The sequence below is a fragment of the Furipterus horrens genome, unplaced genomic scaffold (genome assembly GCF_987537825.1).
Source record: "Furipterus horrens unplaced genomic scaffold, mFurHor1.1.pri manual_scaffold_4, whole genome shotgun sequence".
Classification (NCBI taxonomy): Eukaryota; Metazoa; Chordata; class Mammalia; order Chiroptera; family Furipteridae; genus Furipterus; species Furipterus horrens.
This window is the reverse complement of record NW_028327174.1, coordinates 39,197,257-39,341,435: the sequence shown is the minus strand read 5'-3', so window position 1 is coordinate 39,341,435 and position 144,179 is coordinate 39,197,257. Positions and strand designations below refer to the sequence as shown.

General features: G+C 37.3%; 2 protein-coding genes across 11 annotated transcripts in view; both read left to right on the top strand.

Moving 5' to 3' along the window:
* CAPRIN2 (caprin family member 2) overlaps positions 1-20,392 on the top strand; it is a 36,637-nt gene extending 16,245 nt beyond the window's left edge. The window contains exons 9-19 of one of the 10 annotated variants that reach the window (XM_090272975.1): positions 341-1,018; positions 3,251-3,373; positions 4,549-4,630; positions 5,679-5,734; positions 7,877-7,978; positions 9,707-9,850; positions 13,703-13,871; positions 15,390-15,569; positions 16,309-16,409; positions 18,205-18,268; positions 19,478-20,392. In XM_090272975.1, the coding sequence (XP_090129101.1) occupies positions 341-1,018; positions 3,251-3,373; positions 4,549-4,630; positions 5,679-5,734; positions 7,877-7,978; positions 9,707-9,850; positions 13,703-13,871; positions 15,390-15,569; positions 16,309-16,409; positions 18,205-18,268; positions 19,478-20,046 (2,268 nt within the window). In that variant the 3' untranslated portion in view covers positions 20,047-20,392. Of the gene's footprint in view, positions 1-340; positions 1,019-3,250; positions 3,374-4,548; positions 4,631-5,678; positions 5,735-7,876; positions 7,979-9,706; positions 9,851-13,702; positions 13,872-15,386; positions 15,570-16,308; positions 16,410-18,204; positions 18,269-19,433 lie in introns of all 10 variants that reach the window. The other 9 variants (XM_090272974.1, XM_090272973.1, XM_090272980.1 and 6 more) reach the window with 9 other exon arrangements.
* A 10,221-nt stretch (positions 20,393-30,613) lies between these two features.
* Positions 30,614-82,076, top strand: IPO8 (importin 8). The gene is made up of 25 exons (XM_090272971.1): positions 30,614-30,901; positions 35,184-35,265; positions 37,679-37,835; positions 40,401-40,559; positions 41,582-41,738; positions 44,462-44,551; positions 45,688-45,782; positions 46,404-46,488; positions 48,758-48,892; positions 50,225-50,324; positions 53,943-54,019; positions 54,293-54,409; positions 54,850-54,939; positions 56,320-56,485; positions 57,475-57,635; positions 58,407-58,532; positions 61,924-61,990; positions 66,315-66,440; positions 67,072-67,169; positions 70,215-70,310; positions 74,510-74,730; positions 76,674-76,879; positions 78,794-78,997; positions 80,471-80,587; positions 81,512-82,076. Exons 1-25 carry the CDS (start codon positions 30,818-30,820, stop codon positions 81,607-81,609), a joined length of 3,114 nt encoding a protein of 1,037 aa, XP_090129097.1. The 5' UTR covers positions 30,614-30,817; the 3' UTR covers positions 81,610-82,076.
* The last annotated feature ends 62,103 nt before the right edge of the window (positions 82,077-144,179 follow it).

Here is a 144,179-nt window from a genome sequence, read left to right as displayed (position 1 = left end):
GGTGGGTAGTCGGAAATACAAACTTGAAAATAGCAGTCTGTAATTGACTCACATAAGACCGCTAAAAACTGCACATCGTGGTGCCACATACTTGATTCAGATGCTTTTATCAAGGTAATTGCAACTCTGCCAGTCAAATACAGATGCTATTTTTTAAATATCAAAGTTTGTATTTCTGTGAATTGAGGGAAAAGGAATGGACAAGAAAGTAGGACAGTCTTTTCATGTATAATAAGGACAGAAGTTTCCTATTAGCACAATGGTTTGGACCAGTGGTTCACTGTTCCCCTCAAGGTCTTCCATAAAGTCTGTGACTCAGCACATTTTTCCTCTGGTCTAGTTTCTTAACAGACGCTACATAACAGAAGTAGATTATTCAAGCAAACAGGATGAAAAGCAGTCTTGGGAAGCAGGTTATGCTAGAAAACCAAATCTCCCCAAATGCTGGGATATGCTTACAGAACCAGATGGCAAGGAGAGGAAACAGGAATCCTTTAAGTCTTGGGAGTCTTCTATTAAGCACCAGGAGCTAGCAAAGCCTGCAGTTTTCTTAGAGCAGAGGAAACAGGAGATTGTGAAACTCAGGTCCACTTCGCAGGAAGAACAGAAGAAGCAGGATGTCTCCAAACCCAAGATAACTCCTAGCCAGTGGAAGCAAGAAGCTCCTAAATCCAAAGCAGGAAGTACTCAAGAGGAACAGAAGAAGCCGGAGACAACAAAGCGTTGGCCAGGTCAGCTGCAGAAAGAACAAGATCCAAAGAAACAAACTGCCAAGTCTTGGACACCTTCTCTGCAGAGTGAACAGGACACCAGCAAGTCATGGGTCACCCCCATGTGTGCAGAACAGGATTCAAGACAGCCAGAGACTCCTAAATCCTGGGAAAACAAAGTTGAGAATCAGAAACACCCTTTAACACCACCATCCCAGGTTTCTCCAGCGTCCTGGGGTGGAGCTGCAGGAAGCCTCATACCAAATGACCAGCTCCTGCCCAGGAGGTTTAACCTAGAACCCAAAGATGTGAGTTGATCTGTATCAGTTTGTTTCTGGCAATGTAGACGTAAATGAGTTGTGGTAATAATAACTTTTAACGTTCTCTTAAAAAAAAAAAAATCAACAAAACCCATGTTAAATTAACGTATACAGTATTTCACTTAGTTCTTTAATGTGTAAATTATTTTTTCCCTTGAAAATTGTAAGTAGACCTAATCCATCTGTGGAGCCTTGCCTAAGATGAAAATTACACAACGAGGAGATACTATTTCAATGCCAAAAATTTAACGACATGGTATGACATCAAAATAGTGGATAGCTGAGACAAGCCCATAATGTAACAAGTGAGAAATGTAAATGCATGTCCCAGGGTGGGGGACTTGTTATACTCTATTTCATTTGTTATCTTCCACTGGCACATAAGTGACTCTTTCTGACACAAGTCACACCTTTCTGTATTCTCTTGCTTCTCTTTCACGCATTTGTAGTCACTCAGATTAGCCTGTGCTCTGTGAAGAAGGTACATGGTGGTTGCAGATATTCCAGAAATTGGGGAACAATCTGAATTTGTTTTCCATTTCTGTTTCAAAATAAGCGTTTTCAGGAGATGGAAATTATAGGCATTAAATATTCTGGAATTAAGTTTTGAGATTTAGTTTAAATATAAGGCCTCATTCTATAAATGATAACCTATTACAGGAAGCTAAGAAGGCTTATAATGAATAATCCTTGAATACAATGCTAGTTAGTGTGACCTTTTTATTAAATTGTAATTTATGTACCACTATTTAAATGCAAACATGGTACCACCTTGTTTGCTAAGAAATGGGAACTTTTAATTCTCCCAGTGTTCTTCATCTCTGCACTTTCATGCCATTTTATCCGAGAGTTTTCTGATAAATCTTTGGTCCTCTAATGGTGTGAAGAACATTTTGCTTAGGGATATTGAAGCAATGATTTTATAAATAAATTACCCCCACCTCTGTTCTACCTGGGAAGACAATTTTAGAGTTACTTGTCTCCTTTTGCTTTCCTCTTTTCCTCTTTTCTTCAAGTGCTGATATTAATTTTAGCTTCTTCCAGACCCTGCAGAAGATTGATAGCTTTATTTCATTAACCACATATCACATACAGTAATTGTAATATGTCAGCCATTTTGAGAAACTTGTATTTAAAAACCCAGTTTTATACCTCAATAAAGCTGTTTAAAAATACCCAACTTAAAATTCCACTGAGCATAGCAGTGTTGAGCATTTACTGTATCAGAATATTATACCATACTATTTGCTGAATAATTTAAAATTGGGGTATTGAGTTAGAAAGGTCAGAATTCATTTAATTTGCTTTTATGACACAGACAGTATTATACTGAAGTTGCAAGGTCTTTCAGTGACTGAGAGGACACTTCTGTATATAATACAGTATTTGTCTCTGTATCTGTCTGGCAATCTCAGCTGTCTAGAACGTGAGTAAGTACAGTCAAGGGCAAAATAGAGTTCAAAGACAAAAGACTAGATAACATGAAGTTAAGCACTAACGCTCATACTTTTATCTTAAGAGAGCTTTTCATTGATTCACTTAGGGTCTATTAACTCTTATTTTATACGACACTTTGACAAAGTAACTGTGTGACTTCTGAATATATTAAAAGTTGGAGAAGAGGTGCTGATAGGGAGAGGCACGCTGACAGCTGTAAAAAGTAGCTGTAAACATTTGGTCTAATTCAGGGTATGCAGCAAGTTGAAGCCATTTAGCATGAGGGCTAACCACCTTATAAACACCATTAGCCCTCAAAGTATACTTCCTTTCTTACAAAATAGAACAGTCTGTTTCCTCAAATCCAGGATGTATATGTATATATCTTTACATCCTAATTTTTTTCCCTTGAAATAAAATAAATCATTGGTGTGTCTTATAGTCAGTTTCATCTTATCCTAGAAGACTTAAGGTAACTAATGTTCATAATGAAAGAATTTCCTATCAGGGAAGGCCTGTTATTTTGGGTCTTTCCTTAAAAAAGAGGATGTTTTAGAAAGATTTTCATTAAAGTTGTTCTGAAGGGGAAAAACATGTTTTAGAGTTTGATTAGATTATTTAGAAAATGCATTTATGTGGAAATTTTTTACGTGTGATAAATCTGATACATGAGCATTGTTCTAGGTTTTGATTTCATTTAGATGTAAGGCTAGGCTTAAGTCTCCTGAATTAGGTTATTGAATTTGAATTTTACTTTTAATACATTATTGCTTTGTCTTGTAGGTGCCTAAGCCTATGCATCAGCCTGTAGGTTCTTCCTCTACTCTTCCGAAGGATCCAGGATTGAGGAAAGAAAAACTGCAGGATCTGATGATCCAGATTCAAGGAACCTGTAACTTTATGCAAGTATGAGTCATTATTAAGTGAATCTGAAATGCTATTCATGGGACTACTTGTTCCTGATCTGAAGCATTATAATGAAGTTGTGCAGAGTGTAGATCCTGGTGTTCTGAAAGAACGAATCTGCCACTTCCTAGCTCTGAGAATTTAGGAAAGTTACTTAACTCCGTCTCAGTTTCTTTTAAAAATAAGAATAATAGTTTCTATTCATGTTTGTTGTAATAAAATTAATTAAACACGTAAAAAGCTTAAAGTGCTCATATACTAGTACTGCTATAGATCATCAGTAGTTTCCACTGAGATGGTGAGAGCCTACTCTATGCTTGGTATTCTGGTAGGTGCCATTGTGCTTGCAAAATCACAACACATTCATTGCCTGTAAGGAGTTTATATTCCACTTGTACAAGATTGTGAACTTGTATTAAGCCAGTAGTTAAATGTTAAATTGTGTTATACAGACATACAGAATTTCAGAATAGTGTGATATTACTGAGGGATAAAATAGACAAATAGGATACTTTTGTGCAGCAAAAAGATCTTGAGCTTTGGAATTAGACCCATGGTTAAATCCCTCTTCTGCCTATTTACCAGCTATAGAATCTATGGCAAGTTATTTAGCTTCCATCCCTCTACTTAATTTGTAAATTGAGAGAATTGCTCATCCCTTCAGATTATCTGAAGATAAATAAATGATCACTACAAGTGTATAACTTAAGAACTCAAAAGGTTGGAAACATTTCTGGGAGAACCAAGATAGGCAAGTGATGGAAAAGAATGGCTGCTCATCATGAAAGTATTTAATAGCCTGAGATAGTTTGAGGTTGAGATAAAAATAATTAGGCCCTGTCATTGTTTGTGGTATAATAAAAGTGAGGGTTCAATCTATACTAGGATTAATGTCTTTAAGACCTCAAGTCAGGAGGTTTCCAAGGAAGGTGTTAGAATTACTATTATAGTTTTAAAACTTGACACCATCTTAAAGTTTGACAGTTACTTTAGTTTTAAATTTTGACTCTTAATTTCTGCTTTTGTAAAGATTTAAGTTATTAACCTTTTAAGATAGTAATTAGCGAGATTCCTATAGCTAATAAGCTATGGACAACATCATGAATAAATCTATAGTAATAGCTTTTAAATGAATAAATTTTGCTTCTATTCATTATTTAAAAACTTGACTTTAGGAATCTATTCTGGATTTTGACAAACCTTCAAGTGCAATTCCATCGTCACAGCCGCCTTCAGCTACTCCAGATAGCCCAGTAGGTATGTAACCATTTTTCAGGCTTGGAACAAACAGCTACAGATCTAGCAATTATTTTTTCTACAAATAATTTTACTGTAGATATTATAAGGGTTAAACTGTGTCTATGTGTTAACTTATTCTAAGTGTATCCATCTGTTATCAGTTACATATGCGTAAGTTCCCATTAGGATATTAGTGTACTTGACTGACCTGTTTGCATTTTAGAGGAAGTTTCCAGATGGGTGAATGGAAGTGCACAATATCTGTTTTAGCAATTTTTTATGTTCTTGGAGTGAATTCTGACTAGAAGTTGCTTGCTTCCTTTTAACTTTATAAATCTAGTGTTGAAGCTTTTAGATCCTGATTATGAGTGAAATTACCTCGGTGATATTTCGTATACTGCTTACCATACTAATTAATGACGGAGCCTAGATTTGAATATGGTCTGATGCTTCAAACTTTAGGTCTTTTTCTCTACACTAGTTGAACTCAGGGGAGGGGTGATTAATCAAAGTCATGGTCCAGCTGTAATAAGAAGTGTACACCAACTCAATTATACAGTAATTCCTGGGTGTAGTAAGGAATAGAGTAATTAACAAAATGATGAATATTAACAAGAAGAAGCCAAACTGAAACTATTAATCTAAAGTAGATTAATATAACAAAAAGGAAAAACAGATGATCCAGCTAAGATTTACTTTGAAACTTGAAACTTATGTGTATCAGTTAATAATGTCATAATAGCTCAGATTTTACCTTTCAGATTACTATTACCTGTTGTTTTTAAAAGTCATATTTCTGTTCTTTTGGAAGCCTTGAAATGCTGCTTTTGCCCATTTAACCTTAAAATATGTATTACGGATGGAATTAGTGTCCTATTCTTCTACAGTCCTCACAGATTCTTTGAAGAGGTCTAACAGAAAATTCATGATGGACTTGAGACTTAGTTGTTTTTCAGCTACTGCTTTTTTTAGCCCCTGTAAAGTATAAGCATTAGTTTCCATCCAGTTGATAAACATAAACCTTTCTCCTCTCTCAGTAGTTTACTATTGATTTCGCTCTCTGCAGCATCTACAGAACAAAACCTTTCCAGTCCAAGTGATTTTCTTCAAGAGCCATTACAGGTAACTTCTCCAAATTAATCGTTCATTTACTCTTCGTAGCTATTCAGGGAGAAACTCTTGCTTTGGCAAGAATGATTAGACTTAGTGATTCTAATATATATGTCTAGTTTTTAGATTAAGTACAACCAGTCCTCAAAGGATTCTCTAATGACCATGGGAGAGACATTAATTATAATAGAAAAAGCTAGTTGATTTAGTAAGGAAAGAGCAAACCTGAAGAATTCAGAGGTACCTCATCTGGGAATCTTAGCTTGGTACTGAGCTACCTGAGTAACCGAATAGTAAAGGGTGTAAAGAAAGAAACTTATTTTTTAAACTCATGGTTAGCCGGTCGTCTCCCCCCGCCCCCAACACATGATGGTTAACATTCTGAGAAACTAATTTTCACAGAACACACTTAGAGATATAAAGGGACCAGATCGTTGAGATCTGCATATGCTGCATTGCACTTGCGTCAGTGATAAGTTCAAGGTCCACTGTTTTCTGGTCCTTATCTTTTCAAAAAATTTCTCTGGATTCCTCTGAAAGCATTATTGACATTTTCTTCACAGTAGCTGCTTTGATAGTAGGTTAAATATTTTGGCCAGGGGGTCAATAGTTGTCTTCCCTTCTAAAAACTACTGAGTAAATACCATTTGTTTACAGTGGTTTCTGTTTAGTTTGATAAGGTGTGGCTGTTTGCAAAATGTATTTGTTGAGCCAGGTCTCTCAGCCCAGTCTTTGCTGGAACTAAAGAGCTCCATTTTATCAGTTCTAGCTGTTAGGGTTCTACACGAGGCTTTCAGTTGAAAAATTAATTTTTTTTTTGTCAAGCCACTAGTCTAGTTTAGTAGTTCTGGTCGGTAACATTATGTTTATTCATCAGTACTTAAAATGACCTTCAGCTGGCACACAGAGCAATAACTTGGAATCAAGAACTGCCATAATTTCTAAATATTTAATAAATGTAAAGAATGTAAAGAGAACAGCTCTTTTTTTTGTTGTTGTTAAGTGAACCTTTTAACTGAAATTCAAGTATTTAAAAGTTTAACTATCAAGTGGCCTGAGTTGCCTTAACTTAGCATCTGTGAATCTTACAGCGGTTAGAGATTCCCAATGTCTCCTCAATAGCCAGTCCCACTTATTTAGGGCAGTTATCTGAGAGGGCCAGTTGAAAGGCCCGGTTTTAGAAATACTCAGTCTCATGATAGTTCTCATGTTTTGGTTGATCTAAATTGTATCTATTTATTTAGTTATATACAGTGTTCTGAAGGATGTAAAGATTTTTCCCCCATAAGGCCTTTTTACAATTTGGCCCCCATCTCCTTCCCACTGAAACATAACTGGTTTGATATTGGTTACCAGTAATTAGTTTCCAGTTCACCCATTTTATTACTTGGGCTTCTGAGAACTATGTTAAAGCATTTAGATAAAAGGAGTGGATTCACTGATACTTTAGACTTTGTGATTGCTAGATTTTTATGGGCCTCTCCTTTATATCTAATACCGGTTGTACATAGAATTCCTAGCCATTCTCTTAGATTTTTATTGGTTACAGTTGTCATAGCCTTAGTTCCTATTCTGCTTTTTCCCAATTCTTATTTTATCAATATTATTAGCTTTAGCTTTAATTTTTTCTACCTAGCTCTTTAAGACACTGAGACCACTCTCAGAGTAAAAGCATACTTACTATGATCCCTGGCAGAGCTGTGCCTAGAATGTAGTTAAATGTGTCCTGAGCTCATCTTCCAGTGAACTGCTGTTGACTGCCAGAAGGAAATCTAGCCCCAGGTTTCCAGGGCCAAGAATCTTGATAAGTGAAGATGGGATTAGATGTGTAGCTTTGTTGTCCTGGCCTGGAAAAGCAATGTAGCTGACTGCTTGGGTTTGAATCTCGGCTCTGCCACTTAATTTAGTGTGATCTTGGGTAAATTACTTAATCTTTCTCTTTGCCATTGCCTGATGGTCAATGAAATGGGGATGGTAGTACGTACCTCACAGACCTATTGTTGGATTAGATGTGTCGGTATGTGTAAAGTATTTAGTATAGTGTTTGGCACTAGTGAGTGCTCCATAAGAGTAACATTAGGAAGCTCAGGGCCCAAGAAATAGAAAGTGAACAAAATGTACTTTTTATAATGTTTTATATCTTCCTGTGTCCAGGCTACGTCTTCTCCAGTTACTTGTAGCTCAAATGCTTGCTTGGCTACCGATCAGGCTTCTTCGGGATCTGAAACAGAGTTTTTGACCTCAGAGACCCCTGAGGTAATGAGGCCAATTGTCTTAATTTCTTTTTTGTCTAAAAGAATGACAGAGCCAGCTTATTTTATGATTTGCAGGCAAGATCAGTTGAATGATTGAACAATTATACTTTACTAATGTATTACTTTCTGTAGATGTGGTGGTCCTGGAACTTACATAGGTAACTTTATTGTGACTATACTGTCTAAGTAGACTTAACAGAGTATTGCTTTATCAGGTAAAATAAATACGTCCAAATGGTTAATGTCAAATTCTAGGTAGCATTGGGTCAAGTTTCTTGCTATATTTATGTTGAAGGAATCCTTAGAAGAAAACTCTTTTTATTCATATAACTGTGAAGAGGCAATAACTTGATAGTGTTACTATTAGCACTTATTCAATTGAAATGATTTTACACTCTTTTTGGCTAATTTTGTCAAAAGTATTTTACAGTATTATATTTGTGCTTTCAATTCTAAAGTGATAGTTTTTCCTAATAGGTTTGAGCAAATCCTTGAGATAGGAATAAGAAGATAGGATGATATTTTTTAGAGGGGCGAGTAATTAATAAAGCACCTCAGGTTTTATTTGTGTGTGTGTGTGTGTGTATGTGTGTGTGTGTGTGTGTGTTTCACTGTTACACAGTATTCCCTCACTTATCATGGGTATTACGTTCTAGACCCCCCGCGATAGGTGAAAATCTGCGAAGTAGGAACCTTACATGTATTTTAGTATTTATATATATTTTAAGGCTTTATAAACCCTTCCCACACACTTATAAATCATCCCTAGTCCCTTATTAACCTTTCCCATTCCCTTATTAACCTTTTCCACACTTTTATAAACACTACTTATGTTCTTAAACATTTTCTACACTCTTAAACCTACGTAACTTTGACAACACATGTATACAGTACTGCAAAATCCCACAATACAGCGAAAAATCCGTGATAAATAATTAAATATAATATTTTTAAAAATCCCGCAATACAGTGAGGCTGCAATAAGTGAACCGCGATATAGAGAGGGACTACTGTACAAGAATATATATTTATTATAGGATATGAAAATATAGACGAACATTAGTTTTAATGGTACTGACTTAGTCTAAATTGAAATTACTTGGTTCTTCATTTTAAGAAGAGGAAGTATTTGTTTCCAAGTGAATCACAGTTGTCTGCTTCATAATCTATTGGGATTGAATTTTGGTGTCTTTTTAAGCCTTTGGATTTATAATCTTTAAATCAAGGATGTGTTTATTCTTTTAGATAAGGATTAATTAAATTAGATAAAGGTTGGTTCTCTTAGGCAGTTGACTTATAAATCCACTAATAAGATTTTAAAATAGAGAAAAATTAACAACAATGAAAGAACTAACTAAAGGTTTTTCCTAAAGCCTAATTCTACTGTATACATTTGGAATACTCTTAGATTCTTAACATAATGGAGAATACCATTTCAGGGTTTGAAAAGGACTAGACACTCATAAAAGGTTCACTGCCTCATCTGTTAGACTGGTCGTTCGTTAGTGAGACTCACTCACTTAGTCAGCAAACTGTCTGTGTAAAGCAGTCCTAGTATGCATCCTCAGCAGATGGGATTTGAAGTAGTAAGCAAAAGCTGTTCTTTTGCATTCCTGTGTCCAATTGTCATCCTATAGAACTTGCTGATTTACGCGAGTCTGGGGTTTAGTGTATGTTAACGGCTTGTTATACAGTAGGTGATTGGCTGATGCTGCATTTTCCTCCCTAGGCAGCAGTTCCCCCAAGCAAGCTACCATCTTCACTGGCTGCTCCAAATCCTCCCATGTCAAAGGGACCTGAACAAGGCTTCCAGTCACCTCCAGCAAGCAGTTCAGTAACTGTTAGCACAGCCCCCTTTCAAGCCATGCAGACAGTGAGTATGAAATGTGAATGATGATTTCACGTCATTATTCCTATTAAGAAGACATTGTTGTTGTTTTTTTAAGTGGATTTTATTGATTATGCTATTACAGTTGTCCCCCAATTTTTTCCGCTTTGCCTCCTTCTGCCTGGTGGTGCCTCCTTTCCTTCCAGCAGTCCTGTCCCCCAGCACCCAGCTCATGTCCATGGGTCATGCATATAAATTCTTCAGCTTTCCCTCCCCCCTCCCCACTGATAGCCCTCCATATGCTCTCCATATCTATGGCTCTGTTCCTGTTCTAGTTGTTCGCTTAATTTGTTTTTGTTTTTTAGATTAGATGTTGATAGTTGTGTTTGTTGTCATTTTACTGTTCGTATTTTTAATCTTTTTCTTAAATGTGTCCCTTTAACATTTCATATAGTAATGGCTTGGTGATGAACTCCTTTAGCTTCACCTCGTCTGGGAAGCACTTTATCTGCCCTTCCATTCTAATGATAGCTTTACTGAATAGAGTAATATAGGCTGTAGATCCTTGCTTTTCATCACATTGAATACTTCTTGTCAGTCCCTTCTTGCCTGCAAAGTTTCTTTTGAGAAATCAGTTGATAGTCTTATAGGTACCCCTTTGTAGGTAACTTTCTGCTTTTCCCTTGCTGCTTTTAAGATTCTCTCTTTATCTTGAACCGTTGGCATTTTAATTATGATGTGTCTTGGTGTGGTCCTCTTTGTGTCTAGCTTTTTTTGAACTCTCTGTGCTTCCTGGATTTGTATGTCTATTTCCTTCACCAAATTAGGGAAGTTTCTCCTTCATTATTTTTTCAAATTAGTTTTCAATTTCTTGCTCTTCATCTCCTCCCTCTGGCACCCTCATGATTCGGATGTTGGGAGGTTTAAAGTTGTCCCAGAGGTTCCAAGGCCTCTCCTCATTTTATTTTTTTAATTCTTGTTTCTTCATTCTATACTGGTTTACTTTATTTCTTCCTTATGTTCCAAATCATTGATTTGAACCCTGGCTTCCTTCCCTTCACCATTGGTTTTGTGTGTATTTTCTTTATTTCATTAGTATAGCCTTCACTTTTTCCCTGTGTATTTGCTGTACTCAAGCATGCCTGTCAAATCTATGAGCATTGTCATCACCAGTGTTTTGAACTCTTCATCTGTTAGGTTGGCCATCTCCTTGTTGCTTAGTTCTCCCACTGGAGCCTTGATCTGCTCCATCTTTTGGTCCATACTCTGTCTACTCAACTTGACAGCCTCCTGTGTTTGTCTCTGTGTCTTAGGTAGAGCTGTTGCACCTGTCTGGATGAGTATTGCTTCTTTATATCTTTGTTTGTTGGACTTCCATGCAGTTTGATTTTCTGGTAGTTCTGGTTGTTTTTTGTTTTGTGGTAGATGTAATCCTTCTTATGGTTGTGCAAGGAGGCCTCCATCTTGTCTGGAAGTCCCATTATTTTTCTTACATCTGTTATTGGGTACTATGTGAATGAATTTGCCATTTTATTTCCCTCATTTGGGCTGGTAGAATTTACATTTGTCCAATGGAAATGTTTATGGTATTAAAGCCAATCGTCAAGAATTTTGAATGGGTATTTTATAGGAGAGTTTTCCCCTCTGCAATTTTCCCCTTTGCCTTATCCAGCAAAGCTGAGGACCCTTATTAAACAAATGAACTGTGGGGTGAGAAACATAATTTTGTATGAACATCTTAATAATACTATTTCTAGTACCACACTAGTGAAGTTTCATAGCATCAATATCTGGATATAGAGAACACATACCTTGGTGTTCTGTCATTGTTGAACCTCTCATTTGATTTCATTTTGCTCTTATGCAAATTTTTAGAGAAGTGTTCAGATTTGTGTGGTATGTATTTTGGATTACATAAATTACAAATTGTAGTTTAAAGTTTTTTATGGTAATATTACAACTAGGTTTGTATATTTATTCTCTAAACACAGAATTGTATATAATAGTTCTTTAGAAAAAAACCCCCAAAAGTCTGAGCCAATAAGTACCTCTCCTGATGGTGCTTAAATGTCCCATTCCAGGTACTTTTGAGTGACTGTGGAGGGGCAATGAAAAGCAGGCACAGTGCAGGGGGATAAGCTAGTGTCTGAATTCACTAACTTACTACTTCCTGCTCAGCCACTTAGAACCACTTAGCTTCTTCGTTTTCCCTCATTCCCTGCCAGTCCATCATGCACAGAATTGCCACATTGGTTTTACTAACTTTTTCCTATTCCTAATTAAAAGCAAATAGTGGTCCATTACAGAATGAAATTGAAAGTCTTTTGCCTGATACTCAATAACTTCTGAAGTCTGGTATAACCTGTCAGACTAGTCTCCTGTGCTTGCCTTGTACATTCTTGTCGTAATACTTTTTTTTGCTCATGCCTGTCTGTCCTCTCCATGTGTTTGAAGTCTGTCCAGTACAGATTGGTGTTTGTTCTTTCTTTCATTCATTCATTCATTCATTTTTTTAAAAAAAACAGGTAGTTATGGAGCCAGGCACTGTTCTTAAGTTACTGGGGTTATAACAGTAAAAAAGACAAGTCCCTGTGCTCAAGAGTTTACATTTGTTATGGAGGTAGAGGCAAGAGAGAAAAGTACATTCATAACAATGAAGTGTTGTGTGTTGTGAGGAAAAATGGAGTAGGATAAAGAGGCTAGAAGGTAACAGAAGTGCTATTTTATAGACTATGGCCAGAGTCTGGACAGATCATTGCCTGCCAAATGATAGATATTCAGTAAATTGCAGATATTTTAAATTTAGTTTTGAAAGAGTATTCTTTCCTCCTATATAGCTTTCATTCTCAGTGAACATTATGATGTTAGCATAGTAACGGGAAGATTAACTTTTGTACTTGGATTTTATTCTATCAGAAATCAAATAGTTTATTTTTTTACTGTGGTAAAATATGCATAACATAAAATTTACTTACTGTTTTAATCATTTTTAAGTATATAATTCAGTGGCATTAAGTACATCCACAGTGTTGTGCAGCCATCACCACTATCTATTTCCAGAATATTTTCATCATCCTAACAGAAACTCTGTACCCTTTAAACAATAACTTCATATTCATCCCTCTTCCAAGCCCCTGGTAACCTCTATTCTGCTGTCTGTCTCTATGAATTTGCCTGTTCCAGGCACCTCATGTAAGTGGATTCATAGTATTTGTCCTTTTGTATCTGGCTTATTTCACTTAGTATAATATTTTCAAGGTTCATCCATGGTGTCACATAGATCAGAATTTCATTTTTTTTTTTTTATGGCTAAATAATATTTCATTGTATGTATACATCACATTTTGTTTATCCATTCATCTGTTGATGGACACTTTGGTTGTTCCCATCTTTTGGCTATTATGAATAGCGCTGCTCTGAACTCTGGTGTCCAAATATCTACTTGAATTTCACCTTTCCATTCTTTTGGGTATATGCCTAGAAGTGGAATTTCTGGATCATATGATAGATAATTCTGTTTAGCTTTTTGAGGAACCAGCATACTGTTTTCTACAGTGGCTGCACCATTTTACATTCCTATCAGCAACATACGAGGGTTCCAATTTGACTACAACCCTGCTAACACTGGTATTTTCTGTTTTGTTTTTTTTTAAACCATCCTAATGGGTATGATGAAGTGGTATCTCAGTGTAGTTTTGATTCTATTTCTCTAATAATAATATATTGAGCATCTTTTTATATGCTTGTTGGCCATCTGTCTTCTTTGGAGAAACGTTTATTCAAGTCCTTTGCCCATCAAATTCAAATTATTGAATATTGCAGAGTTTTGCTGGATGTCACCCTTAATCATTTTCTATGAAACTTCACAAATGACTCAGCATACGCTTGTCTTTTAAGGTATTTAATGTTAATGCACCTCTGCCTCCAAGGAAAGAACAGGAAATAAAAGAATCCCCCTATTCATCTGGCTACAATCAAAGTTTTACTACAGCAAGTACACAAACACCACTCCAGTGCCAACTGCCAGCGATACATGTAGAACAAACTGTTCTTTCTCAAGAGACTGGTAAGATCTTTGTAAATGGCATTTTGAAGATTTAGATGACAGTTAATCGAATGGAAAGCAACTCTGTAGTGACGCTTCAGTGGTTCTTTCCTGAGTAGTAAGCATACTCTCTTTACATGTTCAGGTGTTGACAAATACTTAATGCCTTTTCCTCTATTTAGTTAAGTTCACCACTTTAACTTTTGTATAGGTGGAACCTAGATGGTTGACTTATATGAATATATGGGCTCATATTTTTAAATCTGATTGCTTTGATTGCCATAGACAGCGGTAAAGGTAGATAAAGCATTGTTCAGCTGCCTTTATGAAGTTTTTGAAACCATCCTGTTAACACTTTTCGCATAGACAGTTGGCTGTTTGGCCTTTTTTTTCTTATAAAAGCATTGATTAATGTGACAATATAACTTAGTATCCTTGTTCCACTGTTAGCTTAGAGATGAGAGATTATTTTTATCTTTCATGCTGTTCTAAATCATGAAAGAATATGCAACTTTGTATCTGGCTGGTGTGGCTCAGTGGATTGAGCAGCAACCTGTGAACCAAACGGTCGCCAGTTTGATTCCCAGTCAGGGCACATGCCTGGTTTGTGGGCCAGATCCCTAGTTGGGGGTGTGCGAAAGGCAAGTGATTGATGTTTCTCTCACTCTTTGATATTTCTCTCACTTATTGATGTTTCTGTCCCTCTCTTCTTCCCTTCCCCTCTGAAAATAAATAAATAAAAAATTTAAAATACAAGAAATTAATATCTAAAAAACAAAGAATAAGCAACTTTGTAGTTATTTCCTAATTTAAAAAGCACTTGTAGATTTTTAGTGCTGGTATTTCAGATGCTTATTGAGTCTTCTAAAACTTAAACTTCAGCAAATGAATTATGCATTCTGGGTACTTGATTAATCACAAGAGGTAGTAAATGTAAACCCCTGGACTTAGCTACAAACAACCTCATTCTGTTCTCACCTGTACTGTGAAACCGCAGGGAAGGTAATTTACTTACAGAGTATTTTTGTCGTATGCCTTCTCAATTACAGTAGTAATGAAAACTCATTTTCTTTTACTCTTTGATCTGGAATATTTAACCTTTTTTTCTTTAATTGTGGTAAAATATATATAATGTAAAATTTATCATTTTAACTATTTTTTAACTGTACAGTAGTTCTGTGGCATCCAGATTGTTGTGCAGCCACTGCCGTCATTCGTCTCTCGGACTTCTTTTGTTGTATCTTCTCCCGCTGAGACCCTACCTATTGAGCACGCGCTCCCCTTTCCCTCCAAGCCCTGCGACCACCGTTCTACTTTGTCTATGAATTCGATTACTCCGGGTGCTTAAGTTATATAAGTGCTATCACTATGCTTGTCTTCTCTATATATACATATTCATACATATATAGCACCTGTTTGCTTTTTTTTAAAGGGGGAAATTTATTAAAGTTTTTGATATGCAGTGACTTTTAAGTATAAAAAATATTGAATCTTTATTGCAATTTAACTCTTGGACTTTAAAACTGTTTCCTTAAGCAGCAAATTATCCTGATGGAACTATTCAAGTAAGCAATGGTAGCCTTGCCTTTTACCCAGCACAGACGAATCTATTTCCCAGACCCTCTCCACCATTTGGCAATACCCGGGGATCTGTTAGAGGTTGTACTCGTGGTGGGAGATTACTAACCAATACGTATCGGTCCCCTGGTGGTTATAAAGGTATGATCTGAATAAAATTTAATTATACTGAATTGTTTTGTGTACTTAATTGACTCAAACTCTTTTTCCTTTACCTGTTTCTTTTTGTAGTTGTCATTTATAATGTAGTAAAGAAGTCCCATTTCTGCAAAATACTGTAGTATTTCTAATGTACCTATTCTCTAATTTTTGTATGAAAAGTAGATTCATCCTGTTATTAACTGAAGTGAAAGGTTGAGCTTTTTTTTTTCCAGGAATGAATTTTGGCTTACATATTTGAATAATTTGATCTTTTGTTAATTGACTTGATTGCTCAAAATGTGTCATAATTAGACAATGCATATTTTCTAGTTATTTGTCAGTCAGAGTATGCCACAGATAAAAACATGAACTTTGAGACTATAATAGTGATATTCTTTTCAGTTTTAGATGTGGTTCCAAGTATTCCAGTCATGCACTGGTGTTAGCAAAGTACTCTACACAAAAGCCTTACCCTCCCCCACTTACCCTACCACCATTTCCCATCCTACCTGCATTCTAGAACAGCAAATTTCTATAGTTGGCTTATTTGAAGTCAGTAATATTTTATAAATGGGTGTCTTATTGTGGGAGCAATATTAATAGAGTTTGCTTAAAGAAGGCATAAATCTAATGTTGGCATTATAGGATCAATTTAACTTTTAAAATGGTATACAATTAGACTATTTAAAAGTTTAGCATAATTTTGTTCATAATTTTATGTAAGTTGTTTGTTTATTAGGTTTTGATGCTTATAGAGGACCTCCTTCAGTTTCCAGTGGAAATTATAGCCAGCTACAATTCCAAGCTAGAGAGTATCCTGGAACACCTTATTCCCAAAGGGTAAGAATAGTTGCTATAGCTGAGTAATAGTACAGTTGATGTTAAGCTGGTGTTTTGTATAAGACACTCTTAGCTTTACTTCTAAGTACTGTGAAGAGTTGAACTGGAAGCTTTTCTAGTAACCCATGGAGGATAAATGACAACTTAGAAGGTCTTAAGGACTTTATTAATCATGTTGTTTGTATTTAACTTATTTACTCTTCCACCCTGTAAGAGAAACTGGGGTTCAGAAGCAAATAACTTGTATAAGGTCACTCAGCAAGTAAACAGTAGAACTGAGATTAGAATTCAAGTTTCTTAACTCCAAAGCCCATGATTTTAATTTTACTTTATTGCCTTAAAGTTACGTTTTCTAGATATCAAGTATAGCAAAATCCTTTTTAGTATAAGTTTAATTGTTTATCCTGATTTGAATAGCTCAACAGATTTTCTTTACTATAAATGATAAAACTTGGTTAGGATGATGTTAGCCATTCCACTTTAACAAGCCTTGGGAACTCCCTGCCATTGGTTATATATGAAAATATATACTACATTAATATTTTCAGTTTTATAAACCTTTAAGTATGGTATCATACTGAGTTCTGTTGAAAATATATGAAGTACCTATACTTGAAGAGCTTACAGTTAATCTGAGGAAAGATGGATGTCTCTACAAAAGCAGCATTGAAAGGAAGTGAAGAATGTACTTTGGAGAACATATCAAGTCATCTAATGACTTGAGTTTGACTGGATTTCATCACTTCTCTTGTTCTGTGACCACAGGCATGTTACTTAAACTTTCTGAGCTCTAGTTCATCTAGTTTGTCTGTTTCAATTACTCCTCCTACTCTGTTGTGAGAATTACTCTATGAGATATTCTGAAGATTAAATAAACTAATACATACCACAATGCTGGATGTGTACCAAGCTGTTATATTAGCTGTTATTACATGATTCTCAGGTACTGTGTGTGAAGGGAGTGCATTGATTAATGTAGACTTCAGTAAAGAACCTATCTGTTCTTAATACCAATAGTCTAATATTTTTGCCTGCTGCTTTAAATTTTTTCCCAAGGAAACCAAAGATACTAGTAATAGTAGTTGATATTGGAAAAGGGACTAGGAGACTTAATTGTTATATTCATTGTATACCTTCTTGTATTGTTTAAATTTTTCATTACATGAATTAATCTACACCACTAAGTATTCTTTTCATGGTTTGTATGGAGGCAGACTTTTAACATACTTCAGAGGCAGTTTGAAATGCTGCCTCTTTAGCACGTTTTCTTGAAGCTAATAGATTACATTTCCAGGGACTAATACATTTATGCAATGTAATTCTTATAAAGTCTCCTGTTAAGATAAAACAAAGCCCTAACATACTTTGTAATTGTCTTTACAGTTTGGTTTATAAATAGAGCAAGATTAAAATTGTCTGTGTTCTTCCTTTATTATCTCCTTTTGTATTGAAATGAGGAACAGAAGACTATGCCATATTTTTTCATTTCTCCCATTACCTACCATTGTATCTTTTAAATAGTGTTCTCTAGATGCTTTATAGTGTTTGCAATTATCAGCCTATCTAACTGGTCAGGTTCATTAACAGGTGAAGCACGATTGCTGCTGTTACCTCATTGTTATTTGTTTTTCTTGGTATTTGGCCACATCTGAGCCTCTTTGGTTGCTGGACAAGGCCAGATAAAGGGCTGAGAGGACTTATAATCTTATAGAATTACCAGCCAATAATCCTGTATAATAACTAATTATTGTTCTGCATTTTTGGTGCCAAAGTAAATATTATGTGTTCATTTTAGGATAATTTCCAGCAATGTTACAAGAGAGGGGGGATATCTGGTGGTCCTCGGGCAAATTCAAGAGGTAAGGATAATTAACTGAGTAGTTTACTTTTTACCCCAAACTACCATCCTCTGTCAAGTTCTCCCTAAATGCATTGTTTTCAGCATTTATCTTGTTGAGCTTTTGTTTGCTTAATTTATAGCACTGAAGACCTCAGGGAGATATTAGACTACTTAGAAAGGGAATGGAAATCAGTTTTCAGTTAATTATAAGTGTGTGTGTGTGTTTCAATTTTCTTGACACGAGAACATAATTTAACCTTAGATACACAGGGTGGTGCTAAAAGTAGGTTTACTGTTGTGAGTATATGAAATATAGAATTCATTCTTGTATTACTTGCCCCACCCTGTATATTCACAATGTCAATTTCAAATCTTTTTGTGGGATGTTTCAGAGTGATGGTTTTTGTAATAATGGGCACATGTAAATGCTCTAGTGTAGCTATATTCATAGAAAGAAATAAGCAACAATTAAGACACAATTAAGACTTGAAACAAAAGCAGGAAACTTGTAATACTTTTTAATATACAAAGGTACTATTTAAAGATTCAGTGTAACTGAGAAAATCAAGAATTACTGCAGATTAACTTTGTCACAGGAAAACAGTCTTTCTTTTTAAGAAAGTAGTCAATATTTGTGTTGCCTTTGCCTTCTAAGCAGTGTTTTTGTACAGTGCTTAAAATATTTCATGATATCACATTAACTTGGAAATAAAGAATAAGCATTCATCATGGGGTTTAGTACCATACCAAAATATTCTTGAATAGCTAGTAGTTCTAAAAGTTGGGTTTTTTTATGTAATCTCAGTTTTCTTGAGTTTTTCAACATCAGAAACTTTGAGTAGGTTTATCGGTGAGTAATTAGAACAGTGAGAATTATGAGAGAAAGATAAAGAAGTAAAAAGAATGTTCAAACCTGGGTTTTAGATTTTGTTAACCTTAACTAGTGGTAAGTTATCCAACCATTTGGGGGCCTTATTTTTTTAATCTTAAAAAAAATGAGGCTACTAGACAAGATCATCTAGATCCCTTCTGGCTTTAGAATGGTGGTATAAAAGCTTATTGCCAGAAAAATCTTGAAAAGCATACCGTAGCTTTAATTTAGTGCTTTTGTTTTGGAATGTACTATAAAATGTATTTTTATCTGTGTTTCAGTAGCCGACTAATGTTAAATATTGTGTTCAAAGCTAACTGCTTCATTATGAGAAACTCACTGTTGCTAATAAAACAGCAGGGTGGAGTGATTCTTCTCAGGTGAGCAGCCCAGAAAGAGACAACGAAACCTTTAACAGTGGTGACTCTGGACAAGGTGACTCCCGTAGCATGACCCCTGTGGATGTGCCAGTGACCAATCCAGCAGCCACCATACTGCCAGTACATGTCTATCCCCTGCCTCAGCAGATGCGAGTTGCCTTCTCAGCAGCCAGAACCTCTAATCTTGCCCCTGGAACTTTAGACCAACCTATTGTGTTTGATCTTCTTCTCAACAACTTGGGAGAGACTTTTGACCTTCAGCTTGGTAGATTTAATTGCCCAGTGAATGGCACTTATGTTTTCATTTTTCACATGCTAAAGCTGGCAGTGAATGTGCCACTGTATGTCAACCTCATGAAGAATGAAGAGGTCTTGGTATCTGCCTATGCCAATGATGGTGCTCCAGACCATGAAACTGCTAGCAATCATGCAATCCTTCAGCTCTTCCAGGGAGACCAGATATGGTTACGTTTGCACAGGGGAGCTATTTATGGGAGTAGTTGGAAATATTCTACATTTTCAGGCTACCTTCTTTACCAAGATTGAAAGTTAATACAGAATTGACAACAAAAGGATGGTGTTCTAATTAATGGGATTAAAGGAAAAGTAGTCCTTGACATTGTTACTAATTGGTTTAGGGAAATGTTTTCATTCCTAGAGAAAGGAGGAGGTCCTTATTTTTGCTTTCCTCCCCAAGGTGAAAAATTTCAAGCCAAATGACAATTAGCACTAATCTGGCACTTTATAAATTGTGATGTAGCCTTGCTAGTCAAGCTGTGAATGTATATTGTTTGCACTTAATCCTTAACTGTATTAATCTTCAGCTTACTAAACTGACTGCCTCAAGTCCAGGCAAGTTATAATGCCTTGTTGTGCCTCAATAAAAAAGTTACATGCACTTTCAGTGTTCTTATTTGATTAAACATTTAGTTGAGAGATAAAATATTTAATTTTCAGTATTCGTCACTAATAACTCTTGAATATGGGTATTTATGGGTTCATACTATTATATGAAAATAAGCCTTTTATATATAATGGTTCCTTTCAAAGTTACTTTCCTCTGATATTACACATGTCACTCATCAAAAGATTCATCTGTTTTCCGTCAGCTGAATCACACATTTTCCTTGAAGCTATCTTGCAGTAGGACATGTGCTGTCCTTTAGTTGGCTGTCTTCAAGTACCTAAAACATGTATAATACTACAAGATGCAATAGGAGTTACACAGATAATACTACTGGTTCACCATCAGTAAGGCTTATGCTTTGTGGATTTTCAGTCTGAGTAGCAAAATGTTTAGTCATCAGAAAGCATGGGTCAGGCAGTGCTATGTTTGAGTCCGATTTTGCCACTTAGTAACTGGTCTTGGCAAGTTATTTTACCTCTTAAGATCTCTTGTCTTTCTCTTTTTTTAAGTTCATTTCCCCAAGTGTAAAATGGGATGATGATGGGTCAACCTCATAGGGCAGCAGTGAAGTTCAACTAAGACTATATCCAAAGACTTAACACAGTGCCTGGCATGTAGGGGTTTAATAAATGTTAGGTGCTGGGATTTTTTTTTTCTCATTCTGAAAACTTTAGTGTTTTTTCTGTGTGTATACTGTCTTATGCGGTATAAGAGGCATGGACAGAATTTTGTAAACGTTCTAGATGTATATTCTCACATTTCATAATTCAAGCTTTTTATGTTTCTCATTAATAAAAAATTAATATTTTATTTCTCAATTAGTTTAAAGAATAGTGTTTTTAAAGTAAGCATTTTGATTGCAATAATATGGAATATTTTAGGCATTGAAGAAGTCCGTTCTTACTGTGCAGCCAAGACAAGTCATTTGCTGAGGCAGAACGTTCTTTTTAGATCCTTCTCTCATTCTAAGGTGTTAAATAATTTCAGGAAGATGGTATAAGAGCATTATGTTATTATAGTTAATATTTTTGAGTTGGATATGGGTTCAGCAATTAAACCCTGAAGACATTTAACTTTTCATGGTGTTAAATGTTAGTATTAGTGTTCTCAAGATAGAGGATGTAATGTGATTCACTATTGAACAGGCCTTTTTCAGTTCATGGGAGGTACTTTGTGGGCTAGAGATATTAATATTCCAGTTAAATAAATTAGTTCATGGCTTTTATGTCCAGAACATAAACTAAAACGTATACAGAAAAGCAGAAATATTATCAGATGACTGAGGGGAAAACTTGATGTTTAAAAACTGTTGTTGATCAAGTTCAATGATGCTTTCAGCCATTTTTACCCATTATTTAGCTTAGTCTTTTTTTTTCCTTCACACAATGTTTATTTAAAATTTTGAGTACCTACATATTTTTAAAGGAAGTGGTACAACCAAGAGATTCATTAACTGGGGTATCCCCTAATAATAATAGTCTTGTTTTAGGAGAGTATTTTAAATGAAACATTTCCATGTAAAGACAATGAAATGGAAGTGAACTATTCTTAGGGTTATGAAATAAAAGGACAGATCTTTGATTCTGAAGCAATATAGTAACTTTTTGAAGACAGTTCTGGAAACCTTTAGTAAAAAAAAATAAATCCAGATATCTTTTAAAGAAAAGTGTACACAAGCACAGATTTTAATATATATTTATAAGTGACGAAGTGGGGATCCACAGATATGTACAGCACATTTATGGACCTTGTGTAAAGAACTTACATTTTAATGAGAAGATCTTGAAGATATGACTGAGTAGAAAGGTATTCCATGTAATTACTACTTAGTCACTTATCTTACCCGAGGTGGAGATGAGAACGTAAGGTAAGTTTTTCTATTTACTGGATTCTCCCTTGAGTTTTTTTTTTCACTTTAAATTGTTTAGTCTGTTGTTAAATGAATTCTCCCCGAAGAGTTGTAAGCTACTGGCTTGTATGTCCTCTAAAATGATTTAGTGCATCAATGAGGTATTTAAAGCAGGAAATGTGTTTTGAGAGGTTTGCTCACTTGCCTCTTGTACTGATCATCTGTCAGCCATCCCATCTTTTTTTTTTTAACTTTCTCAATTCCATAATAGATATATGTTTACAGTGCTTTGATATCACACATTATGTTTTTAATGCTTTAATCCTTTTTGCAAAGTTTTAATTCCTTAGCTTTAATGACTGATGTCCTATAGTGATCCTTGTGATAATTAAGATATTTTATGTATTTTATCAGGTGAAATAATTGTCGGCATATAGATGCGAAGGTTTTCCATACAAATTCCACTCTGCTACCCTGCCAAACACTTTATTTTGATGAAAAAATTTAGTTTTGTTTCTCTAGGTCCTCTACTTGCTAATCTGTCTCAAGGTATTCCTAATCACCACTTTAAGATTAGGTCAGTCGTTTCATACTTATTTTTCAGCTTTTGGGCAAGTGTTAACAACTGGTAAGTACAGCTCACTTGCTACCAGTACAAGATGTTGAATGCCAGGTTTTAAAGTATTGTTACCCATTATCAATACTAAGAGGCCTGAGGCTCAATAATTCTGTTTCTCAAGCATTATTCCTCAGTTCATTTATTTCAAGAGTTGTATACCTTGAAGTAAATTAAATGACTAATTTAGTCTTCCCAAAATATGGGTTAATTGATTTGTACTTGGCTTTGGGGCTACAAAGATAAATGACATTTAGATATGCAGACACATCAAGCATCAGATATATCAGTTTTACCTCCTGAGAGCAAATCTATTCTTGAGTTTGTTTTTGTTTTTTTTTTTCCACTGTGTGGTTGCCTCTCACTCGCGCCCCCAACTGGGGACCTGATGTGCAACCTAGTAATGTGCCCTGACTGGGAATCGAACCGGCGACACTTGGCTCGCAGGCCGATGCTCAATCCACTGAGCCACGGCATCCAGGGCTTCTTGAGTTATTTCTTTGTTTTCTATCACATCCCTGTCTTTTTCTGTTTCTGTATCTGGATTGTTTACTATTCAGTAGCTGGACCTCCTTGGACCAGTTCATTAATTTTCTCACCTTTTTCCTTGTCTCTAATTTTCACTTTATGGGAGATTTCCTGGATTTTTATCTTCGTACCTTTTTACAGGATTTTAAATATTTGCTACGTTTAGAATTTATAGGTACACTTCTATTATCTGAACGTTCCTTACATATATGCTCTGTTCTTGTTTTATGATTGCATTTTCTAACTTTAAGGATAAAGTTTTTAAAAAATTTCTTCCTCCTGTAGTCTATTTCCTATACTTTGTTTGAGTCTCTTATCTGTATTGTTAGTTTAGTATCTTGTGATAACAGGTTGACTTTTTATATTCAGGAAAGGGGCACCAAAAGATGATTGAAAGCTTTGAATATGGAGATGGGACTTGTTGACTTTTATGGGGAGAACACCAATGTAAGTATGGAAGAGTTTTCTAATGTGGGACACAAAACCCAGAAGCTGTGAAAGATGGACAAATTTGACTTGTATAATTTATTCTCCTAGAACTTTTGTTTAGGGAAAACAATGTCAAAAGACAAATGATCACCTGCAATGAGAGGAAATCAATAAGAAAAAGAGGGCCCCAAAGAAGGGTAACAGATGTGAAGAGGCAGTTCATACAAAAAAATAAAAAATAAATATATCAATAAGCATGTGTAAAGCTTTAAAGTACATATTTTGGCAAGCATGTGGAAGAATGGGCGTTCATACTGAAGGTAGGAATAAATTCGGTATGTTTTTGGAGGGTAATTAGCTATAACTATCAAGATAAAGAACATGCTCTTTGACCCAGAAGTTGTTCTGCTAGGAATTTACAGATAGTTTTGGAATTATGACAAGGTACATGCATACAGGTATTTTGTATAGCATTAATAATATAGTAAACTTGGAGAAACAACCTAGGTGCCTGCCAATAGGAAATTGGTTAAATAAGTCAAAACAGAAGATATAGAACAAAATGTGCAATATTTGTGTAAAAACTTCTCCAAGCATGTGTCTGTGATTACTTGAATCATTCCTCCCCTCCCCACCGGTAGTATGTATAAGAAATTTGATAGTGCTGGTCTTAAGGAAAGAGAGTTGTAGTGGAAGGAAGACTCTGTCTTTCATTCTGAATCTTACTGTAGACTTGAAATGGACATAACACTTTTTTTTTTTTTTTTTTTTTAGAAAATCTTAAGTAAAAGGTAAAATGGTAGATTGCTAAGGTATTGATCTTCCCTTGTCTTTCCTTGGGTGGAGCTTGAAGGTTTGTTTAAAATAAGTCTGGGATAATACATGGAAGAATGTTATTATAAGAAAACTTAAATACCTGTCATCTGTTGCTAATATTTGCATTTCACCTCATAATTTACAGAGTACTTTTATCAGTGTTATCTTATTTGATCCTCACAATGGCCCTTGTGAGGTACACACTGTTTTAGGGGATAAGAAAATGAAGACTCTTGGAGATTGACTTTCTAAGGCCACTAGTAGAAGTGCTGGAGTCAGACTTGGCTTTCTCAATCCCAAATAGAGCATAACGTTTTCTACAGGACTTTTTCCTTTTCTGTAGTTCTCAGGTGGTGTTGCCTTCACCGTGTTTCCCATTGCTGTTTTGCACACGCACGTTTTTGATGCAGTACTCAGCTTTGCCATGGCAAACCAAACACTTTGTGAACTGGACAAAGTGGACGTAGTTGAGTCTGTCATAAGCTACAGTCTCTCATTGGTCTTGAAGTTGAGGCAGGATGACTCCTTTTCTAATGTGAAATGTGGAAAGCCTGAGGAAATGAAGGAACAACTTTGTGGGACAAAAACTGATTTGAAAGTAGCTATTTCTTCTTTAGTTCTAGTTAATGCTACTATTTTTAGCTTCTATCCCTGCCCACAAACACTACCATTTAGTCTCTTGGTGAAGGAAGTTTCTGGCTTCTGTTCAGAAATGTCCTAACTTCTTATTACTTTAGCTTACACATTACTGATTTCTTTGTTTTTAAAAAAGTTCCTCTTTAACTGAGCAGTCTGTCATATTCTTTTAGTAAATGCTGCTTGGAGCTTTTGGTTCGTCGGCAGCCGTCCGTCTCGAGAGACGATGGTGTAGCTTCTTAAGAGTCTATCTGCACCGCTGAGAATGGCTGTGCAGTCCGACTCGGGAGTGACACGGTATCTGTCTCCTCCTGTGTTGAATCGACATCTTGCAATGACGCTGGAGTGTCCTCTCCAGTGAAGCTGAAGCTACAGAGCCTTGAGAGACGATGGTGTAGCTTCTTAAGTCTATCTACACCGCCGAGAATGGCTGTGCAGTCCGACTCGGGAGTGACATGGTATCTGTCTCCTCCCGTGTTGAATCGACATCTTGCGATGACGCTGGAGTGTCCTCTCCAGTGAAGCTGAAGCTACAGAGCCTGGGCAGGGTGATATGGAGGGTCTGCTGTTGCCCATGCAGCAGACCCCCCCTCTCTTCGCAGCTGAAGGGTCCTAGGGAAAGACAGAGTCAATACAGCTTGGCTTCAGGTGCGCCGCAGGAGTTGCTGGTGTTGACTACAATGTCAAACCGCCTTAGGGACTCCGGCTCCGGATTTTCTGTCGGGGTTTACTCCCTTAGCCTTTCCCCTGAAGAGGTATGCCGCAAGGCAGCGGAGGTTTTTTGGAATCAGAGTTTTCCTTCTCTGATGTGCCCTGACTGGAAGATCGAACCAGCGACACTTAGCTCGCAGGCCAACGCTCAATCCACTGAGCCAAACCAGCCAGGGTAAAGCTTTTGGTTACATGTGTTTTAAAGGAGATTACTGTTGACTTCTATTAACAAAATACTAAAGATCTTACATTTTTAAGATATATGTATGTACTTTTTTTTATCCTCATCTGCAGATATGTTTATTGATTTTTAGAGCGAGTGGAAGGGGGAGAGAGAAAGAGAGAAACATTGATTGGTTGCTTCCTGTATGCTCCCCAGCTGGGGACTGAACTTGCAACCTAGGCATTAGCCCTGATCTGGGATTGGACCCTCAGCCTTTTGGCGTATGGGATGATGCTCCAACCAACTGAGCCACTCAGGTGCATATGTATATACTCTTGCATATATTTCAGGTGCTATGATGTAGAGCCCTGCCCATATAGATGCTTTTTGAGTAGAGGTATTTAATCACAAACTGCAGTATTCGCTTACAGATTATTTAACATAATTTAATGGACATATTGTTGAACTTACAGGTAGGGATTTTTGTGCATTGGGTTTTTGCTCCCATTTTCTCTTTACCGTGTGGGCTAGATTAAAGCCTACTAACATAGAACAGCAGATGAGCTGCTGCCAACAGATGGGGAGGACAGCTGTGATATTCTATTTAGATGACTAAAATGTTAAATCTCAAAAAAGGCTACGGTGACAGTGCTCAGAGTAAAAAAAAATTACTTTCTGTAATTTGTGTAATTTGAGCTGTGATCGTGCTAGTTATTCTCACTCTGTGCTATTACTTCTAGGGTAATGACATCCACTTCTATGGTGCCACCTAACCTGTATTCACAGACGACTCAGTTTTCTAACTCTATCCCTTTATTCCTTCTCCCTGTGCCCTAGCTTCCTATGTGCGTACCAGATGAGGATTTCCAGTCGTCACTGGAAACCTCTAGCTGTATGGCCCATACGTACAATAAATACTTCTAGTTCGGTATGTCCACGGGCAAATTGACCTTTCCTCCAAAATCTAATACTTCTTCTATTTCTCTGGTTAATAACTTCCATTGGCCATCATAGCTTGAAACTTTAGTATTATCCTTGACTTCCCTTTGTTACTTTGTATAGCTAATCAGTCACATATTTCTGTTTATTCAGCCTGTGAAATGCCTCCTGTCTGTCTTTATTCCTACTGTGGATATCCTGTTTTAGGCCCTTTATTTCTCTCATATGCTTTCATTTATTCATCCAACCAGTACTTACTGATTACTTATAATGTGCCCGACATAGTGTGAGAATATGTCTCCCTGTCACATTCATCAAAGGTTGAATAAGTTCTCTCCTATCTCCTTTTAAATGAAATACAAGGATAATAGTTAATACTGTATCACGAACAATGTGTTTATCTCATTTAGTCTTCACAACAGCTGTTGGAAGTAGGTGAGGAAACAGGCGCAGAGAGGTGAAGCGTATGCAAACCGTGGTCGTACGAGACAACATGCTGGCTCCAAGTCTTCCTTCAACAAGATGAGGATATCAATAAATGTATCAATAATCCTTTCATATTATGCAGAGAAATAAGAAAAGAGGGGACTCAAACAGTGGGCCAAATATAAGTTGAATGTAAATTATAGTTTAGGGAAAGCTACTTTAAAACACTTGGGAAGAAATCTGAGAGCAGAATCATAGATGTTTATAGGTTCTTTTCCTGTTGTCCTGGACACTGCGAATTTGACTGTGTTGATTTTTAGTAACTTGTCTTCACTGAATCCAAAGTGTATGAAGTTTTCATGGGAGCATCAAATGAGAGTGGGAAATGTCTCTTGCATTTGGTGTCTGGGGGAGGGGCAGTGTTGATTTTCGCTTGGCAGTTTCAGTGGGAGAAATGAGGGCAGAAACCTGGAGATAGCTGATTGAAGCATGAATAGGACATAAGGAAGTAGAGACAATGAATGAAGACTTCTTTGGAATGAAAAGTGAAAAAGAATGAACAATAATCAAAGAATTACTGAAAAAAGATGATTTAAAAATTTTTTAAACTGGGGAAAACGTTTTTACACCAAGATTGAATCAGTGGAGGAAAAAGTTTTACAAATTTTCAATAGTCGTCGTCGTCGGCAGCCGTCCGTCTCGAGAGACGATGGTGTAGCTTCTTAAGAGTCTATCTGCACCGCCGAGAATGGCTGTGCAGTCCGACTCGGGAGTGACATCGTATCTGTCTCCTCCCGTGTTGAATCGACATCTTGCGATGACGCTGAAGCTACAGAGCCTGGGCAGGGTGATATGGAGGGTCTGCTGTTGCCCATGCAGCAGACCCCCCCTCTCTTCGCAGCTGAAGGGTCCAAGGGAAAGACGGAGTCAATACAGCTTGGCTTCAGGTGCGCCGCAGGAGTTGCCGGTGTTGACTACAACGTCAAACCGCCTTAGGGACTCCGGCTCCGGATTTTCTGTCGGGGTTTACTCCCCTAGCCTTTCCCCTGAAGAGGTATGCCGCAAGGCAGCGGAGGTTTTTTGGAATCAGAGTTTTCCTTCTCTGATGTACCCTGACTGGAAGATCGAACCAGCGACACTTAGCTCGCAGGCCGACGCTCAATCCACTGAGCTAAACCAGCCAGGGCCAAATTTTCAATAGTGAGTTGGTAATAATACCCTAAAATTTAATGAAAAAATATGTAGAAGAGAGGAGAGAGAGTTATGGAGCAAGGTCCCAGAGGAGATGGATTCAGATTGGGTTCAGATTGGAGGGGAGGAGATGAATTGTGTTTGCGTGAGCTGAGCCTGACGACTTTGCTTATCTTTGCAGGGCTCTGTGAGAAGGGGTAGTTGCTGAAGGAGTGGAAGACGGTGCTGATCAAAGACAAGGAATAGGCTTGTTGAGCTGGAGAAAACACACGTGTCATTTTGTGCAGTGGGTCAAGGGTAGACATGAGAAGTGAATTTAAAGTTTAATAGCAAAGAAGGATGTGTAGTCAGAAATGAATAGACTTAAGGAGAACTGAAAAAGTGATTGAATTGGAAAACAGGTGTAAAGTGTTTGTGTGTGTGTGTGTGTTTTAGAGAGAGAGAGAGAGAAATGGAAAGATGGAAGAATAGGTCCTAACTTGAACAGAGCATATTGGAATTAAGATTTAGATTAATTATCATGAGGTCCAAGAGAGTGGGTAAATGAAATTGCATGGAGATGAAAGGCATTATGTTTTCTAAGTTCCTGAAGTGCTAAGCGGTTTGCAGTTTATCTTGAAATTGATGGGAAATCTTCAGGAAAGAAACATGACAGTATTAACCTTTATGAAACATGGCTCTGATGGCAGCGTGGAGAATGAGTTAAAGAGGGGCCAAACTGGAAGCAATCAGAGAGATTGCTAGGCACTTATGCACCCAGCTGAGGGCGTTGTCCCACTTGGAGCCTGTGCAGAGGGGATAGCTTTCAGGCAGGCACGTCTTCTGCCAGGTATATTCTACTCTCTGATTGAACCCAGTTAAATCGAACCAAACTATCCCCTCCGACCTTTTTGCCCGCTATGTGTAATCAGAAAACTCTTCTTTGGTTAACCTCAGGAAAAACTAGCTCCTTAATATTATTATACCATTGAAGTTGTGGGGCTAGATATGGCCAGAGTGGGCCTTTCACTACTTTTCTGAGAAGGTCTGCAAGTTTTTCAGAAACTCAGGTGTGCTGTTAGTGTTTCTGATCTCTTTATTTACAGTTACTTTGTAAATCTATTTTATCGGTTTACATTTATCTCTTCCATTAGGTTGTAAGTTCCTTCATAGTAACCTGCATTAAATTCATGATGTTACAACGTGGCACCTACGTATTACGGTACTCTGGTTAAAAAATATGTTGAACCAACGTTCAGTGAATGAATGAATGATGTCTCCCAGATCACGGGGACCCTGGCCTTTCTGTGGGCTAAAGGATCTCAAGGTTCCAACAAATTATGCCTCAGAACACATCTCAGTTGTGATGCCCACACAGTTCTCGGACTAACATAAAGTGCCAGTTGCCCACATATGCTGAATTTGGAAGCAGCTGGAAGAGACACGTAACCCCTGAGTCTCCCCAGCTGGGGAGATGGGGGCTGCTTTCCATACGTAGCATGCCGGCAGTTGGCCAGGGACGCTAAGAGCAGACGTGCACGCTCCGTACAGCAGCATGGCGGCGCTCGCCAGGAGCGCTGCAAGCAGGCGCGTACGTTCCATACAGCAGCATGGCGGCGCTCGCCAGGGGTGCTGAGAGCAGGAGTGCACGTTCCGTACAGCGGCATGGCGACGCTCGCCAGGGTGCACTGACAGCAGCCACTCATTCTGTACAGAAGCATGGCAGCGCTCACGGGGGCTGCTGAGAGCAGGAGCGCATGTTCTGTATGGCTGCATGGTGGCGCTCTCCGCGGTACTCACGGAAGGCGTGCACATTCCGTACAGCAGCATGGCGGTCACGGGGGGCGGGGAGCCTGCCGTAAAGGAAGTGCCGCTTCCTCTTCTCCCACCTCCCACCGGCTGTCGTAAAAGGGTGAATGGAGAGCGAGTTGTTGGGGGTAGAGAGGGAGGACAGGCTGCGCGGAGTCAGAGTGGCGCAGCAAGTGGCCGCAGGTGGCGACGGTGGCGGGGGGTGGGGAGTGAGGTAGTCCGGGAGTCACGGAGGAGGTGGCTGAGCGGCTCTAAAGGAAAACGAACGCTGCAGTCTGGCCTACTGGTCCGGTGGCTGCAGAGCCCCCACCCAGGCAGATGGACCTCAACAGGATCATCCAGGCGCTGAAGGGCACCATCGACCCGAAGCTGCGGATTGCAGCTGAGAATGAGCTCAACCAGGTGAGGCCCGGGCCTGCGGCGCCCCCCGTCGGTTCCCGGGCTCTACCCTCTCGGTGTCCTGGATCTCCCCCTACCCGGCCCTGGGGCTCCGACCCGGGGGCAGCGCCCCCCGCCACCGCCCGCGTCCCTGTCAGCGGCCGCAGGGCAGCCAGGCTCCCGGGACCTCTTCTGAGCAGCCCTCGCACCTGTTGGCTACCTTTGCGTCTTTCCTTGTTTTCCTTCCCCAGTGCAGTTTGTTCTGTCCACTGGGTCCGCAAAGAGAAGCTTTAGCAACCGCTGCTGGTGTTTGCAGGGTGTGATTGAAGTACACGGACTTGGGGACGCGGCTGGGAAAATTCACTTGAAATTCAAATCTGAGTTGGCTTTTCTGCGGACCCAGCCCTTTTTAGCTGTTGCTGTGGGAAGCCCTGTCGGTCGCCCGCCGTGGTGGGGTTGGCGGGACTGTTTTGATGCTGATTCGCGGAGTTTTGTTGGAGAGTTGGGAAATGCTGTCTAGGAAGAGGCAGTTTCCATGGTGGTACTACTGCCTTACAGAAGACACGTGCAAAAGTGTTTGGAGGGACGTCTTAAAAATGCTAAAATGTGTAAGATGCTTTTATCTTCCATCCTCTATTATTAGTAACCAGTCTTGACCTTGTTTCAGTGCTACCACCGACGTTTCGAAATTTTAATGATCCCAAACTGGAGCTTCTGTTTTCCTCTAAACGTGACAGAATGAATCAGATCTCTCACAAAAAAGTACGAGTTAAAGTCTACTCCCAAGATAGAATGACAGCTGTTTGAGGTTGTGGTGATCCTTAAAATATAAAGGAATATTTCTCCATTAGTGGTTTTCAAAGTGCTGTCCTGGATGAACAGCGTCAACATCACCTGGGAATTTGTTGGAAATGCAAATTATAGGGCCCTCGTCCAGACTTAAGGAATGAGAAACTCGCGATGGAACCCAATTTTGTTTTAATTCGCTTGCTGGGTGATTATGTGCTTTTCTGAAGCGTGAGAACGACTGTCCTAAGTGTTTGTGTAGGAGTGCACCAAGGTTTTCCCTGGTTGGAGTTGACTTAAAAGTGCGGGTGTGCATTGCGAATCTTTGAAATGGATTGCTTTAATGGGAAATCATGGGTGGAGTTTGGAGTAAGTGTGAATCCAGGATTCTCAAGAGGTAAGAGCGAGCGTGAAAACACTGACTCTGGAGGGAAGGTGGAGTTGAACTGTAGCCTGAAAGGAATGTATTTCTTCTCAAAAAGAAAAGGACTCACAATTTTGTGTAATGCTTTGGCGTGTAATATGCTCTTAAGTATTTTTTTGGGGGGGTTGTCTGTAAGTAGAAGGCTAGATTATGCCACATAACCTTACTGTAACACATGGTTATAATGTTGGGTATTTTATGCTTATCCTTTACCACCTGGCTTTATTAGATAAACAGGTGGGTCATTTACCATAAGTGATTAGGGACCGGCTCATTTATTTTAGTCTGGGTCACCCCTCATCAAATATGCTCTGCATAGAAAATGGGACACCTTCTACAAAGTACTGATTTGTACTTTTTTTTTTTTTTTTTGTCAGTTTCCATTTAGGATAGGAAAGCAGCTTTGAAACATAATAGCCTGTATTCCAAAGGATAAACTTTTATTTGGAGCTATGTTTTTCTGTGGCCAGTGTAGTATTTCTGTTACCAGTGACTGGTTCCTTAATTGCTATTTATGATGTTGTTTGAATGGGAAAATGCATTTTCATTTTTATCTCAGGATATTAAGAATGCTTCCTATGCATATTCTTTACCATCTGTAGACCCAGAAGTCTCTGTAGCAGCAGCATAGAGAAATGGGAATGGGTGGATATCTTGCTCCACTAATTCATCCAGAAAAGTGTCTTTTTTAATAAATAATTCTCCACATAGCCTCAACAAGGAAATAAAATATGTGCTTTTATTGCCAAGCTTTTATTCCCTGCTTTTCCATGCATCTGTGGCATCATTTTATTGGCCTTTAAGGAGTTTGCTTATATGAATAACATATTTATTGAGTTATATTAAAGGTACTAGTACAAGACTCTGCTCTCATAGAGCTTGCTTTCTTGTAGGGAATACAGAGAAGTAAATAATGTAATTTCAGGTCATAAGTGTTACATTGATAGTAAAGCCCTAGAGTGTGTTGGGTTGTATAAACAAGGTGGTCATTCTCTGAAGAATAATATTAAGCAGAGACCTAGATGTTGTTAAAGTGAATCAGGTGAAGCCCTGGGAGGGGGACAGAGGAGAGGGCTAGTTCAGTAGAAGCCCCCAGTTGGCATGTTGGAAGACTAGAAAAGATAAAAGGTAGTGGGGGCAGTGAGGCAGAGAATGGGAAAACGCAAGGTCTTTGCCTTAAATGAGTTCTCATGAAATGCAGAATTTAACTAAGCAAGTAAACTCTTTATTTTCAGAAAACTTCAAAATGTCTTTTTCCCCCTTATACATGGGAAGCCGAAGGTGGAAAAATAAATTGGATAAATATTTGTGAGGGAAGTAGTCTGAGAATACATCTTAGTTTACCACTGAATGTTTTAGCTGGCCACATTAACATAGATTGAATCAAGGCTGAAAGGAAAAGACAAAAAGTTGCAGCAGTGCTTTGAAATGCAAAGAGTTGCAAAAATAGGAGTTTCACAATGTATAAAATGGCAACAGTGTTGAAATAAAAGTAGTCGCTACAATAACTACTTGCAAATATGTTGCATTAATCTAACTATCAAGATTATTTTGTACTAATGTGTAATAAGATTTGTAAAACAAATACTAATCTATATAGATTAGAATTAAACCATGTAAATATTTGATTCACTATAAAATCTTCCAGTATCTCAAAAGTTATAAACATGAATTATTTGATAAGGTAAATGTAGAAGGTATAGAAGAATAGGCTAAATCTGTATAAATTTTGACTCCTGTAAACTGCTGTTCAAAGAAGCCCGTTTTCTTTAAAACTACTTTAAAATTCTAGTGGTTTCAGTTATGGTTAAAGCAGAATTTACGTCACATGCAACAGATTTAAGATGCTGAAGTTTATACTGGATGAAAAAAAACAATTATAATTTAAAATTTTACTGAACACTATAGAAAGGTTTAGAAAACATAATATTCTTAGGAAGAAATGATCAATATTTAAAATGTGCAAGTTTTCTCCATTTTTTTTTAGTCAAACATTTATCTTAATAAATGCTATTATAATAAATGGTTGGCTCCTGGGAGAAGGTAAGGTGAACAGACTCTCTGCATCATGTGTAGCTTTAGCCTTACTGAGAATTTATGAGTCTTTTCTGGAAATGTCAGCAGGAAAGGCCAAGTGTAAGCTCTGGGAATGTGGCAGGGTTGTAATATGGTCTAGGTACAGACATCCAGTGGGAATATGGTCAGAAGGAATGGGGTTGCTCGGAATGCTTTTTTTTTTTTTTTTTTTTGGTGTTTCTGTAGTCACCCTGGCCAAGCTCAGGAGCAAATCAAAGTAGAACATGTCTGTGGGGCGAAATGACCCAGGAAGCAGGCACTTCATCAGCACAGGCTCATTGGGGCGTTAGTAAGATGAAAAGATGCCCCTGCACCGGAGGGCAGCTGCTGATGTCTGCTCTCAGCTCTCTTAGGCATGGCGTTCGCGTCTCTCTCCACAGCTCATGCACAGCTGTCTAATGTTATCTTGTCCATTTTTCTGTGTTGGAGCTTCTGTTTTCTGTAGCATGTGTTTTTCTTTTTTTGGTTTGTTAAAAATACCTAAAACAAAATTGAAGCACAAATAAGCTGGGAAGAAATAGTTGCCATGTATAGGTCCAATAAAAGGTTGAGATTGTAAATTCATAAATAGCTCTTAGAATTTATTAAGACTAAAACATATTCCATTTACAGAAGGGTAAAGAGAATAAGGAATTTGTAGAAAAACAAATAGCCAACAAACAGGAAAAATTCAACATAGAGGAAATTAATTTAAAATATGAGTAAGGTTTTAAAATTTTTGAACAAATGGTAATCCCTATACTGGTTAGACGGACACACTCATATACTACTATTGTACTGTAAATTGCCACACCCTTTCTGGAGAGCATTTTGACCATATATGTGAAAACAAAAATGTTCATACTCTTTTATTGATCAATTTATTGTAAGTAAATATTTCTTGACCTGAAATATTTTAGTAATCTATTTTGGAGAGTTTCTCTCACTTTAAACATTTTATTTACAGTAGTGCAGTAACAGGTGCTAATAGTTACTCATTTATATTGTCCTGTTTTATAAAATATATTTTTGTAATTTCAGTCCTACAAGATTATCAATTTTGCTCCCAGTTTACTTCGGATTATAGTCTCTGACCATGTGGAATTCCCAGTACGCCAGGCAGGTGAGTTGGGTTTTTAATACTTTATAAATTTATTTATGGTGAAAGTAAAACTAGAGTTATATTTTAATTCTAAATATCTGTAATTTCTTGAAAAAATAGGAGTACAAGAAGTATTTCTAATGGCTTATAAAATCACTTTCTGCCTTGGCTAGGTGGCTTAGTTGGTTGGAGCATCGTCTCATGTACCAGAAGGTTGTGGGTTCCATCCCAGTCGTGTGTATGGGACGCAACTGGCTGATGTTTCTCCCTCTCTCTCTCTCCCCTCCATCTCTCCCCTCCCTTCTTCCCTTCTCTCACTAAAATCAATAAACATATCCTCAGGTGAGGATTAAAAAAATAAAATAAAATAAAAATAAAACATTTATTTTAAAAATCACTTTCCTTTTCCCTGGAAACTTAGAGGTAGATGCTGAGTTCTTAAGTCTCCCCAAGCCTTTTTCTTCCTTCTCTCCCTTACACCTGCCAATTCGTTGCCTTTGTAACTTTGCCATGTTCCCCCCTATCTTTCCCAATTTTAATAGCTTCATTTCCCTATTTTTAAAAAATGATTTCTGGTGGCCTAGCCACAGGTTAATACCATGTATTTGTATTTGTGAATTTGAACTCCATTTATGCATCAGGTTGTGGAGCTAATATATTGCATAGATGTTCCTAACTATGTGATTGGTGGGGGGTGGCGGGCAGGCCTTTTATTTTAAACATGCAACTTACCTTAAGTCTGTGGGACCTGTGGTAGTTCCGTGATTTTTTTTTTTAATAAGCTTGTCATTAGGACCCAAAAAGTAAAAAGTTGGAGAAAGCCTTGGAATATCATGAGTCCTAAAAAGATAGTAACGTCAAGATAAAGGGGGTAAAATAATAATAGCTAAATAAAAATACTTAAAAAGACTTTTAAAAAATTATGTAAGTGGCATATATACGTTGTAAATAATTTGGGCAATATAGAAGAATACCAAGAAGAAAGTAAAAAAAAAAATTACTAAACATTGATCTCTCAGAAAGGAGCATCGTTAACACATTTGCATATGTTTGGGTAGAGGGATTGGTGAATGGTTTTATAGAAATGGGGTTATACTCTACATGCTGATAAAACTATATAATTTTACTTGAAATAACAGATGAAAAGGTAAGGAATCATTATCTTTTGGGAAAATATTTGTAACAACATGTATGATTTCCTGAGAGGTCCCTTTGTAGTTAAGAAAAATTTATAGAAAATCATTCATATTGAAATTATTTTTTACTTTAATAAGGTTTGTAAGACTTCTCTATAAGTTTTTTGGAAACCATTGCTCTCAGTTTTATTTAACTTTTGTTTTATAAAATAGGCTGTTCTGAAACCACATTTTGCTAAATGAAACCTATTTTAATAACAAGTATTTATAGGGCCATTGTGAAGTTTCTATGGGAGTTTTGTGGAAGCAGCAGTTTTAAAGATCTTAAAGAAATTTATTAAACTAATATTTCCTCTTTATATGGTATATAAACATTACAAAAGCACAGAATTTATACATTAGCTTGCTCTTAATCCCACCCCCAAAGATAGCTGCCATCTACCTGGGTGCATGGTTCTTCAGTTCTTTTTTTCCCCATAGATATGCTGGTTTTAAAAAGTAACAAAAATATGTTGATTATATGCTATTTTATGATTTCCTTTTTCTTATTTAACCATGTACTTTTGGGGAATTGATTCATGTTAATGCATATGCATATACTTCATTCTTTTTTTTTTTTGAAATTCCCTCTTAATTTATTCCACATATACTTCATTCTTTATAACAGTTGTTCAGTATTCTTTGTATAGAACTACCATAGTTTATTTAAATAATTTGAGTTAATGGACATTTCCTTTATTGTCCCCTTTCATTGTTGATATAGAGGCAATGCTAAAATGAGGAGCATCCTTACGCATATCTCTGGATACTTGTGGGAATATTTTTATAGAGTAAATTATGAGAGATGAAAATGCTAGGTCAGTGGATAATAATGATGTTAACATTTAGAATTTTGAATCTTATCACCAACCTTGTTTTGCTTGCTTTTTCTATCAACAGTGCATTAGAATGCTATGTTACTCATATGATCATAAAACCATTATTATCTCTATAGAACTAGTCTTAAATAGCAACCTTCAGACAACAAATAAGTAAGTCCATGGTAGAATCATGGACTTACTTATAATTCAGTCATTACATGCTGTTAATGTTATAACTAAAAAATATTTTTATTGTGGGGCACCATACAAGATGTCCTATATAAAAGACATACTGTGAGATTTATAACGGTAAGATTTTCCATCTTCGCTGACTGTCATGTTTAACATTGAAGGGATTAGCCTTTCATACTTTGTAAACTGAATTAAAGTCATCTTTTTGATGTTGCTACATTAACATTTTTTTTCCCTCTAACTTAGCTGCCATTTACTTGAAGAACATGGTGACACAGTACTGGCCAGACCGAGAACCTCCACTGGGAGAAGCAATATTTCCATTCAACATTCATGAAAATGATCGCCAGCAAATACGTGATAACATTGTGGAAGGAATAATTCGGTCTCCAGATTTAGTGAGGTACATTATATTATATCTGTATGATTAGTAGTGGGAAGCACAAAATATTATAAGTGGGTAGGGGGAGGTTGGATTTAATCATCAGCCTCAAATCTGGTTTTCTTAAAGAGGTAAGCTAATGAACACGTGCAGTCAAAGAACATTGTTTTACTTATTTGTCTTTGCCTTTCTAATCCTTTGCAATATTTTGGGAAAGATTTAGTTGCTTTAAGTTTCCACAAAAAAAGTTAAGGTAAAAATAATACTTGTTGTGTTAATCCCCACTATGTAAATAACTTAATGTTCTTAGTTATGATCGCTTGACTTTTTCCTGTCGCTTTTTTTTTTCTTAACATAGGGAAATTGACTTTTGGAAGTTTTAACCTACCACTTGGCTTAACATTTGACATTTATTTTTGTTATTTTTGTGAACTGAGTATCTTTTCTTTTAGAGAAGACAGGATAGAGCAGGTATAAACTGGAAGAATCGTCTGTGATTTTTTTTCCACATCTGCCTTAGGTGATGTCCAAGAGAACTTTCTGTAGTGATGGAAATCTTCTTAATTTACACTGTCCAGTACTTAGCCATGTGGCATACCTGGCACTGAGAGCTGGAAATGTGGCTAGTGTAACTGAGGAGCTGAATTTTTTTTTTTTAATGTATTTTATTGATTATATTGTTAAAATCGTTCCAATTTTCTCCCCTTTACTCCCCTCCACCCAGCATCTCCCTCCCCCAGCAATTCCCCCCCCCCAAGTCCATACCCATGGTTGAGGAGCTGAATTTTTAATTTAATTTTGATAAATTTCAAGTGTGCACAGGTAGCTAGTGGCCGCCGCTATCTGTTGGGCAGCACAGCTGGAGCGTCATACAAACTTCGCAGTCTTAAGATGGGACAAACAAACTCTTTTCAACATAAGCTAGTAAATAGATGTCTTTTGGAAATGGAGGAGGGAAATCAATGAAACTGAGGTAGGGGAATGAAATTGTTTAATGTCAGGAGATTAGCTACAACTTTTCCCCTTGGGAGTCTACCGCACATTATGATACAAACAGGAGAAAGGGAAGAAAGTGTGAGGGAAACAGCGAGGAAGGCGAAGAAACATCGAACTCCTCTTTGTGCAGTTATTTTGTCTATTAGGAGAAATAGGTATACTGATTAAAGAAAATCGCCATTGTTGCCATTGGTCGCCCAGATGCCAACCTGGGCAGTGGCTCCCCTGTGCTACCATCACATATCCGTCTCTTGTCAGAATCTTTACGTTTTCAAATATCTCCGCATCTTGCGGTGCTTCTACATAGTAATGTACGAAAGGAGGGCTGTTCATAGCCTTCCTTTGCTTGGCTGGAACAAAAAGTTGTTGGGTCAACCTGATGGTGAAATTTTAAAAAATGGAAAGTTTCAGTTTTATTGCATACAGATTTGACATATTGGTTGTTTAGGGACAGCTTCTGGTGGCACAGGGAGAGACTTTTTTCCTTATAATGAGACAGGTATTTGTGGCTTTGCTTCTTTTATATCTTAATGCCTTAGCTGTGATCACTTTCAGTTTTGAAGAAATATTTTTAAAGTTTATTTAAGAGTATAGCAAAGAAAAATTTTCAGATAGATTTGATAACATATTTTGTGTGTTTCATTTCAGTGAATTCACGTTATTGGTTGTTCAACTCAACACACACACTTTTTTATTTTTAACTGTGGAATCCTAGTTTAGCCAGGCTCACTATCTAACCATTTGCCAATGACCATGGGAGGATATATTGGTAGTTTTTTTTCTAATTAAAAAAAAAAAAAATACCAGTTATAGTTGGGATCCTGTTGAGGAAATGATTACTGACCCAAGTGTTATGACCTCACATCTTTTATTATTTGACTTTGTGGTTTTATTAAAGGGATCCCTCTTTTTTCTGTTTTATGTTTTTATGTGGCTATTTTTCTTTGTATTTTTGGATTCCCTCTTCAGAAATTGCCAGCTCGTTTTTTATACCCAAAGTACAAAATTTAGTATTTCAGGAAGCTTTCGTAGGTGCAGCATGCTCTGTGAGCCGTTCACTGAAATGGATGCTCCAAGGCTTGGCTCACAGACATGCTTCCCACTGTTCTGCAGGCCTCCGTTTTGCTTACCTTTTCACATTTTTAGATGAAGTTTACCCACTTGAAATGTACAATACTTTGTTTTGTTTTCCTCTTAGGCTGTGATAACCAAAATACAAAATATAACAAGCTGGGAAATTTTACAGAGCTAAATTCATAGGTATTTTTCTTTTTGAGAAATTTTAATGAACTTATTTTAGATTCATTTTTTCCCAACACTGTATTTAGGATAAAACTGTTTGAAAGGTTTTATTTATTTTAGGAAATGACCTGTTCTCTTTATTTAAAGTAAGTCGAGCTACTGAGGAGTTTTTTCCTTGATAGTACTCTTTTTTTTTTTTTTTTTGTCATCCCACTCTAGAGTATATATCCAGTTTATATAATGTAGGTGAATTGGAGTTAGAGTACTTTTGTGTAAAATACTAGAGGTCTTTGAAACCTGATATTTATTGATGACTTAGATTTTGGACTTTCTTCCCCCACCTTATAGAGTCCAGTTAACAATGTGTCTCCGTGCCATCATTAAATATGATTTCCCTGGTCACTGGCCGGCAGTAGTCGACAAGATAGGCTATTACCTGCAATCACAGAGCAGTGGAAGCTGGCTTGGCAGTTTATTATGTCTGTATCAGCTGGTGAAGACATACGAGTAAGTTGATTTCTCTTGGGTGAAAATACCAGCCTTGTGCTATTTAGAACGAACTAAATTGCATAGAGGGTTCTGCCGTGGGTTCAGGTTAACTTTGGCAAGTGGTGGGTTAAGCACAATTAAACATGTTTACTCCAGTTATTTAAAGAACTTTTAATCTGCCAATGTACATTGCTCATCTGTGAGGCAGCGATATGATAATGTAGTGCTTTTCAAAATTACATGTTAATTTCAGAGCATCATTTATTAACAGCTTTCTTTGGCAACTCATATAGAGGTACCGTAGCATTTGTCTTCAAGTGAGCACCTTATTAAGTACACCTAATATCAGTATTTAACTTTTTGGATGCAAAATAGAGAATATTAAAGTTTTTTTGCTAGTGAATTTCTTTTCCATAAGAGTTGCTTGGGAGGTGGGAGATGAGTGTCACATTTAATAGTATTACTTTCTAGTTTCTAAGAGGTTGCTAGTTACGCATGCAAAGTCCTGTAGTTCTTCTTTTTACAAACTAGTTCATAGTCTGTAGAATTTTTAGAAGATAGTTTAGATTTTTAGCAACTGAAGTGACCTAGGAGACTGTAAGTTTGTAAACTTTTAATTTCCCAATTTAAAATAGTATGAGGAGAATGTTTTTAACCACATTTTTTATTATATAATAGGAATGTCTGTTTAAACAGGCACATCAGCTTGTGTTTTATAGGAAGAATTGTGGTATGATGAAAAGTAATTTAAGTAGTAGAAGAATTTTTTTAGGAGAGTTGCAAAATAGCCGTGGATTCTTTTAACTAGTCTCATTCTTCCTGGAAAGATTTTTTGTATTCTGCCTAAAACAGGGGTGTGCTCTATTAAAGTTCTCCCAGGTTTATTCTAACAATCCAAACAGAAAATGTAAGCCAGTGGTTGGAATGTTTTTGTTTTGTTAGCTTTATATAGCTTTAAAAAAACCTTTTTTTTGTTCATTATTTATAGTTCTTTTGTAGGGGGAAATTATTTTTCTTTCTTTTTCTCTTTGTTCATGTAGATACAAGAAAGCAGAGGAAAGAGAACCTCTTATAGCAGCAATGCAGATATTTCTGCCTCGTATTCAACAACAAATCATGCAGCTCCTTCCCGATCCCTCCCATTATTCTGTTTTATTACAGAAACAGATTCTGAAAATCTTTTATGCACTTGTTCAGGTGAGTTTCTATTGTAGAAGACAAATATGGCACCTTGCTTTTCTGCCTGACACATGGAAAGGGCTCAATAAGTGTCAGTGTTAAAAATTATTATGCATTCTCACATGTAGTTCTTTAAAAAAATCCTTATGAGAGAACAGGCTCACAGAAATTAACCTGATAGCCCAAAGTGACCCGAGTGGCATAGCTGAGATTCACTGTTCATATGCCTTTCACTCCAGTGTCTGAAGTGCTGGGCACGAAAGAACCAGGATAGCTAACTGCCCAAGAAGCTGATTACTTGACTAATCTGTCCATAACATTCTGCCTACAGATTACTTATGATTTTAGGAGAAGAGGAAGAAAAAGAAGAGACTTCCTCTTTATTGGGAAATCTTACTGATGGTAGTTTCTTTGCATTAGACCTAATTTAAAGCTAACAAAGCAGATTTAGTGCCGCATTTTCCTTCATTTAAAATACTTCCTTTTTCTTATCTAAAAGGTATAAAGACTATCAATATGAGACTAAAAAATAATTAGAAGAAGATGGAGACGATGAAGTGTTTTAAATATGAAAATCTTTAAAATTTAATCCTTGAAAGTCTTGGGTAAATTATTTAGATCTGGGTGGAGGAAGAAAAATTATTACCAGTCTGAACTCTTTGATGATGAATGAATGAAACCTCTCTTACACGCTTTTTAGTTAAATTAGTCATGGCAAGAGGGTGGTTTTGTTGGGCTAGAGAGCCACGATAGTTCGGTTTTGTTCCTGGCTTCCTATATGAAGTAAGTATTTTTGTACTGTTTCAGAGTATTTCACTTCAATAAAGATTTATATTTTTAGTCTATCTTTTAAACTTTTAATAGAGACAGTTTGAGGCAGATTTTGTTTTCAGCTCAGCCTGTTTTTGGGAGAGAGGGAAGGGGAAAGAAGACAAATCTAAGAGAGAAGAAACGTGGATACCAGGAAAACATATTCTCCACCCTCTTTTTCTTTTTAAAGTAATAGGAAAAGAAGGTGCATGGTGCCTTTGATATCTTTTAGTAAAGCACTGTTCAGAAATTTTCCTCAGGAGAATCACTTTCCTTTGAGGCAAACATTTTTCATTCAGTGAGATGTTTTGCCATTAGATACAGAAATATCCCATTTATTGAGGTCAGAGTTCCCTTTCTCATTCAGAGAAGTATAACCAGGAAAGGGGAAGTAAGACAGGCTGATGAAATAATTTTCCTAAAGCCTTTACCTCTACTTGATCTAAAAGGGCAAAATCTGAAACATTTATTTTCTCAACATATACATATTAAAACCCCCCAAAACGATGAAAAATCTCAACATTTTAAACCATTTTTGTAATCTGTTATATGCTACTAAAGAAATCTGCTCCCGCTGGGTATCCTGGAAGCAAGGATTTAGAAGGCTTTAAGAGGGATAATTACAGTGATAATGTAATATTTATGTTTCAAAAAATATGATACAATTCAATTGACTTTGTTTAAGCATTTATTAAATACTGTGCAGAGCGTTTGGGTATTTCATACATGCTTCAGAACTCAGTTTGTCCAAAAGTGAACTAACTCATCGTTACGTTCCCCAACCCTCAGCCTGCTCCTCCGTTCCCTCTCTCAAGCCCAAACTCCCCATTGCGCTTGGAATAGGGTGTGAACTTCCTAATGTGGTGTATCAAATCCTTACCTTTTACCGTTCTCACCTTCGTGCTTTACTCCCCTTTCAGCTTTGTGAACAGGCCATTTTCTCTCTTTCTTCTGAGCCTTTAAAATACTGTATTTCTACCTGGAGTGCTCTTTCCCCCTTTATACTGGGGCTGATTTGTGCTCTTTCTCCAGGTCTCAGCTTTCATGTTCTTCCAGAAAGTTGTACCTGATGCTGCTGGGCTGGACTAGGGGTCCTCTTGTGTACTGCTCTTATCTGTACACTGTTATCACACCACAGTGTCATTCCTTGTTTATATGTTTTTTTTTCCTGACTTGAGTGTGAGGACAGAGACTACGTCTCTTACTTAGCGTTATGTCCTTAGCATGTGGCAGGTTTTGGAATGCACGGATGCAGAGACGGTACTGCCTCACCTCCCGTCACCCACAGAGCAGCAGGGGAACCCACAGTGATACAGTGGCTGTGCTATTATGCCCCAGTGTAGAGGAAAGTAGTTGAAAAAAATGTTCCGTGCGGTAAAGATTTTCATTAAAGTGGTTAAAATGAGTTTTCATCACAAAATAGGTAATTATGTGAGGTGAAAGAGGTGTTAACTAATCTTACTGTGTTAATCATTTCTTAATATATACATGTATCAGATCATCACTTTATGTACCTTAAATATACACACACAGTGTTATATGTCAATTATATCTCAATAGAGTTGGGGAAAAAGTGGTTGGAATGAAAAGCTTGACAGAGGGGTAAATGGTAAAAATCAATTATCTGAGATCTTATGCTGAATAGATGAGACCTTACTGTGTTAAAAATATTTTATTTTCACTTAGAAAAGTAGCTCAGAGAAACTGTTCATGGCATGCATACTTCTAGGTTTTAAAATTTTAATTTGCATACATACATTATTAGGTCTTTTTTAAATTAAATTAAATTTTATGTTGAACCATATGAAATTACTGTTTTCATAGTCAGATGTTAGCCATTTCATGTATTTCAGCCTTCCAGTGTAGCGAAATTGCTGATTTTTTTTGAGTGGAGGAATTATCGCCTGATGATGATGTTCTTTTGTTTTCAGTATGCATTGCCTCTTCAGTTGGTGAATAACCAAACCATGACTGTGTGGATGGAAATCTTTCGAACTATTATTGACAGGACAGTTCCTCCTGTAAGAAAGAGCTTCTATTCCTAAGAAAAATTGGGAAATCTTGGGTTTGGGATATTTGTGGTAGACTGATTTATGATCCTAGCCTATTTGGAAAAAAAATCACTACTGTAGTAAAAATAATTACTAATACATACTCAGTTTCGGAACATTCAGGTAAGCAAAACTAATAAATATTTAATACTACTAAAATGATAAAAATATTTTTTGAAAATTGGTATTTATTCCTCTATACTTTGTGTCTATATGTAACCATATTTTAGTTGTAAAAATAGTATAAAGTACTGTTTTGAAATTTATTTTTCACTTAAAATCTTTTAAAAGTATTTTTTATGATTATGAATATTTCTACACTGTCATTTTTGTTGAATGCTTCATTTGCTGGATGTTTAGGTTGTTTTAGTTTTTTAGTGTTTTAACTATAAGGATGTAGTTAAATTTTTATACACATATATGATTATTTTCTTTGGATAGATTACGCCTTGAAATGTTTAAAACTTTGACAGATCTTCAAAGTACTCTCCAGAAGCATTGCGTTGGTTTATACTTTAATAAGCAGTGACTGAGAATATCTTTTACATAAAGTTCTAAGTTCATCAGTTTGACAGGTGAAAGGTGGTGTCTCATTTTTATCTGCAATAATAATGATGCTATAATTATAAAATTAACTGAAATAATCAACATATCAAATATTTCAAGATTTAAGCTTGTTTTCAGATATGCAGTATTTTTTCTCATTCATATCTTGGGACAGATTATATTTAAGTTTAATTTATATACATAAATGTACAGAACTTTTGCATTTTTTGCAAACATACACTTGTGTTATTATCACCCAAATATATAGGAACTTTTTGTTATCCCAGAGTTTCCTCGCGTGACATAGTATTTTGTATTTGTTTTCTTCTTATTTGGGCCTTTTGAAAATAGGAGATAAATGTGGACAACAGCACTGGTTAGTTGAAATTTACTTTGCTTACTTAATTCTTTTGTAGCAATCTATAAGAAGGAATTTGCATTTGTACAAAATCTAAATTCACAATATCAGTTAATCTATAGCAAGATTTATTCTTCCTGTATTCTTCACATAAACCCTTTTATTATGCAGAAATTTAATTTGTGTGTTTTCGTCCTTTTAGGAGACTCTGCAAATTGATGAGGATGATAGACCAGAACTAGTCTGGTGGAAGTGTAAGAAGTGGGCACTGCATATTGTAGCTCGTCTTTTTGAACGGTAATTCTGTTTATTAGATTTATGATCTTATGGTCAGTATTTCAGCATTGGATATAATAAAATTGGATATGTCTCGTGATTGTCCACAGTATATGGCTTTTGTCTTTAGTGCCATAGAGAGCAAAAAGTCACCCTCTGTTTTAAAGCAGGCTTAATTATGATCATTGACTTTGAAGAGATCATAATGAGGTGCTAGGTTTTCTCTGAATCTTTCTATTTTTTGTATAAAAAGAATGGAGAAATGACATTGTTTAGCTTATTGGAAATGTTCAGGAATTGTACAAGAAGGTGCTTGGCCATTCAGCTCCACAGGAAACTTAGTCAAATTTAATTACAGCAGCATTTATTGAAAAAAAATGTTGGATATATTTTTATTTGTCATATTTCCCCTTTAGGAGATCTTTGTTAATTAGGTAGAAGTTTCTGTCTGAAATATTAAGTATGACCGAGAGTCAAAGTCCAGTTCATCATGATTTCATTTGAGGGCTTCTGAAAAATAGGGAAAGTGTTAGTTTTCTCCTCCAATAGAATATATTTTTCAACAAGGGACTGTTTTAAGCTAGTGAACATGGTTGTTTAAAAAATTTATGGTATTTAAACATTTTCTCTTTGTGTTTTAAGATATGGAAGCCCAGGAAATGTCACAAAAGAATATTTTGAATTTTCTGAATTCTTTTTGAAAACCTATGCGGTGGGAATTCAGCAGGTAATAAACTTTGCTTTTTAAATAGAGAGATGGTTACTACTGATAGTAGCTAAATCATTTCTGTCTATTTAAAAGTAGATTACAAACTATTAATATGCTACATATTTATAGGGGATGAACCGGCAGCTCTGGGAATTTAATACAGTGCAATCAGTTTTAGAACCAGGTGGCCTAGGGCAGCTACTACAAGAAGTGTCCTTCCTGACTCCTAGAAGATAGATTCAAACCTTTTAAGTTTGTTGATACTGGTATAGCAGTGACCGTTAGTAGATTGGATTCTTCTGTAAACTCTCTGACCTCTTATGAGTTTCTTACCTCCTGTTTCCTTGAGGCTTACCTCTTTGTTCCAAGGGTTGTTTTAGTAAGAGTTAATGAAATACAAATTGATCTGTTTCAAGAAGAGTTGCACTCAGAAGTTAAGACTTTCAGCTGAGAATGTCTTCATTTTTTTATGGAAGTTTGGGAACCATTTTATACAGTAAAAATTAGGAGTTCTTGAGAATTATATTTAAAAACTATGAAGGATAAGTGAACATGAAGATTGGTTGATCTATATTGCCATTTGAATCATGATATTTTTGTTTATATTTCAGCAAATAAGATTTAATGACTATATAGTACTTTCTGTATCAAGTATCAAGACCATATGGAAGAAGCAATGATTGCTCAGACATAGTAAAAGGCGTGTATTTCTAGGTTTTTATAAATTTAGGCATAGTAATCTTTATTGTAAATAATATAAATTAATAGTCAAACCTGTCATCTGAGATGGAAAACTTCCTTTTATAGATTATCAATTTGTCTAGCATCATTTTGTGGATTATCATTTCTAAAAAGTACCTTGCAACGGTTCAGGAAAGCTATGGCTGTAATTTTCTCAGATTATTTTGTTGTCCCTTGAAACAATCTATAGGGAAAATTAGTGAATAATGAGTAAAATTATCTGTTTAGCAGTTCATTGTGAATACTAGTGTACTCAGGAAGCTAGTCAGCTTTGTCTTCTGCTCTTTCCGCTGCTCTTAAACCCATTAGGCTTCCTAAAGTTGATGCCTTCTTCAAGTGTGTTCAGTAGAGTTTTTGCATATACTCAGTAGAGTATATGCACACGTACATTTAAAGTTCATGTCATTGCAACCATGTCCTAAACTATTTGCACCTTAGTTATTTAAGGTGCATATTTCTAGTCTTTAAAAATAGTTTTCTTATCAAAAACTGTTCTCTTCTTTATTCTTATATCTTATCTCCCACCACCTTTGCTTTGTATGAGCCACACTGTATTGGTAGCAACCTTGTTCAGTAACATCCATTTTTAGCCTGCATTGCTGAAAACTGCATAGGTTTTCAGCCATTGTAGGACTTCTGACAAATTTTATAAACCTGAATTTTATATAACTTGAACTGAGTTTATTTTCTGAATTTATAAATTTTGTACATGTTTTGAAAGAACACTTTTTATTTATTCACCAGTTTATTTACCAGGTTGCTATAGTGAAGAGATCTAGAGACTAGAAATTAGAAAACTTGGACTTCATTGTGCTACCTCTGACCAAGGGTCCTTGGAACAGCCATGGCTGCTTTGGGCATGGTTCCTTCCTTATAAATAATCTCTCTTTTTAAAAATCAGTCTTTTAAAAAAATAACTTCCAATAGACTTTCTGAGGTCTGAGATTCTAAAATAAAATTCTTCCATATTTTCTTCTAGGAATTTTATGCTTTCATTTCTTTTGTTGTTGAAATGTATCCTTATCTGAAATTTATTTTGGGATGAAGTTTAGTTAGGGAACCAACTTCATTTTTTTTCAGAGGCCTAATCAGTTGTACTATTGATACAACTGATTATTTTTGGATAACTTATAGTTTCTATTCCAGTTTGAAATGCAATTTTATCAAATACTAAAGTATGTCTGTGGTGACTCTTGCTGTATGGTTGTTTTCAATGTTCATTTAGTCAATTCTGTTGTTGTTTTAACAAGAGTGTTAATTTATTTGAAGAGTTAGTATGTGGAATAGAGTGTAGACTTACTCTGAGTAGGTCCACAGATTAGAAGTAGGACAAATGGCTGGAAATTACAGTGAGACACCATTTCAATATAATATGGATGTAGCTAATAATTAAAACTTCCATGAGCTTTCTCACAAAGTATTGACTTCCTTAAAAACATATTAGTCTTTATGCATTCTGGGTTTTATGTCATGCCTAAAATGCCCCTCCCCTTAACTTTAAAATTGTACATGTTCTCTTATATTTTCTCTTCCTGTTTTCCTATAGGTATTACTAAAAATTTTAGACCAATATAGACAGAAAGAGTATGTAGCCCCTCGTGTTCTTCAGCAAGCATTCAACTATCTCAACCAAGGGGTGGTTCATTCTGTAACATGGAAGCAGATGAAGCCACACATACAGGTTAGTGTCAGGGAGCAGGTCTCTAAATATTTTCTGGTTCAATTTGATTTGTAGACAGAGTGTGTGTTACTAATTTCATATTTTATATTGAATGTATTTTTATTTCCATTAATAATTACAAATATATCTTATTTGAAGGGCTTGGAAATTTGAGAAGAGTGAGAACTTCAAGTTTTATGAGTTGGAAGACTTAGATTCAGTTGATCTTGCTTAATTGTTTTTTGTAAAGAGAGAATTCCACATTGTTATTTAATTAAATAACAAATGATAATGAAAAGTGATCGGTCATTAATAAATAAATTCTTATTTGCATGCAGATAATTTTTGAGTAATTCGATGATGTTAGGAACTGATTTGTTTTTCCTCTTAAACTGTAAATTCTTAAATTCTGTAATCTCTAAGATGGTATCTAAAAAGGAAAGAATAACTTCTTTGTCTTTGTCTTTGGTGTCCAGGGTAGAATTTGTTTAGTGTTACCTTATTACAGGTCTTAAGAAATATGGTATCATTTACATTTTTTCCTGTGGATATCTTAGTATTTGTCTAATCTCCTTGATCAAAGAGGGATCATTTCTTTGCAGTAAATAGATACTGATTTCATTTTATTTACTGTGTTACTGTAAAGTAAGGGTGAACCATGATAGTATTTTTTTTTTTCTACTTGATGCCTTTGGCCTTAATTTTACATGGCTGTAATGTAGGAATAAGAAAACTCTGATCCTTAGGCTGAGTTTTTTCTCTTAGAAATATTTAATTTATTGAAGAGATGATTCTATTTTCACACATGTAATTGTTGGAGACCAAAAGGGCTTAGTAGAGCATTAGCAGCAGTGTACATACAGATATGGTACCCCCCCCTGCCTTGAAACCTGCATTTGTAGAGTAGGAAATAAGGTTTTTGAAAACGGAAGAAGAAAAAAATGTTTAATATTATTGATAGGTTGACATTTAGGACCAAAATGGAAATGTATAACTGTTCACAAAAAGAAATATAATAATATAACCTTCGCTTGATATTTATTTCACTTCCTTAAAAAGTCAAGGTATGTTTAATACTGATTTGTTAGTAAAACTTTATTATCCTTTCTGTTCCTTCAAAGAATAGCATTTACATTAATCTTTTTCTCTATATCTTTAATCAGTTATTATTCAAAATCAATCTTATGTTTGACCCACCCTCTCACCCCCCCTGCCCCCACCCTAGGCTCTTACTTTCCTGTTCTCACCTTAGCCACTGGAAAACTAACATTATAAAGGCAGTCAGTAAGTACATTATTAGTGTTCCCCAAATTTGGATAGCCTATACCCACTTGTTGTTTTTTTCCTTCATAGCATATCTCTGAAGATGTGATTTTTTCTGTGATGTGTTATAAAGATGAGGATGAAGAGCTGTGGCAGGAAGACCCATATGAGTACATAAGAATGAAATTTGGTAATTGAGATTATTTTATTCCTCATTAGTTCCTGGATATGTAAAATATTATAGCTAAGTTTGTATTTTAAGCAGATTTTATTACTTTGTTAAATCCCCAAAGTTCTACTTTGCATGATAATCTTTGAAACTCATGAGAGTTCGGTGTTCTTTTGAACTAGTGAACTTGAGTCTCTGTGTATGAGAGATGAAAAGCCACTTTATTTATCCCTCTTATGGGTGCTGAAGCAGTCATGGAACCATCTGTAACTTTTTCTGTTGTGACGCTGATCTGCAGGGACCATCCCTTTCTGTGCCTTTTGGGATACCCATAAATAGACTGGGTTGTGCTCAGTCTGGGAGATCCTTTGGATTTCTGCATATTTCAGGAGCACCCCAATTTAGTTTTCCTCTTTATCCTAGAGAGTAACTATTCCACAAGGGAATGAGATTGCCTACAGTGTCCCCATTGTGTGGAGGGGGGAGGGTTCTTTTAGTTTGGATTTTCCTGGAAGGTGTTGAACTGTGTAGATTGCCTGAATTCATTCCCTTTTATCTGCAGCTTGAATTAATTGCTTCAAGGAATACTCAGGCACTTAACATAGCAAAATGTTATTTGTATACCTCTATTTCTTCCAAGACTTAGAGCTATCTGAGGGCAGGGGCTTTATCTTACTTATTTGCTTTATTTTGCATTCTCCATTCTTTCTACATCTCTGCATTCCTCTACTAGTGTTTGGCCCTAGTATGTCTTCAATAAATGTTGAAATAAATGATTGATAAAACTAGCACTGCCCACGGCATGCTGACAGTGCTGTGACAACACAGTGCTTTCCCTTGTTGGGCCAGGTGTCTGGCTACTTGAGTAAAGCCTGCTGTTGGAAATGCTAGATTGCTTTAAAGTACTTTCTGTTAGTATTACTGGATTCAGTAAGTGAGGAATGCCTCTTCTCTTGGACACAAAGTAGAGGAGAAGCAAATGAATGAGAAATGGTATTTACCATCTGCTTCATCTGCCCCATTCTACCTTTTCTTTAAAAAATTTTTTAAATTTATTTTTAGAGAGAGGGGAGGGGACAGAGAAAGAGATGGAGAGAAACATCAATGTTTGGTTGCTTCTCATGCACCCCCAGCTGGTAACCTGGCCTGCAACACAGGCATGGGCTATGACTGGGAATCGAACCAGGGACCCTTTGGTTCACAGGCTGGTGCTCAATCCATTGAGCCACACCAGCCAGAGCTACCTTTTCCTTTTAAAAACTGTTACACATGGGCATGATTTTTCACCTTCTAGTGCCTTTGTTTTCTTGGAGCAGAGTGATTAGCCAATCTTCTGTCATTTCTTTTTCTTGTATTATTTTCCATGACCATTTATCCACTCTACGCCCCCTCCCCTTGCAATCCCCACACTGTTGTCCATGTCCATGAGTTCTTTTTTCTTTGTGCTCAATCCCTCCACCCCCTAACTCTCACCCCCATAGCTGTCATCCTGCTCTCTTGTCTATGAGTCTGTCTCTGTTTTGCGTGTTAGTTCAGTTTGTTCATTAGATTCCACATATGAGTGAAATCATATGGTATTTGTCTTTCTCTGATTGGCTTATTCACTTAGCATAATGTTCTCCTGGTCCATCCATGCTCTCACAAAGGTAAAATTTTCTTCTTTTTTTATGGCTGAGTAGTATTCCATTGTGTAAATGTCCCATAGTTGTTTTATCCAGTCATTTACTGATGAACACTTGAGCTGCTTCCATGTCTTGACAATTGTAAATAACGCTGCAGTGAACATAGGCGTGCTTATGTTCTTTCGCATTAGTGTTTTCGGTTCCTTTGGATATAGTCTCAGAAGTGGGATCGCTGGATCAAAAGGCAGATCCATTCTTAATTTTTTGAGGTACTTCCACATTGCTTTCCACAGTGGCTGCACCAATTTGCATTCCCACCAACAGTGCAGAGAGGTTCCCCTTTCTCCATATGCTTGTTCATGATAGCCATTCTCACTGGTATAAGGTGATATCTCATTGTGGTTTTAATTTGCATTTCTCTGATGATTAGTGATGTTAAGCATCTTTTCATATGTCTTTCTGTTTTTTTCAATGCATTCTTTTAATGTTTAGCTTTTCTGTGATATCTGTGTTTTTTGTAATGTCAGAGTAATTGTTTAGCTTTCATAAAGCTACCATTATTTCACTTATTCTTCATATCAAATAAGATAGTATCTGTTTTTAGAAATAAAATAAGTGCTGTGAGTGTTGACAGAATTTACATTTTGTTGGTTAAAAGAGAACATGGGTAACTCAAGTCTGTGGAAGTGCAGTGGCTATTTTTGATATGTATATTTTACTTTTGAATAATATATTTAGGGAAGGACAATTATGACATCAGTTTTATTTTTATATTTTTGTCACTTGCAGTTATTTATATGAACAAAACATTCCTATCTAAATGTATTGACTAATATTAATAACAAAGTTTTTAGATGTGGTAATAAGTACAAGAGCTTAGGCTTTGAGGTTAAGGTGGCCTGGGTGTGAATACTGGCTTGGTCACTTACTTGGGGGACTGAGGGCAAGTTACTTAACCTCTCTGGGATGCATAGTTTTTGGCTATAAAGTAGGGGATGGTAATAGTGCTAGATAGGTTGAGTGGGATGGATAATACACATAACTAATTGCATTAACAGCATAGTGTAGAATACTGTTGCACACACGTTGGTAAAAATCTTGGTATAGTGCCTGGCAGAGAGTAAGTACTCAATAAATGTTAGTTATTAGTATTATTATGTTTGTGTTTTATATTTTGAGGCAAAACTTAGATTTGGTATTTTTATATTTAAATATGTATATATCAGATACTTCTCAAGTTTGCATATTCTTAAACAATACTGCCTGTTCTGAAGTTTTCATGTAATTAAGTGATTTTTTTTACACCCATATGTATTCAACAAATACCCACTGAATACCCGCTGAACTTACCTGTTGACAGAGCTGAGCGCTATCCTAGCAGTACCTCAAGACTGTCACACTTGCTGTTTCCTTTGCTTGGAGACTTTATGTTTAGATTTCCATGTAGAGATTTCTCCCTCTTTCATTCAATTTCTGCTTACGTGTCAACTTACAGGAAAATTGGAGAGGCTTTGCTTTCCCTGACACCCTATTTAAACTAGCACCCCATACTCTCTCACTCTGTTTCTCTATGCCCAGTTGTACATTTGTTCTTAGCCTGACCTATTATATGTGTGTGTGTATAATGTTTCTGACTCTCACCTTGTAAACTCCATGAACCCTTTTTGTTTGATCTTTGTGGCCCCTGAGCCTGGAACAGTGCCTGGCACATAGTAAGCACTAAATAAATATTTACTGTTTTTTGCTAGAGATACAACACTTTTCCTGTCCTCAGTGAAACAGATACACCTAAAATGTATTGCTTTTAAAAATATGATTGTTTAAAAAGACAACCGCTAGAGTTTGATACTTTTGTGCATGAAAACACTGATATATCCTTAACTTTTTTAATGCTGTCAACCAGTGTCATATGTGGACTGTTTTATTTCTTGGTTTTGGGATAGTGATTAATTAGGTTTAAAACCTATAGAAAGTAATTGTATATTTAGTAACATGGTTTAACCTTTTAAAATCTTAGATATTTTTGAAGATTATGCTTCTCCTACCATAGCAGCCCAGACTCTCTTATATACTGCTGCAAAGAAAAGAAAAGAGGTACATAATTATTCTTTTTAAATCATGTGTTGATTTGATACTTTAATATAACCCTAGTATTTGAAAAATTGTATTATTAGTTATAATCTGTCACTTTTAAGAATACTTCCCTGCCCTAGTAAATGTAAAGTGTTACTTTGTTTTCTTAATTATAATTGCTTGATAAAACACAATAAAGAAGCTTTACTTTTGAAAATTTGTGCATTGTATATAATATTATAATAATACAATGAAAGGTAATGTAGACTAAAATCAATTCTTCTATTTCTTTAGGTGTTGCCAAAAATGATGGCATTCTGTTATCAAATCCTAACAGACCCAAACTTTGACCCTAGGAAGAAAGATGGAGCCCTGCATGTGATTGGTTCCCTAGCTGATATTTTATTGAAGGTTAACTTGTTTAAAATTTAATTTACTTAAAACTGTGAAGCACAGGCAAATGAAAGGACATGAAAGTTATGGATAATTTAAAACTAGTGACTGCTTCTGCATAATTGAGTTGACTGTAAATATTTTTTCTGTCACCTGTTTCTTTAGTTAAAAGGCACATTTGACTTTTTTGTCAGTGTTTCACTATGAAACTGATGCTATATAAAAAAAGAACATGGAATGACTATTTATTTCTACAAAAATTGGTCAGTATCAAATTATATTTAAGGTACTATTTTTGTCTCATTTCAAAACATGCAATATGTAGGTGAAGTAATTTTACAAAATTGTAGATAGAAGTATGTTAAGTGTAAGTCATAATAAACATACTTTATTAGAATGTGACTTTTACATATGAAAAAGACATTGATAAGTTGAAATTTGGTTTTATTTCCTAACAGAAGAGTTTATTCAAGGACCAAATGGAATTGTTGCTGCAGAATCATGTATTTCCATTAATATTGTCTAACCTGGGATATCTTCGAGCTAGAGTAAGTTTTCCATATTTTCAGTATGTATCTTAAAATGTTCATTTGTAAGATATTTATTGAACTAAATATTTTTGGATAAATTGACACATATTAAGGTGAATTGAAATCAGAGTGTCTCTTATGGTCATACAAGGTGAATAAAGAACAAACTAGTAAATAAAGGGATTTACATATGGATTTTAATTCCCTCTGTTTTCATTTTTCACCCTACCCTCACTTCCTGCTTATGCCAAACATGCAGTGAGAGAGGGATGGTGTTACACTACAGCAGTAGTACAATGTAAATTTGTACACGAATGAATATTCAGTGTCCAAAACAGCATGGAGTCCTAGTTTCGCTAAAAACTTGATTATGATTTCTAGTATGTTAGGTAGATATGCCTTAGTAAATTGGAGAAAATAATAATCCATGTAAGCTTATTTGTGTTCTGTGTATTCTAGAAGCACTATATTTTATATATGGTATTTATATCAATAAAATATCAGCTTCATCAACACAAAAAATTTCTTGCTAAACAGCATATATTATTAGCGCCTTATACATTCGAAAGCATGTTATAAACAGAAGATAATTATCATTGGAGAAATATTTGGGCAAATGTAGATTAGCGATGTCGAGCACACTCAAGTATTTTTATAGGTAAGCTGCTATCTTTGAGAGTATTATGAATTGTAATTCTCTTGATAAAAGTTTTTAGTAATTCAAATTAATTACTGTTGATTGTATTTTATGCACATAGAGAATTTTTAAAAAGTAAAATGTGGTTCTGTGGTCTAATAGTTTAAAATTTGGTAATATAGACAGGGTTTAAAATTCTTCATACCTTACGTGAATGAAAAAAGGAAGTTTGTTATAGTGTAAGGGAAAGTAATGTTTCATTTGTTTGCTGTAGAGGCTGGTAAATGAATGTCAGACATTGGTTTGTGGTAGCTTTTACATATTAAATAATAAATTAGTTATGGGTCATAATATTAAAAGCATAAACGACTTTTTTTTTAGGCATGCTCTCTGAATTTATTAATTTTTCAACAAATCGCTCACAAACTTGAAGCCAATTTGAGCATAGGGGCTAGAATTTATATTTGAAATAAGGGGGACTTTATTTTTAAATTTTTTTATAGACACTTAAATTTGGCTCTGTTTTTTTCCTGTGAAAAATGCTATTTCATATAGGTAATTTAGGAGTAATCAAACTTCCTTTTTTATTTTTAATAAAATGACTGGAATCCAGAAGTTAGCAACTAGGGCTTATATGCTACCCTCCAAAAAACAAATAGGACTTGGTAGAATTAATGGTAATTTACATAGTAAGTTATGCATGACATTATTACAGAATGCCATAATCGTAATAGTTTCCTGTTTACTTTCTTGTAACATAGTCCTGTTGGGTACTTCATGCATTCAGTTCTTTGAAATTTCACAATGAGCTCAATCTAAGGAATGCAGTTGAACTAGCAAAGAAGAGTCTGATTGAAGATAAGGAGATGCCTGTCAAAGTTGAAGCTGCCCTTGCTCTTCAGTCATTAATTTCTAACCAGATACAAGGTAAAGCCAAAAATACCTTGTAGGAGGTTGGTTTGTTTGTTTGTTTTTGGACATGATCTTCTCAAATAGTTTTGTTTAATTGCTTCCCTAAGAAGGATGATTCTATACATCTTAAGATTTAGGGTTTGGATTTCTCAGCTTTTGCCCCCTCAGAATTTAATAAGAATCTATTCTCGACCTTTTTAGGAGTTCCTTTTAACTGGTTTCCAGAAAAATTTTAGATTATGGAACAAGTTGGTAATTGTTGGGCATTATGATAGACTGGGAATTAAGAGACCTGGTGTCTAGTTTTGATTGTGCTACTAATTTGACGTATAAACCTGGGCAAGGCATGTGATTTGTCAAGGCTTACATAGCCATATGTCTAAATTTAGGGGGTTGGGCTGGAAGGCTTCAAGATTGCTTTCAGCCATAGGAGTCTGTGGTTTTGCCACTTCTGAAAGGAGCAACTACTATTTCTAGTGAGTGATAACACAGATACCTCATTCGTTTTATTTTAGAAGAATATTCTGTTCAAAGTTCAGATAAACCTTTGAAAGTCAACATGAACCCAGTTTATCTCCATTCAACAATGTTTTAGTGGAGGTCTAAATATTGTGTAAGGATATGTGGAGTGGAGGCTGGGTAGAGACGAGGTGGGGCGGGGAATGGGCAACATCAGTGTTGGGCATAGTTTTATGTACATGGTTTTTTATACTTGTGTCTTGGTGATGACAGAACAGATGTGTAATTTAAATTTCTCAGTGGGGGCTATTGGCATTTTGGGCAGAACAGTTCTTTCCTGTGTAGGACTGATTGTCTCTATGTTACTCACGAGAATATTGATATGGTGATGAAGATTATTTTGGTATAGCATTGTAACTTATTCACCAGAGAGCAAGTGTCTATCTAGATTACCCTGTGTAACTTTACCTTGTGAACAAGTTAATTCTTTTAATCACTTGTGAATGGCTAAGTTTTTAGTAATTTTGTTTGTTTTATTGCATTAGCTAAGGAATATATGAAGCCACATGTGAGGCCCATTATGCAGGAGCTGTTGCATGTTGTTATAGAGACAGAAAATGATGATGTAACTAATGTTATCCAGAAGATGATATGTGAATACAGTCAAGAAGTAGCCTCAATTGCTGTTGATATGACCCAACAATTGGTAAGACTGGGAAAAGCTTTGTGTTTTTTTGATATAAAAGCCTTGAATTAATTAAATAAACTCCAAAATTCAGAGTTCACTTTTATGTATAACCGTAATGTTAATATAAAAATATTTGCTCTTCTAATGTTGACAGTTAATTTCTATATTTAATTAGGTTTAAATCTAATGACATTTAAGATGGTCTCCTTTAATCTGTGATATTCTGAGATTTCATGATTTACCTTAATGTGAGCCTTCTAAATTTTCACTTTCTGAGCTTTAAATCATGATACTCATTTTCTTCAGTTTTAAGCAATTTCTTGTATTACTTCCTTTATGAAGTTTTCCCTGCTATTTTTTCTGTCCTATAGTTCTGATGCAGAACATTGAGCCAGGACTGAGTTTCTGATTTCCTTGTCTTTCTGTCCTGTCTTCCATGTCTGTTCTTTTTGTTTCTTTTTCTAGGTGATTTCTTGACTTTGTCTTCTAAACCTCCTATCGAATTTTTCATTTGAGTAGTGCTAGATTTCAGTTTTTCTAGATTTTAGATTTATTTGTTTAGTGATAACTAGAAGTTAAATGTTAGCTATAATGTATATTCCACTCCAGTGACTAGATAAGGGAAAAATGGCTATATTTAAAATATAACAGGTTCTATCATTGATCACTCGGCAAAGTGCATAACTTTGCTGACATTTATGTGTATGACACTGCTCTTTGCTCACTTATAATAATGAGGAGTGGGTATAATGGTACTGATTGTTGAATGTGTTTATATTATTTTCATAGGCAGAGATATTTGGCAAAGTTCTTCAAAGTGATGAATATGAAGAAGTTGAAGACAAAACAGTAATGGCCATGGGAATTTTACATACCATTGATACCATCTTGACAGTTGTTGAAGATCATAAAGAGGTGGGATTTCTTTGTTTTATTTTGTCATTATAGTAAAATTAACTGAAATTTATATGGTCAGTGGGCACAAATTTTAAAGTCTTACCTTTAAATTGATAACTGAGTTATGTTGCTAAATTTAAAAATTATCTTCAAATTTTAAAGATATGTTAAAATGATTGAGGGGAAATATTACATATGATTATAAAGTTTATACTATATCCTTTTGTGCTGATCTGAACTAAGTTCAGTACATCACACCTGCTATGTGCCAGGCTAGGTTTTTAGGGAATACCAAATTGAATAAGACATGAGCTTTCCCTTCTGGAATCCATAGTCTAGTCTTGATGGTAGAGAGTGATAGCCATTCAGTCACAGTGGCAAATATTAAATAATAGAACAAAATTTTGATATAACAAATATTGTGAGCATGGAAGGGAAGATGAGCTTAAAATATAGTTTTTCCTAAACTGAATTCCAGAACAATTTTGAGATAAGAATTGTGCGTATAGTCATCCAGTCCTTTCACATCCATTAGTTGATAGAATCTTACCCACATCACCATGAGTTAGATGGAGCAGGTGATGGTAGCGTCCTTTTGCAGAAGTGGAAAACAAGGGTCGGGTCGTATCAAGAGACGTGTTCATGGCACCAAGTTTTGGGTTTGCAGTCAAATCATTCTGATAATGTATCAATTTAGCCCCACCGAAAACCTGCTGCTCTTCTTCCCAAGTATCACATAACCGTTCTTTAATTCAAATTAGATTTGTGTTCTTTCCTTTCATGAGCTCAAGTTGACTCGTTTGGCAATGAGGAGACAGCTCTTGTTTTATACCACGGAGGACTTAGGAAGCAGGTGCCGGTTCTTTAAATAGCATTGTTCAACATCGTGGCTTTTGATATATCCTGTGTTTATAACAAAGCAGTGCAAGATTACCAAATCCTTAAAAACCGTTTGATACATTCTTCTCCTGAGCAGGCCTTCTTTCACTTAAAAGGCTTACTGTGAATTTCATGTCTGTATTCATTATTTTATTTTAGTTTTGTATCCTTTTGAAACTGTATAACCTTCTTGGGAACCGTGAAGTGTTCTAAATTAAATTATAACAGTATATTGGAGGATAATTCTTTCACCTTATATGTAGAACTTGTATTTTAAATTCGAAGAGACCTGAGAAATCATCTCACCTAGTTTTCCCAGGTGTGTGTGTGTGGAGGATGGGCAGTAGTAGAATGAGTGGCAGGATTATTTTGATAACAAAAGAGCATTTTTTATTTTAATTTTAATTTTTATACTCTTGATATTAAATTTATTTTGCATTTCAAGTAAAGTTAAAGAAGCATGTGACCTTACTGTGCTTAACAAGGGAGACAAGGGTTAAAACTGAGAGCACTAATCAAATCCAGCTTCCTTACTTATAGATGAAAACAATTTAAAGCCTTTGGCTAAATGGCTTCTGCAAGGTCATAGATTAGTGATTTTCAACCTTTTCCCCTCATGCCACACATAAGCTAATTACTAAAATTTGGCAGCATACCAAAAAAATATATTTTTTGGCAATATGACAAAAAAATAGGTGTAATTTTGATTCATTCACACTGGATGGCTATTGTTGCATTGGCTATTGTCTTTTTTTTATTTGACATTCTGAGGGAAAGAGGTCAGTGCCCCTGACTAAATAGTGAGGTATTGCATGTTTTAAAAATTCTTGCGGCACACCAGTTGAAAATTGCTGTCATAGATAATTAAGGGCAAAACAAGGACTGGAATATAGTTTTCTGATCGCCTGTCCCATGATTTTAAATTTTAGTTTGTTAAAAGCAAACTTTGAAAACAGTATTTTCTCAAAAGGGAAAATCACATGTGTATGAATCCATGTACAAATAATGTGTGAAGAGCACAGTTAAATTGTCTAAAAACAGACTTTCTAAGCATATGTAGTTTCACTTAATGGTTTTAAATATATTAACATATTTTTAAACTGGGAAATTTTGGATTACTTTAAGACAGCTGTTTGAGCTGAATATTAAAAGAATACTTGTGAAAGTTGAAATAGGATACATACATGAAAAACATAACCTATAGTGGATTTTAATTTTTTCTTATTTAAAAACTAGTACAAACATGTTGAAAATGCATAGGTGTGAAAGGTATTTAGTGACATTTCACCTTCTCACTCAGTTCCTCAGTCATCTGATTCTCCCTCCTCTCAAAGAGGCAGCTCCTTGACCAGGTTTTTTGTATCCTTCCAGAGATTTTCTATTATAATATCCAGGCAAAAAGTGAATGGAGTATGTGTATTTTTCTGTAATGAAAATGATAGCATACGGTTTCCATATGCCATTTTTTACTTATTATTTCTTTATGATTCTTCCATATTAGTCGGTAAAGTTACATATTTTTAATAGTAGCATATCTCTTTGTATGATATATCAAATTTACTTAACCAGTCCCTTGTTAATGGATTTAATTTAATTATCTCTTGTTAAGTGGACATTTGGTTGTCCTAAATCAGTGTAAATCCTCACCTGAGGATGATATATTCATTGATTTTAGAGAGAGAGAAAGGGAGAGAAGAAAAATCGATGTGAGAGAGAAACATCAATTCCTTGCCTCCCTCAGGCACCCCACCGGGGACCAAACTTGCAGCCCAGGCATGTGTCCTAGCCAGGAATTGAACCCCAAACCCTTTGGCGTGCAGGATGATGCTCCAACCAACTGAGCCACTCCACCAGAGCTAAAGTCCCTGCCAGTAGATCACTGGCAGTCTGATAGGTGAAAAGTATTAATCCTGTGCTTAGAATTTGTATTCTTATGTGTTAGAGTAAACATCTTTTTATAAGGTTAAGGTCCATTTATATTTCTCTTTTTATAATCTTTGCCTTTCTTTTTGTTGATGTGATTTCATGTGAGGGAAATTTTATCTTTGTATTACCATTTGAAAATATTTCCCTCAATTTTTCATTTATCTTTAACTCTTCCTCTGCTCTATGTAGAGATCTTTAATTTTTGATACCAAATGACTCCATATATTTATTACTGGTTTCTGGGCTTTGAGTCATTGTCCTTCTTTAGGATTATACACAATTTATATCTCTTAGTGTTTTTAATATCTAAAGTTTTCACATTGAAACCTTTGATCTACTAGGAATTTATTTTGGTATAACATATGAGGTAAGGAACTAATTTAATTTGTAATTTTATTATGGATTTAATTCTCATTTCCATCATTGATTTACATTTCAGAATTTTCTGGTATTATTGCATGTTTAATTTTTCACATGAAGTTTAGAATTAACTTGTCAACTTCTCTGAAAAAAGTCCTGTTTGTATTTTTAATGGGATAATGATAAATTTATAGATTAATTTAAGAGTTATGATGAATTTTAAACTGTTTAAAATTGTCTTTAGGTTACTCAGCAGTTAGAGAATATCTGTCTACGGATCATTGATCTTGTTTTACAGAAACATGTAATTGGTAAGTTTAAAGGTTGAATAAAAATAGAAATTGAGAATTTTAAAAAATCTGGTGAACTTTCAGTACATTTTTAGCCCTTTAAAATCAAGAAAGATGGACAGTTTTGAGGAAGAGAAGATGGCATTCTCTTCAGTTTTTGGATATACTTTCTAATATCTGTATTTTTATTTAGAGAGAAACTTTAATGCATCCAATTAAGAACTTTTGGTCTTAGAATTTTCAAAGGGCAGTGAATTTTAAACTTTACGTTTTTAGAAACCAAGAACCGGGACAGGGTTCAGGTGAGGAATTCTTAATGAAAATGTTACACTAATAAACAGAATTATTTATGTGACATGATTAGAGTCTTATTTAACCACTTACTGCATCCAAAGACACCTTTATTTTTTAGCAAAGTGTCAATTTGTGTAAAGCAAGTAAGGATAAGTAAGGATATTACTTATCCTCGGGGGATATGTTCTAAGACCCTCAGTGGATGCCTGAAACCGTGGATAATACTAAGCCCTCTATATAACTGTATTTTTCTGCACATGCATACCTATGATAAAGTTTAATTTATAAATTAGGCACAGTAAGAGATTAATAAAAAATAATAAAATAGAGCAGCTATAACAATATACTGTAGTAACAGCTATGTGAATGGCTTTGAGGCCATTATTGAGTAAAATAAGGGCTATGGAACACAAGCACTGGGAAACTGTGATAGTCAGTCTGGTAGTCAAGAGGGCCACTAAGTAATGGGGGGTTAGTATATACAGTGTGGGTGCTCTGGACTAAAGGATGGTTCATGGCCCCAGCAGGACAGAACGGGATGGTGTGAGATTTCATCATGCTACTCAGAACAGAGTGCGACTCAGAACAGAGTGTGATTCAAAACTTACCTTTGGAATTTTCCATTTCATATTTTTGGAGTGCAGTTGACTGCTGGTAACTGAAACCATGGAAAGCAAAACTATGGATAACGAGGGGAGGCAGCTGTTTTGGAATATTTGAGTATTACACTAAGACACAGATAAGAGATATAAAAATATTATATACTTAAGGGTGGGGGACGCAGCAGTGGCCAGGCAGCCCAGGTTCATGAGGCTCCCGCTGTCACGCGATGCCCAGGGGGAAGGTCGACTCCGCCAAGGGGTGGCGACCAAGGAACCCAGGAGAGATCAGCGAGGTTGTCAGCTGAACCTGCTCTTGCTAACGTGGAAGCAAAGCAGAAAAAGGTGGCAGGAAAGGCTAAATCTGCAGACAAAAAAAAAGAAAGCACACAAAGGGGCAAGGGGAGCAAAGGAAAAATAGGCTGAGATGGCTCACTAGGAAATTAAAATGGAGAAACTAAAAACAAGAGTCCAGCCTCTGTTGAAGCAGGAGGCAAAGAAGCCATGTCTGATGAATATCATGGACCATGTCTTATTAGTGGTCTCTGTATCCCTTCTTGTACAATCCAGAGGAATATTTTTACCGAGTATTTTATAAATGCAAGTTTTTGTAGTTCTAGAATCATTTTTAAGGAGGAAATTCCACCTCATCTCATTCCATATTTTAAGTGTGACTGCTTTTTTTTTTTTTAAAGATGGAATTACTGGTGGTTTATTTTCTGATACAACCAGAGTATTGAATATGAGAGACTTTGATTATCACGGGTGTCAGCTAACACTCCATAGATGGGGCAGTTTTTATATCCTGTAATACAAAGTGTACAAAGTGGAACTTTGGAGTCGGTTGTGCATTTAATATGTCTTGAACATTTTAAATTCTTCTATTCCCATGTTCTTGGTAGAATTGTTTACTAAAGACAAATCACTCCTTGATTTTGGTTCTCCCTGTCAGAATTTTATGCACTCTGTAACATCTTTGATGTCATGACCCAGTTTTCCTAGTTACTTTGTTAATGTGCTATGAAAGATTGGAAATTTGATTGTGTAGAGCATATGATATTAACTTGTGAATTAGTGGGACTTTGATATAACAGCATATCAACATTTGAAGCTATTGGTACTTGTAACTATGAAGGAAAATTAGCCTCCATATTTTTAGCTGGGAAGTCACTGGAGTCATTGTTTAGAAAAGAACCACAACTTCGTGACTTTTTAGGTTTTTGGTATGTACCTTAAGAACTGGATACAAATTGAAATGGCTGTGTACTTAGCCTGAAAACAACCAAGACAAGCTCAATCATGAAATAAAAATTTATTCTATACTTAAAATGCATTTACAAAGGGAGGCAGAGAAGTTTTTATGTTTTAATTGCTTATGTGTTCCAGAATTACAAATATTTGCTTTTCTTCTAGGTAGCAGCAAGAATTATTTTGTAATTACTGTTTTATACTTTTCAGGATCTTGAAATATTGTAATTGGAGAAGATGTTAAAATTGAGAAAGTGATAAGCTTAAAGAGTGTATTCACTTATGTCCTTACTTACAGAAGAGATTGTAACTTGAAAATTCTCCATTTAAATTTAAAGTAATCTTGAGGAGGGAGACCGAAGTAAGGCAACTGGAAATAGTTTATCCTCAGCCTTCTGTAATCTACCTATACCAATATTTGATTTGAGCAATTGCAGCATCAGGATGTTAAGGAAAGGGGCCTATTTCTTGGGTGCAGAGGGCAGAGGAGAAAACCATGGTTTGAATCTCCTGTCCCTTCCCAAGTCCCAGGGTGATGGATAATCTCTCTCTATTTTTAGCTGTGATGCATTTAATCCTAATGGCCCTTTCTGAACCAGTATTTGGCCATACAGGATCTCAGATTAAAAAAACAAAACAGAAATGTTCTGCAAGATGTCACGGGTCGAATCTGTCATTCCAAGGTCCCAGCCACAGCAGTCTGAGCATGTTTATGTCCATGGTCTCGTCTCTTTCCATTGTTCCACTTTCTCTTCCTTCTCTGCCTGTTTTTGTTGCTGATTTACTCATAAAATTTTATTTACTAAAAGTCAGGCTTAGCTATTACTGCTTTAAATGCTTTATCATATGCAGGAAGTCAAACTTCGTAAAACATTCTACCCTAACAGTCTTCTTGATTGAGAATGATTAAAATAACTTCTGGTCAATTGCAGCAAAAGTGGAATTTAGGGGAAGATATTTGGTAGTTTGCTGAGTCAGTGGGGAGGCTGGAGTTAGGTAGAGCCAGCCAGAATTCTGCATAGAAATTGTCTGCTTAGAAGGCCAGAGCCGCCTTTGTCAGCACTGGGTTCTAGGCTGCTGCCCATCACAGTCTGGATTCCAGCACAGCCGCAAAAAATAACGTGTGACAGCTTTGTGCCGTCTAGTTTCTCCCTCAAGTTTCAAAGTCCTGGTCTTGAGCATCTGAGTGGCCAGGTCATACACACAGGCTGTGGTTTCAAGAGTGTGACAGGAAATACCGGGCCCCTTTTCTACCTTACAGCTCATGTTAGGAGGAGGCATTTGCTCTCCTTTTTTCATCTTCCAGGGTGGGGTAATGATGAACAGAACTTTCAGAGATTTTATATTCAGATACTTTGTTGTTTTTCAAGTGATTATCTTACATAAATCATTTCCCTCTGTCTGTGATTTACACTCTATTTTGCTTTCAGTAAGGCAAATACCTGTATTAGTAGTTTTTGAATGTATCATTTTAAATAATGTTACAGAAAAACACTTTATTCAAGCCTCCAGGGTGAATATTAGTTCCTTTTAATGAGGAAAAAAAAAATTGAAGTTAGACTTTTCTCTCAATGACATGGTAGGACTTATTTGAAATTTTTACATTGAGGTTTGTGTTTTCCGATAGTATGTTTAGATATAATTCCCTTTAGACTTATGGTAGTAATAAATATATATGTAAATACAAGAGCATTCCCTCTGGACTCTTCTACTTTAGAGTGGGTATAATTATCTTGATAGATTGAAAAATACTATATAAGTTTTACAAGGTATGTAAATTGAATAAATACCGTCCAGTATATAGTTTGTAAAAATATTTGAGACAGGCAGATGTTTTAGCCTAGCTTATTAAACTCCCCAAAGAATATTAATTACTTGTAAATTTAAAATCCTATGCATGAGAGAGACACAAAAATCTGTTCCTTCTTTTATCCATTTCTATTAGTTTTATAAGCATAAAGTATATTTTATATATTACAAAATATTCACTATTATACGTGTTTAGTAAAAAGAAATCTTTGCCTTATTGAGTTGGGGGCAGATCTTGGTAAGAAATGGAAGGTGGCAAATACCTGCAGCTGAAAATGTGCACATCGAGAAAGGGATGCGTTATCTGTAGGAGTGTATAGTCTAAATCCTCCTGGCTTTGTGTTTAATTTTTTGCTCTTCCCTAGCATTCTGACTTAAGATTTTCTTCTTTCTAGAATTCTATGAAGAAATTCTTTCACTGGCTTATAGTTTAACCTGCCATGCAATTTCCCCTCAAATGTGGCAGCTTCTAGGGATATTGTATGAGGTGTTTCAGCAGGATTGCTTTGAATACTTTACAGGTATGGTTTTGACCATGTAACATTTTTGTTTTTCTGTGTCTACATATTATTTCATTTGACACTTGAAATAAAGACATAATATTAATCAGAGAATAATTGTTCTTATTTCCCTGACAAGCAAAGCATGGGACTGTTTTAGCAGTGATTTTCAGCTTCAGGAATATAGGCAATAGGAGGGAGCCTGTTTCCTATTGTATCTTAAATTAGTTTGTGGTCAGAGCAATTAAGTTGGTATTTTCTGAATACTGACTATATTCCAGGCACTGTTCTAAGATCAGCTATGCAGCAGAGAACAAAATAGCCCTTGCTTTTATGACGTTTTCATTCTAGTGGGGGGAAAAGGGAAGGTATAGAAATGCATAAACAAGCAAGAAAACATGTAGTATGTCAGATGCTGATTGCTGTGGAGAAAAGAATATTCAGGACCATCACTACATCAAATAATGAGCATTTTATTCTTTCTGATCCAAATTTTCATTTATAAATAAATTTATCATTTTTGTTTCTAGCATTTCACAGTTGCAAGGGAAGACAGTAGTGTGTGGGTACAACAGAAATGTGGTTTCAGTGGCAATAATTTATTTCTACTCCTGTTGCTCAAATCTCACCGGGATTTTGACATTTTTTTCAGACATGATGCCTCTCCTGCATAATTATGTGACCATAGATACAAATACTTTACTATCAAATCCAAAGCATTTAGAAATACTTTTCACAATGTGTAGAAAGGTAAGCATGCCGTAATTAGCTGTTGTAGTGTTGAGTATTTTACTCTTTCAGTTTGTTTCTTATGCATGTAGTTCTTCTGTATTGTCTTCATCAACATATATTTGTTGTCTCATGTTTTTAAAATGGAGTTTGAAATTGTAATTTGAAAAGTTCATGTGGGTGTTTTGATTAAGAATGTTTGCCACTCTTACAACTGTGTACTTCGTAATATTGAGGTAAATGATTTTCTTTGTGTTTGTTTCTTTCAAAAAATGCAAACTTGCTACTTGACTAAAGTGCTAGGAAAATAACCATGCAGTTGATCAGCCATTGATTTTTCTTTTAATTGACTGTACATATTGGAAGTCACTAGATATAGGTAATTTGACCATAAATAATGTAAGAGAAAAGATTGAAATTGTTGGAAAAACAGCATCATTTAGCTCAGTCCAGGATAATTTGTAAGCTACACAATCGTAACTGTACATTTATGCAGAAACATGATTGTTTACTGTGTTATCTTTGTCATAGGTTAGATTTGGCCTTCTATTACATCTTGGAGTCATTAGTGACTAAATAATGTTTCCCTTCTGTAGGTCAATATACAGTATGTCTATACATAAATATAAAACTGTATTGCATACAGCTGGCAGAGTGTAGAAAGCTCAAATAGCCAGACCTAACAGTTTGGCCTTGGAGTTGGGAGTAAAATATTAGCGTACAACCTATTTTCCTCACGGGAAGGGCTGTGTAGCAGGACCTGTTACGAGCGTTGAACCAATAATCAGTATATCTGATTTAGGTCTCAGTTCAGTTTAAAAGACCCTGAAAGATTTGGGGAAGTCACTAAGTTTCATCACATATAAACTGAAGATGTAGAATCATGATTTTTTAAAGATTCCTTTAGCTCTAACAGCCCAGCTTGTTAAATCATAATAACTTGGCGTTCTTCAGTTTTTCCTAAGTTACAGAAATGACTGCTAGTGAGGAAAAGAGGGAGAGAAAGCAATAAGTAGAGAACATAATTGTTCTGCATGTTCTGTTAGTAACTTAAAACTACTTTGTAGTATAGCAGGAGAATAAAAGTAATATTCACAATGATGTACTTATACTTGTCAGGTAGTGAAAATGTTTCTTATTCTTGGTTTTAATAATCATTAGTAGTTATTGAACCCTTACAGTATATCAGGTATTTCCTAAGTACTTTATACATATTGACTTATTTAATCTTTAGGAGACTGAACCACAATTGCCTACAGTGTGCCTGAAATTTAGTAAATTGTCCTAAGACACTATGTGTTGGAGCCAGATTTGAACCCAGGCACTCTGGTTCTAGAGCCAGACTTAATCTATTTTTAAATTACTGAAATATATTTTGTTTCTTTTTATTTTTGAGGGGGTGGGGGTGGGAAAACAAAACCAACAAACAAAAGCCCCAGTAAATGCACTTTTGGGAAAATGGAGAGGTTTTTTTTTTCTTTTTTGTATCCTACAACCCAGTGAGGTAGGTATATTATCATCCTCCTTTTACAGATGGGAACAGTAAGACTCAGGTTAAGTAGCTTTTCTAAAAATACAGCTACCATGAACTGGGGGGGTGGGGTGGGGAATTGCTGAAGGTGGGTACCAGGTGGAGGGGGGGCAAAGGGAAAAGAATTGGGACAACTGTAATAGTATAATCAATAAAATATGCTTAAAAATATACTTAAAAATAAATTAAAAATTCACTTGGGATGGTGAATAAAAAATATAAAATAAACTTGTTTTATTAAAAAACAAAAGTAAAAATATGGCTACTAAATGGCAGAGCTGGAATTTGAGCTGTGACTTTCTGGTTCCAGAGCCCATCCACATTTAGAATCTAGATCTATATACATGGCCCTAGAGGTAGAATTTTAAATTTATGTAAATAGGGTTGATTCTTGTCTTTAGCAGCTGTCTGCTTACTATACAACTCACTGTTCCATCTGTTCTCTAGCTTCCAAAATTTTATAACTGTCTCTTTTTTTCTTCTATCTTTCATAATATATGCCTCTAAAATCTCTTTATTATCTCTTTAATGGTCTTTTGGGAAGTAATAAAATTAAATGAGAGTTTTCAATCTGTCATTTTTATCTGGAATTTCTTTTTAATTCAGTTTTCTTAAATTGTATTTGTCTACAAGATTATCCAGTTCATCTAAGTTTTCAAATATATGTGGAATAGAGTGTTCCCCATAGTATTCTCTTATTTAATCTTTCCTTATTTGTATTTACATCTCATTTATTCATAATATTTTATTTTATTTTATTTGCTTTTTGAAATTTTTAAAAAAATAAAAGTTGCTTATTAAGTCTTTTTTCAATGACTCTATTTTTGGCTTCTGTTTGTTACTTCTTTTTGTCTATATACTTAATATCTGTCTCACCTTTATTCTTTCGGTTAAGTATGTTCTTTTTATGTCTTGTGTTTGAACTCTTATTTTTCCATCTTTCCTCGTTTTTAACACAAGCAGCCTCTGCTCTCTTCTGGGAACCTTAAAAAGTATATAATATCAAATTATTATTTTTATGAAAGAAATGGGTGCATATGGACAAGAATTCAAAAAGATTTGGAAAATACAGAGTTTGTTTTATTGTTTAAAAGGAAGATTTAAACATTTTTAAACAATTGTTCTATTGTTTTGGTTCTTTAAAGGAGAAAGGACTCATGGACACGGAAAACAGTGTGGTGACTGCTGCGGGGCGGGGGCTAATAAGGGGACTAAATGGTGACGGAAAAAAGTACAGTAAAGATTAAATAAAAAAATTAGAGAGAAGCCTCATTTATCTAGATAATTAACTCATATAGTCCACTTTATTACACCAAAGTTAAATGAATTTTTACTTTTTATGAGGAATTAGAATAGATGAAGAAGATAGATTGATTTTGTTTTGACCTTTCCTCTTTGTGTTGGCAAGGTAAACTTAAAAACCAAGCAAAGCTATGATTTTAATGGCTGAATTTTTATGAGGTAGATGCTTCACGTGGACTTCATTAAACTTTACTCAGTGCCACTCACTGCAGAGCTCATTGTGATTACGGCAGGTGCTGTGTGGGGATGCGGGAGAGGATGCAGAGTGCCATGCCGCCAAGCTTCTGGAAGTCATCATTCTTCAGTGCAAAGGGAGGGGCATTGATCAGGTAACGTGTGTGTGGAAAGCCTCTCACTTGACACTTATATTTAAAATGTATAGTCCTGATTGATATTTGTTTATATTATGTTGGAAATTTAAAAAGATAGCCTATATATAGTTTGTGCTTGCTGGTGAAAATCCTATTTAAATGACAAAGGAAAGTATTCATGCAATTTGGAAATTGTACCTTACATTTTAGATGAGAAAGAGATGCACAGAAAAATACATAATCATTTAAGGGGCTATCAGGCAAGTCATAAAGAAGATAATGTGTAAATCCCACACAATTGGATTCCCAGCGATTTGAGTTTTCCCTTTGTTTTTTGTATGTGCTGTTTAAGAATATTTAGTCTTTCCATCTCTGAACATGGGATGCCTTTACTTTTCTTTAGGGTGTCTTTAATTTCTTTTAATAATGCTTTGGAATCTTCAGAGTATAAGTTTTGCAGTTTTTTTGTTAAACTACTTATAAGTATTTTATTCTTTTTTAATGGTATCATAATGGAATTATTTTCTTAATTTTATTTTTAAACTGCTGATTGCCTGTACATAGAAATACATTTTTTTGGTGTGTGTACTTATCTCGTGTTCTGCAACCTTGCCGAACTTGTTTTTTAGCTTTAATAGAATTTCAGTGAATTTGTCAGGATTTTCTATATAAAAGGCCATGTCATCTGCAAATAGTTTTACCTTTCCAATCTGGGTGCTTTTAATTTTATTTTTCTTGCCTAATTGCCTTGGCTAGAACCTCCAGTGCAATGTTGAATAAACGTGAAGAGGAGGCATCTTGTCTTATTACTAATTTTATGGGGAAAGCATTCAATCTTTCACCATTAAGTCTGATGTTAGCTGTGAGTTTTTCATAGATGTCTATTAGCAGATCGAGGGAGTTCTTGTCTCTATTTTTTTGAGTGTGTTTTTACATAAAGGGGTGTTGAGTTTTGTCAGATTTTTTTTCCTGCATCTAATGAGATGATCAGTCATTTTGTCCTTTATTCTATTTATATGGTGTGGTGTGTTGCATTAACTGATTTTTCAGATGTTTAGTCAAGCATGCATTTCTGGTATAAATCCTACTTGGTCATGGAGTATGACCGGTTTTATGCATTTTCAGATTCAGTTAGCTGGTATTTGTAAAAGTATTTTTGTGTCTGTCTTCATAAGTGATATTCATCTGAAGATTTTTTTCTTGTGATATTTGTGGCCTTGGTATCAGAGCAACTATCTCATAGAGTGAGTTGGAATGTGCTCTCTTCTTTCTTCTGGAAGAGTTTGTGAAGTTTGGTGTTCTTTAAATGTTTGAAGCCATTTGTGCCTGAGCTTTTTTTCATGGGTAGTTTTTAAATTACTAATTCAGTTTCTTTTATTTGTATAGGGTTATTCATATTTCTGTTTCTTTTTAAGTCAGTTTCAGTGGTTTGCATCTTTATAGCAGTTTGTCTATTTCATGTTCATTAACATAGGCAGTTCATAAAATTTTCTTACATTTTTGTTTCTGTAGGTTGGTAGTATTAACTGTATTTTGTTTCTGATTTTAGTAATTAAAAGCTTTTCTATTTTTTAATTCCTTGGTCAGTTGAGTCAGTTCTGGTGATCTTTGTAAAGAGCCTATTTTATATATCACCCTTTTCCAAACAGCACTTTCAACACAATTAATACATGTTCCTTGGGTTAGGAAAACAAAAAAGATTCCTTGTTAACCCTAACATTTAACTCTTTAATTTATTTTGAGTTAATTTTTGTAAATGGTGTGAAGAAGGAAACTTGTTTCAACATTTGTCTGGTGGAAGACTCTTGAGTTTGTCATATGCATTCTTTTGATCTGACTAGTAAAATTTGGTAGTTTCCTTGCTATCTGGTTTGACTAGATGTTCCAGGTTCATCTTATACATTTCTTGCCTTACCCTGGGAAGTGGTATTTCAAGATTAAGCAAAAGGGATATTTACTAGTATGGAGTTGGTTGTTGTTTCTACATAAGAGAGCCAGAAAATAGATATTGTACTTTTTTTTTTTTGGATTATTACATCATTACTGCATGTGGATATTTTTGGTTCAAATTCAGGGCTATATTTTTATTTCAGTTATTTTTATATAACTGAATCGATCCTAATCTATATCTATCATACCAAAAATCCTGGTTCTCATCATAATTACTTGCTTTATCCCACTAATATGTACATATAATTTCAGAGTAATTATACCAATATTATCACCAACATGTAATTACTATTAACAGTTTAAGATTATTTTAGTAGCTCTGTTTATAGAGTATATTTATACACAAGGGATATATATAGTCAAAATATAGTCAAATCATTACATTTGAAAGTCATTTAAAATAGTCTGGTTGATTCATTTATTTAATTTTAATTTTTAGGGATTGCTTAAAAATTTTAAAATGAATAGTACATAAAACATAGTTCAGAAGTCTAATTTATCAAATAAGGTATGCTTAGGAAAGTTTAGCTTCTATCCCTATTCCCTCTCTTCTTACTCTCTTGTCTCATTTTCTCCCCAATTTTTAGTTTATATTTCATTTGAAAAAATAAGCAAATAGATGTATTCATTCTCTCCTTACCTTTTTAAGTAGTAGCATACTATACATATGCTTTTCATTCTTGCTGTCTTCACTTAATGTATCCTGCATGTCATTCCATAGTTGTAGGTAGAGATAGTCTTCATTCCTTTGTGAACCTGCATATTTCTTTATTTGTGGATTTTCGTAGCTTGTTCAACCAGTCCCCTTAACTGATTTTGTAATAATGTAATATAAAAGGAAAATTTAAAAATAATTTTTCTAGCTTTAAAAACTCAAAGTTTCTGTATATTCTTAATGGCTTTGCATGGAATAGTAAATATTTGTTAAAATAAAAATTTATTTTTAAAAGATCTCAAAAAAAGCCTTTGGAGCTCAGTACATTTTCTTGTGGCCTCATGGATTCACAATACTTCTTTGATCATAGTAATAATAATTTTTAAGGTAGCCTATATATTATATGTGTTGTGCTATCAAATCAGAACACAGAATCTTCTATATCAGATATAAGAAATCAGTAGAGTTAAATTAGTCACCTCCTTTAAAATCTGTCTTAAAAGATCCACATATAATCAATCATGTGTTCTGATTTAATGTATCATCCTAAACAAGGCTAGAATTTTGTGAATTGCAGTGCTTTTTGCATACTAAAGAAAACAATTTGACTCTCAAGTGTCTACATGAAACTCGGTTTTAATTCATTTTTAAATAAACTTTATGTTTTAGAGCACTTTTAGCTTCATAGCAAAATCCAGCAGAAAGTGCAGAGATGTCCCATATTTCCCTGCCTCCACACATGGTGTCTCCCATTACCAATATCCCCACCAGAGTGGTACATTGGTTACAATTGATGAACCTGCATTGACACCATCATAGTCACTCAAAGTCCATAGTTTACATTAGGGTTCACTCTTGGTGTACATTCTATAAGTTTGGGCAAATTTATAATGATATATATCCACCATTGTAGTAACATATAGAGTAGTTTCAGTGCCCTAAATTTTCTCTGTTCTGCCTATTCATTCCATTTTTCCCTTAAACTTTGATTGTTAAAATTTACTTTTCACATGAGCTTATATATTAAGACCTTGGAATTTTATTTTACACAGATGATTTCAGCCCATCCATTTTAATTGAAAATAACTATTGGCAAATACTTCTAATGTTTCATTTTCATTTTTGAATTGGAGTCAGATGATTTTGTTTTATTGTACCAAGTCCATCATTTTATCTTTAGTCTTTTACTTATTCCCACAGAAATTACTTTCTCAAGAGAAATTCTTATCATATCATGCTTATTCTAAGGCCTATTCAAATCCCCAGTTTGATTTATCACCATACTCATTTTACCTTAAACATGGAAAGGCTGAGACCATATTTGGATTATTGCCACCATTTGGATACGGACTTTGTAGGACAATGTCCAGCTAACTGTAATCTGCCCTGAAAACCAAAGGAGACTTCCTGGCACTGCTGTAGGACCTGTCTTTGGCCATTTCATCTCTCTGTTTTTTTGAGAATATACATTTAATATGTCTAATAATGATTTAAATAATCAAAAGATTTATTGCTATGAAGAGTATGTTATTTATTGATTATACTTTTTATCAACATTCAGCTTTCTCTGTGTATGGTTGATTCTCTCTCTCTTTTTTTTTTTTTTCTCTAGTGCATTCCACCCTTTGTTCAACTTGTTTTGGAGAGATTAACCCGAGGGGTCAAAACTAGTGAGCTCCGTACTATGTGTCTCCAGGTTGCAATTGCTGCCTTGTACTATAACCCTGACTTGCTGCTACATACTTTGGAAAGAATTCAGTTGCCTCACAACCCTGGACCTGTAACTGTACAGTTTATAAATCAGTGGATGAATGATACAGATTGTTTTCTTGGGTATGTGTGCTCCTGACTTTTCACTGCATTTCTGTTTCTGAAAAGTTGAATTTTAAATATGTACATATAATAGCACATAGATGATTTTCATATCTTAGGAATTATTTTTAGTGTATTGTTAAGATATTTAATTTTTAGAGAATGAAGAATGTGTTCAGCAGTGTAATCTAGTGGATGAAATGTCGGCTTTGAGAATTAGGTATAGCCCTTTCCCACTTATTTTTGACTTACATGTATTGCTGCATCTGCACGTAACAAAAACTAAGTGTCCATCCAGGTTCCATGACTTTTGAGTGTCTAGGGGTAAAAACATTCCGAATGGAATCAGGTGTCTAAGGAAATGACCAGTCTGGTAAAGTATAATGTACTGTCGCAGGATATTGAACACCTTGCAGGTTTCAAGGGAGCCCTTTCTCAAATGTGGGGTCAGGATTGTTAGCTGTAGCTGAGGTGCTGCCCTGGTAGGAGAGTTTGGACTTCTGTGAAACACTCTCCTAGTTCTCTAACATAGGCAAAGTGGGATTCCAAAGTAGTTATGTGCCCACCTCCAGTGACCCAACACATAGTAGTGACCATGTTATGCTAGAATTTGAGCTAGATTGCTGACTAATTTGCTTAAAGCATTAGAAATAATGAATGTTTTTTTTTTTAAGCGTTGTAAGATACAATTTAGAAAAATTTGCTGGGGGCGGTGGGAAGACTTCCAGCAGGAGAAATAGGATACTGCTAAGTGGTGGGGAGATAGTGGTAGAACGGGAGTGGGGAAACATCTGTAAAACCTGCTCTACTTCTTCAAATTATTCTATCTGTAGGAGACTGGAATTTGGCCCTGTTTAGATTTCTTATGAAAGCCTTGAAGGGATGAACATACTTTAAAAAGAAATTGTGCCTAAAGTTGTCTCTGACAAAGATTTAGGGAGTAGGGATTTGGTCACTCACAGTTATGCACTTGGTAAGCTTCCTTCTTTATAAGCATCTATAAGCAGTTTTACCAAAGATAAAAAGGCTGTCTCAGCTATTGCATAGACTGAGCATGCTTGGATTCTTCAGAGCCCCACGTTATAGTCATCTCTTCTGCTGGGATCCCTTTGACACCTGGTGTGCACTACTAGTTAGGGGCTACATGGATGAGAAAGTATAGTTCCTGTTATAGCATACTCCTCTGGCAGCAGTAACTTGAATGAATCAAACAATGCAGATAATGAAGAATAACGGAAGCTTGTAATATATTCATGATTAGGTTTGTTGTATGTTACTTTCATTTTAAACAAATTGAATCACAGCAAATGAAGTTTTTGTTCGTGCCACAATTTGAATTGTTATACCATATAGTAATCTTTTCATTGTCAATATTTTTTGTTTTAAACAACTTAAACATTTAATAGAAAAATATATATAATGTATATTGTTCATTTTTCCTTTTTAATTAATTTTTTCTTATCTTGTGTAATAGAACACATTTAATAGATTTACTTATAGACATTTATGTTTTAGCTTATTAGATGCTGAGTTTATGAATTAGCTTTTGGCACCTGAGATTAGCATAGAGTATATCTAAAAACGTTGTAGATTAATGTAATAAAGACAGAGTCTAAGGAACTCTTACTTTTTTCCATTGGGTAGGAATTTTATGTTGTCAAATACAGGTATCCCTTCTTTAATAAAACTTGTTATGCCGAGGCCCTGATATAGCATTTATATTAATATAAATTGATATAGTAAGATTCACTATATTAATTACAGACTCCCATAGGTCTTTTATGATAATAATTGGTTTATAAAACTTCATTTACATAGGATTTCATATTGTACAAAATGGAGGATATGTCTGCATAATTCTAATGAATGAACCTTAGAGTACACCTTGGACATTTCTTTTTTAGTTCTTCAGAATTTGTCCTCATTCCTCACATGCACATTTATTTTTCCCTTGTAATTTGTAGGCATCATGACCGGAAGATGTGTATAATAGGACTGAGTATCCTCTTGGAATTGCAAAATCGACCTCCTGCGGTAGATGCTGTGGTGGGACAGATTGTGCCCTCAATTCTTTTCCTTTTCCTTGGACTAAAGCAGGTCTGTGCTACTAGACAACTGGTAAATCGGGAAGATCGCTCAAAAGCAGAGAAAAGTGATGCAGAAGAAAATGGTAAAGCCTTCTACTTTCAGTGAAGGCTATAATTGAATCTGATTAGAGCATGCATTTTCTTTGAATCTTAGTCTATTTGAAGTCATGAAACAGATTTACGTTCTTTGGCTTGTTGCACATTTATCAGATATTTTGGGTTTGGTTGACTTAATTATATTATGTGTTATAAATTTATATTTGCTCACCTTTCGACACTTAAATGATTTATTATTGAGCCTAGTGAATGTTCTTATATCCTGGGAAAATACATTTATAACAGGATTCAATGGTCTTGACAATAAGTTAATAATCCAGTATTTATTTATTTATTTATTGGTGCTAACAGTCTCAGTGAAGGCAGCAGTTATGACTTAAATGAACCATTAGACTCAGAAGTGTCAGTACAGCAGATTAGCAGAGTTCCTGACTTTTTTAAAAAATGTTTTTTAGGTGACTCATAATCAAAAATTATAATTGGGAGATATTTGTGGTTTACATATTATACATTTAGAATTAAGTACATAAATGAAGGTGATTTACTTAATTGAGTCAATAAGATTGTTAGATTCAAGAATATTAGATCTTCATTTTATTTAATGATATTGCAAAACTGCTTGACAGGGCCCAGGAAGTAACACTATTCAACTCCAAGTGGTGTTTTTCCTTTCCTGTTTAAAAGCAAATTTTTCTGGAAAACATACAATTTTACTTTTTGATGCTAAATTTTTTGATGCTAGTATTTTTTTTTTTTTTTGCTAGAATTTTTATGGTTTTTTTTTTTTTTTTTTGCTAAGTATATTCCAACAATTATAGAATTTTTAAAAGTATGTGATGCTCTTTTTCTAAGTTCTTGTATTGACCACTTTTTATTGATTTATAATTAATATGGCTTGAGGGAAGTTATTCTGTAATGTTCCAGACTTTCTTGATGCATTTCCTACTAAAATATAGTATAATTAACTAGCAAAGGTATCTCTTGCTGTTTCCATAATTATATGCAGACACACACACACATATACATGCATGTATGTGCATATATGTTTATGTGGCATGTGTGTGTGTATATATGTTTATGTATGTAGGAAAAACTATGACATCTTGCCTTATTTCTAAGACTACCTTGCAGTTTAATCCAGGTATTTATTGTCTACTGGTTATTTACAATACTGGTGTAATGACTTGGAACAGACAGCACTGAAAATAAAAGGAGTCCATGGTAATAAACAGTGTATCTTTTAACTTTGTAACCCATATGTAGCTAACTATTTTATTTCTCCTTTACATTTTTATCTTTTCCCGTTTCTATTAGCAGAAATGACTTCTTCACTCAAGCGTTTCTGAGCAGTTCATAATCAAGTTAGCTAATTGTTAAGACCTGAATTCTCAGTGGGAGTGCATTGTTATTTAAAACATGTTATTACTTTAGTCAGGTAATTGTACCCACATGTGGAATCACTGGCAGTGTAAAATCTGAATTCTTATTGCCATAGGTTTTAATTTGTTGTGATTCAGAGACCATTAGCATTGCCATTGGTGACATAATAAAAAGTTAAAGTTTCAAATTAAGAAGAAATAAAACACATACACTGGACTACACAATTATTTTATATCTCTTTTGACAAAGTTAATTTGGGTATCTGCAGTTAAATAGTGTTATACATTAATAAACATGAGGCAGGCTTAGCAAGACAGTAGTAATGTTCAGCAGGACCACAGATTTAGGCATAGTTAGAAATTTTTTTCAGTAAGGAGGACCAAGTCATTTTCAGTTTAGGAAACTAAAATAAAAATAAGGTTTATTTTTATAATTTTATATAAAATGTGGTGGTTTTTCCATTTCCAGAATGTTATTTAATAATTTTTGTTTTCTTTATGTAATTTTATATTTTGTTTGTGTATGTTTTGATTCCTTTTCAATAATTAATGGATTCACAGAGGAGATTTCAAGTGATGAAGAGGAGGCGAATGTAAGTGCTCAAGCAATGCAATCGAATAATGGAAGAAGTGAAGATGAGGAGGAAGATGAGGATGACTGGGATGAAGAATTATTGGAAGAAACTGCCCTTGAGGGATTCAGCACTCCACTTGATCTTGACAATAGTGTGGATGAATATCAATTTTTTACACAAGCTCTGCTAGGTATGTCTTTACTTCCTAAATCTTCATATATATTTTCTAAGTTCTTCATTTCCCCTTGTTAGAAGTTTTGGTGTCTTTTTATTATATGAACTACTATTTATAAATTTTGTATAGCAAAGGACATTATAAATACAGTTAAGGACTCATTATAAAGATTGGGTGAAAATATTTACCACATACATATCATAGGCTTAAGATCCACAGTTAACAAAATCCTCCTTCAAATGAATAAGACCAATAACCCAGTATAAAAATGAGATCTGTAAATGGAAAATGTGTAGAACTAAAAATAAATAAGAAACCAATGAAAATGTTTAGGAAATTATAATGGACAAAATTTTATTAATACAGATATTTTGTTTTATCGTTACATAGTATTCCTATGGTTGTACCATAATTTATTTCCACTCTGACATATGAATGTTACCCAGTTTTGTTTTGTTTTTTGCTATTACAAGCAATCTTAAAGTGAACATCCTTGTGTATAAAATATTGTTTCCAACAAGACAATGATAATATAATGTATTGGCATTATTTAGTGTTGCTACAAATGCTATTAATGAAGGTAAAACCACGTCTATGTTTTATTGGAATTTAGCAGGAACTAGAGGTGGAGAGTACAGGGAAGGCCTTTCCAAACACAGGGAAAATAAAGAGTGTAAATGTGGAGATGGGAATAGGGAGGGTTTGCCCTTAGGCAGTGCTTCCAGGCATGGTGTGCATCCTAATCTGCAGAAGCTTTTAGGTCATGGGTGGGATCTTGGGATATATTTTAAAATGTTCCTCAAGCGATGGGCAATCGTCTTTGGGTCAGTGTTTGATGGAAAGAAGCACATAGGTGAAAGACTTTGAGAAAGCAATGGTTAAAGATGGTTAAAAGATGTTAGGGCTTCACGATTGTTGACTAGGAGATGATAGAACTGTGCTGGTAATAGGGAAATAGAGAGGGTTTGGGAGGTAAAATGTTAAATTTGGTTTTAGTTGTGCTGAATTTGAGGCAAGCTATCCAAATGGAAAAGTCCAGGAGGCTGAGGGAACAAATTTTGCCTAAAGGTATAAATTTGAGTTCTTGGTGTAGGTGTGATGCTGAATCTGCAGGTAGTGTTAGAATCCTGGAGGGAAATGGTAACTAGTGGGTACAGGTGTTTCCAAGAGCTGGCTGTTAGGGAGCATTCATATAGTAAAACCCTAGGAAGAAGGTAAAGGAGGCAGAGAGTTAGGTAACGCAGAGATTTTCAACATCCAGCTGTCCTTTGATAACCGCAGAGAGATGGCTATTGAATGGATCCTTATAAATAATCCATTGTTGGAATAAGTTTCATCACCTTGTGTTTGTCTGTTCTTCTTGTGTCATACTGTCTGCGATCATTTCATTATAATTTGATCATGTCATTATTATTGTCTGAAATACTTGTCACTGAGCTCCCTTATCTTTTCCTCCTCCACGTACCCTCGTCCCTCCGAATGCAACAGCTGTGCAGAATCGGGATGCTGCTTGGTACCAGCTGCTGGTGGCACCACTCAGTGAAGATCAGAGGCGAGCGCTGCAGGAGGTGTACGCGCTGGCCGAGCACCGGAGAGCAGTGGCAGGTCAGATTAGAGTGCATGTGTCAGTGTGCTAAAGTCACCCTTATTTAACAGGCCTGGTGACACTTACGTACTGTGTTTTAAATTGTTAGAGGCCAGCCTTTCAAGATAATAAGGGATTACTATTGTATGATCTTTTAATCACTCATGATAGCTTAGCTTTACAAAACATTGTGCATTAAACGTGTCTTTTGGTGGTAGTGTCACTCACATCCTCATCTTATTTTGGAACCAAAGGTAAGATGTAAGGGTTGGGATGAGTCTTGCTGAGAGGGAGTTAATTAGCTGGATCACAGTCCTAAACAGCTCAAGCACAGGTGACCAAAGGCTCTTTATGAGTTCTTGTAAGGAGCTTGTATTCCTGGAAGTGAAAGGTTTTCCATTGCTCGTTGTTGGGCTTTACATATCGATGATTCCTGTTGATTTTTGGGTTTTGAGCTGAAGACATTATTTTATGCCGACATTATTATGGTCACTCCTAGAAAATCAGTGGAATAGATTTTGTGATTACAAAAATATTTTCATGGGAGACATCATGGAATAGGCATCTGGAGTGTAGAACCCGTGTTTTCTTCATTGACTTAGATTTTTAGTCCCGCACAGATTTTCTTCCTGGTAGGAGAGGTTTGGCTGTCTTTTCAGCAATAGAGACTACGGAGCTAGTTTAGTGGAACTCAACTTTGAGACTTTTCATTTTGCTTGTTGTTAGCAAATAGTTTTCCAATAATGGTAAACATACTTCCTTACTGACTTGAGTCTGTTAAAGGCCAGTGGTCTGTAGGGCAGGATAATTAATACCACGAGTGACGTTACTTCACAGTGCTAAGTATAAAGAATCTGCCTTCTTTGAGTTTATTTCCAGCTTTGTCACCTTAAATACTCTAATACTCCTCTTTTCCCCCCACCCTTTCTCTTGGCAAATGCTAGAGGCAAAGAAGAAGATTGAACAACAAGGAGGCTTCACCTTTGAAAATAAAGGAGTCCTCTCTGCATTTAACTTTGGGACTATGCCTAGCAACAACTGAGAGATGGAACACCTATCAAGCAAGACCAAGTGTCGTCGGGAGTCGGGATATTTCTCTTCACCAGGGGAATGCGGGAGTCTCGGGGAGGGAAGGTTGGGAGCTGCTGCCTGGCACCCTCCTGCTGTGCCACTTACTTCCTGGCAGAGGGCGGTACTTTTATCCACTCTTCCCTTTGACCTTTCTCACCCTGAATTATGTATTTTAAGCAGCTACTGTAATGTATGAGATTAAAGGAAAACATAATCATTGGACTGAAAAGGACACATCATATGCTCCAAAGGGTGAATGACCAAGGTGGTTTTAGAGGATTGGATTAATTGCACGTCTCAGGTTTTTGCCATGCAGAATCAATGGATTTATGCGGATAACAGTGCCTTCTGTTGTACATGAATTATCTGAAAACATTTTTTTGGAGTGCATTGCAATTTTTTTTAAAGCATAAAACATATTTCTAGATATAATGTAAACCTTGGTGGTATGTTGACTTATTCTGCATTTTACTATATGAATTTACGGTTAGGCAGTTAGCTACACGTCACTCTGGTTTCAAAAACATCAGTGCTCCCCTTGCTCACCCAGCTGCTGGGGCTTTCTTCAGGGGCTGTAACATATGCACTGGCTCTGGGTTTTCATTCAGGTGTTTTGTGGTTTTCCTAAGTAGTGTCTTATTCCCTCTTCCATCATGTTTTCAGCCCCGAAAGGTGGTATTTCTTTTGGAGTCAGCAAATATGAGTATCAGTTTCACTTATAACCTGGTAAGTTCAGCACTCAAAAATTTCTTGGCAGGGACTCTTTAGTCACTGGAATTAGTAAGTCTAAGTATATTATGAACCATGTACTTAATTATGCAGTGAATCGACAGTTATATTACAGCCCATTGAACTTCTGGGAGAAAGGCGCTACGTAAGCACCCTGCCTGTCTGGGTGGGGTTTGCGTTTTTAATAGCTTATCATTCCAGCTCTGTGGGACCCCAGTCTAAAACATTTTGTAACAGTGTCTTTTTGTCTAGGAAAAAGACCCAAATCTACCTTCGTGCTTTCTCACACGTGTGAATTTTCTCCTGCCTAATTCATTCTGGTCTTTTATTATAACTCAGTTTGGCTTCTTATGTTTGTCAAGGATTGGCGCTGATGGTCAGCTGCACTCTTAGACGGTAATAATGTAAGATAGCCCATCAAAAAAGTTGCAGGGGAAAGTAACAGCTGTTTTTCTGAGCTGATCAAGACCGGAACACGGATCATAGTCTTTTCATTCAGTAAAGTGAAAGTATATTTTCAGAACTTAATATATTACTATATGTGATACAGTTTTCCATTTTTGTGAAATGTCTGCTGCTTATATTTCCCATTAGTGACTGGAGGAATTTTCTCCAGGTGCTTCCTATCGTACCATCTCTTATTAATACTAACTCTCTTTAGAATTTCAGGTTATTTAAGTAGTTTTTACAGGCGTAGCCTAAGAAGCCATGAGTTTCAGAGTTAAATGACCTTGTGATTTCCTCTGTTCCTCTGTTCCCAAGGAATTGATGTTGAATGTGCCAGCTGGGGGCTAGAGGAGAAAAAGGTGTTGGGGGAAAGTTTAGCTGTCTTAAGCTTTGAAACTTATTTTATCCATGTCCCAAATCATTTAATTGTAACCTATTATGCCTTCACACTGGATTGTAAAAGGCATGTGACTTTTATTTTGTGAGGTATTGTCATCTGCAGTGTTAAAAGGAAGTAATTGTTAATGTGTATCATCCCATCTTGTTTTTGAAGCCAGGGTAGTTGTATAATTTTGTTACCAGCAGTGCTAACCTGAATGTGATCTTGTTATCTTGGAAATGCAGGAACTTAAATGAATGTACTGTAAAGTAAAATGCGGACTGATTCCAGAATCCTGACCTTTGCTGTGTGTCATGATTTCTGAAATGTGGAGTTTTGTTGAAATGTGGCCAGTGGTTAAAAACCCGTCAGTGTTTTCACAGCTTCCTGGAGCAAAGTGGCTGTTGGTCTGGGAGAGTGAGCAGGACTCATAGAATCAACTAAAAAGTGGGGCATCACCCTGGCTGGGTGATTCAGTTGGTTGGAATGCTGACCTGTTCATCAGTAGATAGTGGGTTCGATTCCCAGTCAAGGCACATACCTAGGTTGTGGATTTGATCCCTAGTCAGGGTGCATATGGGAGGCAGCCAATTGATGTTTCTCACACTAATATTTATTTCTCTCTCCCTTTCTCTCTCTCTCTAAAAAAAAGAAAAAAAGAAAATAAAAAAGCATATCCTCATGAGGATAAAAAAAAATGGGGCATGGTTGGGAGCGGGAGCCCATCTCATAAACCAAAATGTCTACATGAGTGGGACAGAAGCTCTGAAAAAGCAGAGGTCCTCTCCACATTCGGACCTGGAAGGACAAGAAAATGTGCTCAAACTGGGGCTGCATCCTAATGGGCTGCCATCAAATTAGGAGCTGTCAAAACTGAGGGGAGTGGTGAATGCTGGCCTTTGGGTTCTAAAATATGTACCTAGTGAGGCAGTAAGCTTCTCCCCATGTGTAATTTCTGTTATGACCACATGGAACCAGTAAATTGTTAATTGGGGAACATGCCTAAGGTAGAAAAGTTATATTAAACTATGTCATTTAAGTAATGTAATGAATTACAGTCTAGTTTTCTGTTCAGCAGTTGAGACTGAAAACTATAATAAATTCATGGGGAACTTGGCTGTGTGATCAGAGACTAACAAAGTGTGTGCGTGCGTGCATGCGTGCGTGTGTGCGTGCATGCCTTATATGATAATCTTCCTGTCTCTGTTTTACACTCTCCATTGAGATGAGTGTGCACGTGCTGCCCCGGCAGTCTGCTGGTGAGTGAGGTCCTAAGATCAATGAACAAAGGATTGGACTATGCTTTTAAGAAGCAGCACCAACTGCGGGCAACTGTGGCTGACCCTGAAGCCGGGGGTGGCCTGTAGGAAGGGAGTGGGTGCCAGCAGGAGAGTCGACTGTGTTGTGGAGAGAAGGGAGGGCGCAAGGCTCTGTAATAGCTAAATTGGAGAAGTCAGTTGGCCTTAAAATATCCCACTTGAAATAGAATTATTTGTCTACAAACAGATATGTAAAGAAGGACAGCAATTTGATTTCCCCTCTGATCTAGTGATATTTAAACATTTGCTCAACATTTATTTAGTAGAGTTAAGGAGAAATTGATTTATTAGTAAAACTTGTATAGTACTTTCAAAATAAGAAACTTATTGTGTGCATTTATCACAGCGTTCCAAACCAGATAACTCAGTTTTCATCATTCCCAATAACCAAAACTATAAATTCAATTTCAATTTTTTAGCTCCCTGAAGTTGCTCCTATCAGACAACTCTCAGCAGGTGGTATCAGGACTGGTAGCATATTTGCATAAAATAAAATGTTCAACATTGGTAGACTCCAGCAAGAAGTATTTCTTCATGAAGGTATTATTTACTTCGGTGGGAACAAGAACAGTTTTCACTTCATTTCATTTCATAGTTAAATGAAGAGCTGTATTTGGAAACCTTTGTTACCTGGGACCATATTTCCAATGTACTCTAGTGAGATCTGAGCACTCCTTACAGCTAGCATCCAGGCCGCTGCCCGCTGCCCAGCCTTCCCTGGGGCTGTGATTGGGCGCCAGGGCCGGGGATTCTCTGAAGGCAGAAACAAATAAGCAGTGTTGACTCTCCCAATGTGCCTACAGCTGAGAAGTCAGCCCAGGTTTACAGAATATGGCCTAACCTCAACCAGTTGCAAGGGCCAGGTGATGCTTTTTCCCTTCCTGCTCTTTCATGATCCTATCACCTTATATTGATCCTCCCTAGGGGTTGTCCTTTGCTTGGCTGCTGTGTTACAGGTTGTGGTAAGCAGAATAATGACACCCTACCCCTACCCTAAAGATATCAAAATCCTAATCCCCAGAATCTGTGAATGTGCAACCTTACATGGCAAAGGGGGATGAGGTTGCAAATAGAATTCACTTTGAGAATCAGCTGACCACATAATAGGAAGCGTATTGTGGGTTATCAGGTGTGCCTAGTATAATCACGAGGTTTCTTAAAGGTGGAAGAGGGAGGCAGAAGAGAAGATCTGAGAGATACATGAGAAGGCCTGACGCCGTCATTGCTAGCTTTGAGGGTGGGGGATGGGGCTGTGAGTGGACAGACGGCCTCTATAGACACTGGAAAAGGCTAGCAAATGGACTCACCTGGAGCTTCCAGAAAGGAATGCAGCCCGGCCAGTACCTTGACGTTTATCCCAAATGAGGCCCATCTGGGACTTCTGACCTTTAGGACTGCAAGATAACAAATCTGTGTGCAGTAAGCCTTGAGTTTGTGGCAATTTGTTATGGCAACAATAGAAAACAAATACACAGGCCCTGGTGGGGCAGATGTAGGAGTCTCAGTTTTGAACACAGATATTCATATTTTGGGCTAGACATTTAAATTTTTTTTTAAAGTATATTTTATTATGTTGTTACAGTAGTTCCAGTTTTTTCCCCTTTGCTCCCCTCTGCCCAGTAACCCTCTTCCCTCCAGCAATCCCCCCCCACCCTTAGTTCATGTCCATTGGTCATGCATATAAGCTCTTTGGCTTCACCCTTTCCTACGTTATTCTTAACTTCCCCCTGTCTATTTTGTACCAACCGATTATGCTTCTTAGTCCCTGCACCATTTCCCCATTTCACCCCCTCCCCCTTCCCAGCTGATAACTCTCCAAATGATCCCCATACCTATGATTCTGTTCCTACTCTGGTTTGCTTAGTTGGACCTTGTTTTTATTTTTTAGATTCAGTTGTTGATACTTGTGAGTTTGTTGTCATTTTAGTGTTCATGGTTTTGATCTTCTGTTTCTTAAGTAAGTCCCTTTGACATTTCATATAATAATGGCTTGGTGATGATGAACTCCTTTATCTTCACCTTGTCTGGAAAGCACTTCATCTGCCCTTCCATTCTAAATGATAACTTTGCTGGATAGAGTAATCTTGATTGTAGGTCCTTGCTCTTCATCACATTGAATACTGCTTGCCAGTCTCTTCCTGCCTGCAAAGTGTCCCCTGAGAAATCAGCTGATAGTCCTATAGGCACCCCCCTGTAGACAGTTCTCCGCCTCTCGCTGCCTGCAGAACTTTGTCTTTATCTTTCACCTTTGGCATCTCAATCATGATGCATCCTCGTGTGGTCCCCTCTGGGTCCAGCTCACCCGGGACCCTTCGAGCTTCCCGGACCTGTATGTCCATCTCCTTCACAAAATTTGGGAAGTTTTCCTCATTTTTTTCAATTCTTGCTTCCTCATTCTGCACTGGTTGACTGTTTTTCTTCTTTATGTTCCAAATCATTGCTCTGAACCCCGGTTTCCTTCCCTTCACCATTAGTTTTGTGTGGATTTTCCTTCGTTTCACTTAGCATAGCCTTTACTTCTTCTCTTATATGTTTACCATACTCAAGCATATCAGTCAAGCCTGTGAGCATCTTTATCACCAGTTTTTTGAATTCTGTGTCTGTTAGATTGTCTCCTCATCTGTTAGGTTGGCTATCTCCTTGTCGCTTAGTTCTCCCACTGGAACCTTGATCTGTTCCCCCTTTTGGGCCATACTTCTCTGTCTCCTCATTCTGACAGGCTCCTGTGTTTGTTTGCTTCCGTGTCCCAGGTAGAACTGATGCTCCTGTTGTAAGGGGCGGAGCCTTAGGGACTTGTCAGTACAGGGTGACCGGTTTCACCTCTTTGTGGCGCTGTATGTGGGTGAGGGGCCCGAGAGGGAACAATGCCGCCTGTCCAGCACTTGCCCCTTTTCTAGGCACCTCTCCCACTTCCGCACTGGACTGGCGCCCCTCTAGCTGCTGCCATGGCCATCGTTCCCAGAGTGGGTGGGTCTGCGATCATCCTAGGACCGTGGGGGCCCTTCAAACAAGTGGACTCTGCTGAGACCGGCAGTTTCTGCCTCCACCCCAACCATCACTGGTCTGCACAGTCAGAAGCAATGAGGCTTGATTATCCCCAGTGCTGGGACTGTGGGCTTTGAGGTCCGGTGAGGAGTTGGAAATACTCCCCAGGTGTCCCTCCTGACTTTTTAAAACATGGACTGTGCTTTCTGCCAGCCTGCTGCTGCCGCCACCACACCACATCCTCTCCACCCTGGCTCTGCCCCTCCTACCTGTCTGGTTGAGTATATTTTCTTTATATCTTTGTTTGCTGGACTTCCATGTAGTTTGATTTTCTGGAACTTCTGGTTCTTTCTAGTTTTGAGGTAGTTGTAGTCCTTCTTAGTTGTGGAGGGAGACACAGCATGACTGTCTACGCCTCCATCTTGGCCGAAAGTCTAGACATTTAAATTTCTAAATTAAGATCATGTTTTGCAGTATAAAGTGATGATGGGCCTCTTACTACCTAAGCATGATCAGAAAATTATTGGGCCCACTGGGCATTTTCATCTAAAACTGGGGACACACTTTCTCCAGTGGATAGAATTTAAAGAGCAAGTGGAAGGTAAAAATAAATGTGCATTTTGATTATATCCCATAGGTTGTCATGGTTAATGTCCCTCTTATGACAGAACAGTATCTAAACGAGTGTAAAACATTGTATTTTGTATTTAGTATATTCATTCAAAAACCTTCTGGTTCCTGACATTTTCCGAGTCTCCTTAGTGAGACTTTCATTTCAGTGAGAGACAAAGATTTTTTCATTAAATTCCTTTTCTACTGATGTTAGCTAGGGCTGGTTGCTGTTGCTTACAACTAAGAAGGCTAATGAATGTAGAAAACAAAATAGCTCTTTTTCATCTAGAGAGTCGTGTGGCCCCGGGTGGATTGTTCTTTGCTTGAGGTATAGACAGCCTCTGAGATGACCCGCAGTGGTCCTTGCTTTTCCTTGGGTTGTTCCCACTGACACTGCCAAGTCCCCAGAGACTGCAGGCCTAGCTGACAGCTTAATTAAAAACCCTCATGAGGAATGCGAAGTCATGTCACCCAACTAAGCCACTCCTGGGTTCCTGACTCTCAGATTCCGTGTGGAATTGTACACAATTGTTGTCTTTAGCTAAGTTTGGGGACAATTTGTTACGCTCCTATAGACGACTAACACGCTGCTCATTTAAAACTCTCCTGCACTCTGCAAGGTGAATAAAGGTAATACTCCCTGAAATGCTAGGAATGCAACCTGTTATCTCTCATGCAGGAGCACTGGTGAGGGAATGCTGGCATCAGATAAGAAGCAGAACTAGGTAACCTCTAAGATTCCTCCCCAGCCGGAGGTTCCAGAATAGGTTGAAACTGAAAAGTGCATATAATAACTGAATTTTCCTAAAGTAGTCTTATTGTCTACTTTCAAACTAAGCTTTATCTAAAAAGATACGGCAAAATCTGTGACTTAGATTCAGTTTACATCTATATTCAAATGCTAGGCATTTGTTCTCAGGGCCTGTTATTTATTTTTAGTTAGTTATTTTTAAAATTTAATCTTTGTTATATTTTTTCCATTAGCATTTATTCCCCTTATATCCCCTCCCCCAGCAATCACCACCCTATTGTCCATGAGTCCTGTTCCTTTAGTCAGTTGTTTTTAATATGCAAAACTTTCTACAAATGAAAAGCCATGATCTAATTTATAGGCTATATTTATACAGGCTTAAAACTCCATTTGCAACCATGGCTGAATTAACTTTTCACATATTCAGACATTATCTCTAGTTACACTGACTTCATGGGTCAGTTCCTCTAAACTATGCAATTGAACTGGTTCTTCAATAGATCAAATTAACATGCTTGATGTACTTGCATTGCTGTAAAGATATTTCTGTCTCTTTCAAATGCATTCACGAGCCTGGTCCTGTCTCTCTGCCCTTGGACTGTATTTTTACCACCACATGTTTATATTCCACTTGGAAATCTGATTTTCAGAAATGTGTGGGTTTAGAATTGACTGTGGGGTTTGAACAGCAGAACAGGGTTGCTCATGTAATATAGTAACCAGGCGTTTGCCTCCCTAGGTCTTGCTGAGCTGCCACTCGGTGGTGGTTATTTGGTGATAGTGTTGTTAATTTTATCCTGCCATGTGGAGAACCACAATGGATTATGTTGTCAATCAGGTTTGGCAGAGCCTCTGTGAGACTTTGTAATGGGATGAAATCAGCATACTTCAATGTATACCTTAATAATTAAAGAGCTAAAATATTAAAATGCTGTAAAGTGCATTTCTTTATGGTGGATCTGTTTTTGTACTGCCTACTTTCATAAGATTGTAAACATGACCCTCAGTGTAAATTTTAACTTACAACATTTTCAAAGCAAAATTTAAAAGCATCTGGTGATATGTATGTATATATGTGTCTATATGTCTGTATATGTGTGTTTGTATAGATATGTGTGTGTTTGTGCACATGTGTGTGAGAGAGAGACACACAGAGACGGAGTGAAAGAGAGACTTTTCCTCTGCTGTCTTAGGTTCAATACCTGGGTGCTTCAGAATTAAACTAACAAAAGAAAGTTGACAGGAGAAAAGATACACAATTTTTATTAATATTCATGTGCATGGGAGTTCACAGAAAAGAAGTGAATGTTTAAAGAAGGCGTTAGGTTCAGGGGCTTATGTACCATTTTAACAAAGGAAAGTGGGTGTGGGCTTCAGGGATGGTAAGTCGTGGCAGAGGGACTAGGAAATATATGGGGAAAACTAATGAAGGTAAAAGTTCTTTAAGTCAAGTATTTTTATGCAAACTTATGGTGGTGTTGACTGTCCATCTCTGGTGATGAGTTACTCTTCCTCTCCTGGTGGGGGTGAGGCACATCTTCACAGAGGGAAATTTATGTATGGTTTTCAGGTGGATCAGGGGAAGGCAGACACCTATTGTTGCAACTATTGATTCTCAATTGCCTTCTCAAAATGATAATTATGACTAAGTGGCATATTCTGGAGTGGCATAGCTTGGTCTCCTTCAAGTAAATGTGCCTTTGTGTGACTCTGCCTTTACTCACGCACACTGGACTGTCAGGGGAGGTGCTGTCAGGCCGTTCACCTTCCCCCGAGGCCGCCTTCATTCTGTTACCAGTGGCAGGCAAAGAATGGTGACCTTTCTTATCTCCAGAATTTCAAAAACTATTTTGCCCGCATGACTTTCTTGACGGTCTGTAAAACATTCTAAAAATTCTTAATTCTTGGTATGGCCTTCTCTGCTTTTACAAAGAATTTGTATGGGCCAACATGACTTTTAAAGGTCATGGACACAGGTTTTGGCAAGTTTTTATGCTTCATTTTTCTCATTTATTTCCCCCTTCAGTTTCTTATTTTTCTCTAGATTTCTCCATATCACACACTATTCTTACCTGAAAATTTAGCTGGTATTAGCAGTGTGCCAAACTCATTAAATACCTGCTAGAATTTTAGAGATGGAATGACTGTAGTTGGGTTTCACTGAGTGTTTTGACCTTTCAGTAAAAAGAAGAAAAAGATGAAGGGAGAAGAGTAGATGTGAAAGCAAAGTGGGTGATGGTATAAATCATGTTGCCATCATTTGGGGAGCTAGGAGCAAAGTCAGTTCCTTCCAATGAAAACGTCACCTCACCTACACAGTTCCTAGGCTCTGACATTGGAGAATACCATGTGCTGTGTGTGTCTGTAGGGTGGCAGTGGTGATGGAGGGATGACGGAGCTGAGGCTGGACTGCCATGTTGAAGCACACTGAAGTCGTGTACATGTCTCTGTCCCACCCCTGCCTCAATGGCCTGCTTTGTGCTGGGTGCACAGTATGTGTGGCTTCTTATTGTTAGCAACTTGGAGTCAGTACTTATTATTTTCTTACTTGATACTCTGCCACTTTTTCTCAGTTACTACAGAACATAAGCAATAAGAAATCATACAGCCCTCAAGGCAGACGATGGATTTGACTTAATCTTGTTAGGGTTCTCCAAAGAAACAGAACAGATAGTGAGATTATATACATACATATATATGTATAAATATATATATAATATATAAATATAAATAAGCATATAAGTAAAAATATATATGTGAGGGAGAACCCAAAAAACAATTTATTTATAAAAAATTATGTATTTTACATGTTTAAACCAGTTACTTTCAAAGTACTTTCCATTTGATGCAATACACCTATCGAGACTTTTTCCCACTGCTCATACGGGTTTTTGGTCTTGTTGATTTTGATGCCTTTTAGTGCTTCTGCCATTTTTTGTTTCCCTTCTTCCACATCTGCAAAGTGTTTCCCTTTGAGGATTTTTTTCATCTGGGGAAACAAAAAAAGGTGTTCAGGGTGAGATAGGCAAATAGGGAGGTTGGGACACAGGCAAATAGGGAGGTTGGGACACAGGGGTCACGATATTTTTGGTCAAAAATTGCTGAACACTCAGCGCAGTGTGGGCAGGTGCACTTGTAAATCACTCGTCATGAAATGGGCAAACGTGTTGTCTTCAAAAAAGTTTACTGAAGCCAAATGCAGCCTCTCACAACAACACCAGCTGGTACACTGACACAGATGGGTTCCTAGAACACTCATCTAGAGGGGGAAGCCTGTACTACAAGGGGCTCACCCTCCGGAAGATAAGTTCAGTTTTTTTGTGTCCCTCATATATATGCTCTGTCCAGAAGGTATACAACTATGTAACAGGAAAAATTACAGTTGTCCTGATTTTTCCGTCTTCACCCCCCTCCACTCAGCCTGTGGATTTTATTTACAGGATACATTTGCTGTGCTTCCCCACATTTTTCTTATTGTATAGAGTTTAAATAATTGATACACTATAACTTATTTTTATAATTTGTATTTGAATGCACTGTACTTTCCTGACCGGGTACTGGCAGCTGATAAGGGAAATGTGAGTGAGTAGGGGCAAGGGTTACCTCCACAGACGGTGCAGTGAAAGGCTTGTCGTTACATATCTCGTGTCTTTTGTTGTTCCTTTCTTATCACCCTCTTTTGTGTTAAAAATATATATTCTGGCATACCACTTTAATTCCTTCATTGGTTCTTTTTACTATATACTTTTTGAATTATTTTTTATTGGTTGCTCTGAGGATTACAATATGCATTTTAACATTAAACAATCTAGTTTAGAATAACACTTAATTTTCAATAGTACATATACATTGTTTGCTTCAATATGGCTCCCTTCTGTTCCCCTGTGGTGAATTGTTTTTCTCTTGCTATGTTAAAATTTTCTTTCGGCAGCTTGAATATGATGTATCTAGGTGTGGATCTGTTTGAACTTATCCTACTTAAGATTTCTTGAGATCCTTAGCTATGTAGATTAATGTTTTTCATTAAATGTGGAGAGTTTTCATCATTATTACTTCAAATCTTTTGTTTATTTAATATTTTTTAAGTTGAATTTATTGGGGTGATGCTCTTTAACAAAATTATACAGGTTTCAGCTACACAATTCTACACTATATCACATGTACACTGTATTATGTGTTCACCACCCTAAGTCAAGTCTTTGTCCATCACCATTTATCCCTTCTATACTCTCTTCCACCTCCCTTCACCCCACCCCCCTAGCAATCACCACACTATTGTTTGTGTCTGCGAGTTTTTTCCCTTTTTTGCTCAATCCTTTCACTGCCCCCCTCCATTCCAACAGAAAAACAATCCAATAAAAAAAAATGGGCAAAGGACCTGAACAGACACTCCTCCAAAGAGGACATATAGATAGATGGCAAATAGACATATGAAAGGATGCTCAACATCACTAGCCATCAGAGGGATGCAAATAAAAACCACAATGAGATACCTCCTTACACCAATCAGAATGGTCATCATTAACAAATCAACAAACAAGTGCTGGCAAAGATGTAGAGAAACGGGAACCCTAGCGCACTGGTGGTGGGAATGCAGACTGGTGCAGCTGCTGTGGAAAGCAGTATGGAGTTACCTCAAAAAAAAGAAAAAAAGAAAAAATAGAACTGCCTTTAATCCAGTGGTTTCACTGCTGGGAATATATCCAAAGAAATCCAAAACATGAATTTGAAAGAATATAAGCACCCCTATGTTCAGTGCAGCATTATTTACAATAGCCAAGATTTGGAAGCAGCCCAAGTGTCCATTAGTAGATGAGTGGATAAAAAACTGGTACATTTACAGAATGGAATACTACTTGGCGATAAAAAGGAGATCTTACCCTTTGCAACAGCATGGATGGACCTGGAGAACATTATGCTAAGTGAAATAAGCCAGTCAGAGAAAGGCAAGTTCCATATGATTTCACTCATATGTGGAATCTAATGAACTAACAAGCAAAGTAGAGTCAGACTCAGAGAGCAGGTTGACAACTGTGGTGTTTTTTTTTTTTCCCTTTAAATATGCTCCACTGAACTTCACCTCACTCATGATGATATCTACAGCCTGTTTTTCACTCCTCTGCTTACTTCGCCCAATGCTGTACCTCTCTGGGAAGGCGATCCCTTCATTTTTAGAGGGTGTGTTTCAGCTGCTGCTTTTGATAGTGCCCACTCTGGATACCCCTGGGCACCTTCCACCTTTCTCTGTCTTCTCTAGCTCTTGAAACCTATTCAACCTCAGTCCAGTCCACAGCAGGTCTCACTCAGGGTGGTTCCTCCCCTTCTGGAAGAACACTTTTGCTGGGGATTTCTGAGTCCTGTTGCTGCTACATCCCTCTCTGTGCTCCTATTATTCTCATTTCTGCCTTCTGCCTGGACTTCTGAAGAGTTCTGCTGAGCGCAGCTACTTTAAAACACTTCCATTCAATTTAGACTTAGTAGGATTTCTAGGCTTCCTAGTTACATGAAAACTGAATTCATGCCTTTAAAAAACTCTGTAGTTTTTAAGAGAAGTCCTAGGAGGTTTCATAATTAAACTACCACCCCATTTATACCAAATATCCTATAGGCATGTTAAAAAATGTCAAGCATATTTCCAAAATCTATTACAGTGTGCAGAAGAAAGACAAGACAAAAGCAAAGTTGGCTCAGAGTGTTAGTCAGATGTTGTGATTGTTGTTTACTTCAGTGAACAACTTTCAAGGGGGCTGGGGATCTGAGCGATGTCACAGGAGGTTGGTCACATGTCTAAGTTGCATTTTGGGCAGGATTGGGAAAACCCCTTAGCAGGGCCAACATCAAATATGAGGGTCTCATAATTTCTCAGTGATTTTCTTCAATTTGTCTTGAGGAAAGAAGTCAGAATGGCAAAGAGAGAAGGCAATGGAATTTGACAAAGGAAGCAGAAGATGCAGATGGAGATCAGTGCTTTGGGCTAATGGGTAGGACCAGAAAAAAAGCTGGCATTTCCCTGATTAAACAAGCAATCCCATAGAAGTGGATAGATGGGTTTTTTAAATATAAGTCATAGTTTCAGAGACTTGTGACATTCAAAAAAATTTCATTTTAAGTGTGTAAGCCAAGAGCAAGCCAAGTTTCAATTGATAAACTCCAAGTTAAAGAAGTATCATGTGATTCTTTTAAATCTTGCTATGCATTATACTGTATATTTAGCTAGTATTCATTTTAACAAAAAAGGCATAAATGGCTACATTATGAACTTCATTATTCTCTAGTTATCCATTCCAAGCTCATTGCATTGCTAGTATTGTATACATCACCACGTACCAGATAACAGGGTCAGCTCTTCGAGTCTTCTGTGTGAGAGGAAGAACCAGCCAGCCTCCTTAGTAATAAAAATGTCAGGAAGTCTGAAGTGACTTCCAGACCTGGATTTCAGGTATCCTAAAAGAAGGTAGAGGAGATATATTTGTAGAAGGTAAATCCTTTCTATAATCCTCCAATCCACAGTGTAGATGGCTGCCTAGTAATTCTTTTATTCTTATTTTTTTAACTTTATTTTTATTGTTGACACTATTACAGATGTCCCCAGTCCCCGCCCCCCACCACTGCCATTTGCCATCTCCACCCAGTCCCTGCCCCCCTCTTCCCTGTGGCCATCACCACATTGTGTCTGTGTCTGTGGGTATTGCATATATGTTCTTTGGCTAATTCCTTCAGCTGCCTACTAATTCTTGGCCCCTAAGTCTAGTCCTAACAAACCTCGATCAAGTCACCCAGGCAAGCTGGGAAGGCCTACTACAAATGCCGAGGTGAGAGAGGAGAGTGACAGCAAGGCCTGCTGCTGTAATGTGATCTCTCCAGATGGATTCTTTCATCTTGGGTAAAAAGCTGAGTCCTATGACCTCATTCTTCTTCTGCAAACATTACAATGGTTGACTTTATTATAAGGACTAAGATCTATGATTTCAGTGATGTAGTGTCAACAATCCTTACTTAATCCTATGTTGATGCAACAACTGCTCTCTATATGCTTTGATTTAGTTAACTGTGATGGAGTAGTTTGTAGAGCGTTGAATTCCAGCAACAGCAATTGCTATACTTACACTGCAGCTGTTGAGCTGTGAATCCTTTACGGCCATGGTATAGAATTGACTGATGCTCAGTTACTCTGAAGACAACAGACATGACTTCATTTGTCTGTACTATATTAAAATATATTTGTTTATAAAATTTATATACTTTTTATTTTGAAAACACTCAAACCTTGAGTTGCAGACCAGTTTGTTGCATGATTTTTCACGAAATTTTAAAATATACTAAATAATATAACCCTCCGATCACTTGTATTAGTTTTTAGAGATGGTATTTCAGGAACCTTTATGATCCCTTAATGATAAATGATACCTACATATGAATGCTGCTTTTGAATTGGGCTGAGAGTCATTTCAAAAATAATAGCATGGATGTGTCTCTTCCCTTACTGGGAAAGCTGAGAGAATGTAGTGGAGAAATAGGGAGAATTAAAAATAAGTGCTTTGAAGTTCTGAGATGCCTGAAGGTATTTAAAACAAGAATGTAAGAGCCCATGAGGTAGCCAAAACATCAATAACAACAGCAGCAGCAACAACAAAAAGCCCAAAACACCCAAAACACATGCCAGGATATTTATTATGTCAGGAAATACAGTACAATAGCTGGGTTACTTGTGTCGCTTGCCTTGAAGTCACAGCCTGTCCCCACCCCACCAGCATTGTCTACCAGCCCCACAGTGCTCTTCTGAAGAAAATGAGGGAGGCCAGATACCTTTGTGGGGATTTAGGCAAAACAATGTTCTAGAGACAAACTCCATAGGGGATGCCAACAAAATGATCAGTTTGATGCTTTCATTATAATCAATGTGGATTTCAGGAAATATGCAGAAGTGAAAGTTTTCTCTCAATGTTTGCCAAGATTTGTGCTGGAGTTCCACGAGGCCTGGAACACGGTATTTGGGACTGGAGAGCAGTACCTATAAAATGGCATTGGTCCCATCAAGATGGCATCAAGTATATAAAACAAAGTGAACTCATTCATGTCAAACAAGATGGCTGCCAGTCATCCATGACACTTTGGTACAAGAGGGAAGCTACCTAAGTCAGAGCAGACACATCTGGCAAGGAGACACACCTAAGATATTTGCACACATGACCTGAACACTCAGGCTGCAGAGCAGTGCCACCCATAGATAAACTCCTGGGCAAATTCCACACTTGGCATCAGGGGTGCCAAGCCCACTTTCAAGGTATAACTGAAACAGGCTCAGGGCCACTGCTGAGACAGCTGAGCTCCACACACCAGAGTGCTGCTCCATACCACACTGATCTCCCTTGGCATAAGCCACCAGAAGCTCTGCCTGCTGGACTGAGGACTTCCTCTGCCCTGCTGCCCACCTGGCTCTGGAGATCCTTCATTGTAAGATGCCGAGAACTCCTCTGCCTACCATGCTCTCTCCAAGACCTGCAGACTGAGACCCTGGGACTTGGGTTCATTATCCCGCATTGATTGCTGTGTGTGTGTTATATTTCTCTTAGATTGTTAGCATGTGAGTAGGATATTAATGCATGTTGAGGTTCTACTTTGAGTGAACCTGCATTCAATAAAAGCTGAGTGAATAGCATAGTTACCTTGTGTGACTCTTGTCTATTCCTTGGTGCTGGGCTGCTCAGCAGGCAGCTAGCCGAGCAGTTACCCAGTTGACTTATAGGAAAGACAGTATCACAAACCTACGCTTGTGACAGGGACAAAGAGTGACTAGCCAAGAGGCAGATGATGAGGTGTTAGCCTCGTGCTCCTGAATCCTTGTGAGAGACCCTTACCACTGACTATAACCAGGCAGGTCTCTCGTAACCCTGAAAATCCACTATACACCAGACCTGGGCTTCTGCTTCAGGGCCTCTGTCTGCATTTCATGTTTCTCCCCAGACCAGAGAGAGCAAGAGGTTGCAGAGAGAACAAAGAAGACAAGCTCTGGAGGCCCTGGGTTCAGATTCTTGCCACTGAGCCAAATAGCCACTGTCAGATCACTTATTTCAGATAATAGAAATACTGTATGGCCTGTCTTATTTACCCAGTGGAGTTCTTACAAGGATTCAAGAACGTCATAATCTACCAAAGGTACTCAGATTTTTGAAAGCTGTAAAAGGCTGTATGACTGTTATTACGTTTCATCTCTCAGCTAATCAATGTCTTTAATACTGTCTTTTCTATATTTTGCCTCCCCTGGGCTTCAGGTAAGATGTGGGATCCCCAGAGGTGTTTAGTAAATGCTTGTTGCGTGTGTGATCACCTGGGAAGCATGACTCTCATGGTTCATTCGGAAGTGGAGCCACATTCAAAGAACAGTACAAATAGGAATTCAAATCACATGCAGATCAAATGCAGAACCCTAAGGCAGTTCTCACTAACCCCCTCCTTTCCCTCCTATTCTCTAGCACCATGCATCTCTGGGGCCTGTCACTGCCCCCAACCGAAGGACCATCTTCCTCACTTTCCTGACCCACCTCAGTGCTCTCTCTCACCCACCTTTAACCCACCTCCCCAGCCTTGTGCTGGGCTGTCCACATGGTGTGAGATCCCCTGGCAAGTGAAGCTCCTTTTACTCTTACTACTATCATGAGAACAGGCCTTTCATCCTCAGCTCCTTTTCTGAGTTGTGCCTCCTGAGAATCCAAATCGCGCTTAATGTTTCTCAGAGGAAGAGGGAGGAACTAAGCAGTGGGCAGAATCAGAGCCTGATTTATGTGGCAGGAAGCAGGGCTGACGATGCGTGCAGCAATCAAGTTTTTATTGGAATAGAGACGTTCTGCCTTGTTTCTGACAAACAGAGGACGATTTCATCTTTGCATAAATTGATTTCATTAAACTAAGAAGCCATACAGTTTGGCATCTGTCTCACAATAATTTTTTTCTTTCTTTTTGTTTTCTGTCTCGCTATAATTTATTGGATTACGAATATATATTTGGACCAGAAGCTGCAGTTTGCTGAATCATGACTCTGTTGTTCCATTCTGAGGAGACTTGCTGCATCTGCATAGGTAGTGCCCACATAGGCTTTGGAATTCAGAGGAAAGTGCTGAGCTGGGTATTTAGTAGCCAAGACAAGCAACGAGGCTTACATCACATTTTTATAGAGCCACTGGCTGAATTATTAATATGTCTCAGGTCTCAGCAGTGTTTGGTTACCATCATTTATTCAATCATTCTTTTTGAAAACATAGGGGATTCAGGAAATTCAACTAGAAATTTTGGTGGGCTCACTACATACCGAGCCCTGTCAGCATAAGTGGCAGCCCATACGATGAAGACCCAGTGCTGGAGAAATCTGGGGTTCACTGGGGTCCAGCCACCGTGCTTGCCTGAGGACAACACCCATGCATTCTCCAGCTTTCTATGCCAGTGCTGGGGGATCAATGCCATATTGAAATGCTCAGTAAAGAGACAGAAGCATGCTAGATGGCAGAAAATACCAGTTTATCATAAAGAAAGCTACTGCAGCATTCCACAAAAGACATGATATGTAGGTGAGAATGATGGCCTCTTGCTTCTGTGAGTAAATAGAAGGGGGGTGTTCTAATTATGTTTTACAAATGAGGAGACAGAGGTAGGGGAAAGCTAGATAGGATATACCTGGATGTACCAGCAATATTTAGCCGAGGCTTTCAATTTTTAAGGGTTTTCTTAAAATTATGCTGGTCACAATTATTTTCTTTTCTAATACAGAGTATTTGTTCATTGGGCTATATGGAGGATTATTGTTTAGCAAATTTTCAACCCCCCCTTGTCCCCCAGCCTCCATGGGTCCCGTGTTACCCCTCCTCATCCTGCTGCACTTGCCTTTGGACTCAGCCACCTGGACGGCTTTAGCCAATGGGGCGAGAACAGATGTGAACAAAGGCTTGAACTGTGCTTGCCCATTTGGACTTGCTCTCTCTGAGACAGCAGCATTCCAGAGGCTGAGTTCTTAGCCACTGTACACTATTGACAGTCACCACTCTGAGCTTCATCAGAAGTGGGGTCAATGTCTGTCTTATTGAGAGCATTAAAATTGGTAGCATTTTGTTTTCATTTCACTCTGGAATGGGGCTGACTTCTGCCCTACCCTTTCCCACTCCGTGGAATCTCTTTTCACTGAGGTCATCATGACTTTTAATGGCAAAACCCTGCTGGTATTGTTTATATTGGACTCTGCTGCATTTGATACTATCATCACTTGTGAACTTGGTCTTTTGGTGATGGTTTTCCACAGAATTTCAACTCTCCCTCTCTTGTTCAGCTGCTACCTACATATTCATGGCTCCCTACCCCAACTTCTTCCCCAAGCTCTGGAGTTGGTCCATAAGCAGTTGAATCTGCATTACCATTTTCTGTCTCCCAAGATCATCAAACTTAGCATTTCCAAAACGGAAATCAACATTTTCTCCAGCAAACATGTTCCTCCTCTATTTTGCTTTAATTGGTGACACCATCTCTCCAGGCCACCATTCAAATACAAAGCTATCTTTCATTTTTTAAAATATATTTTATTGATTATGTTGTTACAGTACTCCCAATTTTTCCCTTTGCCCCTCTCTGCCTGGTACCCCCCTTCCCTCCAACAATTCTTTCCTCCTTAGTTCACATCCATGGGTTGTACATATAAGTTCTTTGACTTCACCATTTCCTATACAGTAGTCCCTCTCTATATTGTGGTTCACTTATCGCAGCCTTACTGTATTATGGGATTTAAAAAAATATTATATTTAATTACTTATCACAGATTTTTCGCTATATTGCAGAATTTTGTGGTACTGTATATGTATGTTGTTAAAGTTACGTAGGTTTAAGAGTGTAGAATAATATAAGGTTCCTACTTCGCGGAGGGGTCTAGAATGTAATACCCGCAATAAGTGAGGGAATACTGTACTGTTCTTTACATCCCCCTGTCTACCTTGTTCCTACCAATTATGCTTCTTAATCCCTGTACCATTCCTCCTACTCTGCCCTTTCCCCTTCCCAGCTGACAACCCTCCAAATGATCCCCATACCTATGATTCTGTTCCTGTTCTAGTTGTTTGCTTAGTTTGTTTTTGTTTTTTAGATTCAGTTATTGATAGTTGTGAGTTTGTTGTAATTTTAATGTTCATAGTTTTGATCTTCTTTTTCTTAAGTAAGTCCTTTTTAACATTTCACTTAATAATGGATTGGTGATGATGAACTCCATTAGCTTTACTTTGTCTTGTAAACACTTTGTCTGCCCTTCCATTCTAAATGATAGCTTTTCTAAGATAGAGTAATCTAGGTTGAGGGCCCTAGCTTTTCACCATTTTGAAACTTCTTGCCAGTCCCTTCTTGCCTGCAAAGTTTCTTTTGAGAAATCAGCTGATAGTCTTATGGGAACTCCTATGTAGGTAACTCTCTTCTTTTATCTTGCTGCTTTTAAGATTCTCTCTTTATCTTTAGCCTTTGGTATTTTAATTGTGATGTGTCTTGATGTGGTCCTCTTTGGGTTCAACTTGTTTGGGACTCTCTGTACTTCCTGGACTTGTATTTTATTTTCTTCACTAGATTAGAGAAGTTTTCCTCCATTATTTTTTCAAATAAGTTTTCAATTTCTTGCTCTTCCTTTTCTCCTTCTGGCACTCATATGAATCAGATGTTAGTATGTTTAAAGCTGTCTCAGAGGTTCCTAATCCTCTCCTCTTATTTTTCAATTCTTGTTTCTTCTTTCTATTCTGGGTGAATGTTTATTTCTTCCTTTTGCTTTTAATCAATGATCTGAATCCTGGCTTCCTTCCCATCACTGTTGGTTCCCTGTATATTTTTCTTTATTTCACTTTGTTTAAACTTCACTTCTTCCTTTATTTTGTGGCTGTACCCAATTATTTCTCTATAATCATCCCGATCACCAGTGTTTTGAACTCTGTATCTTATAGATTGGTTATTTCCATTTCATTTAGCCCTTTTTCTGGGGTTTTGTTCTGGGGTTTTGGGCCCTATTTCTTTGCCTGCTCAATTTGGCAGCCTCTGTTTGTTTCTACATATTAAGTAGAGCTGCTTTGACTCTGTGTCTTGGTAGTGTGGCTTAAATGTAGTAGGTGTCCTGCAGGGTTCAGTGGCACAGCCTCCCCTAGCATCCAAGCTGGTACTTGAGGTGCATCCTTTTTGTGGGCTGAGTACCTCCTCCTCTTGTAGTTGAGCTTTGGTTGTTGTTGGCAGATCAATTGGAGGGATTTACCCAGACCAGTCAGCTGCAAGAACTGGTTGTGACCACTTACCACCAACCTCTGCCCTCTGTGGAGGATCAGCTATGTGGGGGCAGGGTAGTGGTGCTCCAACATGGTCTGTAGCTGTCCATTGGATGCCCTGGCCCTGGGGTTTCCTGGGTGGTGCAGGCCAAGGTCAGCCCCAAGCTGTGCTTTCCCTGGGGCCACCCTTCCTGAGTTATAAAGCAATCTGAGATGGCTGCTACTTGTGCTGGGCTTGGAGATTCGCAGGAGAAACCAAGCTGTGAATCTAAGCTGTCTGCTGGTAGTGTTGGGCCTGGAGCTCACTGAGGCCAGCTGTTGCTTGTTTGATAAGATTTAAGAAGTTGTGAAACATGAGCCAAGAACAGCCATTGACATGGAAAAGCAGCTTGGGTGGGCCTGTAAATTGGGTGGGGCAGAGTCTCTGCAGATCCCTATGGCAGGTCAAAGAGTGTTAGCCAGGTTGATGGAGTCTTAGATATGACACCAGCTTGCCAACTCTGAGGTGGGGGGGGGGGGTTTTAGAAAAGAAACAATGGCCTCTGCTGACTTTGATGACAGACACTTCAGTTTCTCCCTGTATGGTGCCGTTCAAGCTGCTACCCTGGTGCTGGAGCTCAGAGGGAGTGAGTCTGAGGAAGTGAGTTCATATGTTTGTTCTTTAAGATGTACTGGTTGGGGCTCCAGCAGTTTCTTATACCAACTCAATTCCCACTGGTTTTTGCAGTGAGAGGTTGTGGGAACTTATCTCCCTGGTGCTGGGACCCTGGACTGAGGGGCCTGATGTGGGGCTGGAACTCCTTGCTCCTGAGCTATCCCTCCTGAACTTTTATCCACCCTACATGGGTGAGAGACCAGCCCGTTCTGCCTCTGCGTCCTTCCTACCTGTCTCGATGGATGTGGTTTGTTTAATCCCGTAGTTGTCAGTCTTTCATTCAACTAGATTTCTGACAGTTCTGGCTGGTGGTTGTTCCGTGTTTTAGTTGTAGTTTTGATGTGGTTGTGTGAAGAGGTGAGCCATGTCTGCCTACACCACCATCTTGACTGGATCTCAAGGTATGTTTCTTGAATAGTTCCACTTCCTTACCCCCATACTATATCAATAAGTCTGGATAATTTTATCCATGTCCCCAAACTTCTCCAACATGTCTCTCCTCTCCATTCCTTCTGTCCTTGCACCTGTTGAGATCCTCATCGTCTGTCATCCAAACAATTGCAGTAGCGCCCTAAGTGGCCTTCTTTTTTCCAGCCTTCCTTTCTCAAAGTCATCATCTAAACCACAGCCAATGTGATCTACCTAAAAGGGAAATCTGATCGTGCCATCCTTCTGCTTAAAACTTTTTAGTAGTCTCCACTGTTTACAGGATAATGTCCATCCTCTTATAATAAAGAGCCCTTTCATAATCTGGCAATGCAGTGCAGTGGCTAAGATGTGGGCTTTAGAATCAGACAGCTGAATTATATTCCTGGTGGTGTGGCCTCGGGCAGTACACTTAACTCCTCCGACAAAATGGAGACATAGTATAGGTTTCTATTTGAGGTTACTCACCAACTTTCCACATACTTTTCTGTTTTCCAGCCATTCTTGAAGTTGGGTTGGGACCATGTGACAACTGACTGGGTGTGGCATTGATGGGAAGCCTGTGACACTCCTCAATCTCCCCTTTTTCCTGTTGTGACAGCTTTGAAGGCTACACATTCAGGTGGCATAGCTAGTGTGACTAATTCCTCTCTTACCTGTCATGGTTACCCACTGGACCGTGGGCTCCCAGAGGACACGCAGCACTTCATTGTAGCACCTCCAGCCCTAGAACAGTGTTTTATCCATGTCAGGTGGTCCACAAATGTTTGCTGAATAGATCAATACCCACCTAGGAGTTTGGAAAATAAAGTATTTTTTTTCTTAAAAATTTGCAGAATAGATTTATAACCTTGTATTAATTTGCTAAGACTGCCATAACAAATACTGTAGGCTTAAATAACAGAGATTTATTTTCTCATAGTTTTGGAGGCTAAATGTCCAAGACCAACGTGTTGGCAGGTTTTCCCCAGAGGCCCCTCTCCCTGGCTTGCAGATGGCCAACCTCTCACTGTGTTCTCACGAGGTCTTCCCACTCTTTGTACAAGTATCTGGAGTCTGTGTGTCCAAATCTATTCTATTTATAAGGACACCTTTCAATTGGATTGGGGCTCACTGTAACAGTTTAATTTTAACTTAATTGCCTCTTTAAAGGTCTTTTCTCTGATTATAGTTATAATTCAAGGTGGTAGGGGTTAGGACTCCAACACACAAATTTTAAAGAACACAGTTCAGCCCATAACAACTGTCATCTGAAGGCCATTTTGAAGTGACCCAAAAGACCAGGTGATCTTTCCTTTTAGGAGAAAACTTCTTGTAATAAAAATGATCAGGGCAGCAAAAAGTAACATTTATCATTGGTATGGCATTATAGCAGCCCATACCTACTGTCCATTAACTATATGCAAAATCTCATGCTAAATTATATAACACATCATCTCTCTCAATCTCAAAATTGAAGTACAGGAAGACTTAAAAAATGTGTTTTAGGATATACAGTTGACAAGTGGTAGAGCTAGGATTTTAAGATTTTCCTTCTTCCCCATTCCAGTGAAATGTCACAAATGCCCTGTGAGGGAGTATGTATCTTTTTTAACTGATAAAATAGCAAGCATTTATACAATGCTTTCTACATGACAGGTATTCTCTTTGGTTGTTTCATGTAAGTTAATGCACTTAACCCTCATATTAATGCTAAGATATCATTGTCCCACTGCCAGAAGTCACCAGGAGGGAAGAGGCAGAGGAGGACCTGAGACCAGGGAAGTCTGCCTGCTACAGCCAACTGCCTCTAGAAAGGGAGGTTAAGTGATCTGGCCTAGGGAATGCCACTTAGAAAGGATAAGACTGGGATTTGTGCCTGGGTCTCTCTGACCACAGACCCTGCACTCCCTCCATTGCCTGGCACCACCCCTTCTGCCTGAGCCTTTCCCTGCTTTGTGTTTCCTGCACAAGGAGTGGGGGGAAATGCTCATTTGCAATGTTATTGGAGTAAACTTTATTTTTCCTTAGACTGCTTAGCTGAAAGTTAAAAATTTCAAAACATAGTAGTCTTTAAAATATCAGACTGGTTGCATCTGGAAGGGGTGGGCGTCATCAGCAGGCTGACAATTGTGTGCAGATTGACTTTATTATGTTTATAAAAGTTGTGTCTGTCACCAGCTCTCTGGGAACATTTGCGCAATTTAAAATATACGTAAACTAGAAAAATATGTTGACATAATTGTCTGCCCTGAGGAATTTTTTCATAATCACAGTCTTAACATAGATGTTCCCACTTGGTATCCTTCCCCAGGCAGAAGCTGGAGTACACAGATCAGACTTCTAGTATGCTTAGAAGTTAACAAGAAATTCTTTGTCTTAACACAAGGTCACTTCAGACTAGAGTTCTCCATAGACAGCATCGCCATCCTTCTGCCTCTGCTTCCTCAACTGGGAGCCTCATTTTTCCACCCTTGCTGGCACTTGTGGCTTTGTGGTGCTGTCCCCTTTTCTAGCAGTCTTCAGTGGCTCCCTGTGCTCACCCCTAATGCTGTAAGACCTGGTCAGCATCTGGGCGACTCCCTGGCCCCTGTCATCTCCTCCTCCTCCTAAGTCCCTGTGCCCCCATATCTGCACCTGCACTGTTTCCCTATCACAGGTTACTCCCTGCTGGTGCCTGAACCCAGCTTCCACTGTGCAGCGCTCCTACTCCCAAGTGGGCCACTCTGTGGAGACTTGACAGAGCCCCCGTCAGAAGTGACTTGTCCTGAAGCCACTTTCGTTTCATCTACAAGTCCGGGGTCCTTTTATAGAATCCTCGCTGTTATTGGTGCACATTTTTGACATCTATTTCCGAACACCAAGGAAGGCAGATTCTGAAGGTAAGAGCCAACGTGTCCATGGTAGACATCAATAAATGGTGGTTTCACCTCTTCTTTTACTTAAAAAGAAAAAAAAAACCTACATTGCCCGGACTGTTAAATGAAAGACAGCATCCAAGTAGAAGTTATTACGGAAAATTTGGAACAATTTAAAACATAAGTTTTTATTGTAAAATATACATGACATGAAACTTATAATTGGACCATTTTGAAGTGTACAGCTCAATGGCATTTGAGCGCATTCACAGGGTTGTGCTACCACCACCACCATCCATCCCCAGATCTTTTTCATCATGCCCAGCTGAAACCACACACCAAACACTAACACTCACTTCTACCCTCTCCCTGCTTCCCACACCCTGTTCCCTGTATTACCTGTCTCTGTGAATTTGCCTGTTCTAAATACCTCACATAAGTGGAATCATAGAATATTTGTCCTTTTGTGTCTGGCTTATTTCACTTAGCATAATGTTTTCAAGGTTCTTCCATGTTGTGGCATGTGTCAGAACCCATTCTATCTTAAGGCTTAATAATATTCCATTCTATGTATATGACACATTTTATTTATCTGTTCACCTGTTGGTAGATGTTTGGGTTGCTTCTACCTGTTGGATATTGTGAATACTGCTGCTGTGAACAATGATGGAAAAGTATCTGTTTGAGTTCCTGTTTTCAACGATTTTGGGTGTATACCCAGAAGTGGAATTGCTGGATCATATGGTAATTCTGCTTAACGTTTTGAGGAACTGTCATGGCTTCTATATACCTCTTTACTCTCTGACTTTCTTTGTCTTTTCCACTCTCCTCACAGGTTGCCCTCTCTTATTTCTGCCTTTTAAGCATCCTGAGAGGGGATGCAATTGTGTATTGAGTTGCGCTCTAGTTTAGAATGTACTGTGAGGCAGGCCTCTGGATGCCCAGACTCTAGATGGCACCTGTGGTCAAAGATTGGGCTGTTTTTGGATGAGTTGTGCCCACTTTATCAGCACTTCATGATAAAACCACCTCTGAACATGTATAAACCTCCAACAAAAGGACTGTGGATACTGCAACATTCCTGAAAATTAGGCCATATTCAGGCACACCAGGAAACTCTGGGTTCACAAGAAAAACCCCAGAGGGAATCACACCAGTGAGTTTTTCTTCTACCCTGGGCAGAACTTACCCCTTTCTACAGATATGTATCATGATTGGTCCCCATTTTCAGTCCAACTTTTCACTACTTGGCCAAGTTTGGCATCATTTGGAAACTTCCAAGATGTCATTTCTCCTAGAAACTCTTATCATAAAAGATTTTGAATCCTGAATATTCATTATTTAGAATATTGTCCTTTGCTGCTAATTATTTTCTACTGGTTTGGGAGTCACCATTTCCTTGCCCCTTACACATGGGAAGCACTCAAAATGCTTACCCTGCCCTAACAAAATCTGAGGCACTGGGCTGCTCCTCATGGGGCCCTCTATCTTTCTGAGCCCAGTCACTTTCCCTGTCCCTCTTGTGAGTCAGGTATAGTCCCTCATGCCCTATAACTAAAAGGAACACATGTAGGGTTCTCCAAGTGGTCGTGTTGAAGCTTTTAATCCTAGGCTTGAGCAGAGGGAAGAGCACCCAGCCCTTCCCAGGAGGATGAGAGTCACAGACCACCAATTGTTTTCTCCAAAGAAATTCATCAACAATGTCCTCTGCATCCACACTCTCTCAGTTCTTTGAAATTGATTCATTATGACAGTCTGCCTTATGCTCTCTCAGAACCTGGTATTCACTGTATCTTGGTGCCTTAGTTGAAACTTCTAATTTAGCAATCTTATAGTCATTTATCCTTCCATTTGCTTTGCATCTAAACCATTTCCTAATCTGTAATGAAACTCCCCTGCCCCAACAAATGCTGTTATTACTCTTCTTTTTCCCAGTTGCTTTTGAGGTAAAACCTTGTAAAAGGCTTGCCAAGAATCTAACTCGTTATTGCACAGAATATAAATTTTCTTGCATAGTAATCTGGCAGGTAGTGAGTACTCAATAAATGTTAGTTGCTGGTTTCTTTTGATACTAATCAATGCTTGACAAGGGGTATTTCTGAAAAGTTCACTGCAATGTGGAATCTGAAGCTGTATCAATAAACCTTTCATACTCTGGTACATTAAAATCCATTGGTCCATCTTGCACCGTGAATGAAGCTTTCACACAGCGATGGCTCTGTAATATCATGCGTTGTTCATTTACAAAATAACATTAATGAAAAAAAAAGATTAATGGAGTTATGAAAGTCTTCCCAATGTTAGCACATTTCATTATTCCATATAAAAAGATCACATACATTGATATTGTCACCAATCTAACCAAAATGTCCTTGAGCAATGCAAAGCTGATGGTGAGTAGACATGAATACAATAATGAATACAGTTTTTCCAAAATTCTAATTTTTGCTTCAAAATTGCAATTTTATCGTTGGCAACAGATACTATTAGTGATTTCCTTGAATTGATGGGCTCACTGTTTATTTTTTTTGAGAAACTGTCTGTCAAATACCCAAGTCTGAAGAATTATGAGTCTGTCAGCAGTTCTGCGGTATTAAAATTGGGTTCTGGGAGAAAAAAGTGACCAGTTCAGCCGCAGCCTAGATGGGTGTGCAGGCTTTCCCCGTGTCAGTCATTGCTCTTCGGTGCCAGAAGTGCTTCAGTGTCCTTTGCCTTCTGCCACACAGAATATAAAAAAAGATGTGTACTCAAGAGCTGAAATTTCATAAAATTAACACTTCTGAGTGCTTCCAGGACATTCTTAAGTGAAACCGACATCAAAAAGATTGCGAGTGCCTGGTGATGAAGAATATGACTCCTACTACAATTTGCTGCCATGTCTTTGACTCAGGCTAAGATGTCAGCAGTTTCAGCCACCATCCTTACAAATCTCAACACAGTGAAAAAGGCAGATAAGCTATTAATATTATGAGAACAGTTTTGACCGTGTGGACTTCCTAATCTCACAGACCAGCAGGGAGCCATAGACCACACTGAGAATTGCTGATCTAGAACATTCCCTCAGTTAACAAAACAATCTTTTATGAGATCGAGATTTTGGCAAATTCAGGTCAAGTCTGTTAAAGAATGTCTCACAATTTGGATTTTCTGATCGTTTCCTCATGCTTAAAATTTAGGTTAAATATTTTTGGCACAAATACTATATAAGTGATGTGTGTTTCCTATTCTATTTACTCAAGAAGCACTTACTGTGAGTTTGTCTCATTATAGATGATTCTATAGATACACATTTAACAATTTAGTGAATTAATCAGGCAAGTGAGAACATTTCTTAAAGTGGCTCCTGTCTCCTTTTAACATGTCTCTACCAGTCTTCAAGCAATTCTTTGCTTTCTGGCATATAGTATTCAAGATTTATTTTCTTCTTTACCTGAAATCCTGAAATCAGCCATTTATCCAAGGAGCTTTGGTTCCTTTTAGTGAGAATGGTATTTAGAAATTAATATCTGGGCACTCTTTGTACTCATTGCTACCAGAGTGTAGGCTCTTTCAGTAGAGAGAGCTAGAGTTTACATATTTATTTTAAAATGATCAGTTTTGAATTACTCATACATGCAACAACATGGATGAATTTCAAAGACAATACATTAAGTAAATGAAGCCCGAAAAGTATGGTCTGCAGAGCAGAACCAGATCCTGGAGTCCCACTTGGCCCAGCTGAGCTAACATAGATCAGCTGAGCCATAGCCCACCTTCAGATTTGTGAGTGAAAAATGAAATGGTGGTTTTTGCAAGCCACTGAGATTTAGGGATTGTTTGCTGTGCAGTTATTTGTTTGTTATTGCAGCCAGAACCCGAGGAATAAGAAAGAAAGCCAAGAGTATGTGATCTTGGAAGTTTAAAAAGTGCTTCAAGGAGGGGTAGTGATGAACCATTTCAAATACCACTGTTTAATCTATGACATTGTAGACTGGAAATGGACATTGAATTTAGCAGCATGAAGTTATTGGAGAACTTAACAAGAACAATATCACTTGACTGTGAATGGATGGATGGAAAGTCTGATTAGAGTGGATTCAAGAGAGAGTGGGAAATGAAGAATTGGAGACGGTGAGCTAGAAATACCCTTTTAGGAGTTCTGTTGAAAGAAATAGAGCAGTAGCTGGCAAGGGAAGTGGGACCCCCAAAAGTTTTGTTTTGTTTTAAATTCAGGATGGGAGAAATATAAACATGTTGGTATACTGGTGGGGCAATCTGGAAGAGAGCAGTAAGTGATGGTGACAATGTGAGGAGTGGTATCTAGAAGCAGCATGCCTGGAGTCAGTGCTCCAGAGGCTTCTCAAGGGCAGATCTAAGGAGTGTCCACCTCAGCGTTCCCCCATAGTGCTGAATTCTCCATAAACTATAGTTGAGCTTACTGGAGTTGAACATATTTTCTAAAAGATTGGTGTGGCTCAGTTTGTTGGGTGTCGTTCCACAAACCAAAAGGTCACGGGTTCGATTCCTGGTCAGGGCACATACTTGGGTTGCGGGTTTGGTCCCTGGTCAAAGCATGTGGGGAAGGCAACCATTGATCTTTCTTGTTCACATTGATGTTTTCTTCTTCTCTTTCTCCCCCCTGCCCCCTTCTCTCTCTAAATAAATAAATAAACTTAAAAAAAAAAAAAGACTGGTGAACAGCAATATGGTGCCAACATTGCTGGGCCAGTCTGAAACCCAATTCAGGTGATGGTCTCTCCTCAAATGTTGATGCAGGCCTTGTGTCTGCTAAATACTCAGATCAGCACTTTCCTTCTTAACTCCAAACCCTTTTCTTTGGATACCATTTATGAAGAAGTGGCAGGTTTCATTCAGATAGGAAAAATAAAAATAAAAAAAGAATGATGGGCTGGCAACGGTAGCCTCTAATCCATTAAATTGCAGTGGGACACATGCCAAACTGTTATGGTTCTTTAGTTCAATTTATTTTACTTACCTCAAAGGGAATTCTTATCTCTCTGCAGAATATCTTTTTTCCATAAAAATAATTACCAGCATCATCCAGCTCCCCAAAGACAACCTGAAATTATTGTAATCTGTAATATTGTTTCCTACACCCCCTGCCACAGCATTTTATGAAAGCCCTGCAGTATGACTCCCTCCCCAAGCATCTGCAAAGAGTTCTGAAGTGCCCACTGTGCACAGGATGCTGTGAAGTCCTCTGGGTACCAAGTCTTCAAGGATGGGGTGATGTAACTTACTTCTTTCATACCATCCCTAGAGCCAGACGCCCGGTAGGAATGTGACCTATGCTGACTTGACTGTTCTCCATCCAATCATTCCATGGCATGGGACAAAGTGACAAACATATAGTGCATGTTCCCAGCTGAAAGTGGATTGCCAGATTTACAACAAACAAGTGAAAAGCAGAACACCTCATTCAATTTGAATTTCAGATAAAGAATGACTGTTGTTTAGTACAGTGTATTTCTGGAGGATCACATGAGCCTCCTCTTGGTAGCACTCCCCATTTGGATTACCCCAGGAGGATTTCCCCACTTTGAAATATCTCACTCTTTCAGAAACAGATTTTTTTTTGATATTAAAGGCTGAATTAGAAATAGAATTAGATCCCTAGGTTCCAACTGTAGAAAAAGGTATAAATGAAACCAGAAGTGAAACCAAGCATAAACGAATAAAACATTAGGGTTTTCTTCCTTCCTGACCATTTATATATTCTGCCACAGACACGCAGATTTCTCAGCACCAGTGTTAAGAGCATGCGTCCCCAAAAGTGCCGCCCTGAATTTGGAGTGAGAGGAAAGCTTCATCGGTCGCACCCTTGCTGATGTGAAAGCCAGGCCTCCATTGCCTTTTTCTTTTCCAGAGGCACAGCATTGCCCCACGAGAGGGTCTGCAGCTGCAATTGTCTCGGTGGGCAGACCGGTGCCTGGTGCTTCCCGCTCACCATCTTCCCAGGATCCTCGGGCCCCATCTCTTTTGCTTAATTCCCAGGAGCTCAGCTGAGCTAGAGAGCGCTGCTCTGTGAGGTATTGGAGTAGCTGGTGAAGATGACAAGCCAAAATGAAAGAAGTAGTCAAGCCTTTAAACATACACTGCCGTAGGACGGCCAATTCTCCCAGGTCTGTTTTTGCCTCTGGAAAGGCCCGCCTGTTGGAGGGTCAGGGGATCGCTGGAGCTCTTACTGCTCAGAAAGCCTGAACAAGAGTCTGCTGCTGCTTAATGGACTGGGGGTAGAGAGGGAAGGCTGGGAGTGGCCGTGGGCTGAGGACTGACTCCGAGTGGAGAGAGTGGACAAAAGATAGTGAATCTTCACTTTTAATTAGAGTCAAAATAATTTTCAGCCTTTCTTGTGTGGAAGCTTCATCAAGTGTATTTTTTCTCTTGAAAAAACAAAAACAAAAACTAACAAAAAAACAACCAAGGGGTGGGGGGAGGCTGAGAGGGAAAGCAAGATTACTTACTAGTAAAAGTTCAGAAAGAAAAAAATGATAAATATAAGAAATAGAAAATAATATTTGAAGTAAATCTTTAGTCTTGACATTTGAATAAAACAGAAAAATAAGCCAACTAATTCGAATAGTTATTTAATCTGCGCAGACTAGTGTGTACTTGCTGTGTACTACTTCCTGGCCCATATGATTCTATGATCAGTAAAATCATGGTGCCTCATTAATAGACTTTTTACAGATAGAAGGACAAGGAATTCATGATAATTCAACATCCAGATGCATAAGGCTGACCACAAAATGCTAATTTCACTTTTAAACATCCATGTTATGGTCTTCAGTGAAAATATAGATTTTTATTATTTATTTATTTCTGAACTAAAGTTTTATTTACTTTTTAAATGTTTTATTGTTTATACTGTTACAGTTGTCCCAGTTTTCCCCCTTTGCCTCCCACCACCCTGCACTCCTACTCCCTCAGGCAATCCCTCCACCATTGTTCATGTCCATGGGTCATACACATAAGTTCTGTGGCTACTCCATGTCCTATACTGTACTACTCATCCCCGTGGCTATTCTGAAACTACCTTTTTGTATTTGTTAATCCTTTCACCTGATATAGGTTTTTAATCATTTAAGAGAGAAGAAACACAGAAAAAGAAGACACCAGGGGGAGCCCTAGTCTTTATAAAAGTGGATTATTTCTTCTATCCTGATGTGCTGGATTCGCCTGTGTTCTTCCAGGACGGTGCTTGATCTGGATTTAGCTTCACAGTGGCTTTATTATTCTAAATAAATGAGAAATATCATCAGGCTAGGAAATGAGAACCCACTTTTAACATGAGGGTTGTGAAAACCACTCTCTTTACATACAAACGTTTAATAATGATCACTATTGTTTTCTGTTATTCACTATTATTGTTCACTATTATTTTGCAGTATGTCATGCCCAGCATAAGTTTTTGATTCTAAAGTGAAGGAAGCTGGGACGTATAGTGTTCCTGCAGAGATAATCTTGGGACTTGAAGAGACTGAGGATGTCTGTAGGAAATCCGGGGGATTTCTATTATAATGCAGCCTTTCCTGCTGTCCTTGACCTGTAAGAAAACTGTGCTTTTTAGCTGTTCTATAAACTGTTTGTAATGGAGTTGGTAGGAAAAGCTTTTTTCCTCCCAGTGTATTTTATGATAAAATACACATAACATAACATTTACCATCTTAACCATTTTAAGTATATAGTTCAGTAGTATTAAATACTTTTGTATTGTTGTGCTATAATCTCACAACTCTCTTCCTCCCCTCAAAACCACCATCTTACTTTCTCTATCTAAAAACTTGACTCATCTAGGAACCTCATATAAGTGGAATTACAGTATTTGTCTTTTTGTGACTTGCTTATTTTACTCAGCATAATGTCTTCAAGATTTTTTCATGTAAGTAGCCTGTGTCAGAATTTCTTCCCTTTTAAGGTTGAATAATATATACCACATTTTGCTTACCCATCATCCATTGATGAGCATTTGGGTTTCTTCTACCTCTTAGCTATTATGAATAATGCTGCTGTGAATATGGTTATACAAATATCTCTTTGAGACTCTGCTTTCAATTATTTTTTAAGTATACTTTATTGATTACACTATTACAGTTGTCCCAATTTTTTCTCCTTTCCCCACTCCATCTGGTAACACCCTTCCCTCCAGCATCACCCCCCCCCCCACACACACACACACTTTACTTCATGTCCATGGGTCATGAACTAAGGTCTTATGGGAACTCCTTTGTAGGTAACTCTATGCCTTTCTCTTGATACTTTTAAGATTTTCTCTTTATCTTTAACCTTTAGCATTTTAATTATGGTGTGTCTTGGTGTGTTCCTCTTTGGGTCCAACTTGTTTGGAATATAGTGCTTTCTGGGATTGTATGTCTATTTCCTTTGCCAAATTAGGGAAGTTTTTATTCATTATTTTTTCAAAAAAGTTTTCAATTTCTTGCTCTTCCTCTTCTCCTTCTGGCATTCCTATGATTCAGATGTTGGCACTTTTGGAGATGTCCCAGAGTCTCTTTATTCTCTCCTCACTTTTTTTGAATTCCTGTTTCTTCATTCTCTATTGGTTGACTTTTTTTCTTCCTTATGTTTTAATTCATTGATTTGAACCCCAGTTTTCTTCCCTTCACTATTGGTTCCCCGTGGATTTTTCTTTATTTCACTTAGTATAGCCTTCATTTCTTCCCTTATGTGTTTGCCATCCTCAGCCATTTATCTGAGCATCCTTATTACCAGTGTTTTGAACTCTGCATCCGACAGGTTGGCTAGCTCCGTTTTGCTTAGTTCTTTTTCTGGAATTTTGATCTGTTCTTTCATTTGAGCTGTAGTTCTCTCCACAATTTGACAGCCTCCCTGTGTTTGCTTCTGTGTATTAGGTAGAGCTGCCACACCTGTTACATTGTAAGAGGTGGAGCCTTAGGTATTTGTCAGTGTGGGGTGACCTGTTTCACTACTTTATGGTGCTGTATGTGGGGAAGGGATCAGAGAGGGAACAATGCCACTTGCTTAGCACTCATCCCTTTTCCAGTCAGTTCTCCCACTTCCTGTATGGGACTGGAGCCCCTCCAGCTGTAGCCTTGGCTGTGATTCCCAGAGTGGGTGGGTCTGAGGACATGCTAGGACTGTGGGGCTCCTCTGAACAGACTGTCTTGAGAGACAGGGAGTTTTTTTCACAGCTCCAATTCCACTGTTTTCACAGTCAAAAGCAATGAGAATTTATTTTCCCAGCACTAGAACCATGAGCTGCATGGTCTAGCCTAGGGCTGGGATTGCTCCACAGGGCTCTCTCCTGGATGTTACCTGCCACAAGTGAATGTGAGACTGCTCATTCTGCCAACTGAAGCTGCAGCTGTTGCCTTGCCACTACTGCCTCGCTTCCACCACACTATGTTCTCTCCATCCTGGCTCTTCATCTCCATCCCTCTTAACCATCTGGATGAGTGTTTCTTCTTAAATTCTTGGTTGTCATACTTCCACACAGTTTGATTTTCTGGTAGTTCTGGTTATTTTTTGTTTTGAGGTAGTTGTAATCCTTCTATGGTTGTATGAGGATGCAAAGCGTGTCTACCTATGCCTCTGTTTTGGTTGGAAGTCTGCATTCAATTCTTTTGAAGTAACTCCAGAAGTGGGATTGCTTGAGCATATGATAATTTCGCTTTCAAGTTTTTGAGGAACTGCCATACTGTTTTCCATTGCACCTACAACATTTTATGTTCTTATCAACAGTGCACAGAGTTTCCAATATCTCCACATCCTCATCAACAACTTGTTTTTCTTTATTCAGTTTTTGATAGTAGCCATCCTAATGGGTGTTGATATAGTATATTCTTGAAGTTTTGATTTTTATTTTTGTAATTATTGATGATGTTGAGCATCTTTTAATGTGCTTATTGGTATATTTTTGTTGAAGAAATGTCTATTCAAGTTCTTTGCCAACTTTTGAATTGGACTGTTTCTTTTGTTGAGTTTTAGGAGTTCTCTGTTCTAGATATTAATCCTTTATTAGATATATAATTAGCAAATATTTTCTTTCCATTTTGTATGGTGCTTTAAATTTTACTCCATTGATCGTCTTTTTAAAAAAATTTGTTTGTTTGTTTATTTATTTTTAGAGAGAGGGGAAAGGAGAAAGAGAGGGAGAGAAACATCATTGTGTGGTTGCCTCTCACTCGTGCCCCCAGCTGGGGACCTGATGTGCAACCTAGTCATGTGCCCTGACTGGGAATCGAACCAGAGACACTTGGTTCGCAGGCTGACGCTCAATCCACTGAGCCACAACAGCCAGGGCTCGATAGTGTCTTTTGATGCATAAAAGTTTTCATTATAAAAAAGCCCAATATGTCTTTTTTTGTTGTTGTTACTTGTGCCTTTGGTGTCATATCCAAGAATTCATTGCCAAATCCAATGTTGTAAAGATTTTGCCATATAAAAACCTTTCATTATCACAGAATCTTAGAATAATTGCTCAACCCAGCTCAAGACCCAATTCACTAACATCTTTTATTATATCACTAAACTGGTCATCAGGTGTATGTTTAAATATTTCCATGACAAGATGCCCATTACTTTCTAGAGAAGACAGGATTGCTCATGAAATAAAGTCTAGAGAAGTGAAGAAGTGTCTCTATTTTAAGCTGAAATTTTTATGTCTCTAGTATCCTACTATTCAATTTTAATTTGATAGTCTATCTAGAGCAACACAAAATAAATTTCTCTTGTCATAGTAAATGTATTTAAGTGTTTGAAGAGCATTATCCCATCCCTCTCAAGATTTTTTTTTTTTTTGGTCTAAAAGCTAGTATCTTATTGAATAGCATATGTTAGGAATTTTAAAAAAATTGTTGTGCAGCAAAGGGATAATCACTAATTTTTAAATTTCAATAGAGCAATCACTATAGATATATTAATCAAAATAATGAAGTCAAGGTTAGTAATGTTGCCTTCAATTCTTAACACTTATTTGTACACATTAAAACTGGTATGTTATAAGGTTTACAACATTGTATTTTGCATTCTGTAATTTTTCAATATCTATAGCATTAAAATAAAACTTCTGTACAGTTTGATCATTGATAAGACATTTATAAATAGAAAGAAATGTTATAGAAATACCAAAATCCGGTTCACCCCTTTATCAGGTTATTTTTAAAAGAAGGAAATAATGAAGAAATATAATCTTAAAAGAAACTGTTAAAATATACTTGTAGGCTATGTATTTTGAGATTAATTAATATTTAACCAGAGAAGGAATATAGTGTAGTAGTTAAAATCCCAGGTTCAAGTCCTATCTCTGTCACTTATTAGCTGTGTGACCTTGGGCAAATTACTTATTCTTTTTGTATCTTAGCTTATTTGTAGGATGGAGGTAAGCATATTACCTATATTATAAGATTGTTGCCAAGATTTAATTAGTTAATATATATAAAGTCCTTGGAATAGTATATGTCATCTAGTAAGTACCTAACACATTTTAGCTGTTATTATTAACTTAGTGATTTACTCTATATATTTTTTTCCTCTGTATAATGACCATTTGATTCATTGATCAATCAGCAAATAATTTTTTTCCAAAAAAGTCTCTATAATTTTATTAACATGACTACATATATATGTATACAGTGTTTCAGTAGTCATATTCTATAGGGCGTGCATTCATTTATGAGGTCAAATGTTACATAATTGATTCAATTCTCTCATTATCATATATATGAGTCTCCAGAAAGTATCCAGCCACATAATATGAAAAATAGAGACATTTTTTGAAGAAGATACAAGATACAAGAAACATTGTACATAGGATAATGATGCCTCAGTTCCCTTCAAAGTAGGCATCTTGGGATCCCACACAGTTCTCCCAATTGCCATTAGCTGCCCTGTCATATTTTCCTGAGTGTCATTAATGGTTTAAAATCTCTTCTCTTTCAAAGGTGATTTTAGTTTTGGGAAAAGTTGTTAAGTCGCAGGATGCCAAATCTTGACTGTAGAAGGACTGAATCACCTGGGTGATTCCACGTTTGCCAAAAAACTCTGCATGAGATGTGATGAATGAGCAGGTACATTGTCGTAATGATGCTGCCAATCACCAGTTGTCCATAGCTGTGGCCTTCTGAATCATCTGACTAGTTTCTATGGAGGAATGTTCAAGCTTAATGCAAAATTTGATGCAGATTCATTGCTCTACTTGCTCGGTCAGTTTGAATGCCTCGACTGCACAATACACATGCTCACTCAACGGCGTCTACCACCCACACAGATTAGTATACTGAAGTCATCATTGTTCACGCATGTGCATTCCAGTCCTTTCCCCTTGGCTGCCAGGTTACATTAATGTCGCACAAACTGTTCTCATTATATTAATAATGACTGGAATTTTTATGGATTGACCTCATATTTATATATTTATAACAAAATTATGTTAGTAATAATTTAAAAAGACTGATGTTAAAAATGTTTACCAGACAAAATAATACCTAGATAATTTCTGTCTCAAATTTGACATTATTATTGCTATTGAGGGTACCACATCAAATTAATTTCTCCAACTGCCTTTGTACTTGTTTTGCAATATTTTAAGTCATTTTTATTCATTTTTAGATAAAACTATGTCACTTGGGATTTGGTCCAAAATATAATTGGTGTGGTCTTAAGCTACCACAGATTCCAACTATTGGCTTTGCATGATGAAAGAAAAGCATGGCGTTTCTGATTATAAATTATTAATGAGCAAACTGTGTATACCTTCTTTTATTCTGTGAATATTAAACACCTACTGGATATAAGATGCAGTGTTGTAAATACAGAAAGAAGCAATCTTTCTTCTCAAAGAACTCCTAATATAGTAAGAGACATAAAATATACTTGTAGAGAGACCTAACACAACAATTCAATTGTAACTTTCAAATGACTGGCATAGACAATACGTGTTTGAAGAGTTCAGAAGAAGAGAGGCGAGAGTGGCTGCACTGGTCGGGGAGAACTTCCCAAGAGAGGGAGAAACAGGGTGCGTCTTTGTTGATGGGTGTAATGAAGTCAGGGTCAGTGGGTTGTTTGAAGGACATGTGCAGGCACAGAGATAGAAATGCCCAAAGCAAATGTAGGAACTAGTCAAGATGGAAGAGAGGCTTTGGGTAGGTAAACAGAAAGAGAAAACTGAAAATGAGGTATTGTGGGATCCTGAATAATCAAAAATGGAAGGGTCAACTATAAAAACATTTAAACTGTCATGCCAATTAACAAAAATATTCATCAGACAAACACGCTGATGGTGTTAGATTTTACCACATGTGCTTAAAGATTGGAGTATTGATATTCATAAACATAATGCCTTGACTCGATTAAGTGTTTCTACCTCAAGAGCTTTGTCGGGAAGTTTTTTGCTTTTTTAATTAGTTTCATTTGTGAACAAAAGCTCAGATGTTGCAAATTAAGGCAGAATGAAAGCATATTAAAGTAAAACCTGCTAAAACAGTAAAATGTATACTTCTTATTCTTATGTGTTAGCTGCTGTGGTATGTCAAATAGTGCAGTGGAGTGAAAATCAAAACACATTCTTCAGTCTTGACTTTCTCACTGAGAAATCATATGGCCCTTATAAAATAATTTCCCTAAACTCCAGGTTTTCCATTTACATATTGGTGACAATAAAATGTTCCTGAATCCCTTTATAGGGAGGTCATGTGATAGAGTTGAAAGAAAGCAAGATTTAGGGTCAGATGTTTTTCCCTGACCTGTGTCCATCTGGACCTTCCAACAGCCTCCTCATAGGTGCCTGGTGCCCACTCTGCCCCTAGCACCCATCGCCCACTCCTGCAGCCAGAGATCCCTTTGAAGCACCCATCTGACCATGTGGTTCTTCTCTTTAAAATCTCAGAGATTCTCCCAGCAACCTCTGCAGCTGCATCTCATGCTTATTTTTCAGACAGGTCACTTGCTGTGGCCACAGGGCTTTTGTATGCCCTAGTTTGTTGTCTCTTTCTTCTAAACCTCCTTTTATTACCTAGCTCTAACCTCATGACCCACCAGAAATGCAACCTCTCAGGCCACTCAGGTGCCCTGATTATATGCTCTTTAGGGACCACACTACTCTTTATGATATCAGAGAGCATGGCTGTAACTCTACATGGATGTTGTGATTACTTGTTTATATCTGTCTCCTCCTCTGTACTGTAAGTAAGCCACATGAGGACACAGTGTTTTCTAATTTTTATTATTCAATTCCTGGTACCCACACAGTGTCTAGTACATAACATACATTAAAAATGTTTGTTGATTTTATTTGTGAATTTACTGCTTGAGTGGCTTTTAAAATAGAGATAAATAATGACAGCTTCTGCCAAAGGTGGTTCACCTGCATAGAAGGATTGTAATCAAGATTAAATGGACCAACACAAGGATGACAAGCCATGTTGTGCACAAATGCTAGTCTTTATTTATTGTAGAGATTGCTGAGGACAGGATGAAATACCACATTAAATCTTTAGCTCAGAAGTGAGCTAAAAATCATCCTTCCAAAGGAAATGTAAGCTTCATAGTTCATCTGTGAAAAGCTTTCAGGAGAGAATAATTTACCAATTGACAATATTCAAGATTGCTCAGGCTTTTCAATGTGCAAATTTGTGCATTATTTATGTCACTTTTTTTTCTACCTTTGAGTCCAAACACACTGCTAAGAGTGGCTTTCTTGTGTGGTGCTCCTGCTTGCTGTAGGTCGCTGACAGCAGGCGCTAGCACTCAAGTCTTCTCCGACACAATGTGATTGGGCAGCTTTCAACTTTTCTTTGTCTGACCCATGTGGCCAACACCTGAACCTGCAAAACCAAACTGTCCTTGGCTTAGAAGACACTTTGTTATGACCTTATCAAATAAAGCATCCCTCAATAGAGGCATTGGGAAAATGGCTTAGGAGCACTATATTACACTATAAAATGTATTTTATATGCATATATTATATACTACGTATTACTATATATAATAGATTGTTCGTTTTATATTCATATATATATTCATATATATATATATATAATGTACATATAGAACATTGTATTTGTTTTTTTGACAAAAAAACTTCCAGCATCTATTTAGTGACACACAGATAAGGCTGTATGTACCAGTCTATAGTTGTGTGTGTATGTACGTGTATCTAATAAGGATGGAAAAAAGAAACTCACAGAAATGGCTTGTGCTTTTACATAAAAAGTTGACTAAGTATGTCAAATCATGACCTAGAGCCACAGTACTAAATATTTTATTGTTTTTCACACACCAGTGTGTAAGAAAAGTTTCATAGATTGCATTTCTAATGACAAGAAAAACATATTCTAAGATTTTTTTATGAGGTCAAAAGCATTTTTTGTGACTTCAGCAAATGATCTAATGTGAATACCACACTAATATTTATAAAATGGATATACTATAGCTATTCCGGTTCTGTTTTGAGGGTTACCAAAGCCTCCATATGCCATATGCTATACTCATTTTCTCTGTTCTCTTTTTTCTTTAAAAAAATTTAACAAAATTATTAGTGGTCTACTCAGCAATATGGAGTTCCCTGTGAGAAGGCTGCAGTACCATAGCTTCCTGGTAAATCTGCGGAGCTTCTTCCCCTGCCACTGTTGTAACGTGGCACCCCCGGGTGCGACCAAGGGTGACGACAGCATCGCCTCTCTGGGTGCCCTCTGCAGTGTGCTGAGCTTTAAGAACAGAGCAAACAATTCTTTTTTTAAATAAGCTGCAGCTTGCAAAGTGAAGCAGAGGAATTTTATCATTTGTGTCATCTTTCGATCACGATGCTGTCCCTCAGTGGTCTGCAGCATCTCCCCAGCTTCACCATGGCCACGATGACTCAGGCTCGGTTTGGTGGCCTGTTGGTAACGGACTACTGCCTTCTCTGCGGAGCCTATAACCTCTTCTGAGTTGGTAAGAGCAGAACACTATAAGACCACTGAGGTTCTTCAATTTCTCTTCTGGCACATTGTTCTTCCTCATTTTTATAGTCATACCAGCAGTTACCCCATTTGTAAATTAGTTTGCTCTCTAAATTTTTCTTCTTGCTCCCGATTAACTTTAGATCATTTTACTATTTACTTCTAGCCTCAAAGAAAATAATAACAAAACAACAACAGTAACGATGGAAACAGTTTTCATATGTAATAAAAATACATACCTAATATCTGAATTTATTAATAAAGAAAATTGTTGTGCAGCCACTTCTAAGGGGCTTTCTAAATTACTACAATGGAATATAACATTTGAAGATATTGCTTTAAATCAATATGTGTCAATTAAAGTTTGAAAATTTTGCCCCAAATTTTATTTTAGTGATATTTACTTTAACAGGACTTTTAGCAATATAATTATAACAACAATACCTTCTATTTGTCTACTGCAGTATATGTGTTAAAACACATGTGCATGTGATCTTGTATAATCCTAGCAAGTATTTTTCAAAAATCACTTAGCTAAAACCCCTTTGAATTATGAGATAAAACAAATAGACAAAATTACACTTTACAGACAAAGAAGCTAAAGCACAGAGTAGTTCCTTGACAGTGATCCCCAGGGTAAGAGACATTCAGAGTGAGAAGTAGGTCTCTGTAAGTCTAGGTAATTTTCTCCAAAGAAACTTCCTGTAGAAATTTCCTAACCTGGATAACTGAACTTGGTATACACTTTCTGTAATGAACTGCTTATTCTTTGCACAGTAATTTTTTCCAGACAGGTTGCCTCAGAAGGCAAGTTTGACTGGCAGGAGAAAAGAAACACTGCACTGACAAATAGCATGCAGAAGTGGCAGGGGGGTGATTGGCAGAACTTCTTTAATATGAAATACATAGGCAAAGAGGAAGTATATTGTTGGCAAGATGACTAGAGTGAATGGTGGGTTGATTTGGGAGTTTGCTGTTGAAGTAGAAGGAAGAAGATGAACTATTCTCTTGAGGTCTATTTTAGTTTTTAATTTCTCTATATTACTCCTAATATGTATTATGCTGCTTATAGATGAGGAGGAAAGAATATCTAGCAATTTTATATGCACAAAAAGCATATTGCTTGGGCAGCTCAGCTTTAAAATAATGCATAATTAACTTTCTAGAAAACAGAAAAGCTTCAAATATGGCTCATGTATAAATCTGACCTTTCTACACAGTTCTTAACTCCAGTTTGATAAATTTCCTCAGCTTCCTCAAATTGCTCTTTAAAAGAGAATAAAAAGAAAATACAACTTCTTTGAATTCGTCAGATTGAAAAATAATTAAAACTGCAATTTACTGCCAGTAAGCAGTCTATTAGTCCATGAGGATAAAATCATTTTCTTGCATTAAACTTGACATTTTTCTTTTCATTTTCATAAGTATTTATTACATGCCAACAATATATGGAGCTCTGCACAGATCATAAAGAATTCCTGCCCAATAGATTTTACATTAAATAAGGTGAAGTAAGCATATCTTATATAGCACCTGCCATGCAATAGCATCTTATCAATTATCATTTTGCTTCCATAAGGTATTTTAAATGATGAAAGAGAAAAAAAAGTATGGAAGATTTGTATCTTCTGTGGAAAACTAGTATCGACTGTGTACTGTAGACTAGATTTAAAAGGCAGTTTCTGCAAATCTGTGGAGGTATATTGCAAGATCGTGGATTTAAACATTTGTATGAATGATACTAATAGTAGATGACTTCTTCCTAAATCATCAAGATCATGTCCCATATCCTGCAGAGTTTGCCTTAGAGATGGGATTACGACAGCTCGGTGCATTTTACTGAGCTGAACTTGAAGATTCAGAGAAGTCAGTCTCACGGTAAAATGTGGCTGTCAGCAGTGTGCACTTCCTGCCACATCCAGTGAGTTTTATTCCGAGGCATTATTTGGGTCACTGCCATTTTCTTCATAGATAGACCTGATCAGCATTATCTCATCTCAACAGAAAAGTTTCCCTTAATCTCACTTACCAGACCTGATACTGAAACCCTGTGGTTCATGTTTAAGTCTGAGCTCTCTAGTTAGTTCTTTACTCCAGCCTGATAAATTTCCTCAGCTTTCTCATATTGCTCTTTAAATGAAGATAGAAAAAGAAAATACATGAATAAAAAAAAAAAGACTAAAATCAGCTCTAATGGGAGAGGGAGGGTCAAATGGGAGAAGAACTATCATTACTGTGCACCTACTATATCCCACGTGCTGTGATAAACACTTTATATGCTTTGCTTGAATTTATGTCAGCATTAACTATGAAAAACATCCACAGTTCATATCCATGTTACTATTTATTTTTTTTACTGTTCCTTTTTATTGAATTTGTTGGGGTGGCACTGTTTAACAAAGTTATACAGGCTTCAGGTAGGTGCACAATTCTACAACACATCATCAGTTGTGTGTTCACCACCCCAAGTCGAGTCTCCTTCCATCACCATTTATTCCCCTATAACCTCCTCTATGTTACTAACTTTAAATTCCATTATTAAAATTCTCAGTCTTATTTCCCCCTGGCTGGTTTGGCTTAGTGGATTGAGCGTCGGCCTGCGAGCTAAGTGTCGCTGGTTCGATCTTCCAGTCAGGGCACATCAGAGAAGGAAAACTCTGACTCCAAAAAACCTCCGCTGCCTTGCGGCATACCTCTTCAGGGGAAAGGCTAAGGGAGTAAACCCCGACAGAAAATCCGGAGCCGGAGTCCCTAAGGCAGTTTGACGTTGTAGTCAACACCGGCAACTCCTGCGGCGCACCTGAAGCCAAGCTGTATTGACTCCGTCTTTCCCTTGGACCCTTCAGCTGTGAAGAGAGGGGGGGTCTGCTGCATGGGCAACAGCAGACCCTCCATATCACCCTGCCCAGGCTCTGTAGCTTCAGCTTCACTGAAGAGGACACTCCAGCATCATCGCAAGATGTTGATTCAACACAGGAGGAGACAGATACCGTGTCACTCCCGAGTCGGACTGCACAGCCATTCTCGGCGGTGCAGATAGACTCTTAAGAAGCTACACCATCGTCTCTCGAGACGGACGGCTGCCGACGATTTCCCAACAAATATTGTTTGAATGCATAATCTACTGCACATGGAAAATGAACTGCCTATCAGTTCTTTTTTTTCACATACATATCTCTTTCATTACACACCTAGAAGAAAAAGAGCTGACACAGAACTAATTTCTCAATGAGCAGGGTTCAGCCTCATCTCCCTAGAGGTCATGACCTTCTTCATAAGGCAACCTTACAAGGTTTAAGACAGGAAAAAGGAAAGAGATTGTGATGCTTGGGCCGTCCAGTAAAGTGACTGCTACTATCTGTACTTTAGTGAGCTCACTGGGGCTACCTCCCTGAAGGCAGTGATATTCCTTTTAAAAGGAGAATGAAGAGTCAGTTACATGCTTTGTAATATCGTGAAGGTTTACCTGACCTTGCAAATACACAACTGAAGTCCTGGGGAGGACCAAGTCTGTGTGTCCTAAAATAGCACTTAGAGTAATGTTTTGCTCAGAGAGAAAGGCCAACAAACTGAGGTTTACTGAAAAGGACCTCTGGCTCTCTGAATGCATTTGGACCTAACCAAGCACACCTTTAAGATGGGAAAGGGCTCAACATATCTGATTGAAAAGGCTACCCTTTAAGACATGCGTGGCTTTTATTTTCAACCCAGTAACTTCCTGGATGAAAACAGGTGACTATCTTGGGAACAGGGGCTGCTCCACTAGGGTTTTTCAAGGATCAGCAGTGCTTAAAGCTGCTTAAAAAAAAATCATTTAAAAATTTTATATTCTCTTTTAACCTATCTTGCACAATTCTTCTGTGGAGGTTTTGTGTGGATGGAGGTGGGGGCTCATGAGGATTCTTTACTTGGGACATTTCCATAGCCCAAGACTGGAAGCATACTGCACTGTTGTAACTCACAATAACCAACCTGTGCTTCCCCACCCAGCAGAATGCCTCTCTGTCACTGACCCACCCAGAGCCCCATAAGTGCCTCTTCCTCTGTGCACTTTTCCTCGTTGTCCCCCCGCAGGTCTTTGGCACCCCACGCACTTGGGAACAATCACTTTCCAGCTTGTGTAACAGGCATTGGTCTCTCCACTGAGGGCAGGCAGAATCAAGCCTCATACCTCCTAGGCCAGAGTGCACCCAACTAAACATAGGGTGTTTAGTTTGGCCCACAAAATGAATAAATATTTTAAAATTAGTTGCAAGCATTCAGAAATTTTACATAAAATTCCAGCCTTTTGATGTCTCTTGAAAAACTGAAGATCTGACATCTCAAAACTCACATTCTTGAACAGACACAATTAGCAGACGCTGATTTTCCATTAAATGAGGCACATGAGCTTCATTTGATTTAAATTGCTCACCTGTGGACACTAAAATGTGTGACTCCTTGCTTAGGCAAGCTTTGCAGGAGGTGCCCCAAACTCATTGTTGAATGGACCACACAGACAACAACGCAAGCTCATGTTCTCATTACCAAGTCGCCATGCTTATTTTTAGTACCTACCCATTGCCAAGGGCCTCTTAACAGCCTGAATAAGCATTTGATAACACTAAGTCTCTTTCACCACACACAACCTAAGTCAGGGTGAAGCCAGGTGTCCTGGAGAAGTCTGTTTTAATTTTTATTCAAAACAAACAAACAAAAAAATAAGACTTTGTCGGGGGTGCAGCTTCTCACTCTGAGACATGTGCCTCCCATATCCACTGGTTAAATATACTGTAAGAACACTTACTGTGTAAGCTCTTAGATTTCAAACTACATATTTTCACAACTATAATCATGTCAACAGATTTTTCCATCTTTACGTGATACGTGGGAAAATTAAATTAATTGAAACTACTGAGGTTCAACCATGATGCAACAATTTCATGGCTTTTTGGCAAAGTTCTGAGTGGTCCAGCATAAGCCCATGGCCATATTTTCTAGAACGTTTTTCTTTATGCCAACTTTCTATTACTGATTATTTAACAAGAAAAATGAAAAAAGGAATGCAGAGTGATAATTAACAGTTTCTCGGAAATAACACCTTTAGCTTGTGAATAAAAATATGTTAGAAATTCACATCAACCACTGTCATGAACCAAATGTCATCCCGTCTCACTAGGCCTGTTATCATTTACTCCAGTAGCACATGTACTTTAAATTATAAAAGCATTATATAAATCAAGCTCCATTTCCTGAAAAGATATATTAAAATCAATTTCCTGACACTGTTACTTTCAGAAGCAAAGTTTCACATTAAACAACAATTTCCAATTATGGACTTTAATTTGACATTCCCCCACTTTTTTTGTTGATCAAAATAGACTAAGGTATCATATTATTTTCCACCTAAAGTGTTTTGCTCCTATTTCTGAATTTCTGAACTGAATTTCAGTTTTGAAGTCCTAAAAGATAACAAGGGACCCCAAAGTGATCAGTCATGATAAGAGCAAATAATCTCTAGTCTGAGAATTCTGGGTCAATGGAATGTGTTCTCAGTAGTCAGCTTTCTTCCCTTTCTCTCATGATTCTAAATTTCTAGGAGTGATTAAAGCTCTACTTATAAAATGTATGAAGGGGAACCGGAGAAGAGAAATGCCTGATATGTATCTTATTTATAAAAAGCTTATTTTTTGTAATCTCTGGGAAGGCAAAGCGTGATTTTTAATAGTCTAAATAGTCCAGTTTTTAAGTATTTTTGATAGTTTAACAATTTTTAAGTAGTCGATTTCAAACAGTTAATTTTCTATTTTTATCAAGTTCAAAGGTTCTGAACCAAGTCTGGCCACTTGTGTTCTCTGTTGACAGTGTGAATTCAAGAGAAAAAGAAGATAAGCACATATAGGAAATCTTTGATTAAAAACACATATGACTAGGAGAATAGTTATGGGAGCAGGGGGGCAGCCCCAAAAGGAGTCGCTCATGCATGTTTGTGTCTTTCCACAATGCCAGGTTTAGGAGGCGGAAGGCACCCCAACAAGCCAACAGAGTCGCACACAAGTTACACACAGAAAGAGGAAGCTTCATGATCGAAGCGATCAGAGCAAGGGTCCAGCGCCAATTCTCAGTCCTGGCAGCAGCCGCAGGTGCAGAGGTGGGTATGGATCTTAAGCCAGGCCCTTGCAGTGGCGGCTGGAGTCGTGGCTGCAGTGATGGCTCATGTCTGGTGGATTGGACATCCGGCAGGTCTCTGAGCATGACCCGTGTGGTACAGCCAAGCTCAAGTGTTGGATGGTCGGAGTTCTGAGTTTTTATAGCCCACCAGGGGTAGAGGTACCACTCATATTAGAGTCCAGATGGAGTCCTTATCCAAGTGTCCAGACTTGTGGTTTTGGGCATTCCAGGCACCTCTGAAGGGTGTTCCCATTATACCCCATTACCTCAGTCTCAACATAGCATTTGACATAACTGTCATGGCTGACAGTGACTCCATATTGGATTGTCAAAGGTGTCCAAAAAGTCCACTCTTGCTCTGTACAATAGTCCTGAAAGCTGTGCTGTCTGCTATACACATTGTCTCCAACCAGTCACTCACCATGAATCAGCCACCAGCACAGCCACGTTGAGAGCAGCATTCTGCATTGGGCTTCCCGTGCTGGTGGAAATGAAAGTAAGCCACAGGGAGGGAATAGAACATAGGAAACACTGCTTTCTGATACTGTAATCACCAATTCTGGCGTGCTTTTTATCCTGAAGAAGAAAAAGTGAGAAGTACAACTTCTGAAGAAAGTTATTTTTTTCTCTTGGCACAAGTGATAACAGTTGGAAAACTTTTCTTTGACTTGGGTAACAAAAACTTGGAGGAGAAATGAACGTTTATTTGGTGGGTGGTGTGAAATAACATACACCCACTGTACAGAAGTGCTAGGGCATGGGAGTCCAAGCTAATGAAGGGGAGATGGGTTTCGGCACTGCCACTCCTGGAAAGTTGCCACGTGTCCTGACATCACCATCATGCATCTGAACTACCTTCTCAAAATCTGTCTCCTCTCATGACTTGCACAGGGAATCCTGAGTTACTTCCCCAACATCCAGTTGACTCAGTTACCACATCTGTAGGAAGTTGAGAATCAATGGAAGTGTGAGTTTATGTTAATTATTTTTCTAAGAAACATGCAGTTCAAGACACACCAATTAAGAAAAATAAAGCAGGGATACTGCTTCTTTCATACTCTCTACAAAATAGTTCCCCCACTCATCTGTCATGATTAATGTGGGCATTTTATGAGAAATGCTTCTCAGTATTTGTTCACCGGTTGGTTCTTCTTTCTCATAGTTGTAGTAAATAATTTAATCTGGCAGTCTTCCTATCCACCTACCCAGCAACTTTTTTTTCCCCTAATGCGAGGTTTTCTCAGCACCCAGCAGAGTGAGAAGAACACATAACAGTGACAATTTAAGCAAGAGAGAAATCTCACTTTAAAGAGGAAATGCCAAGAATTGTAAAAGTTACAGAAAAGTGTGACATGATCCATGAGCCACAAATACAGAGGTATAGGACTGTCAGGAGACCATGAAAATAGGGAGAGAGAGAGAGAGAGAGAGAGAGAGAGAGAGAGAGAGAGAGAGAGAGAGAGAGAGAGAGAGAGAGAGAGAGAGAGAGAGGTGGGGGGGAGGGGAGAGGGGGAGGGGGAGAGAGAGAGAGAGAGAGAGAGAGAGAGAGAGAGAGAGAGAGAGAGAGGTGGGGGGGGAGGGGAGGGGGGGGAGGGGAGAGGGGGAGGGGGAGAGAGAGAGAGAGAGAGAGAGAGAAAGAGAGAGAGAGAAACCATTTGGCAGGTAATTGCAGCTTCCTGTTTATCCAGACCCACATGCATCTCAGACATATTTGCTTTCATTCTCTGAGCTTCCAGGAACACTGACCTTCTTTTTATTCTTGGAATCCTTAACGCAAAATACAGTTTATTTTGACTTGCCCAGAGTGGCATGCATGTCTGGAAAGATAGACGGGATTGTACTTGCAGGAGAAGAAGAACTTGGCCTTGGATACTGCACTTAGATTTCACTGGTCCGATTTTCTTTTCTATTCTTGTGCTGGGTGAAGTCATATATCAAAATTCATGAAAGGAAAGAATTTGATTAGATGTACTATTAAGTTAATATCTTTTTTTAATAGTTCACAAACCTGAGACTAGTAATAATTTACAGGTGGTCAGAGCGTAAAAAATGTTAATTTTTTTTTTTTTACTACCGACTATTACCTGGGGCAGAACTAGGCAGCTTATAATGTTTGTGTCCTAGTAAATGTTTAAAAGTCTATCTGTGAATTGGGGTAACAGCCAGTTCTCAGAGCTAAAGGTGGCTTGAAAGAGAATCAGGTAGTCCCCCTTTGCAAATCTAAGAGTTTACTTTTTCAGTTAAAAAAATTTTTTTGTTGTTGCTTTTTTGACACAGTGGTGCTGTCACCTTCTGTTTGACAAGGTTTTAGTCTTTAACTCCTATGGTAATGCACATTCATTGTTCTCTTTTATGACCTTCCTTTCCCTTCCTTCCCAGCCTCACTGCCTGTTATTTATATGACCTTGACCTTGGGCTAGCCATTTCATTATGTGTACCTCATCTGTAAAATGAGATGTTTAATAATATGCTTCTAAGGTTTATCTTCCAAGATTAGTTTCCCTTTTTATTCATTCTCCTTAAGAATTTGCCAGTTTGATTTTGTTTATTATTTATATATGAAAAAATCATAAATTCATATTTCCAGTCTCAGTTTCTCTCACTTTCAATTGTCCATATGCCATTACAATGTAAACATACCATTAACATTCAAGTTAAACACTGATAGTAGAAGGGAAAATTGGTTCCTTCTTTTGGAAGCAATTTAATAACTTGCTTAAGAGTCATGAAATATATTCATACATGTTGACTCGGGAATTCTACTTCTAGAACTTCATCATAAGACATAGTTTAAGATACATTTTTGGAAAGCTTATAAACACAAGTATGCTCAAATTTAAAGCAATATAAATAACCTGTAGCAAGGGAATTAAGTAATTTATGGTAAATTCATTTAATAAATACCAAAAAACTATTAAAATAGTTTAGTTCCATTTAACCACATGGAAAATTTATGCAATGTTATAGATAATGTAATGTCATATAATAGCATAAAAATGGAATGACCTACAAAGTTGCTGTAGAAAATAACCAAAATGATAATAATTATATGTTCAGGTGGAAGATCAGATGCAAGTTTTTATTTTGTGTTCATTTTCCGAGTTTGCAATTATATATTTTATACCACTTGTATAATTGGAAAAAAAAATCAATATTGAAAGCTGATTTTATTTCCTTTCTTCCTAAAAATCTTGCTCTTCCTGGCTTCCCTCAGTGGCCACGTGTCTTCTCAGACCTCTAGGTGCTCTGCTTTCAAGTTCTTAATATTCTAACTCCCTTTTCCTCTCATCTCTCATACTCCAGCTATCCCCAGATACAATGAAATCTTCTTCTACAGAAGATTCTGCCCATCACCACCCTCTGCCCAAATCCAAGCTCTCAGACATTATAACCAGTTCTTCTCCTCATAAATCTGTCTTTGTTCCTTATTATCTACCAATTTCAAATTTGGGTTCCAGCGTTGATCTTGCTACCCTTTTCTATACAATCGCTGTTCAACTTCTTGCCTTGTATTATAAATATCCCCATCTCAAATTCTCTACTTTGACCAGAAAGCTCTGCTAAGTTTCACTTCCATGTTCTTGTTTCTACCTTCAGAATCCAGTCCCAAGGCTCTATTATCTGTCACTTCCATGCTTGGGGATGCTTTACTGCATGTATCCTCAATCCTTATTAACACGGAATTTCTAAGCATCCTAGTGAAATTCAAGTGTGATAAAATATGTGAAAAGTGGTACACAAACATTAGGGAACATGCTCGTATGTTTAACATGATCCATAAAGAATTATGGTTCATGGTTAATATTTTTTCTAATTTTAAAAAAATTTGAAAATAAAAAACAGATTAAAAAATAGCAGACTAGTGAAAATAGTATCAGTCACACACAAAATACTAGGAAGGATTATGATATGACACCCATGGTTTTGTTGTCACTGATGACAAGAAATGGCAGTTAGTAGAAGCAATAAGAACAAGGCATTCCAGACTCATTTTGATGGAGTTCATTAGCTTCCAGCACAGTATTTGGCAAAATAACTTTGACAGCCTTGTAGACAAGACTAAGAAATGTGAGCTGGATGATAATTACTTGGGTAATGCATATGTGTGGCTGGTTGAAAAACTTTACCAAGAATCTTGATTAAGATAGAGATCGACTTGGAAAGAGGGTTCCAATCTATCTTGTACTGACTTCTTTAGCATTTTTATTAATAACTTGAATAATCAGAAAATATTGAAATGAAATTTGCCCAGTTAAAAAAGGAAGAAAAGATTGTTTACACAATGAGTGTCAGAAAAAGATAGAAAAATAAGCCCCACAAAGTCTGAAATGTTGGACTAATGTCAAGAAGTGGAAACAAAGTATAGATAAATATGAATCCTTCAACTGAGGTGTAAGAAATTGGCTACACAACTGCCAGATGGGTGAGACTTGTTTTAACAAAAGTTCAGGTGATAAAAGAAACCACCAGAGGTTTCAGTTGACTGAATCTCCAACATGAACCACAAAGTCCCTTGGGAGGCAAAACCCCAAAATAGCCATTTTGAGTAGAATAATGATATAGGGTCCAAAGCCAGCGAAGTATATATTTCACTTCATGCTAAATGTACTGAGCCAAAGCTTGAGAGAAATAGTTTAATCCAAGGTCCCTTATTTTAATGGGGAAAATGGATAATCCAGAAGTAATACGAACCCCTTGAACAGAAAGAGAAATGCAAAGATACCAGGGCAAAGGAAGCATGGTAATAAGAAATGGGGTGTTTAGCTTTAAAAAGAGATCATACAAAATGTGCCATGAAAATTATGCTCACATACATAACAGACTCCTGGGTGAAGGAGGGACTAGGGGCCAAAAGAAAGGCCAAGATTTGAAAACAAGGCTTCACTGTCCTTGGTGCCTGAAAAGCTGGGATGGTGAACAAAGTGGTGTCACCCTGAAGTGAATTTTTTTGCTGCTTCTCTGTGCCTGGCATGTGTATGTACAGCATTGTACTGAAGTCAACACATGAAGACAAACTAATGAAAGTCAGGGAGGGGAAGGGCTGCTCTGGGTCTTTGATGCTGAAATCAATTGCCTATGGAGGTGAAGTGAGAACTTATCAATTTTTCAACTATATTCACAGACCATATAAAATTTAAAATCACATTTAAGGAGTGAAAGTCAGGCAAAGGATGTGTGACCTATGGATTAGGGAAAGATTTAGTCTTATTAATACAATGTTTTTCTCTAAAATTGTTCACAATATCAACTCTGTGAAATGCAAAACTTCTCGTCAATTTATTTTATGACATATAGATGAAACCTATCTTATTTTTGATTCAAAAATAGGGTACCGGCCATTTCTTAAACATAGATGAGGTAATGAAATGCATTTTATAATATTGTATTCTAATTATTGTATTATATTTTATAAAATAGTATTCTAATTATGACAGATTTAAATTAGTAAAGTGTTGATTGGTGGTTAGTTAATGTTGGAGGTGCTCAAAATATTAAACTAAAAGAGACATTAAAGATCACTTAGTATAATGTTTATTTTTTCAGATTTGGAAACAGACCCAGGAGAGGACAGACCAGTCCTTTCTGCACTGCAAAGTCCAGAACCTGGGTCTCCCAGTTCATAGTCAAGCGTTCTTTATGTTACACCACAGGAATTTAAGTATAAAATGAATTAAATCAAGATCGTGTATTGAGCACTTCGTTTGTACAATATACTGTGCTAAGCCCTGGCAGGAAGTTGCATATCCAAAGAGGTCCTAGCCTTTTCTTTAAAGAAACTCAGATTCTCAGTCATGAGACAAGCCTGAAAGACTAACAATCCAAACAAGACAGAATCAGTAAAGGCATTTCTGTGAAGGACCAATTCAGAGAGGCTCCTATGTACAGGTTGCTAGTGATCTGTCCTGAAAAATGAGCAAGATTTAGAACACATGCAGGAATGATGGATGACTTATTCTTTATATTCTTTAAGATTTGACATGCATGAGAATTGTGCAGCACAGAGCTCAGGGTTCATTTCTCTAGTGGGACATGTAAGGGGTTGGGGTGGGGTTTGTGCTTGGTTAGTTACCCAAGGTTTCACATGTATGACAACCAGCCACACAAGACAGGAGAGGGTCCTCTTGTAACAATGGAGGAGCCAGGTGGACTAAGGAATAAATGTGAGTAGGGACCATGTTACTTTCAAAAGACTTGTTTCTGCTTTGACACACAAATTGGTGGGTGAGGACTGACAATATATACATTATGAAGCATGACCAAAATCATTATTATTTTTAAAATATTTTATTTATTTATTTTTAGAGAGAGGGTAAGAGAGAGAGGAAGAGAAGGAGAGAATCATTAATGTGTGGTTGCCTCTTGCACTCCCTCAACTGGGGACCTGGCCTGCAATCTAGGCATGTGCCCTGACTGGGAATCAAACCAGTGACCCTTTGGTCTCAGGCTGCCACTCAATCCATGGAGCCACACTAGCCAGGGCAATTTTAATTTAAGTGTTTAAACATGCATTAAATTAACTCTCCACATCTGTGAAAAAACTCACTGAAATAACTGTTTACTAGAACTACCAATATGATCCAGCAATGCAACTTCTGGGTATTTATCCACAAGAAATGAAATCAGGATATTGAAAGATATCTGCATTCCCATGTTTATTGCTGCCTTATTCATAACAGCCAACATGTGGAAACAATCTAGGTGCCTGTCATCAAATGAATGGATAAAGAAGATGTGATATATACAATGGAATACTATTCAGCCAGGAGAAAGGACATTTTGCTATTTCTGACAACATGGATGGACCTTGAAGGCATTATGTGAAGGGAAATAAAGCAGACAGAGAAAGACAAATACTGTGTATGATATCACTTACATGTGGAATGTAAAACAATTGACCCAGTAGAAACAGATGGTGGGGGAATGGGGAGATGTTGGTCAAAGGGTACCATCTTCCAGTTAGTAGTTGAATGAGTTCTGGGGATCTAATGCACAGCATGGTGACTGTAGTCAACAATAATGTAGTATGTACTTGAAAGTTGTTGAGAGTAGGTGTTAAAAGTTCTCACCACAAAAAAAGGATGGCAATTATGTGATGTGATGAGAGTGTTAAGAATGTTATGGTGGTAATCATTTTGCAGTATATAAGTGTATCAAATCAATACATTATATACCTTAAACTGATATAATTATATCTCCTAAAGTTAGCAAAAATATCCATTTTCTTCCTGGTGAATATTTCATGATTAATTAAATGCAAATTTTACCTCTTGGTAGCTGACCTGCAGCATAGAATCATTCACTAGATATGAGCCAATTGATTCATTAGATGGAAACCATTATATATAAGCTGTAGGACATTTGGCAAAGGTGCCACTGGAGTGTTATATATTTGTGTGAGAAATCTAGGCTTGTAATTTTTGTCAAGAAGAAAATGACAAAATGTGAGCCATGAATCAAAGCCTATAGTATGAAAATCTATGCAATATTAATTTATAAAATTGAGTTAAATTGAGACAATATTATATGAAATTAAATGGAAAAACTGGAATCCTTCAGTAAAAGGATGGCTTCTTTATTTTTCTCCCGGGAACCTATAGATTATGGAGTGGGGGACAGGGAAAGGAAGGAGAGGAAGACATCTTTATGAACACTTTGTTTAAATACTTTGAGAAAAATTTAAAAAATTCATTTGTTTTTGTAGAGATTTATTCTGCATTTTTACTGAAAGCTGAGTAAACCAGGCTTTCTTAAGGTGCTGACAGATTCCATGTTTCTGAATCTTCATCAGAAAGAGCAGTTAAGATTTAAGTGGGGCTGCAGGTAATTCTCTGGGTTTTCTATCTGCATCCCTGCTATGGAATTTTGTTTGGTACTTACAAGATCTTCACTTGACCTTCAGCAGAGCATCAGGGCGATACTGGTAGCAGGAGCCAGAGTCACGGTGATCTGGAGGATGATCTACAGGCTGAGCCACCTGACTGGGACAGGCTTGGCCATGTGTCAAAGGCGGGTGGTTTTATACACAATTTATGTGGAATGAATGTGAAAGATCTGTTCTTCTAACATCCTATTTTTATTGGAAGGAGCCAGTCCTGTCTCCCAACTGCTGGCTCAGAGGAGCCTAGAAGTTGCTCAAGGCCTGTAAGTTACCACTTTCTCAATGAAGATTCTGTCTTTTAGCTCTTCAGTGCCACAAGCAGCTTGACACAAGACAATTTCACCTAAAAGGCAGTTTCCCATCACAGACAGTGAAAAATTATAGTTACCACACAGACCATGCATTTAATGATTCAGTGTAACAAATATTTATTGTTGTCTGTTATTTGCTTGGCACCAAGTGAGGTGCAGGTCTTAGTGATTTCCTGACTTCTGGTTTGTTGTGGTTCAGCCAATTCCTGGTTTTATAGTTACATATTTATAATAAAATTGCACCTTTACTTCTTCTAATCCTGCTTTCTTGTTGATTCATTCCTTTAAACAAATAACATAGTCATTTAGACAACAAGCACCTTTCAGAATGTACAAAGCATAGTAGAAGTCATATATATATATATGTATATATTTCCACACAAAATTATACCCTAAAGCAATTCTTCAAGGGCACATGTTTCTTAAATAAAGATTTTTTAAAATTCATGGTAATTTTACCCATGTTTTTATGGTTAGCAGAACTCCACCTCAGAGATTTCATAAGTCTTCAACAACATTAACTTGGAAATGCTCCCAACAGCCCAACGATGGATGTAGACTTAGGAAATCAAGGCTCATGAAATTGAGTCTCTCAGGACGTGTTGTCACCATAATAATTTAACTTGGATGCTACTCAAAATATGCAGAAAAAAATTTTTTTTTGCAGTACTGTTTATTTTCACTTAAAGTAGAGTTTCTTAAATAAATCGCACTTAAGCAAGTTGGTGAATTTCAATACTTGGTATCTTCTGTTAACATCAAAGTTACAAACTGGAAACTCTGCTCCGTTATGGAAAACTGGAGTTCTAAAAATCCCTTGAAGGAATGACATTTTCCAGGAAAAACACTTTGATGGGTAATTTAGTTTTACATGGAAGTATTAAAAAAATGCAAAGACTTCAGGCATAAGACTTCTTTTCAACTCCACACTTCAGGTAATTCTACTTTGCTTGGGAATCTTCTGTGGGAGGATAATGAGTCACCAAGAATTCAGGCGAACAGGTTTCTTATACCTTGAAAGATGTTTTAAGATGTTTTTAAAGGAAGTCATTGAGGTGAAGAGATTGATAGGTAGTAATTTATTATTTTAAAAATCACTTTATTGAGGTATAATATAAATACAATCAAATACACATTTGAAGTGAACAATTCAATGAATTTTGACCCATGTAACAAAGATATAGAACATTTTCATCATCCCAGGAAGCTTCCTCATTTATTGTCAGGTACCGTGCTAACTAATTTGTTTGCATGATTTATTTTAATTTTCATTAAATATTATGAAACAAGCTGTAACAGGCAGAATTATATTCCCCCCAAATACATATGTTGAAGCCCTTATTCATAGTACCTCAGAATGTGACTGTATTTGGAGACAGGGCTTTTAGACAGGAGTTTAACAGAGGCCATTAGAGTGGGCTCTCCTCCAACATGACTGGAGTAGAAGAAGAAAACATTTGGACACATAGGGAGATACCAGGGAGGCACACGCACAGAGAAAGACCATGTGGAAGGGTGGCTGCCTGCAAGCCAAGGGGAGAGCCCTCAGAAGAAATCAACTTAAAAGACATCTTAATCTCCAGAACTGTGAGAAGATAAATTTCTGTTTTTTTAAGCCACTTAGTCTGTGGTATTTTGAATCTAATACATAGGTATTAGCTTGAGCTTTCTTTTTGAACAATTAAAAAAATCAATACAAAACAAAGCAAAAACAGGGCTTAAGGGTGCCATAAAATCTGCCCATGGTCATCCAACTCCTCTGTGATCTGGCAGGATTGTACCCTAGGTATGTCTGGCTCGGATTCCATACTCTTAATCACCACATGAACTGACTACCCAAACACCAGAATTTGAAATGGAAGCTTACTCTGGCCAGTCCCATTGCCAGGCTCCAGTAAGCTCTCCCTCCCTCTAGTCTCGTCACTTTCTAACATTTTAATGCACTTAGCTGTGATCAATGCTGAGTAATAATCTGTACTGAGGTCAGAGTGAGTGTCTTACTCCTCTGACCCTATTAATAATACATTATAATAGAGTTATTATGAGAATTAGATGATTTCAAGTGATTAGAGAAGTGTCAGGATCATAGGAGGCACTATTTTTTGTCTATTATTATCTCATTGAATTAAAAAAAAATCACCATTTACACTACTTTTATAGTCTTTCTTTCCTAATATTAAAGATACCATATGTATTTTGAAAATCCAAATAGGTAATATTGTTTCATGGTTTAAACTGTTCTACAAAAAGTTTAGGTTAGACATCAGAATATTTCCTCATGTTGGATACCACAACATATTTTTATTCACCATTAAACACACAAAATAACAGTGTTGCCATAAATGTAAAATAACAACAATAATAAATGAGTCATTACTATCAGAAGCCTCGTCCAGAGGCAAACATTAAGGTGAGAAGGTCTCAAAGGCAGACTATTAATTCAGGATCCACTCAGCTGACATTGGGGCCAAGTATGGAAGTGGTTGTGCATCTTGTAGAGCAATTGCCAAAAGTGAATACTTAGGTAAGAAATAACAGAAGCCATTTGAAATCTTCATTTTAGGGAGACTAGGCAAGTTCCTGATAGAGCAATTTTCTAGAGCTAAATGTTAACAAGGGGAGGATGTGCAGGAAATTTCAGAATATTATGCAGTTTCTTAACAATGCAAACATCTTATCTGCTCTGACAATACAGATCACCCTTGAGATGCATGAAGCCCTATTAAAATACCCCAAATACATTTATTTTGACTGTGTAATAAGTAACTTTGGGAAACTAGAAGCCAGTTATGGATATAAATTCCACCTATATAGAACTATCCTGTTAAACATTTTGGTTAAACTGAACTCAGAAAGGGAAAAATTAGTAAAATGACGTTTTCCTCTGAGCTGACAACCACCTGATATAGTTTAACATGTCCACAGGTCAGGTGGTTTTTCCATATTAATCAACAAAGCCTGAATTAATTAGTCAATATTTGTAGAATGAATGGCTAAAATCAAAGTAGTTCAAAAGATGTACAAGTTCACACCCTCTTCAGTTACCACAGGTCCATGTTAGCTCACAAGAGCAACAGAGAAGAATGCCCTGGATCCTTTTGAAAATAATGTGAAACCGAGGGCAACATACTTCTGTTAAGGGTGTTTAGTTGACACCAATGAAACTATAAGGATCTCCTGGTTAAATGACATACGCGTTTTAGAATAAAAACAGCTGCAGGATCAGGCAATGTTATTACCTTTTTGGTCTCTGCTAGTTCCTTGTCTGTTAAATAGTCATCAGGTGACTAGAATCCTCTATGACAGGTTCCTATATTTTTTACATATTAGAATCCTGGAGAGCTTTTAAAACTCTTAATGACCAGGTGATCCCCACACTAATATTTCTAAAGGCATCCCTAAATTATCCTGCTGTGTAGCAAATTTGGGAGCCACTGCTCTCTGATTCCCTCGCTAAGAGAGTAACCCCCAAATCTGAGGGCATACAAATCTCATGCAGTACTTGCTAGAACAGAGTCCCAAGGAGTGGAGGCATTGGCATTCTTAATAAGCACCTGGGGTGATTTTGCAGTAGGTGGTCATTTGTCACATTGAGAAATACTGCCTTAGTAAGTACGCAGGGTTTTGGCCCATCAGTTAATGCTTTGATATCAGGTTAAATTGAACAAGACACTAAAAGCTAAAATACAGATTAAAGAAGACTCCCAAGACAATGAGCCGAGGCCAAAGATCACAGTGGCTGTATGGCTTGTTCCAACAAGATACTTATGGTTGCCAAGGTGACATGAGGAGGCTGGGGTTATTTCTTGCCTAAATATTCTCTGATAGTATTTACTTTACAAAATGCATGCCCACTCCTGAACTTGGCTCTGATGTCAGCGATCCGTTGACATTTGGGTGTGGTGATGGGAAATGCTGCAGTAGGAAGAGGAAGTTTTCTTTTATGAGAGCTCTGTTCTGCATGTCCACTTCTGAGCTAGTTGCTGTGGTATCCAAATAGGTATCATGACATGGATAAAATCTCTTATTACTTTGCAGGCTCCACTCTCTAAATATTCCCCAGGAATCTCCAAAAGGTGGAGAATTGGGCATGGGTTAGGGCAAGGTACCAGCACTAACTTCATCTTGTGTTTAGTAAAAACATTTACTAGAAATTATATCCCATTCAAAGGATATACATTTTCTCATAAAGCATTTGTGATATCCTAGGGAATTTCTGCCTGGTTATCAGCACTGACACTGCCTTCCCATGTGTTGAGTAAAAGCATTTTCATCACCTCAGTTTCCTGTCTGTTTCAATAAAAGAAGTTTAGCAAAAGCAAATAAAGATTTACCACATTTTTTTTAAAGCGACGAAGGACTTGTTAGTGTAACCATTTAGGAAAAGGTTTCAGTATTCTGTCTAAGGTTTCATGATATTTTCATTTAAACTGAAAACAGATGCCTTGAAAAATATCAATGTTTGGGGAGAATGGAAAAAACAAGTTACAGAATTAAGTGGATATAGCAAACCACTTGGTGGCAGTAAACGCCTTATTAACCATAGTGCAAATCTGAATGCCTGGGCAGGCTTCTCAATTTCTTTTTTTGGGGTTGTCTTTCTTCGTTGTCATTGTTTTTATCCCCAAATAATATCTCTCTCAAATGAAAGAAGCATGGTTTCTTTTTGTTTCTTCTTTTTTTTCTGACTGAATTACACATAAAGATTAGATATTATGACCTCTTCCAAAAGAAAAATAAATTTTGAGAGTTAGATTACAAAAAGTCCAAATGAGAGAACCCTGTGTCTTGTTAGAGCACCCATTTTTTATGGCCCCATCCAGTCTGAATAAACACTATATACAGAGAGAATAAAATTGGATTATATTCCGTGTAGCCTATTTGTTCAATATGTTACAGTAACTTACAAAAAACATCTATTGTTCTATATAAGCAACTTACAATTTTCTCCACAAACTTGGACACAGTACCTTCTTCATCTTTTATCCATTTAAGGGAAGGGCGGTGTGTCTAAGAATGTAATTTAATATAAATTATGACTAACTAGATTAGATGTCAACATATTTGGAACTGAAAATTTTGTTTGGTCAATGAAAAATCATGATAGACTGGTTAATTATGACATAAGTAGATTTAGTAGTTATGCTGGCCCTGGTGAAAATGACAAGTCACATGGGTTTTTTTTTAAATTATATTTTATTGAGTAGTGCTATAACAGTTGTCTTGATTTTTTCTCCCTTTGTTCCCCTCCATCCAGCACTCCCACTCCCTCAGGCAATCTCCCCACTATTGTTCATGTCCATGGGTCATGCATGTAACTTCTTTGGCTACTCCTTTCCTATACTGTACTTTACATCCCCATGGCTTTTTGACAAGTCACATGGGATTTTAGAACACTGAGTTCCAATCCAGGATTTGTCACTAACTGTCTATGTAAGCCTAGGCAGGCCACTTAATCTCCCAAAGCCTCATTTCCTCATCTCAGAATGATTAGGTTGGGCAGAAAGATCCTGATTGCATCCCTGGGAAATATAATGGAAATACATTATCTAGTTTAGAGGGAGTCTTCTGAATAGACTTTATATACAAGCAATATATTAGAACTTTCTGGAGACTAGAAATTCATATTATATGGTGGTATCATTACAGAAAGCGAGGAAATCAGTTGTTTTTCCCTTGTTTAGATCACTGGTTGAAGTATTGTATTTGGGTCATTGCAGCAATAGTAGCCAGCAGCCTAGAACCCCATCCTGCATGGTGGGCTCTCTCCTGCTGAAGGTGAAAAAATACAGAGGCTCCTTGACTTACGATGGGTTTTTGTTTCAATTTACCCATCATAAATGCATTTAATACCTTGAACCTACCTCATAGCTTAACCCAGCCTACCTTTAACATGCTCAGAATAGTTACATTAGCAAAATGACCTTGCCGTTGCTGCCCAGCATCATGAGAGAGCATCATTCTGCATTTCTGTAGCCTGGGAAAGATCAAAATTAGTATTAATATTCAAAGTGCAGTTTCTACTGAGTGTGTTGCTTTTATACCATTGTGAAGTTGAAAAACTGTACATATGTTGAACCATTGTAAGTCAGAGATTATCTGTAGAATTATTTGGAAGTTCTGTCTCTGTATAGATAAGAACAGAAGTGGACATGACCCACATGAAAGATCTCACATAGGGCCTGGCCCAAAGTAGGTGCTCAGTAATTTTACTTCCAACATTGTTCTTATTTGCTACTTTGAAATACCTCATATTCATTCACTAGCTCTGAGGCCACTGCTTCTGATCGCCAGCAGGTCCCTGCTTGCCACAGTGTGGACTTGTTTCTTCTTGTGTGGAGCCAGTTCTGTGAAGAGTGACTTGTAATGGACAAGGTGGGAAGTTAGTTGCAAATCTAAAATACTTTAAAATGTTATGAAAATATTTATGCTAAACCATTCCACAATCAGAAGGAAAGCATTAAAAACAATGCTCATCAATAGAAAACACATTGGCAGAAAACATACAAATAAAATTATATTTAATGATCAAAAGCTAAAATTGGGAACAAGGAAAAGGTATTTATTCTTAACAATTCAACTCAACATTGTCCTGGAGGTCCTAGTCATTAAAATAAGGCAAGAAAAAAAATTAAGAGTATACAGATTAAACAAGAAGTAAATGGTATTTATTCACAGATGATATGGTTGTGTATGCAGAAAATCCCAAGCACTCTACTAAAAAAAAAAAACCAAAACCTGCTAAAACTAGTAAGTCAATTTAGCAAGCTTGCCAGATAAAAGATTAATATACAAAGATTATTTTCCTATATACTAGCAAGAAACAATTAAAAAGGAATTTCAAGGATGACATTTAAGTAACATTACAAAAGCATAAAACTAGGGGAAATCTTAACAAAAAATGTAACACCTCTATATTGAAAGTACAAAAACTTACTGAGAAAAATCAAAGAAGTGCTAAATAAATGGAGAGATAAACAATGTTTATAAGTTGAAAAGCTCATACTATTGAGATGTCATTATTCCAAAATCAAAATCTCGGGAGACTTTTTATAGAAATTGACAAATTTGCTCTAAAATATATATGGAAATGCAAAGAATGTAGAATGGCCAATCTTGAAAGACTTAACTACTTGATTTTAAGACTTAATATAAAGGTATAGTAATGAAGAGAGCATGGTATTAATATAAAGATAAACACTTATAATAATGAACAGAATAATGAACAGAACACTGACACAATGTGACTTATTTTTGATAAACGTGCAAAGCAATTCAGGGGAGTGAGCATAATCCTTTCAACAAATGGAGTTGCAACAATTGTACATCAATATGCAAAAGACTTGAAAAGTCAACCTAAACCTCACCTCTTTATAGAATTGTACACTAAAAGAAAAAGTTCTTTTTACTGAATGCAAAGTTAAGAAAAAGTACATTGAAGCACCTGTATCCTGAAGGGTTTAAGAGGCTGCATGGGTGTTATGCTTGGCAGGGTGTCTACATGTGATAACACTTAATACACTTTAAAACCTGTGGGAGAAGGGGCGGGCTGGGTGGGGGGGCAGCAATGGGGGAAAAAATGGGACAACTGTAATAGAAAAACAATTAAAAAAATGGAAAAACAATATATTTTAAAACCATTGTTTCTTTCCCAGTAACCAGCCAGCTCCCCACCTGCCCCAACATTTCCATCTCATAGATCACTAACAGATTCTTACAAAGCTGGGGGAATTATCCCCAGAAGGAAGCATTCAGTTGGAAATATTGCCCCTGAAGAGAAAAGAGCTTCTCTGGGCTTCTCCAGTTGACACGTGGGATTAGGAGTCACAAATCTGAGACTCAGAGGTACAACCACAGATACTTAGAACTAGAGCGGTCC

Bases quoted from the DNA above. Each gene is read 5' to 3' on its own strand.
- IPO8 (XM_090272971.1), top strand. From the start codon at position 30,818: ATGGACCTCAACAGGATCATCCAGGCGCTGAAGGGCACCATCGACCCG. The intron at 40,560-41,581 runs GTAAGTTGATTT...TTGTTCATGTAG, and splicing joins CAGCTGGTGAAGACATACGA to ATACAAGAAAGCAGAGGAAA. The intron at 67,170-70,214 runs GTAAGCATGCCG...TGATTACGGCAG, and splicing joins TTTTCACAATGTGTAGAAAG to GTGCTGTGTGGGGATGCGGG.